General features: G+C 44.5%; 1 protein-coding gene and 1 long non-coding RNA gene across 7 annotated transcripts; one reads left to right on the top strand and one right to left on the bottom strand.

Annotated features, from left to right (window-relative positions):
* Window positions 1-25,295: 25,295 nt before the first annotated feature.
* LOC138303771 (uncharacterized) lies at window positions 25,296-71,315 on the bottom strand. The gene is made up of 4 exons (XR_011205444.1): window positions 71,258-71,315; window positions 30,525-30,878; window positions 27,200-27,277; window positions 25,296-26,280 (listed from the first exon to the last, which is right to left on the bottom strand). It is a non-coding gene; the product is annotated as an uncharacterized lncRNA (long non-coding RNA).
* Window positions 71,316-71,336: 21 nt separating this feature from the next.
* SLC17A9 (solute carrier family 17 member 9) lies at window positions 71,337-142,731 on the top strand. 6 transcript variants are annotated; one of them, XM_069243162.1, is made up of 14 exons: window positions 71,337-71,553; window positions 72,195-72,389; window positions 81,042-81,239; window positions 82,856-82,995; window positions 85,105-85,204; window positions 87,564-87,694; window positions 94,095-94,191; window positions 100,146-100,242; window positions 117,705-117,792; window positions 130,925-130,959; window positions 132,850-132,965; window positions 135,495-135,550; window positions 140,261-140,290; window positions 141,204-142,731. In XM_069243162.1, exons 2-14 carry the CDS (start codon window positions 72,250-72,252, stop codon window positions 141,359-141,361), a joined length of 1,386 nt encoding a protein of 461 aa, XP_069099263.1. In that variant the 5' UTR covers window positions 71,337-71,553; window positions 72,195-72,249; the 3' UTR covers window positions 141,362-142,731. The 6 variants fall into 6 exon arrangements, with proteins under 6 accessions (XP_069099263.1, XP_069099267.1, XP_069099264.1 ...); XM_069243166.1 differs by lacking the exon at window positions 71,337-71,553 and adding an exon at window positions 71,575-71,661; XM_069243163.1 differs by lacking the exon at window positions 71,337-71,553 and adding an exon at window positions 71,608-71,728.
* The last annotated feature ends 1,448 nt before the right edge of the window (window positions 142,732-144,179 follow it).

Here is a 144,179-nt window from a genome sequence, read left to right as displayed (position 1 = left end):
GGTTCCTTTTTTTTGGTTTAATGATTTATTTGATAGAAGCTGGTTCCATTGTCCCCAGTCTCCCACTAATAAACTCTAGCTTGTCTCCAGTCTCCCCGCCTTTTGACCTTCATGGCAAGGGTCACGGCCTAGATGCTGGGGAAAATAAGTCCCGGGGACAATTTTATTTATCCAGTAAAGAAACATCTTTTGAAGAATAGTCTAAACCAGTGGTTCCCAACCTTTTGAATTCTGTGGACCCCCATTTTATAATTACTGGAACCCAGGGACCCCATTGAATCAATATAAGAATCTGGGAACCCCCTCCATTGACTGCTGGGACCTAATCTGTTAATATTATTTAATTGTCTAAGTGGTCGAGGACCCCCTGAGGAAGCTTCGCAGACCCCCAGGGGTCCTGGGACTACAGGTTGGGAACCTCTGGTCTAAACCAATCGCTCTGGAGTCATTACTATCACCGGATCCAAGTTCAGTAACGTAAAACAAAAATTACACCTCAGCGTCCATGGCAAACCATCCTTGCTTTATTACACCAAACAATTCTAATCACCTTCACTCACCATTTAAAAGTCATACACATCCTCCTTCAAGGGGTATTATGACGCTACAGAAAGTAACAATGTTGTTACGGAAACCTGGTGGGTTTGAGCAAGGTCTGGCTAGCGAGATCCAGATTCCTTGCATCCATCCAAAAAGAGACCCCCAAAAAAGGGCACGTAACCTTCTTCGGCAAAATAAAGTTGTTATCCTTTGGCGCAAGGACAGTACGTACCAGGAGATAACAGAAAAGTTCTTTGACTCGTTACTTCGACAGTGGTACCAGAGCTGTCTCACGTGTCCCAGTTATCCTGCGTATGCTTTTCACAACCAGCATCTGCTTTCGTCAGCTTAGAGCCTCTGCATCTTGTTTTCCACCTAGGGATTGCCACTGGAGTCTTGCAGTTGAGTTGCACTTTAACTAGTGCCGTCACCCCACCTCAAAGATTTAAGGTTGAGTTTGTAGTGCTCGGATCTCAGCTTGTTCCTGGAGGGATATATGGAGATGCTGGTTCTGTATTTATTTTGGAAACGTAAGGAGTCACTTGATTAAGAGAACTGCAGTTCTTGGAGAAGAGTGGATTATTCAACAGTCACAACTGAAGTTGATCGGGTGATGGGCAAAGATGCTGAAAGACTCCATAGGTTGCTGGACCATGTTGACCAAGCTCCCCGTCTCAGCAGGAGCTGACATTTTTGGATATTTGTTTTACATGGCACCGAGCAAGATGCCTTGTGGCCACTTCAGGCCCCATTTGTCAGTCATTTCCATGTCCCCATGTCAGGGTTGGTAGACATATGCAAATAATTCATTAAACTAGTTGAGTATTACTATCAAAATTAAGACGAGAGTAGCACTGCATAACAATGACAACTTTAATTTGTGCTGTTTGCATCTGGCTGTTGATCGATGGCTCTAGATAATGTTGGTGGAATTCTCACAATGTTGATTGCAAAGGGCACATGGCTGTCCTGTCTGTGGTGAGTTTTAAATGACCTCTAGAAGCCATTCTCCTCTGAGCGGAAACTGCAGCTGTGAGAAGGGAGCGACTAGATGTTAAAACTCGTACTTCCAATGGCAGAACCAGTTCTGTACTGTAGGCGCTATTGAGGACTTGATAGACTGCTGGCCATGCTAGAAGCGTCATCTTGTCAGAAATCCTCTTAAGAACCATATATGCTGCATTTCCTGGCGGTATAACTCTCTGCTCCCATAGGATGCCTCTAAGTTGGATTGGGTCTTCAGGGTTTGATAGCCTTGGATAGTGCTGCTATGGCACAGGAGTCCATTGTTTTTGGTCGAGATTGTAACACCAGTTCTTGCCCTGCTTTCATTAGTGTCTGTTCACCAAAAGGCCAGGACCCGCCGAAGTGACTCCCCACAAACTTTGCCCCTCAATGGCATCAAAGTATTGGCCACTTGTCCCACCCTTAACCCGTATACAGAACTCCTGTTTGCTGCTGAGTCCAGAGTAAGAGCAAGTAGTGGAAACTGCAGAAAGGAAATGATTGTCCCTGACTCCTGAGGCCAAAGTTGGCATGGTCAGTGCCAGGAGTGTCAAAGGTCAAAAGCAGTTGTAGGAGCCCTGGCTACTCCTAATTGAGGTTCACACATGCTATCTGTTGCTGCACAAACAGGCCTCAAACCTGTTCTCCAAGTGATGAGTGTACCATGCCCAGGTGCCAAAATACCTGAGACCACCATGGTGAAGCACATGAGCAAAGCAGAAGCCTCGGGCCTTGGAACTCACACTTACGTAGACTTTCTTGGTTGTACTGTATTTAGTGTGTGCCAGTGTACCTAGAAAAATAATCACTTAGTTATTTTGTTTACTAGTGAGGTTGGGGCGCAACTCCCACACCGCATACTTCAGTTCTAGCTTTTCATCCTTCCACTGCAAAAAATGGTTTGATAATAAATTCCAGCAATGCAAATATGTAAGAATGTGGTAAAGGGATACCATTTTGATGGCAGAAAATGACTAAGGTCTTTCTAGGATGTCTAGTTCCCTCTAGATTAGATCCCCATCCAAATTAGTCTGCCCATTCCACTCGAATGAGACCATCCCCTCAGCCCCATCAGCCTATGCATATAATAATAGTTATACAACAGGGACATCACTATCGGGCAACAAATCCTATCAATGGGGGCTCAGGAGATTATCCGAGATCATGTACATGGAGTTTCACATGTTTTTTTTGTTAAGTTATCCAGTTATATCACCTTTATCAGCTGCTAGCCCATAGAAGTCAATTAGGGGAACAGTCGTGACCCCTTGCTTGCCCTTTGGCACCCGCATCAATACCCCGACTGTCTCTGGCTGTCCCAGGTCCATGAATGAAGTGGCAAGAAGTGAAAGTGAACAGGACGAGAACACCCATGTTTGCTTCTGTGGTCCCACTGTGCGCCCATCCAGAAACCCCTCACCAAGAACCAGAAGGCTAATGATGAGCTTAGGGTACGGCAAGATGTCAGCTTTGTGATGTAATGTGAGGGTCAGAATATGTAAGAACAGGACTTGGCCAACAAGGCAAGATCAATAGTTGGTCCCTTCTTCGATTATTGCAACATCCTACTGATTGTGGTGGTATCTGCAAAAATTACTGATCTACGACGACCAGATGATTGCACCTTTGATATATAAGTTCTGGTTTTCCATAACGGTACTCTTACTGTATGCACAAGAAATGGAAATAAAAACCTTTAGAAGAAATATTTGCAACTCATCTGGTAAAGGGAACTTCATCCTGGGCTTTTATACACTGGAGGGGATGTAGAAGTAGCACCTTGCTTGGGGTGTCCACACGGAAGAGACATAGGCCGCTAGCTTGATCAGATTACCGTATTGCTGGGAAGATGTTGGCACAACAAAAGAGGAAAGACAACAAGGAGTCAAAGGCATGTGTGCTGGGGAAGGCACAGATAAGACATCCCACAGGTCTTGTGAAATCTTTCAATAGATCTATGACGTGGGCTGCTCCAGTAGTCTATTGATTTAATCTAGTGTATTGTTCCAAGGAAGGTTTGTAACTAAGCGTGGATTGCATCCCAGAAACTACACAAGGCTGAAACTATTACAGGGTCCTCAATGCACCAGCCCAGGGTCTGATCCAAGGTTCAGGAATCCTAGAATGGAATTAACTCTGTTGCAGAGAACAACCATCTTGTGGGCCTTTGGTATCAACGCACACCCCATGCAGCTTGACAATAACATGCACTAACAGGGGAGTGGAAGAGGTGACCTTTGTGATTCACAGATTGTACCAGGGGGGTTGATAGATACTTCTTCCTGGGACCTGGGTACAAGCGTTTCTCCTGAATTATGAATCAGGAACCACCAATCTCAAGTTTCCCCACAGGCCAGAGAGGAATAGTAAACACTCTTCACTCTTGATGGGAGTGCACTGTGTGAATATACTGTAGGAGTACTTTTTAGGTAGGATCTCCTGTCCACCAGTTTAGCTGGGGTAGGCAACAAAAACACACCAGTGGAATCTCCAAGGGATCTTAAGAAGAGAGGTTGCAGGGCACAAAAAAACTAAAGTATGTTTATCGAGAAGTGAAGTCACACTGTATTATCTATGAAAAAGATACATCCCAACAGCGTTCATTTACCTACTTAGCACTTAACACTGAAATCTAATCATTTCTAGGCACCAGCAATCTAAACAGATAGAAACCTTAAGGCACAGAGGAATTGATAATTTGCCCAGAATCACACAGTTTGGCCCTGTCAGAAACCATGAATTAAACCAAGGTCTTCAGGATATAAAACCGTTTTCTGCACATATGTTTGACATACACGGGAAAAACTGGAGAAGGCAGTGCACAAAAAATCCTCTCCTATATTATCCATGTCAGCATTGGCCTATGTGTGTGTCCTGAGTGTAGACGTTCTACCAGAAATGAAGTTTTTCAGCAGCCAAAAGAGCAAACCGGCGAACATTCTGTCGTGAGCGGTTTCTGGAATTGTGATGAACGCATACACGTGTTATATAAGTTTATGGGAAGACACGAATATTTTCATTCTCTTCACCACATTCTGCTACATTAAAGTAGGGGTCTTCCAGTTGTGAGTGGAGCAGTAAGTGCAAGGATAGTCAATGCAAATGACATTTGTTGATTTCTGTCCAGAGGGAAGAGAACATTTAAAAAGAAAGTAAACTTTTTTTTTAAAGGCCAATTTCCCAAACGTATGTCTGCAGTTTTAATGCCACGTGGAATGTTTGCTTATGTATCATCAGCACGGAAACCGGGAGGATTTCCAAGTCACATTCAACTCAAGCACATATTTAGGGCTTTGTGGGCCATGCAAAGAGCTGCAAATCTCGCAAGGTGTGCCTAGGGATTTAGGGAGTCATGAAATCTGTAGGTCTCCCTAAGGACACATTTTAGCAGTGTGTTGTCACAGAATTGTTGTGCACAATGCCAATACTTACAGTATGCTTTGGATCTGCCTCAAAGTGTTGGTACTTTGTTAGTGCCAACATTTCAAGATCCCCAGCATGTATGGGGCACTGAATTCCTGTTTGTTTAAAACTGCCATGGTTTTCTTGGCGCTCGTGGTCTTTTGCAGCGTTGTGGCTGACAGCAGAGGTGGTGGACCAGCCTCCCTCGAATGGAAGGCTTCTCCATTATTAATGGTGGCGCTAACCAGAGTCGGCGTTTGTTCGGATAGCGCCCTGGGCGGAAAGAAATCTGGCACCCTCGTGCTGCTGGTGAACAAAATGAGGAAGCTGGGAGAACCTTTTGTGTTCACAAGGGCTGGTCTCTGAAGTCAGTTTAGTAGTTCATCAAGTCGTGTTCTTGGCTTTGCATTTTGATGCCCTTGGTTTGTTTTTGTGTCTTAAATGTTGGACTAACACAAACGCAAAATGAAACACAGATTGGCACTGAACATGCCACTTGCGCCAAATACAAGACATCCTGTCAGTGTCCTGTAAGATAGTCCCCACTTGGACATGACATCAGCACTATATTTTAAGGGTCGAGCGCACAAGTGCTCCATCGCTGTTGAAATCTCTCTTTGGGCTTTTAACCACGCCTATGTCACGCCTGTCACTTTCATTGGTTCGTGGGTGTTGCCTTTTAGAATCTGCTTGCTTTCATTAGTGAAAGGCATGCATACGTCATGCCTTTTACGATGTTTAGCCCTCCTCGAGCACACCAGTAAACTACTGAACACATACGAGGCTCCATGTTTTTAGCCTGGTTTCTGCACTACTTTATCTTTTTGTTTTCCAAGCAGTGTGATCGCGCTGGTAATAATATTAGCTTGCGTTTTATAGTGCTATATAATGTACAACTGCAGTTTTTAACCCCAGTACGTGACCAGGGCACTGGAATTCTCCAAGAACCATTTCCTGTGAAATGTGAGGCAAATGATGCATTTTTAATTCCTTTGCAATTCTGCCTACACTGGAAAGAAGAATTACACTCTGATCAGGAGCAGCCCCTAGTGGCCCTCACAGGAGCCTTGGGCTGACATCTAGCAGCAGTGCCTCGTTCAGGTTCCAGTTTCAAATATTCCTAGAGTCAGTGGGTTAGTTAATGAATGGTCGTTGATTCTAATGTTTATGGTGAAGATGAGGTTTCAACACTTCTTAATAGTTTCCCGGGTCATCATCATGACGACAAAAAACTAGAAGACAAAGCACATGGTTGTGGGAGGCAGTCGAACTGGCGATTGGGCATTTGCCAGTCAGTCATGCAAACGACGAGGAAAGCTGGTCATGTCAGTCTGCACTGCTAGGCCTTCACCAACAATTGCTGTCACTGTGGCTTGATCCTGGCTCATTCAGGCTCATAATTTCATTCATTTTTCTCTACCTCTCCATCTGGTCCTTTCCTCCCTGAATTTGCAGTTCTTCAGATGTGGACATTCCGCTCCTGTTCGAATTCCATGACGATGTGTCCAGTTGGCACAGGCCCCAAACCGTTGTGGATACCCCACGCTTTAGGTGTAATCACCATCAGCTGTAGAATTTATATCACCATGTATCAGAACTAATCGTGAAACCATCATATTAGTAATTAATTGTTATTATTATAATGTTTTTCTTGCATATACAAACTTTGCACTACTTATGTAAGTGACCAGGTGACCATATAGTGGTGCACCCTCCAGTGTCATACCTTCCCGCCGCCTGGCGGTCTTCCATTTAGCCTGCGACCACTTAGCACAAACGGATTCTTACATTAGTAGAGTGCTCCAGGTTATATTTTTTGACTCTGTGTATTTTTCTAGGAGCAGGTTTTGGTCCTAGAATAGATGACGTATTAAAACATTGATTATTTGGAAATGATACTTCAATGAACCGTAGGTATTCTGTTACATGCTAGAAAAGGAAACCATGTACCCATTAGACTCAGCTTTGCAGGACATGAGTGAAGAGCAGAAAAGGATTACTAGGCCAGGAACAACATCTGATACCAAACATTTATATGCGTTTGTCAAATATTGTCAGAAACTCATCATGTCACCACCATATTAGTGGAAACAGTTCCAAGAGCGCCCCTAAATCTTTAATAAGCCGCTTTTATTTGTGCGAACGGTGCCATCATTTCTTAATAGGCTCCCTTGCATTTATAAAGCGCCACAAACCCTACTCAAGAGCTGCTGAATTGGGTGTGTAAAATTAAACATTATGAGGAGGTCTGTCACACATTGCACCACTTCTCCACTAGGCTAATAAACCTTTCATGGAACAAGGACTACATGTCTCAGTAAAGCTGAAACGCTTTTCATGCGCAGTTTCAAGACTTCTTAGAAAGACTTATATTTTTTAGCAAAAAATCCCAAACTTCCCAGCAGGAATGTTGCCCATTATTGGCATATATCAGGAGGGATGCTGCAGTTTTGAAGGACAGGAGCAGTAGTCAACTATTCTGACTAATATGTCTCATGCTGGGATCTTTGCTTGACATCATTGTCAAGTCTTTCAATACCAGCCGATCCACTAAGATTTCAGACTTCTGAAGATGGTGACAGTTTTATCATTGAGTTTGGCAGCATGAACATCTGTTGGAGGGAATATTGCTTTAAGAATGCAGCATTTCTGCAATGTTTGCTTTGAGAGGAGTGTGCGGAGCTCCCTATTGATCAGTCAGTCACTGATTTTTTAGCCAGTACTTGGATTGTGGTGCTTTATAGTTCCAGGGATTCCATTATGAGCATCAGATGACAAATCACAGCTTCTTGAGCTAGCAGAAGTTGATCTCGAATGCATAAGGACACTTGGCAGTGGTGGGAGGATGCAGCCGAAAGATCTATCATTTTCATCAGTACACCAGCATCCATGTTACTTGCTCAGCTCTTACCACCCTAGTGCTTTAAAGATAGACACTAACAGAGCTGAACACAAGCAAACACATTTACTGTCATCCTGTCAGTTTCTATCTTAAAGAGCTAGGCTGTGCTACGATATTGACTAGTTTAATACAGTATGTAATGTATGTGATGTTCCGTTTCTTTTTCTTCAAAGAGCCCTGAGACGCGGAGTATGAACCTACCAAGGAAGGTTAAGGATGAGCCAGACTGTAAGGACGACTGGGGACTGACCCTTTCGCACTCATGTATTGCTTTGCACAATCTCTCAACTGAGCTTTCCATATTTACATGAGAAAAACATTGAGTGATATTTGTAAAGTTCAATATCTAGCATTGACACTGTTGTACTTAGGAATGTTGTGTGATTGTATTGTTTAGCTTGCTCCCTAGTCTGGCTTCTGCTGATGTCTACACCCTCTTGTCCATGGTGCCCCACAGTTCTGGGCTCTCTGCTCCAGGCTTGGCCCCCACAACTCAAGTCAAGTTTCACAGTTTCCACCTGCTGTTGTCAGTATGCATCATTTCTGGATTGTGCCATTGCCCTCGTGTACATTATCCCATGCCCCAGTATCAGATGCCAGGTATCAGCATCCCAAAGTTGTTAACCCAACCACCCTGTGACATCTTTTTATTTCACTGCGTCCCTATTGGCTGGGTCCACGTGTCAGTGTCCAGGGTCACATTATCAGTGTTCGTGTCTAAATAACTCCATGCCAGTGTCACCATGCCTGTTTTCATGTGCCAGGGTCGCACATTAGTGGGCCTATACCCCTATATGTCTAGTGTTGGTGACCCTGTGAAGATGTCCCTTGTGAAGGTCAATGTCCTCATAAGTGTGCCCCTCTGTAAGTCTTCCATATCAGTCCCCTGTGGTGAGCGTGCTAGTGTTTATGTATCGCATCTGTCAGTCCTTCTGAGTATCTCAGTGTGTGCATGTCAGGCCCCTTGCCAGTGGCCTGGCTTCCTGAGTGCTCTCCCCTCACCATTCTCAAGCTAGTGTTCAACTATTACTTTTAGCGACTGCATCCCTGTGTGACTGTTGTTGCCTGTATTTCAGTGTCTCTGTGTCGGTGCTGTTGTCCCTGTAAACTTAGCACTGTTGTCCCTGTAAACTTAGCACTTGTATAGCGCACTACTCACCCTGGTGGAACCCCTCCTGGCTTTTCCCTGTGAGGCGCCCATTCCTGGTCAGCCCCAGGGTGAAGCCAGGGTGTGTTGTGGAGATTAAGCAAGCTCTTGCCCAGAGTTACAGAGCCCATTAATTAGATTAGGCACTGAGGCGAGAATTATCTGGTCCAAGGGAATTGAGCCGAAGACCCACCGACTTGGGAATTGAACCCTGGTCCCGGGCCAGATCTTTGCATCAGGGTCTGCCACTCTAACCATTGTGCCACACTTCTCCACATCAATGTAGCAATCCCAGTGCCCAATCCTAGGGCCCTTGTCCTGGTGTCTGTAGAACTCAGCCCAGGTTTGAATGTGACCATGTAGTTTACTTGAGCAGTGCTTATACCAGCCCAAACCTCCTATATACCCCTATATATGAAAAGGAGACCTGGGGGCATGAGGGGATACAAATGCCACTGTTGGAAAATAAATTAACTGATGACAGTTCAAATTTTAATTGGCAATATACTTTCAGGACTAATAAAGAGACATACGTTGGAAATTTAAAAAAAATGATTAAAGACAAAGAAAGAGCTGGTAACTGATTTACAGGCAGTTAAATGGTGTGCGTTAAACTTTCTAGCACTGCGATACATCGATGGATCCCTCTCATGCATGCTGCGGGGGGTGTGGGGGGGGGGGGGGGGGAGGCTGGAAGGCTGCTGCTCTGGAAATGGCCGCCTCAGATTGCTGCTTCATTGTTCATTGTTAATGTTATTACCTGCTCACGCACACAATGACTAATGTTTCAAACGGGCTGAGCATTTTATTTAAAATAACAGCCCCTCAACCTCTGTCATGTCTACAGGCAATGACGTCTCGGGGGAGGAGGGGCAAGCTGGAGAGGCCAGTTCCTCAGTCTATGAGTCACCCATTTGTGGGAGAAGGCCTCATGTAAAGAGTAAGTAGTCACAGTACGAAACACCGGAGATTATGTATTGTTTTGAGTACAGTGCCTACTTTAAAAAATGGTTTTTCATTGTGCTGTACAGCAAACTACACACTTGACAGTCGAAGGAGGTGAACCGTGTACCTTTTACGAGTAATAAGTTGCACAGCGCGTGCCACAAACTGGAAAAGTTGCAAGCCAGCTCATATTTACCTCTGGTGGAATTTCCCAGTTGCTGCTGTTTTTACACAACAAAATGTCACAAGTGTCAATCGTGGAAGGATGAGAGCTGAGTCAGCCGTGGCAGATTTCAGAGGAGGGACCTCAACAGTACGCCCAGGTGTCTCTTGGTGGTGTTTAAATCCACCATGATAACTGTACAAAGTGGAATCTTTCACTTGGAGGTGACACCTGGATCTCAGTAAACAATACACTGAACGACCTCAGTATCAAGTAGATAAGGTATCCAGGCTTTCATGTCAGACATTTTGAGTTGATTATTAAAGGCTGCGATCAGTGCTTTAAAGGGACAGGCACTATCCCATACTGAGCACTTGCACTTCTTTAATTTGGAAGGATGGAGTGATTACACTTCTCAGCACTGCTGCAATATATTTACTTGGAGAGTACCGGCACTTCCCAGGAGCAAAGAGGTACTCCAAAGAGTGAGCACCTGCACTTCCATATTTCCCTTAAAAGTGCTGGCTGGGACCTTTTGCACTCTTTTCCCCCCGTGTCCGAAACAGACACTAAAGCCAGAGTGCTGTGATGTGAAACTGTCACCAGCGGAAGCACACACTCACGTGCTAGTGGAATTCGAATCAGTGGCCTTTAATGTCACCTGGATACTGCTGTATTTATCATCATACTGTGCTATGTCAGTTCTAATTGAAAATGTGGCCTGCAAAGTTCGGTGCAGCAGGCTCTGAGCCCACTGAGATATTTTAAGTATGACTCTGTCCCGCAGGTCACTCACAGAGGTCTGTGCACAGGTCAGCAGGTTTCTCCTCCAGAGATACGAATTTACAACAAGCCGGTGACACATTCATTAGAGAAAGTATCCAATAAACAGTGATCTCTTCGTTCTGCTCGAACATGTGGCGCTTGCAGTGCTTAATTTGTGCTTCTTGTTTCCGGTGCTGAGCACCGGCACTTATTTTTGAGGGCCGGGGCTTATTCTTCTGCCTTCAGCATTTGCTGCGAGCAAAAGACACATATGGGAAAGACGGAGGAAGGGAAAAACGAAAAAGCGTCACAAAGGGAGAAAGCAGAAAGCTGCAAGAGGGAGCTGAAGGGGCAGGCAGTGGCTGTAAATGGATTGAACAGGCCCGAGATGGCTCCAGGTTTACGCTGCCTCAGTATTCCGTGTTCCCACATTTAATTGCAGCAGCCGCGTGTTTAAGAGGAGGGCTTTGGGTACCTGCACCTTTTTATTTACAAATTAAGCACTGAGCCCATGGCTTACAGATCGATCACAATAGCAGAAGCTTGACCCGTGGGTCCTCGTTAATATGGTTTGAAAGTATTACCTGCTGGTCTTGAACAGGTGCGTACACTACGCTAGGCATGCAAATGAAACCTGCAACCTCCTGGATGCACAAGGATGTGGGTACCAGCCATCCTACCCACTGGACTACATAAGAACTTTTCAAACATGTCACTTACATTAGAAACAGAGATTAATGCAGATGTCACGGCAGAACCGACGGAGCTACCTCCCCCTCCCAGTGATCCGAAGCTGTAACCTGTAGATGTGACACACACATGCATTTCACTGGTGCAAAAACACACTAAGCAATGTTAACTGCAATTCACACGCCTGACCTTCGGGAAACAGAGATTTCAAGCTGACTAGAATAATGCACTGACACATGGGATGAGATTCCTCTCTTATATGTTAAGATGCTCCATGCAGTATGGAGCGGTATGTTCCTTAAGAGGCTTCTGGGCGGCACGGCAGGGGTACCTTCAGCGGTAATGGATCGTCAAATTGTCCGTACCCCCAACGGACCCTACTCAATGTACTAGGTGATCCTGCAGAATAGGTACTGATGAGAATTGGTGCACTTAGGTCTGGTAGCCGCTCAGAAGGATATTGCCAATCATTGAGGGCAGCAGAAGAACTGGGACTTTCTAGGTGGAAAGCAGTGCTTGATCGATGCACAGTCCCGGATCAGCCAGTATATGAGGTCTGTGGTTGTCCAAAAATACATGGGAGCATGGAGGGAGTACTAAAGAACCTCTGCTTAAAAGGATCCTGTGATGGGATATCACGGGGAACAGATTCCATAGGAAGCCCAAGCCGATGTTTGGGTCCCCCAGGAGGACTCAGGCGAGAATAACGTGCGCGTGCACGGAGGAGCGTGCGGACATCAGCAGGGAAGTTAGAAAGAGCGCGGAGCAGGGAGCGCGGCGTGAGCCCAGGAGACTCAGAAGGAGTGGAAAGGAGGAACGAGGACACGGAGGAGTAGGCGAGTTGGAAACCGAACGAGGACAAAGAGGAGGAGGCAAGGACAATGGAGCGCAAAGCAGAGGACGAACCGCGGGGACCAGCCGAGAGGTTTGGGAGTTGTGGAGGGGCCAACTGCGTCCCAGGTGGGAGGTGACTAGTTCCGTTACGTAGGGTGATCAGACGTCCCGGATTTCCCCGGATAGTCCCGGATTTTAGAGGACTGTACCGGTGTCCCGACGCTTCTCTTAATTTTAATCATTGTCCCGGTTTTTGGGACAAAGGTCAGATTTTCTGGGGAAGCATACATTCAAGGGATGCTCTCCTTTAACAGACGGACTACAAAGTATGTACTACTTAAAGTAATTTATCTGTTACTGTCAGGCAACACAGTCCCCTGTCTGCTCCAGCAGAGATACGCCTGGGGAGCAGAGAGGGGTAAGACGGGGTGGGTTGGGGATGTGATAGAGCGTTCCGTACTAATAATTTACCTGTACTTGGACGCTCTTTAGGCCGATGAATCTTTTGGCTAAGTGGGACTCTCCTTACTCTATATCGGTCAATTTAGTCTAATCGATAATCAATAACGAACATAAGCAATACCCTGATCAACATAACACTTAACAATTAATCCAGAATACATTTCGGCGAACCCTGACTTTTCAGTCAGGAATAACCACACCAGTTTATTCAAAGTTAGTGAATTTATTTCCCTATATTAACAAAGCTAGCACAATATAGATGTGTCTCAACACCAAATGATAAACATAAATAAACATTAATAGCTGTCCATGACGACAAAACAGATGCAATCTATGCAGCATTTGAATAACAAGGCATTCGATAATAGCAATGCAAATCACTAATAGTATAATCTGTAATGAGCTAATTGCATACATTAGTCAGCATAACAAGGTCTCACATTGCATCGTGCAACAAAAGGAATCCTCATCTAACCTCTAATTAGCATCGGCATGTGGGACTTCATGCAAAAACAATTTAGCAACATTAATTTAGAAAACTCCTAACTAGGGATCTTGTCAAAAAAAAAATCAGCAGTTGGTTACCTAAAAGAAACACAATGCAGTTTTACAATTTTCCTTTCATATTTACCAATTACGATCAGCATACAAGGAAGTCTTCGTCTCACAGGTACCGTTTCTCGATCAGCATGGGTACCGTTTCGATCAGCATGGGACGGGGCAAAGGGGCAGGGGTGGACGGGGCAATTGCCTCACGGCGGCAAAATAGAACTACTACTTCATGCAAGGGATCAAAGTTAAAGTCTCTAGGGCAAGAATCATTTAAAGTTTCTTTCTCTTGATTAGAGAAAGCATCAAAGTCTCTTTCAAAATGGCGTCGCAGCAAGGTGGGCCATAATAGCTACAGTGTCCTGCAAAATGGCGGGTATCGAGCTGGTAATGGCAATAATGGCTGCAAATAGCTACTTTCTTCTCGTGCACCTGGTTTTTATAGACAACAGTTCAAATCCAGTAGGGTCTTCCATTGGAGGGTTCATAGGTTAGCTTCAAATTGTCCAATCAGAAACGACAGTTCTCAAGCTTTTACTTAAGCATACATTATCCTTGGAGATGGGTACGCAAGTTGCAACATTTTATACCAATTAACTCACTTTCAGAGCTTCCATTGTCCGCACCTGCAGATCGACCTTGGAGCAAAGAGAAAAATGCCAAGCTGGCACGAAACTTTAAGATAAGCATGTGAACGATCCCAGTGGAAAAGTACAGCTTCAAGCAAAAATACACGTTTATTAGTACATTGGAAAAATACGAGCATCTAAACCGTGAGACCAGGCAACTAGGCCAAAGCCTCCACTAAAGTTATGCTAAGCTAAAACATTTCAAACAAGCAAATCATAGCACACGTTTACGATTATGTCGGATTAGTGCAATTCTAATACATCACGTTATATAAAGCACGCTTATAAATGTTGGCAAACTACTCTAAGGGCACATTTTGTCCCCGTACAATCTTTATTAGTTCGGTTAAAGTCACACATGATTATTTCAACACTACGTTTAAGCGCTAATAAATGTAAAACCTTCATTTCTGCTTCATCAATCCCTCCTCTGATGACTACTTGTCATCACACAAACTATTCCCACAAATTTTATTCCATTAAAATTCTGTCAGTTCTCTTTTCCTTTTAATTCCCCTAGTTTTCGCTTTGTATTCTTCTGCCATTCTTTTCATCATTTTCTCTTCCTTCCTTCTTTTAATTCTTGCCATAATCATTATTATTCCCCTTTTTATTCCCCAAATTCCAAATATGCAAATCAGTACAATTAATATTCCCTGTATTATTTTTAGTAATATTCCATTCCAAATGCCACCAAGCCAATTTCCCACTGAAGCAAGTCCTTTTCCAACCTTCTCCCACATTCCTGGTTCTTTCAATTCCTTCAAATCTGCACTCTCTTTTGTTAGATTAGCAAGCATAGTTTTAATTTTCACACTGTTATCGGGAATATACGTACAACAGTGTCGTGCACCAAGCATTTTGCAAACGCCGCCATCCTTTGCTAAAAGAATGTCTAAAGCAAGCCTATTTTGAAGAGTCATAGCTCTTTCCGCTGCAAGTTCAGCATCTATCAGGATTATAGCACCTGAAAACTTTGTCAACATGTTATCCACTATAGTAGACAACTTTCTTATTTTGATGGAATTCAACACAACTCCCAATGAAGGAATCATGGCTCCAAATATATCTCCTACCACAGCAGCTGCGGTCTCTCTTTTCTGGATACGATGGGATCCAGATGTCTTTTGAATCATCGATAGGTCATCCAGTTGATAAACCTTTGGGAACACTATACCCAAATAACATCTTCCCCACCATCCCTTCGGAAGACGATAATAGGCATTATACCCACAAATGTAATATACACCTGGAATGACCGGGTCAAGTCCGTTCATCATGAATGTCCATTTGGCCTTAAAGATAAACGTATGTTTACACTCACTCGCTCCTACAAAAATGTTGTCATAATAAGATTCACCTCGATATATACAAAATTTCCCTACATGCCAAGCATCTAAAGCTATTCTCCCTTGTGTCTTTATTGCAGCAAAATCATAATTATCTACTGAAGCCCTCTTATGTAGCTCTTTTTCTAATTTCGCATTCATTTGTGCCCTTCTATCATCTGTACGATCTAAAAAGCTTATTTCTACTGCAGAGAGCGAGCAGGTAAGATTTTCCCTATGAGCGTGAGCCGTTTCAAAAGGTAGCATTGGCTCGAAAAATTCCCTCATTATTTTAGCATCCCAATCTTTAGCAATCTGGTTTAGCTGCGCTATTATAGGAACATATGCAAAGGTAACATCATAATTTGAGTAAAAATACTGTATGTTAGTTTGACCATAAAATCTAGACATTACTATACTACATGTAATCCCGTATGTAAGAGGCATGTGGTGATAAGTCACCCCTTCCTTTACTGAAGTCGGTATCTGTGTACACACATAACAATCTTTCGCATCCATAGTCTCAACATATTCTGTTAGCAAGCGATAGAAAACATTATACGAAAGCTCCTTCTTATCATGCAAGCGTCTCTCATCTAATTCTAGTCTTTTCAATGCGGTTAGTTCAGTGACAGTAACAGGAGCAAAAGTAGAAGCATCTATTTTCTCATTCTCACCCTTTCCATGCATTGCAAGCACTATCGCCATTATTATTAGTACACATGCAATTATCAAGCCTATACACACATATTTACAATATTTCTTTCTACTGTTTTGCGTCATGATCTGTATAGAATCAGAGAGCTAGAAGCACCTATAAAGAAACTATTTAGCAATTCAGTTACGAAGCTGAACGAGCGCAATGTTCACACAGTTTTCTTCAAGAGGCCAGTCACTTATCGGTTAGCAGCATTTGTCTCAATTCGGCAATAACTCAGTCTTTATCGGTTTAGCAAGTGTCTCATCCGGTTTAGCAATGTCTCAGCTGGTTGTATCACTTTAGATTGTAGCAAGCAATGTCATTTATTACCCTTTCAATCAACACTGTCCATAAAACTTTTCTTTTCTATTGGTATCTCTTCTTCTTCGTTCTCGAGGCTTAGAGATACAAATTCGTCGGTCCAATCGTCATTGACTGCATATGCCCATTCTGGACCGGAATATCTCCTATTCGGTATCCTTTTCCTTTTCAATTTTGCTTCTCTTTTCGATTCTGCCTCACTGGTACTTTCCTCTTTGGCCAAGTCTTTTCCTTCACTTGAGGATGGTACCACAACAGTTACTTCTTTTCTTTTCTCTTTCACTTTTGGCCTTTCTCCGTCATTCAAACTTTCTTCAGTCCTTTGTTTTACTGGTGATATACTTAGTCTCCTCTTTGCACCATGTCCATTTGATGGACCTGCGACCTTTTCTGTGGAAGCTTGAACTGTTCCGTTCTGTTCTGCCTTGTCCCCTCCTTTTGGGGAATCAATCACGTTCTCTTTGTCTTTTTCTGTATCGTCTGCTTCTGGGAAAGCCCTCCTCTGATCAGGCTCTCCTGCCTTTTCACCTTTTTCGAGCCCTTCGTCACCGTTACTTTCGTCAGGCTCTTTATCACTTTCAGCTGCTTCAGGTTCTTTGTCACCTTCAGCTGCTTCAGGCTCTTTGCTACCCTCAGCTGCTTCAGGTTCTTTGTCACCTTCAGCTGCTTCGTCGCTGTCTGAACTTTCTCCTTGGTCTTCCCCAAGTGAGTTGGTCTCTTTGTCCTCCAAGAATATCTCTCTCTCTCCTGTTTCTGCCTGTTCGCTTTCAGTTCGGTTTTGTTCTGTCTCAGCACTCAGCACTGTTTTATCAGGCACTGGCAGTTTCAGCGCTTCAACTTCCTCATCTGTGGGACACAACACTTTCTTTGTGTGACTGGCGTGAATCCAGTTGGGAACCCCCGCACACTTCACAGCGGTAGTTGTCGTCAGGATCACTTGGAAAGGGCCTTTCCAACGGGGTTCCAGACACGACTTCCTCACGTGCTTCTTTACCACGACCCAGTCACCTGCTTTCAGTGCGTGTCCTGGACCTTGGATCGGTGGCAAGGTGGTTGCTTCCACCTGGTGAGAGAAAGAGCGAACCACGTCAGCCAGACCCTTGCAGTAGTCTAACACCATATCATCTATAATATTCAAAAGCGCGTTTGCGGGAACTGCAGGAAGTCTCATAGCCCTGCCCATGAGAATTTCATGCGGAGACAATCCAGTCTTTCTATCAGGGGTGTTTCTCATTGACATTAGCACCAAGGGCAATGCGTCAGGCCATTTCAAATTTGTCGATGCACATATTTTCGCCATTCTTGATTTCAGTGTACCATTCATCTGCTCCACCAGTCCTGATGCTTCAGGGCGATAGCTACAATGCAGTTTTTGCTCAATGTTCAGCGCTTCGCAAAGTAACTTTATCACCTCGTTATTGAAGTGACTTCCCCTATCTGATTCTAAAGAGATCGGGAATCCGAAACGTGGTATCAACTCTCTCAACAATAGCTTTGCAACTGTAAGGCTGTCATTCCTACGTGTGGGGTATGCCTCAATCCAGTGACTAAAAATGCACACAATCACCAACACATACTTCAGACCTCCATGCACAGGCATCTCAATGAAGTCCATCTGCATTCGACTAAACGGGCCACTTGCTCTACCAATGTGGCTCGCGTTCACAACTGTTCCCTTTCCTGGGTTCATCTGCTGGCAAGTGACACATCAATGGCAAACTGCTTCTGCAGCTTGACGAAATCTGGGGTTAAACCAATCAGTTTTGAACAATCTTATCATGGCATCTCTCCCTAGGTGAGCTTGCCCATGATAGAACCGCGCAAGCTGTGATAAGAGACTGTTTGGCAAAACAAATTTTCCCTCATTTGAAACCCATAACTCGTCTGGTCTCTTTATACATTGTGATTTAATCCAGGAATCTCTTTCATCCTCCCTGACGTTATTCTGTAGTGCTTTTAGTTCATCTATTGTATCTACGACCTTCAAGGCAAATGCTTCAGCTGGTTCGAGTTCTGGTTCATTTATCGAATTCCATTCATCCCTGAGTAATATACAGTTCAAGGCACAAAATCTTGCGACTTGATCCGCATATGCATTTCCCAGAGAAACATAGTCCTGTCCTTTTGTATGAGCACTACACTTTACCACTGCAACTTTGGCTGGCATTTGAATGGCGTGTAACAATTCCCTTATTCTCTCCCCGTTTTTCACTGGGGATCCTGAAGAAGTCAGGAAACCTCTCTGTGACCATAGTTGTCCAAAGTCATGCACAATTCCAAACCCGTACTGACTATCAGTGTAAATGGTGACCTTCATCAATGCAGACAGTTGACATGCTCTTGTAAGGGCTACAAGTTCTGCTACTTGTGCAGAATAGACTCCTTGAAGCCAGCCCGCTTCCAAGACACCTGTTACAGTACATACAGCATATCCTGCTTTCAAAATTCCCATCCCATCTCTTAGACATGAACCATCAACAAAAACAATTTGGTCATTTTCATCGAGCTTAGTATCCTTAATGTCAGGTCGAGGTTTTGTGCAAAATTCAGTCACCTGAAGGCAGTCATGCTCGATGTCCTCAGCGTTCTCAATTTCAGCATTTTCACCAGGAAGCAAGGTTGCTGGATTCAACGTAGTGCACCTTTTCAGCTGCACATTCGGTGAGCCCAGAATTACCGTTTCATACCTTGTGAGTCTTGCTCCAGTCATGTGTTGCGTTCGGGAGCGGGTCAAAAGTATCTCGACTGAGTGAGGGACCATGACTGTTACTGGGTGTCCCATCACTATTCCTTCACTCTGAGTGAGGCTGATACCAACTGCTGCTACGGCGCGCAAACACCCTGGAAGTGCTGCTGCGACCGGATCCAAAGTAGCTGAAAAATACGCTACTGGTCTGTTTACGCCACCATGGGCTTGTGTCAAGACAGACAGAGAACATGCATCACGTTCATGACAAAACAATGTGAAAGGCTTTGTGTAGTCAGGCATACCTAAAGCTGGAGCCCTGCACATGCATTCTTTCAATTCAATAAAAGCATCCATCTCATCTCCTTTCAGCTCAATTTGATCCAAGGTATCCTTCTGGGTCAGTTTCAGTAAAGGCTTTGCTAGGGTTGAGAAGTTGGGAATCCACTGGCGACAGTAGCCCACCATTCCCAAAAACTTCCTCACCTCCCTCCTTGTCTTGGGTGGACTCATTTGAAGTACACTTGTTATTCTTTCCTTCATTATTCTCCGTGACCCTTTCTCTATCTGGTGACCCAAGTATTTCACTTTCTTCTGACAGAACTGCAACTTGGAAGGAGACACCTTGTGTCCATTCCTTCCCAAATGGTTCAACAGAGCAATGGTGTCGGCTGTGCAGCCACTTTCTGTCTTTGATGCAATCAGTAAGTCATCGATGTACTGTACTAGGGTTGACTCGAATGGCAATTCTAATGCTTCCAAATCTTTCTTTAGAATCTGATTGAAGATTGACGGTGACTCAGAAAACCCTTGAGGAATTCGACACCAACTGTACACTCTGTCTAGGAATTTGAGACAAAAGAGGAATTGGCTGTCCTCATGAAGAGGCACAGAAAAGAATGCTTGTGACAAGTCGATGACTGAGAACCACTCGGCATCGCAAGGGACTTGAAACATTATCACAGCTGGATTTGGTACGACAGGGCAACACTTGACTATAATGTCATTTATTTTCCTCAAGTCCTGCACTAGTCGGACCTTTCCACTTGGCTTTATTAGTCCCATTATTGGTGAATTACATGGACTGCTTAACACTTCTTTCAGTACTCCCTGTTTTACAAATTCGTCAATAAGTTGGGCAACTTTCATGAGGGTGTCTTGTGCCATGTGGTATTGTGGGGTCTGGGGAAAGATTGCATTGGGCTTTACAGTCACTTTCACTGGTTCCACTCCTTTCATCAATCCCACCTCTTTCCCTGTCATATCCCACACTTCCTTTCCGACTGTTTCCCGTAATTCGGCTGGAATATCTTCTTCAGTTATCATCGGGAAAAGACAAATCAGAGGATACTCTTCATCAACAGTTTCCATCTCATCCCCCTCTACACTGTCCTCTTCTTCCCCATCACTGCTCGTCTGAATTTTTATTCCCTCGTTCGAACACATAATCGAACAACCCAATTTGCACAACAAGTCTCTCCCTAACAGTGCTATCGGGCTTGAGTCACATACCACAAACTGATGTACCCCTTGATAGTTACCGATGCTGACTGGTACCGGATCTGTTATTGGGTTCGTCAGGTGCCTGTTTGCTACTCCTACCACTTGAACTGTTCTCCCTGAGAGTGGCAAATTTGGTACTTCACTGCTCTTAACAGTTGAACGTGTGGCTCCTGTGTCAACCAAGAATGAAACACGATGACCCATTACTCTTCCCTCTACGTACGGACCCTTTTGATCAACTTCCAAGGATGCTGCAAGCACACAATCTCCTTCTTCTTCTGAACTTTCACTCTCCCATACATTGTTTATTCCACTCTCACTGTGTAGTGGGAACTGTTGTACTGTGCCATTTGTACTCATTACCTGACCCGAGACCTGTGGAGGAACCATCACTTGCTGCTGACTCATTGGTGCCAAAGGTATTTGCATTTGCTGATTAGGTACCATGGGTAACTGCTGTTGCATTGGCTGCATTTGCGTCACCTGCATACGAGGCATCTGCATCTGCTGCGGCTGCATAGGTTGTAATCCTTGCAACTGATTTACGGTCTGAAAATTTGGGTTTGGACCTCTCATTTTCGGTCCCCTCATTGTCTGAAATGCATTGACATCATTGTTTTGCTGACCGACACCTGTACCTGCACCTTCCTGCACCACCATCGGGCACTCGCGTTTCCAATGTCCGACAATTCCGCACACGTGACACGGCATCACCTTCTTCATTGCCTGCACACCCGTCACAACAGTGTTCAAATCCGGACCATTATTCGCAAAACCTCCTCTGCCTCTGCCTCTGGCCTGTGGCTGAAACGCCACGTTTCCCTGCAACTGCGGCTGCGGTTGCGGTACCTGCTGTTGGAACCCTTGCAACCCTTGCAAACCTTGCAGACCTGTCTGAGCTGCTTTAAGTTGCATCATCATCACCTTCTCTTTCAACTTTTTCTGTTTCACTTCAATTTCGTCGCTACAGTATTTCGCATAATTCAACACCTCATCAATAGGTTTCGACTGCCAACAAATCAAATGCGACTTTATCATCTGACTTATCTCTGGTCTCAGCCCTTCCACAAATCTAAACACAAAATGAAGCATGTCCTTCGCCTCTATTGTCTCCGTGCCGCTGTAGTTCTTAAACGCCTTCAACAATCTCTCATAGTAACTATGAATCGACTCTTTAGCCTCTTGGGCAGTTAGATCGATCTTCTGCCAATCCACATTTTTCGCGGCAACCTTCATCTTCAAATGCTCAATCACCTTATAGTACAAGCTCATTACCATAGGTGATGGTGCACCCGTCTCCCTGTCTCTCTCTGGTTCACTTGTCGGCCAACCTACAGCTCTTTTGCAATCCTCCCACAAATCTGCCGGAACCACAATCTCAAAGAGAGTGTTCAGGTCTTCCCAGAGACATTTTGCAAGCTTCACAAACCTGTCAGTCTGTTGATACCATTCAATCGGTTTCTCTCTCAGTTTGGGAAAATCATCCGTAAAAGACTGAATGTCACTTCTGTGCCACGGTACATGTATTAATTTTCCCCCTGCTGTCTCCCTCATTGGTAACATGGTTACTGCATCACTACTCTGTGGTCTTTTCTCGTTGAGCTCTGTAGCACTGTCCCTCCTCTTTTCCTTTCTCTTTACCCACCTGCTTTCCCACTTGTCTAAGCACCTCCACACTTGTGCACTCTGCAGCAATTCTCTAAGGTGCGCCTTCATGCCTGCTGACCTCATGTGTTCAAAGTCTGTGGTCCCAAAATCCAATCTGTAGCTCCTGCTCAAGTGTTTTGTTTTGTCTATATCAACCCCGTTTTTGTCAGCTACTTCTTGCAAGCTTCTATGTACCTTGTTCACTTCTTTCGTAATCCTTGGACATAGATACCTCAGCTCTTCTTCCGAGTAGGACTCTAACCTATTCACACCCATAGTCCCTTCCACCAATTCTTGTGCTTCCATGTTCAACCTCATCCTATTCATATAGTCTTCTCCCTTCCCACTGGCTGAGTTTTGAGTGGAATTCAGACTGTTGAACCACTGTGTCAGCTGTTGTGCATTCAACCCCATCAGTGTAGCATTCACATCGACTGCCATTGATGGTTGCGGCAACTTTTCAGTATTCGATGACAGCGGTATCATCAGTGGGGGACTCGACCTCACCAGTGTTGACTGAGAACATATGGGACTAAACTCCATCAAGGATCCGGATCCAGTTGGCTGAGCCGCTATCGGAGTTATCCCTGGAGTGTTTTCTATGCACCTCCTTTCTATCCCATTCTGCAGCATTGATCCCTGACCGCTCATACCTAAGTTAGGCTGACTGTACAGAGGTACTGGTGGACCTACAGTAATGGGTAGGGATATCGCATCTGGGTTCTGTCCATTTCCCATGTTCTGAGACATGTTCATTCCCACACTATGGGTCATCATTGCCGGCATGCCCATCTGACTCCCCGTCATCTGAGCATGTGCGTTTCCCCCCTGCATCTGCTTTTGAGGCATCAAAAACTGAGTTGATTCAGCTTGTGCCAGTGTTGGGTTGTGACCATTCTGTCCTCCCATTGCGGTTGGATCTAGAATCATCCCCGTACTGTTGTCACTGCTGTAGTACCTTGGAACCTGCGGCTGATAATTTTCTGCTGGTTTCAACATGGGCACATCTGGATATATTCTCCTAACCTGCGGTATCTGCGGGGTGAACAGTAGACTCGGGTCCTTAGATCCCGATGATGCTCCTGAACTCTGACTTTCACGGTTCTGTACCGATGCCGGAGGGGCAGAACTGGTACTTGGACCTTGTCCACTCTCTGCATAAGGTGGTGGACGGTCGTTCAGCAATTGCATGATTAACTCCTCATCCTCTAACTCCTCTTCCCTTCTCAACTTTTCCTCGTCCTCTCTATCCTTGGAACACCTCCTGTTTGTCTTACAGGTAGCTTTCTTACCTGTCTCCTCTTCTTCCTTAGTAATTGCGGGAAACAATTTTATTCCCTGCAATACATCTGACCTCCACACCTTCTGTGCATTATCCCACCTAGCGTCCGCTAGTGTCTTTTCTACCTTTCTTATCCTGGTCTCGAACTTATTTTGCGCTTGATGTCTAGCCATCAGTTCCCAAATTGCTAGAGCCTCAAACTGTGCTGGCCTTGGAGGTACCTTCATGTCGTACATCGCGAATCTCAAATTTTCTAGGATCCTTATATTGAATGTCCCATGGATCAGGAACGCTACGCTCCCATGTTTCTCTGTCAACTTGTGCCATTGCTTTAGCCAAAGGCACGGAGCTACCCCTTTTTCCTCCATTACAATGTAAGCTGGTGTACCTTCGGGTGGCGTCTCCTCTCCTACGCTCGCTTTAATGTAAGACTCCCCCTTCATCGCACTCCTTAATGCTTTAAAAAATTTCATTTTCTCGTCCTTTTATTTCACAAAATTTGTAATCAATAGGTGACTTTAATTCCCGGAATACTCTTCGCTTGCCTTTCCCCTTCCAATCGAGCCCCACGGACTGCGTCCAATCCGTGCGCGACCCTTCTCTGCAACCAACCTATCCCAGCGCGGCTCCTAGTGACGTCACACTCACACACACTGCGGCTGACAAAGCCTCGCGGCTAGTCCTCCTTCACTCAGCTCCTCTCGTAACAACTTCTTGTATGTATCGCGAGCTACCAAAAATATAAAACAGATCTGTCGGTTTACTACAGGAAGGGTAACACAATCGCTTCAGGACCTTAGGGATTTTTCACTAGCCTCGGCAGTTATTCCATCTTTCTCGGTCCCCACGTTCGCAAGCAAATCTGACCCGCAGACCTACTCTCAACTTGTCAATGATCTATTCTAGTGCACTTAGAATTTTGTCAAAGCCCGAAGTCGAAGTTTCTTTCACTCCCTTAACACACGTACCGACTCGTTGACCACGCCCGATCAACCTACTAAACCGCCCAGACCACAACATAAAACAACATACTCCAGAGTCTCTTGACCTCGCAGGGCCCGTCTCAACAACACCAACCACGTGGACCTTTTTATGCACGAAGCGCCACATACACATGAAGTTCGACGACTTCCCTACTCTCACCCACGGAGTCGCACCTCCGCTATTTCTATGAAGTTCGACGACTTCCCTACTTCTACACTCGGAGTCGCACCTCCGCTATCCTCTAAAAAAAGAAAAAAATTCCTCGCAACCTTTTCACACAATCTGCGGCAATAAGCTGTGCAAGCGCAAAACCCTAACTTCACTCATACCATCACTAGTACCGCCAACGCCGATTCCACACCTCCATTCTCTTCATTCGCAAGCTCCGAGATCCCGGGAAAGTCGCGGTGGACCTAGCCCATCATCATTCTGTCAATCAGTTTTATCCAAAAAAAAACTAATTCAACTTCTCGAGTGGGGTCTCAAAGGGCGTAACCGTTAATTCAACACCATGTACTTTAAGAGTGAGGGGTCCCAAAAGGCGAAACCGTCCTCTGCTACCATCTACTGATAGAGCGTTCCGTACTAATAATTTACCTGTACTTGGACGCTCTTTAGGCCGATGAATCTTTTGGCTAAGTGGGACTCTCCTTACTCTATATCGGTCAATTTAGTCTAATCGATAATCAATAACGAACATAAGCAATACCCTGATCAACATAACACTTAACAATTAATCCAGAATACATTTCGGCGAACCCTGACCTTTCAGTCAGGAATAACCACACCAGTTTATTCAAAGTTAGTGAATTTATTTCCCTATATTAACAAAGCTAGCACAATATAGATGTGTCTCAACACCAAATGATAAATATAAATGAACATTAATAGCTGTCCATGACGACGAAACAGATGCAATCTATGCAGCATTTGAATAACAAGGCATTCGATAATAGCAATGCAAATCACTAATAGTATAATCTGTAATGAGCTAATTGCATACATTAGTCAGCATAACAAGGTCTCAAATTGCATTGTGCAACAAAAGGAATCCTCATCTAACCTCTAATTAGCATCGGCATGTGGGACTTCATGCAAAAACAATTTAGCAACATTAATTTAGAAAACTCCTAACTAGGGATCTTGTCAAAAAAAAATCAGCAGTTGGTTACCTAAAAGAAACACAATGCAATTTTACAATTTTCCTTTCATATTTACCAATTACGATCAGCATACAAGGAAGTCTTCGTCTCACAGGTACCGTTTCTCGATCAGCATGGGTACCGTTTCGATCAGCATGGGATGGGGCAAAGGGGCAGGGGTGGACGGGGCAATTGCCTCACGGCGGCAAAATAGAACTACTACTTCATGCAAGGGATCAAAGTTAAAGTCTCTAGGGCAAGAATCATTTAAAGTTTCTCTCGATTAGAGAAAGCATCAAAGTCTCTTTCAAAATGGCGTCGCAGCAAGGTGGGCCATAATAGCTACAGTGTCCTGCAAAATGGCGGGTATCGAGCTGGTAATGGCAATAATGGCTGCAAATGGCTACTTTCTTCTCGTGCACCTGGTTTTTATAGACAACAGTTCAAATCCAGTAGGGTCTTCCATTGGAGGGTTCATAGGTTAGCTTCAAATTGTCCAATCAGAAACGACAGTTCTCAAGCTTTTACTTAAGCATACATTATCCTTGGAGATGGGTACGCAAGTTGCAACATTTTATACCAATTAACTCACTTTCAGAGCTTCCATTGTCCGCACCTGCAGATCGACCTTGGAGCAAAGAGAAAAATGCCAAGCTGGCACAAAACTTTAAGATAAGCATGTGAACGATCCCAGTGGAAAAGTACAGCTTCAAGCAAAAATACACGTTTATTAGTACATTGGAAAAATACGAGCATCTAAACCGTGAGACCAGGCAACTAGGCCAAAGCCTCCACTAAAGTTATGCTAAGCTAAAACATTTCAAACAAGCAAATCATAGCACACGTTTACGATTATGTCAGATTAGTGCAATTCTAATACATGACGTTATATAAAGCACGCTTATAAATGTTGGCAAACTACTCTAAGGGCACATTTTGTCCCCGTACAATCTTTATTAGTTCGGTTAAAGTCACACATGATTATTTCAACACTACGTTTAAGCGCTAATAAATGTAAAACCTTCATTTCTGCTTCATCAGATGCAAGGTGGGAGGTCAAGCCACAGCTAATTTTATGTGTAGTCTTGTAAATGTGTATGTATATGTTTGTATATATATAAATACACACATGTATAGGCACACATTCACAAAGCTACGCAAAAAGGGACATGCCAGATATAAAAGTGAGTGTAAAGTCGTTAGTCCTTCCTTTATGTCTGACCTGTCCCGGTTTTTGCTCCTCAAATTCTGGTCACCCTAGGTACGTGACCACTTGCGCAGTCGTTTCACGCCGGTATTAAGACGGGTGGGAATAGCAGCGGGGCTGGGGAGAAAGAGGTCAGGAAGGAAGGTGGCGGGAAGACCTGGGGCACACGAGTCACAGCGCTAGCACGGTTAATTACAAGAGAAAAACATATAATATAGCCACAAATAAGGGGGGAAATCCCCAATCCCCACACCAAGGTTCCCGCTGCAGCACGTAGTACACATAGAGGAAATGGTTGTGAAGGAGTCCCTTTTGTGAGTCACAATTTCTTTATCACATGCAAATACTAAAGCTTAAAACTCTTACCTGACCATGGCCTGTTGTTGTTTTATCCCTCCTCCCTCTCTCCGCCTGAGGGCCGGATCATTGTGAGACCCTGACGACCTATGGGGACAAAGAACAAAGAACCAGTAACAGCGGGAAGGAACACCAAGACCAGGAGAAGGACCATATATCTGACAACATCAACAAATTCTAGGATTCTCCATAGTGAACCAAATAAGCACAATTGGAATGAACACTCCCTGGTTCGGCTGACTTTATAAGGATAAATCGAAACCCGGTGACCCCTCTAGAAAAAAATCCCTTTATATACTGAAAGCTATCTTATTATTCTTGCTGAACTTTATTTCACACTGTTTGTACATGTTTGCTGGTTTGGATATGGCATGTTTTGATGTCCTGTGATCTTGTTCAAACGCCAATAAAAGTGTTTATAAAAAAAAAAAAGGAAACTGGTCCTGCTTATGTTCACAGTGTGCCCCACAACGTCTGTCTATATCCACCTACTCAGTCTAGTGATCGTTATGTAAAGCTCCATCCATACAGAGGGAATAGTCGCCTGCATACCGTGGCCAGATCTCAGATATGGTTCATTGCTACAAGAGTAGGCATCTCTGTGTAGATGCTAATGTTGGTCCCAATTAGGCTGTGGATTTAGGCATGTCCAGAAGAGGAGGGACTGCAGACAGTATCAGCAATAGACCATTAGCTGGACAGGTGAAACCAGAAGGCTACCTGGAGGAGGCCAGAGGAGGATGTTCTCCTAGGTACACCTCGTCCCCCACCTTTCTGACTGTAGTGGAGTGGCCTGGATCCAGGTGATTAAATATTCAGTCAGGATATTAAGGGGGCAAGCCTGCAAGGCTACTGCCCATGTCCAGCAGCAATATGAAAGGGGGTGCAAACACCCCTGCAGCAACTACATCATCTTGGTTGGGTACTTGCTCCCAAAACTGTCAGATTGATGAGAGATTTTGTTAGCAAGCCCCTTTCAAGGAATCCTGGTACCCATTTCACCCAAGAAAGGCGAAGGCAGAGAGTAGTGGATGCTCTCTATTTCACACACGTGCTGTTCTACTAACCGACGTTGCTGCTCCTACGCCTTCTAGGGGAGAGATGTTAAAAACCTAGAAAAGCAGGGGAGACCAGGGATTGGGAAGCTTGAACAGTGCAGCACAAGACCAAGGGCCTAACTCGGTAGACGGGTTACTCCGTCACAACAGTGATGGATTTCCCGTCCGCCAAACTCTTAATCCCATATGATAGAATGGGATTTAGATTTCAGCGGACAGGATCTCCGTCACCGTTGTAACGGAGTAGCTTGTTCTCAGAGTTCAAAATGAGGCCCTAAATCAAGAACAAGAGACTAGGCTTAAGTTCCGGTATCTGCACGTGAGAAGCCACAAGGACCTAAGAGTAAGTGACTTATGACGGAATGTCAATATTTAACTTTGAGTTTTTACCAGTGAATATGGGTGGGCCTAATCCCCTTATAGATTCCTCACCAGCATCCTTAATTCAGTAGGTATATAGTGATCTCAATAATGGATCATGGTATTCAGATCTGTTATCAGTGGTGACTGGTAGGGAGTTTTGTTGTTGGTTTATGAAAAACCACAAGAGCAATTGCAATTACTGTAAGCAACAGGTGCCACCACCTCACCCCCATTCTATGTGCCTGCAACCTGGTAGACACAACCCGCACAACTTGAGAGCACAATCCACATAGAACATGCAAAAGATCCATGTGAGTGTGGTCGTGGTCTGCCAGCACCTCAATCGAAGCAGGATGAGGCAACACTTCTGACAACAGGGACGGCCCAATCATCGGAGACTAGTCATGGTTAGTCTTAATTAAGAATGGGAGCTGTATGTTGCATCAGTATCTCTGTGTTCCGACAAACCATGAACCTAAAGAACCGCCTCAGGCACTGGGCTGGCCTGATGTACAAAGCTTGTCCCCCCAACACTGGTCTAGTTCAGCCTGATGGTGGGCAACGTTGGAAGCTTGTTACTTGAAACCTTAGGTCCCCAGGTGGGGTCCAGCTAGACCAACTGTTCTCTTTATTTGCAGCAGAAGAGAAAAAAAACCTAGCTCGCATTCATCACCAAGATAGATTCCTGGGCCGAAGACAATTAAAGGCTGGCATCTTTAACAGAGTGCCATGGTCACCCCTTCTTTCCCTAGTAGTAATTCAGGCTAATAATGATGCTAATGTTCCTAACAAGAATTTGTCTAGTAAGGGCATGTGTATGTTCCAGTGGTCTCAACCAAGACCTAGAAATTGAGGGAGCAAGTGTTTCTCCTTCCAGAGTGAATGCTGAGTGCAACGCAAGGCCAGGTGTATGTGTCATCTGAAGGGTGGGTGAGTACAACATGCATTCTTCTGCTGGCCAAATTAGGTGGCAGTGCTAGAACCTTGAAAGGGGAGGGAAAGGTGCCAATATCACCTGGCAACAGAAGGATCTCCGATACTGGGAAGAGTCTGGATGACTATATGCAAGATGCGAATAAGCGATTCCCTGGTTGAACAGAGGCGTGAGCCTGGAGCCTGCCTGGTTAAACAATGCTGTAGGGAGCGAGTCATGGCTTTTAGAAAGCAGGTGCTAGGGAGCATTTAGAGAGGCTGCATCTTTTTACTTATTTTCAGCACAAAACAACAAAACACAGTGCAGGCATACGGTATAGGAAGGAGACATATTGCAAAAACAGATATATATTCCCTACAGCTGGCAGCAGGAAACGAGATATCTAGTCTTACATTCATTATTGCCTCCCCATCCCACCTGCATCTAGGAGCCATTCTGTTTGTGATAGGCACGCCAACCACTCTGCATCTTCTCCTATTTGTTCAGCAGCCCCTGCATTGGTACACCACTTTCGCCGCCTGTTGACACCAATCCATATCCTTCTCCCGGTCGGGAATTTCCAGGGGGACAGGTAATCCCCAAGTCCATGCCACATTTCTTTTTGCCACTCCAGCCTCCACCTACAACTGCAGTTTTGAGTATTTGGGCCAGTTTCTATCCATCTGAATGTTTAGGAGACGCCATTTGGGATCTCGCGAAACCTCCCTTGTCCCTACCCTGGACATTATTCTTGTCACCCTCACCCAGTAAGTGTGGATAATCAGGCAGGACCATCAGGTGTGGATAAAAATGCCCTCCTGCCCACAGCCTCTCAGACAAGAAGTCAACACTCCCACTCATGTGAAGCAGTATTCTAGTGCAGCAATATGTGTATAGAATTCGTAAATGGACCAGTCTAAGCCCTGATCGTATTGCAAGGACTCGTGGACCCTGTCAGTAATTCTCCTAGGTCAGCCTTCCATTGATCCCTTTAACCTACCTAGTGTTTCTGGGGCGATGTTCAATATCTTCTTGTTTGCAAGTGAGATGGCCTTTTCCACCATTGGGTCTACAAGTAGTCTAGCGTCCAGCGGCGAGGACTCCGCCAGTTGTTCCTCTCCTGAGAGGTGCATCCTCAGAGCATGATCCGCCTGTAGATAGCAATATCACTCCATTTCTACCATGCCATGTTCACTCAGGAGTGCCTCAAAGGTCAGTGCTGCCGACCCTCTTCACAGGTCCCCAAGCCGGTCAATACCCGCATCTTCTTCAGCATTCCAAAATCCCCGTCCTTACCACCTCTGCAGGGCTAGAACATGACTCAAAGGGAGGCCAGGAACTGGACAGGTGGACACTAGAAGGATTACATGAAAAAACATCAGTGGGTAACACTAACTTCTATTCGAGCACCAGGCCCATAACCTCCCAGTGCTATTCATCATCTGCAAACAATGTAGTTGCTGCACCATTGTCCAAAAGTACCTTTTTTGACTGTGACTTTTTAACTTGCAATTTGTTGAGGGGTCGCAGCGCGACAACAGAGTTATTTTGTTATGAACTACAAGTTTTTGGGCACGTAATTTAGAAAAAGACTGCAAAACACGTGCCAGCTTCCACTTTTAAGAGATGTTTACAAACCTCCTCCGGGGCAGACCATAAACCACTATTCAAACAGTGCTTATCAGATATCAGTCAAGTGAAGCGGTGTATTTACAAACCCATAATAAAAGCCTCGTTTGTTGACTTCCCTCCGAAAGGAAGCATGAATTGATAATTATATGCAGAGCAGGGTTTCCATCTGGTTAAAAAAGAAACCTGGAGAAACAAGACTTCTATCACTTTCAATATGGAATGGTAAATATTCACATTTATTGGGCCAAAACATATCTTTATGGCTGAAAATGACTTGAATTATACTTACTTGCTGTACGCAAGGCTACCTAGCACGCATGCCAGTATTTTCTCCTGCGTGATTGTACACCCTAATTGCTAACTATGCAGGGATAACCCCACCCAAGGGGTTTGGAGGGGGCGGATCAAGGCGTTGTTTGGCTTGTAGGTTTGAGAACACCCACTCGCTCATCATGTGTTTTTGATCATTCACACATTCAACACTTCTCCGACCGTTTCCTACCCTGGAAATGGTGAGAGATTTTCTCCTGCAAAACCCTGGAGTAAAACGTTTTTTAGGCTGTGAAGGGGTGCAGACCATCTCCAAACTTTGTGGCCTAATATGGGCAAGAGGTTTTTCCAAAGGTGGAGAAAAAAAGGGACAAATTAGAATTAGGCACTGACTTCACCAAATGCTGACTTGTATTGTGCCTGCGATTCAACAGTGTGGGGATACAAATGCCCAGCAAGCATTAGCAAAGCCAAAAGCTCTCGCCCAGAAAAGACCATTTGGCTCTATAAATGTCTTTTATCTATATTGTACAACAACGCAGCTGCTGTGCAGCATACCTGAAAGTTAGTAAAAAAAAGTGTTAGGAAGTGGCCAGCACTGACCGCATCGTGGCTCTTTTTGAGGGTCAAGCCTGCGTCGCATGCGCTTGCGCATGCATTTCGCTAAGCGAGACGCTGTAGGAATTAAAAAGAGCTCGGAGCCCTGTCCACGTCACGTCAGTGTCTTTCACCGGCTCGTGGGCTTGCCTGTTAGAATCTGCTTGCTTTCATTAGTGGAAGGCATGCATAAGTCATGCCTTTTCCAGTGGCTAGCCCTCCTCGAGTGCATCGACGAAGTACAGAAAACATGCAAGGCTCGCTGTTTTCTGTCCGGCTCGTGGACTACTTTTTCTCTATTTTCCCTGCGTGAACTTGCTTGGCAGAAGTCGAGCGCTTTACATAATATCGACCCTGTTACACAGTTAATTGCTCTTTTTCCGGTTACGTATATAAATGCACTTTTGCCGATAGGTTTCATTACGAGTGAAAAGTCGGGTTAGGAGTTTACAACGCTATCAGCTCTAACACGAGCAAACGCGAGACCCGTTGCATTGCAAATGCTTGTTTTATCTGGTGGGATGGGAGGGAGCAAGGAAAAATGCAGAGTGGAGGCAAGAATGGAGCAAGAATAAATTAGCAATCTAAAAGAAAAAAGTACCTCTGAAAGTGTGACTAGTGGAAGGACACATGACGGTGAAGGAAGCAAGTACCTGGTCCATGCTCAATGGGAGGGACAACAACATAAAAGGGAAGGGAAGCTGCCAGGCCCAAAGAGATGTAACAACACTGAAGCCAACCAACGGTAAGCAATAATAGGGCTCTAAACTCCTCTGTTAAAAGTAAATAAAATGTCTGACAAGCAACAGCGCCTGCACAGGCTCAGGCGAGACCTAAAAATCATCACATGACATTTCCAGCAGTATGCCTGGAAAGCTGTGAAATGTGCATCTTTTGAGATTTAGGATTGGGAATCTTTGTGAACTGCAAAAAATACTAAATCTGCACACACCAGGAGAAGTATTACTAATTACTAGCCTCATTTACCACCTATTTTGTCTATCTTGTCCAGACCTGTTCTCTTGAAGCATGTCAACTTCAAAACTCCCAAAGCCTGGCCGACACCGAAGCGAAGATAGGGGAGAAAAATGGTGGCTTGCATTGCCCAGGATTAGTCTCAAATCTAGAAATTCTGTTGGAGAGATATCTGAGATCGGTACCCTAAAGGTGGGCCGCAAATATCAAAGACCACATGGCAGTGCACAACACTAGTGCCAACCTAAGGCAATGTACAGCACTAGCCTTAAGCACCACCTTTAGGAGGGCCAAATCCGAAAAACCGGACTTTTGCAGAATGGATGGTGTGCACTCCAGAGGTATAACGATAATTTGCCTGGAGCACCAAACATCACTGCAGCCATCATGGGACTCCATAGGCCCATATGTGAAGGGTCTTTCTAAATGGAGTCTATGAAGGATCGGCGACCGGCAGATCCAGATTGATTAAAGTGTTTAATGAGGGGCTGTTCTAGATGTGACACAGAGAACTATTCAGGTTTTTGCACATTTTAAAAAGAAAGATATCAGCCATTTGTTAATTTTTGAGACATTGCAAATGCAGGAACTTGGCACTTAAGTTGTGGCAACTTTTACTGTATTGCTGTTTAAGATAAATATCCAGGTTGCTTAATTACAGATGTACAAGAGCCCTAGTGTTGACTAGGTGTGTGTGTATATTCTCCATCTTTAATTTTATGTAAAAGGATAAATGCTAGGCTTTGCTAATTTTCCTATTTTCTATTTACCTGTTTTCACATAAGAACATCAGCCATGTTAGTGCACAACTCTCTTTCATACAAACAAGAGTGCACCTGGATTCACCTGGATGGATTGGGCTGTCAGCACTCCTAGTAAAAATGCTCTCCCCCAATCAGTGGCATTTGAGGCTTCCATCCTGTTGTTCCACTCTACCTCCTGCCTGAACTCTGTAGAGCAGACACCATGACAGTTTGTATGAGGAGCAATCCTACTGCCGATTCTTGGTGGTCTCCCCAGAGCAGATACCAACACATAGCTGACTAATGTCAATGTTTATGAACTGCTCCCACGTTTCGGCTCTCACTGAAACGTGGCTCAATGGCGCATCAGTGTTTAGTACCACAGACTCCCCCAATGCTAATGATCAGATTCTCACTAATGCAGAACCAAGAAAAGCAACATCAGAGTAAACATCATAGTCTGGGAGCCAGCCACCTTCAAATAAATACAAAACCTGGATTACAATCTGTTTGTATTTCTGTCTGCTTTAATGTATCACCGACTCTGCTCTAAGAAATGTCTCACCACCTTTCAAAACAGACATCTTCGTTGAGAACAAGATAAATTCTTCAACTCAAAGAGTGCTTTTATCATGGTGGATCCGAGTATAAAGGTAGATGACACTTCCAACATATATGCTGAAGGAATTGACAAAGTTTTAGACAAAGGTGGCTCTGCTCTTATAGTGACCAACTCAACTGCACAAACACAAACTTGATTATTTTTCACTTCTGCTAAATCAGGCAGTTTCCATGTAGACTGCCCAGTCATGGCCAAGCCATATCCTCGTTAACCTTGACCTGAAGATGACGTTTGTAGTAAATCGCAATGCAACTGTTGATATTCATCCAGATATTACAGATTTCTAAACATTCAACCCAAACACCATGAGTTGCTTCACCCTGTTGGATATTTAAGCTGTAGGTGCCCTCCAAAATGTGTCTCTGATGTACTGATGATCCTGTCCTAATGAAATTCTAACACAGATCCCAGAGACATTATAAGAAGAAATTGCATCTCCTGTAAGTCCACATGGCAAGCTATATCATGTCTCTGGATACAGACTGACCCACTAAGGGCAAAAAGCATATAAGTCTAATTTGCTGTCTTGGTTCACAAAAGCAGAAGATTCTACCAGTGAGCTCTCCAAGATTTATAACAAGCTACAGATCACAGATATACACAACCTGCGTCAGCTCCCTAATACAACTAAGAATCTAAACTCTTCAGTGATACAAATCACAGCACTACAATAAAATAGTTTTCAACAATCAGCGGTTGCTCTGTGAGACTCCGGTAACTACCTCAAAATATTGCCCTGATCATTATGGTGCTAATATCCAGTTTACACTACTCCAATGCTCCCACTGATAAGCATTGGCAAAGCAAATAGCCATTGCCTGTGGGATCTGTTGTCATTGTCAATGGGTTTTAGCCATTCCGCATAGCATCCCTGATGCTGTGTGGCACAGCTAACCAATAAAAAAGAAAAAAATGTTGGTGCAGACAGCTGCGTAATTTTGTGTAGGCATGTGCACCGATGTACTTACAAGCCTACAAACTGATACAACAGCTTTATTTATTTTTAGTTGGGGAGAACAGGCGCACAAAGTGAGACAGAGCAACAGGGAGACATGAGGAAGCAACACAGGGGATGGAAACAACATGAGGGGGCAGAGAAACACATGGCAGGACAGAGACACGGAAAAAGGCATGACAGAGAAGCACATGGTGAGACAATGGGTAGAGGAACAGAGAAGCACAGTGAGAAACAGCAACATGTATACGGAGTGGCAGAGAAGCACACAAAGAAGGCAGCAGGAAAAAACATGCAAATTAAGAAGAAAAAAGTAGCACTATAAAAAACGAGTAGTGTAAGGACACAGTAATGCAGCCATGCTCCAAAGGAGGGACACATTCACAAGCCATCAAATAAGAAGAAAGCATATGTAAAAGACAATGAGGACAACTGGTTGGTAAACAATGGGCGGGATCTAAAACCACTTTAAGCTACAAAGTGTCTCACGAAAGACAGCGCATGACTGACTTAGGCTAAAAGTAAACAGGACACTATATGAGCTCCATAGAATACAGAACTATGCTACACAGCTCATAAGTGGGCCACGCCCTTTTCACCAAATCATGGCTTCATTGGTTGATCATCAAAGAAAAATCATACTTTAAGACTCTTTGCTTAGTTCACAAATGTCCTCATGGCCACACCTTGGTCTAGCTTTCAAAGTTCTTCTCATGTCTTGTGAATGGTGCAAGCTTGCAATAAGATATGGCAACATCTCTACCAACATTCTGTCAATGCCTACAATTTGGCTCTCTCATCCCCCTCTCTACAGTAAGAGTAACAAGAACTGCTTCAGTGGTTAATTTTGGAAGCCTGAGGCACAATCCTTTGGAGCTCTCTTTCAGTGCACATACGACTGTAGACAACTTTCGGAGACTGCCCACTTTTTTCATATATAAGTACCCTTTTTCTGACAATAAATGTGTCTTGTAAAATTGGCTATGGACAGTAATTGATTATTTTCCTGAAAACAAAGATACCGTATTTTTTCATCCTGAGGATGCAAGTAACATCAAAATTATTATGCCTAGTCATATTCTTAGGGTGGCATATGGAAAAAAAAGGTGATGGATGGAATGCTTGAATTAATCTCAGCCGTTGGCATTCGCTCAGGACTGCATCCCAGTCCATCTTTTTTTGCATCACCCTGACACCCCAGTTAAAATCAGTCTTGCCCCTGCTCCCCATGGGAACAGTCCAGCCTGAACTGCCAGGCCAGGTCCTCTCTGGACTGAAAACAATCATCCCGGGGTCAGTTTTTTTTTATTTTTGTTTTCAGATTTGTTTTTTTATGCCTTTATGATGTGGCTATTTTGATCACAGTAGATGCCTGAAGCAGAAACATAACTATCGACCCTTCGAACAAACTTTTTTTGCCACATACCTGAAAACACCAGCTAAAGTTAAGCAGTGCATATACAAAAATTGTGCCTTCTCTAGGCCCATGTGTTACTCTATGTAGGAAGCTGGCCTGGTGTGTGGTGGGTACCTATGGTACTTACACCTTATACCAGGTTCAGGTATCCCCTCTTAGTGAAGTGTAGGCAGTGTCTAGAAGCCAGGCTCTCTAGAGGTAGCTGTGGATGAGCAGCCAAGGCTTATCTAGGAGACATGCAAAGCTAATGCAATACCACTGTAGTCACACAGCACTTACACACATGAAAGAAAACACTCAGTTGTACAAAAATAAATGTACTTTATTTTTGGAACAAATCACCACAAAATACTAGAAGGGTAAACAACCCTTAGGAGATAAGTAGTACACTGAATAGAAACACTAGTAATCAGAAACAGGCATAGAAAAGGTTGGGAAACAGTACAAACAGTAATAACCAATAGTGTCTCTGGGGGAGCACAAACCATATACTAAAAAAATGGAATGCGAATGAGGTACCCCCACCTATGTAAGTAAGATGTGTAGGGGGAGCTGGGAGTACTAGAAATCCACATAGGTAAGTAACACAATAATCCCCAGCGACCAGGCATGCAGGAGTAAAACACTGGATTTTCCACCAAACCACCCAAAAGGAGGAAAAGAAGAAAAAGAAGACACCCAGACAAGACTGCAGGAAAACCAGCAGTGGATTCATGAAGAAAGAAGACCTGTGGAGAGAGGGGACCAAGTCCAAGACTCACAGTGGAGTCCAGGAGGAGTAGGAGCTAATACCCACCCAGCTGTGGATGCAGGAGTTGGTCGATGGTGATGAAGAACAGGCCAGCACTGCAGCCCTGGAGACAGAGAAGAGTTCCTGATGGATGCAGATGATGTCCCACGCCGGAAGGAAGATTGCAGATGGGTGTTGGTGCAGAACTTCCACCAACAAGCCTTGGCAAAGGCAAACTCGCAGTTAGTGAAAAAAGATGCTGCCAGGGACCTGCAAGGCCCTGGAAGACTCAACCCAGGAGGGGGAGTCACAGGGGACCCTCAGTGTCACAGAGAGTCTACAGAAGCAGAGGCAGCACCCACAAGAGTCCCACAGGACGAGGACACAGGAGTCGCAGAAGAAGCCCACACAGCACTACAAAAGAGGATCCCACGCCGAAGGAGAACCACGCAGGAGGCTGTGCTTTGCAGGATGGAGTGCTGGGGGCTGGAGCTGTACGTCGCCTGAATATCCCTTCGAGGAGATACAAACAAGCCTTGGCAGCTGCAAGAGACACAGTGCATTGGGGTACTGTCCTGCGTGGAAAGGCAAGGGCTGACCTTCACCAAAGTAGGACACCTCTGTAGGAAAGTACCATCTTGCCTGGCATGTTACCCCCATTTTTCACTGTATATATGTTGTTTTAGTTGTATGTGTCACTGGGACCCTGGTAACCCAGGGCCCCAGTGCTCATAAGTGTGCCTGAATGTGTTACCTGTGTAGTGACTAACTGTCTCACTGAGGCTCTGCTAATCAGAACCTCAGTGGTTATGCTCTCTCATTTCTTTCCAAATTGTCACTAACAGGCTAGTGACCATTTTTACCAATTCACATTGGCTTACTGGAACACCCTTATAATTCCCTAGTATATGGTACTGAGGTACCCAGGGTATTGGGGTTCCAGGAGATCCCTATGGGCTGCAGCATTTCTTTTGCCACCCATAGGGAGCTCTGACAATTCTTACACAGGCCTGCCACTGCAGCCTGAGTGAAATAACGTCCACGTTATTTCACAGCCATTTTACACTGCACTTAAGTAACTTATAAGTCACCTATATGTCTAACCTTTACCTGGTAAAGGTTGGGTGCAAAGTTACTTAGTGTGAGGGCACCCTGGCACTAGCCAAGGTGCCCCCACATTGTTCCGAGCCAATTCCCTGATCTTTGTGAGTGCGGGGACACCATTACACGCGTGCACTACATATAGGTCACTACCTATATGTAGCTTCACCATGGTAACTCCGAATATGGCCATGTAACATGTCTATGATCATGGAATTGCCCCCTCTATGCCATCCTGGCATAGTTGGCACAATCCCATGATCCCAGTGGTCTGTAGCACAGACCCTGGCACTGCCAGACTGCCCTTCCTGGGGTTTCCCTGCAGCTGCTACTGCTACCAACCCCTCAGACAGGCAGCTGCCCTCCTGGGGTCCAGCCAGGCCTGGCCCAGGATGGCAGAACAAAGAACTTCCTCTGAGAGAGGGTGTGACGCCCTCTCCCTTTGGAAAATGGTGTGAAGGCAGGGGAGGAGTAGCCTCCCCCAGCCTCTGGAAATGCTTTGTTGGGCACAGAGGTGCCCAATTCTGCATAAGCCAGTCTACACCGGTTCAGGGACCCCTTAGCCCTTGCTCTGGCGCGAAACTGGACAAAGGAAAGGGGAGTGACCACTCCCCTGACCTGCACCTCCCCTGGGAGGTGTCCAGAGCTCCTCCAGTGTGCTCCAGACCTCTGCCATCTTGGAAACAGAGGTGCTGCTGGCACACTGGACTGCTCTGAGTGGCCAGTGCCACCAGGTGACGTCAGAGACTCCTGCTGATAGGCTCCTTCAGGTGTTAGTAGCCTATCCTCTCTCCTAGGTAGCCAAACCCTCTTTTCTGGCTATTTAGGGTCTCTGTCTCTGGGGAAACTTTAGATAACGAATGCAAGAGCTCATCCGAGTTCCTCTGCATCTCTCTCTTCACCTTCTGATAAGGGAACGACCGCTGACCGCGCTGGAAGCCTGCAAACCTGCAACATAGTAGCAAAGACGACTACTGCAACTCTGTAACGCTGATCCTGCCGCCTTCTCGACTGTTTTCCTGCTTGTGCATGCTGTGGGGGTAGCCTGCCTCCTCTCTGCACCAGAAGCTCCGAAGAAATCTCCTGTGGGTCGACGGAATCTTCCCCCTGCAACCGCAGGCACCAAAAAGCTGCATTACCGGTCCCTTAGGTCTCCTCTCAGCACGACGAGCGAGGTCCCTCAAATCCAGCGACTCTGTCCAAGTGACCCCCACAGTCCAGTGACTCTTCAGCCCAAGTTTGGTGGAGGTAAGTCCTTGCCTCACCTCGCTGGGCTGCATTGCTGGGAACCGCGACTTTGCAGCTACTCCGGCCCCTGTGCACTTCCGGCGGAAATCCTTTGTGCACAGCCAAGCCTGGGTCCACGGCACTCTAACCTGCATTGCACGACTTTCTAAGTTGGTCTCCGGCGACGTGGGACTCCTTTGTGCAACTTCGGCGAGCACCGTTTCACGCATCCTCGTAGTGCCTGTTTCTGGCACTTCTCCGGGTGCTACCTGCTTCAGTGAGGGCTCTTTGTCTTGCTCGACGTCCCCTCTCTCTTCAGGTCCAATTTGCGACCTCCTGGTCCCTCCTGGGCCCCGGCAGCGTCCAACGCCAAACGCACGATTTGCGACTAGCAAGGCTTGTTGGCGTCCTTCCGGCGGGAAAACACTTCTGCACGACTCTCCAAGGCGAGAGGGATCCGTCCACCAAAGGGGAAGTCTCTAGCCCTTTTCGTTCCTGCAGAAACCTCAGCTTCTTCTGTCCAGTCGAAGCTTCTTTGCACCCGCAGCTGGCATTTCCTGGGCATCTGCCTATCTCCGACTTGCTTGTGACTTTTGGACTTGGTCCCCTTGTTCCACAGGTACCCTAGATTGGAAATCCACAGTTGTTGCATTGCTGGTTTGTGTCTTTCCTGCATTATTCCTCTAACACGACTACTTTGTCCTTAGGGGAACTTTAGTGCACTTTGCACTCACTTTTCAGGGTCTTGGGGAGGGTTATTTTGCTAACTCTCACTATTTTCTAATAGTCCCAGCGACCCTTTACAAGGTCACATAGGTTTGGGGTCCATTCGTGGTTCGCATTCCACTTTTGGAGTATATGGTTTGTGTTGCCCCTATCCCTATGTTTCCCCATTGCATCCTATTGTAACTATACATTGTTTGCACTGTTTTCTAAGACTATACTGCATATTTTTGCTATTGTGTATATATATCTTGTGTATATTTCCTATCCTCTCACTGAGGGTACACTCTAAGATACTTTGGCATATTGTCATAAAAATAAAGTACCTTTATTTTTAGTATAACTGTGTATTGTGTTTTCTTATGATATTGTGCATATGACACTAAGTGGTACTGTAGTAGCTTCACACGTCTCCTAGTTCAGCCTAAGCTGCTCTGCTAAGCTACCATTATCTATCAGCCTAAGCTGCTAGACACCCTATACACTAATAAGGGATAACTGGGCCTGGTGCAAGGTGCAAGTACCCCTTGGTACTCACTACAAGCCAGTCCAGCCTCCTACATTGGTTGTGCAGTGGTGGGATAAGTGCTTGAGACTACTTACCACTCTTGTCATTGTACTTTTCATAAGAGAAAAATATACAAAACAAGGTCAGTGTATATACACATAGCCAAAAAGTTTTGCATTTCCTCTTTTCACTCTTTTCTAAGTGCTGAAAAGTACTTCTAAAACTTTCAAAAACTTCTTAAAAGTTTAAAAAGTTTTTTTTCTGTCTTTCCAAAAAGTTCTGAAAACTTTTTTCTCTTTTTCTATCACTTTAACTCTCTCTAAAAAATGTCTGGCACAGGCCAAAGTGTTGATCTGTCCAAACTTGCATATGACAACCTTAGCTGGAAAAGAGCAAGGAGTCTCTGTATAGAGAGAGGTTTGAGTGTAGGGAAGAATCCTGCCTTGGAACTGTTACTTAACATGCTTAGAGAACAGGATAAGGCCATAGGTGCCCCATCTGTTGAAAAAGTACCTAATAGTTCCCAATCTGATTCAGGGACTCCCCCAGGAAAAGATTCAGGAAAGAAACTTCCTAGCCTGCCCATTACTAGACAATCTAGCATAGATGGTAATGATGATGAGCCACACCAAATAAATAGTGTTGTCTCACATCATAGCAAAAGCATTTATTCTCACCATACTGGTAGTAATGTTTCTGTAAACCAAGCTGTTAAGTTGGCTTCTGTAAGGGACAGGTCTCCTTCTGTTCATTCCCATCATAGCTCTGTTTCTAGAAATGTCCCTCCCACCAACCCTGATGACAGAATGTTAGAGAGGGAACTCAATAAGTTGAGGGTGGAACAAACCAGACTGAAGCTTAAAAAGCAACAGCTGGATTTGGATAGACAGTCTTTTGAATTAGAGAAGGAAAGACAGAAGTTGGGTTTAGATACCCATGGTGGCAGCAGCAGTATTCCCCATAGTCATCCTGCAAAAGAGCATGATTCCAGGAATCTGCACAAGATAGTTCCCCCTTATAAGGAGGGGGATGACATTAACAAGTGGTTTGCTGCACTTGAGAGGGCCTGTGTTGTACAGGATGTCCCTCAAAGGCAGTGGGCTGCTATCCTATGGCTATCATTTAGTGGAAAAGGTAGGGATAGGCTCCTTACTGTGAAAGAAAATGATGCTAATAATTTCCAAGTTCTTAAGAATGCACTCCTGGATGGTTATGGCTTAACCACTGAACAGTACAGGATAAAGTTCAGAGAGACCAAAAAGGAGTCTTCACAAGACTGGGTTGATTTCATTGACCAGGCAGTGAAGGCCTTGGAGGGGTGGTTACATGGCAGTAAAGTTACTGATTATGACAGCCTGTATAACTTGATCCTGAGAGAGCATATTCTTAATAATTGTGTGTCTGATTTGTTGCACCAGTACTTGGTGGACTCTGATCTGACCTCTCCCCAAGAATTGGGAAAGAAGGCAGACAAATGGGTCAGAACAAGAGTGAACAGAAAAGTTCATACAGGGGGTGACAAAGATGGCAACAAAAAGAAGGATGGTAAGTCTTCTGACAAGGGTGGGGACAAATCTAAAAATGAGTCTTCATCAGGCCCACAAAAACACTCTGGTGGGGGTGGTGGGTCCAAATCCTCCTTTAATCAGAACAAGGAAAAGAAACCATGGTGCTATTTATGTAAAATAAAAGGCCATTGGACAACAGATCCCAGTTGTCCAAAGAAAGGCACCACAGCTCCTACCACTACAACCCCTACTGCTACACCTAGTGTCCCTACTAATAGCAGTGGTGGTGGGAGCAAACCTACTAATAGCCAATCCAAGGGAGTAGCTGGGCTCACTTTTGGTAATTTAGTTGGGGTTGGTCTGATTAGGGAGACCACAGAGGCTACTTTAGTCTCTGAAGGGGCTATTGATTTAGCCACTTTGGTTGCTTGCCCCCATAACTTGGAGAAGTACAAGCAACTAACCCTAATAAATGGTGTTGAGGTCCAGGCCTACAGGGACACAGGTGCCAGTGTCACAATGGTGATTGAGAAACTGGTGCACCCTGAACAACACATACTTGGACACCAGTACCAAGTAACCGATGCTCACAACATAACACAAAGCCACCCCATGGCTGTTGTAAATCTCAACTGGGGGGGGGTAGCTGGTCCAAAGAAAGTTGTGGTAGCTTCAGATTTACCTGTAGACTGTCTATTAGGGAATGATTTGGAGACATCAGCTTGGTCAGATGTGGAGTTGGAGGCCCATGCAGCAATGCTGGGCATTCCAGGGCATATTTTTGCTTTGACAAGGGCTCAGGCCAAAAAGCAAAAAGGACAGGGAAGCTTGGATCCTGGAACAATGGACCAAGTACTCCCTAAAGCTAGGGCTAGTAGAAGCAAACCACTTCCTACTATCCCTCCCTCTACAGTGGATTCTACTTCTGAGGAAGAAGAATTCCCTCCCTGTGCAGAACCTACACCAGAGGAGCTGGAAGCAGACACTGCTGAGCTTTTGGGTGAAGGGGGGCCTGCCAGAGAGGAGCTGAGTGTGGCACAGCAAACCTGTCCCACATTAGAGGGTCTCAGACAGCAAGCTGTCAAACAGGCTAATGGGGATGTCAGTGACTCTCACAGAGTTTACTGGGAGGACAACCTCTTGTACACTGAGCATAGGGATCCTAAACCTGGAGCTGCCAGGAGATTAGTGATTCCTCAGGAGTACAGAAAGTTCCTCCTAACACTGGCACATGACATTCCCCTAGCTGGGCACCTGGGTCAAATGAAAACTTGGGACAGATTGGTTCCATTGTTTCATTGGCCTAGGATGTCTGAGGACACAAAGGAATTTTGTAAGTCCTGTGAAACCTGTCAAGCCAGTGGCAAGACAGGTGGCACTCCAAAGGCACCCCTTATCCCACTGCCTGTGGTTGGGGTTCCCTTTGAAAGGGTAGGGGTTGACATAGTTGGCCCCCTTGACCCTCCTACTGCTTCAGGCAATAGGTTTATCTTAGTGGTAGTGGACCATGCCACAAGATATCCTGAAGCTATTCCTTTAAGGACCACTACAGCACCTGCAGTGGCAAAGGCCCTCCTGGGAATATTTTCCAGGGTGGGCTTCCCAAAGGAAGTAGTATCAGACAGAGGAAGCAATTTCATGTCTGCATACTTAAAGGCCATGTGGAAGGAGTGTGGTGTAACGTACAAGTTCACAACACCCTATCATCCACAAACAAATGGACTGGTGGAGAGATTTAATAAAACTCTCAAAGGCATGATTATGGGACTCCCTGAAAAACTCCGCAGGAGATGGGATATCCTTCTACCATGCCTCCTTTTTGCCTACAGGGAGGTACCCCAGAAAGGAGTGGGCTTCAGCCCCTTTGAACTTCTTTTTGGACACCCTGTTAGGGGTCCACTCACACTTGTAAAGGAGGGTTGGGAACAACCTTTAAAAGCTCCTAAGCAGGATATTGTGGATTATGTACTTGGCCTCAGATCAAGGATGGCTGAGTACATGAAAAAGGCCAGTAAAAACCTTCAGGCCAGCCAAGAGCTCCAGAAGCAATGGCATGATCAGAAGGCTGTTTTGGTTCAGTACCAACCAGGGCAGAAAGTGTGGGTCTTGGAGCCTGTGGCCCCAAGAGCACTCCAAGATAAATGGAGTGGACCCCACACAATTGTTGAAAAGAAGGGTGAAGTCACCTACTTGGTTGACTTAGGCACTGCCAGGAGTCCCCTTAGGGTGCTCCATGTCAACCACCTGAAACCCTACTATGACAGGGCTGATCTCACCCTGCTCATGGCAACAGATGAGGGACAGGAAGAAGACAGTGATCCTCTACCTGATCTCTTTTCTTCCACAGAACAAGATGCTCTTGTGGAAGGTGTAGTTTTGGCAGATTGTCTTACTGCTGAGCAGAAAGACAATTGCATAAATCTCCTAGGACAATTTTCAGAACTCTTCTCTACTGTGCCAGGCAACACTTCTTGGTGTGAGCACACTATAGATACTGGAGACAGTTTACCTGTCAAAAGTAAGATCTATAGGCAGCCTGACCATGTCAGGGACTGCATAAAGCAAGAAGTTCAGAAAATGTTGGAACTAGGAGTGGTTGAGCACTCTGACAGTCCATGGGCTTCTCCTGTGGTACTGGTACCAAAACCCAATTCTAAAGATGGAAAGAAAGAAATGCGGTTTTGTGTAGACTATAGAGGTCTCAACTTGGTAACCAAAACTGATGCTCACCCTATACCCAGGGCAGATGAGCTCATAGATACACTGGCATCTGCCAAGTATCTAAGCACTTTTGATTTGACTGCAGGGTATTGGCAGATCAAATTGTCAGAAGATGCTAAACCTAAAACTGCATTTTCTACCATTGGAGGACATTACCAGTTTACTGTAATGCCTTTTGGTTTGAAAAATGCACCTGCCACTTTTCAGAGGTTGGTGAACACAGTCCTGCAAGGGCTGGAAGCTTTCAGTGCAGCATATTTGGACGATATAGCTGTCTTTAGCTCCAGCTGGGATGATCACCTGGTCCACCTATGGAAAGTTTTGGAGGCCCTGCAAAAGGCAGGCCTCACTATCAAGGCTTCAAAGTGCCAGATAGGGCAGGGTAAGGTGGTTTATCTGGGACACCTTGTTGGTGGGGAACAGATTGCACCACTTCAGGGGAAAATCCAAACTATTATTGATTGGGTTCCCCCTACCACTCAGACTCAGGTGAGAGCCTTCCTAGGCCTCACTGGGTATTATAGGAGGTTCATTAAGAACTATGGCTCCATTGCAGCCCCTCTTAATGACCTCACATCCAAGAAAATGCCTAAAAAGGTATTATGGACAGCAAGCTGTCAGAAAGCTTTTGAGGAGCTGAAGCAGGCCATGTGCTCTGCACCTGTCCTGAAAAGCCCTTGTTACTCTAAAAAATTCTATGTCCAGACTGATGCATCTGAATTAGGAGTAGGGGCAGTCCTATCACAACTTAATTCTGAGGGCCAGGATCAATCTGTTGCTTTTATTAGTAGGAGGTTGACCCCTAGAGAAAAGCGTTGGTCTGCCATAGAGAGGGAGGCCTTTGCTGTGGTCTGGGCTCTGAAGAAGTTGAGGCCATACCTGTTTGGCACTCACTTCATTGTTCAGACAGACCACAAACCTCTACTTTGGCTAAAACAAATGAAAGGTGAAAATCCTAAATTGTTGAGGTGGTCCATATCCCTACAGGGAATGGACTATACAGTGGAACATAGACCTGGGAGTAGCCACTCCAATGCAGATGGACTCTCCAGATATTTCCACTTAGACAATGAAGACTCATCAGGTCATGGCTAGTCTTATTGTCCTTCGTTTGGGGGGGGGGTTGTGTAGGAAAGTACCATCTTGCCTGGCATGTTACCCCCATTTTTCACTGTATATATGTTGTTTTAGTTGTATGTGTCACTGGGACCCTGGTAACCCAGGGCCCCAGTGCTCATAAGTGTGCCTGAATGTGTTACCTGTGTAGTGACTAACTGTCTCACTGAGGCTCTGCTAATCAGAACCTCAGTGGTTATGCTCTCTCATTTCTTTCCAAATTGTCACTAACAGGCTAGTGACCATTTTTACCAATTCACATTGGCTTACTGGAACACCCTTATAATTCCCTAGTATATGGTACTGAGGTACCCAGGGTATTGGGGTTCCAGGAGATCCCTATGGGCTGCAGCATTTCTTTTGCCACCCATAGGGAGCTCTGACAATTCTTACACAGGCCTGCCACTGCAGCCTGAGTGAAATAACGTCCACGTTATTTCACAGCCATTTTACACTGCACTTAAGTAACTTATAAGTCACCTATATGTCTAACCTTTACCTGGTAAAGGTTGGGTGCAAAGTTACTTAGTGTGAGGGCACCCTGGCACTAGCCAAGGTGCCCCCACATTGTTCAGAGCCAATTCCCTGAACTTTGTGAGTGCGGGGACACCATTACACGCGTGCACTACATATAGGTCACTACCTATATGTAGCTTCACCATGGTAACTCCGAATATGGCCATGTAACATGTCTATGATCATGGAATTGCCCCCTCTATGCCATCCTGGCATAGTTGGCACAATCCCATGATCCCAGTGGTCTGTAGCACAGACCCTGGCACTGCCAGACTGCCCTTCCTGGGGTTTCCCTGCAGCTGCTGCTGCTACCAACCCCTCAGACAGGCAGCTGCCCTCCTGGGGTCCAGCCAGGCCTGGCCCAGGATGGCAGAACAAAGAACTTCCTCTGAGAGAGGGTGTGACACCCTCTCCCTTTGGAAAATGGTGTGAAGGCAGGGGAGGAGTAGCCTCCCCCAGCCTCTGGAAATGCTTTGTTGGGCACAGAGGTGCCCAATTCTGCATAAGCCAGTCTACACCGGTTCAGGGACCCCTTAGCCCCTGCTCTGGCGCGAAACTGGACAAAGGAAAGGGGAGTGACCACTCCCCTGACCTGCACCTCCCCTGGGAGGTGTCCAGAGCTCCTCCAGTGTGCTCCAGACCTCTGCCATCTTGGAAACAGAGGTGCTGCTGGCACACTGGACTGCTCTGAGTGGCCAGTGCCACCAGGTGACGTCAGAGACTCCTGCTGATAGGCTCCTTCAGGTGTTAGTAGCCTATCCTCTCTCTTAGGTAGCCAAACCCTCTTTTCTGGCTATTTAGGGTCTCTGTCTCTGGGGAAACTTTAGATAACGAATGCAAGAGCTCATCCGAGTTCCTCTGCATCTCTCTCTTCACCTTCTGATAAGGGAACGACCGCTGACCGCGCTGGAAGCCTGCAAACCTGCAACATAGTAGCAAAGACGACTACTGCAACTCTGTAACGCTGATCCTGCCGCCTTCTCGACTGTTTTCCTGCTTGTGCATGCTGTGGGGGTAGCCTGCCTCCTCTCTGCACCAGAAGCTCCGAAGAAATCTCCCGTGGGTCGACGGAATCTTCCCCCTGCAACCGCAGGCACCAAAAAGCTGCATTACCGGTCCCTTGGGTCTCCTCTCAGCACGACGAGCGAGGTCCCTCGAATCCAGCGACTCTGTCCAAGTGACCCCCACAGTCCAGTGACTCTTCAGCCCAAGTTTGGTGGAGGTAAGTCCTTGCCTCACCTCGCTGGGCTGCATTGCTGGGAACCGCGACTTTGCAGCTACTCCGGCCCCTGTGCACTTCCGGCGGAAATCCTTTGTGCACAGCCAAGCCTGGGTCCACGGCACTCTAACCTGCATTGCACGACTTTCTAAGTTGGTCTCCGGCGACGTGGGACTCCTTTGTGCAACTTCGGCGAGCACCGTTTCACGCATCCTCGTAGTGCCTGTTTCTGGCACTTCTCCGGGTGCTACCTGCTTCAGTGAGGGCTCTTTGTCTTGCTCGACGTCCCCTCTCTCTTCAGGTCCAATTTGCGACCTCCTGGTCCCTCCTGGGCCCCGGCAGCGTCCAAAAACGCCAAACGCACGATTTGCGACTAGCAAGGCTTGTTGGCGTCCTTCCGGCGGGAAAACACTTCTGCACGACTCTCCAAGGCGAGAGGGATCCGTCCACCAAAGGGGAAGTCTCTAGCCCTTTTCGTTCCTGCAGAAACCTCAGCTTCTTCTGTCCAGTCGAAGCTTCTTTGCACCCGCAGCTGGCATTTCCTGGGCATCTGCCTATCTCCGACTTGCTTGTGACTTTTGGACTTGGTCCCCTTGTTCCACAGGTACCCTAGATTGGAAATCCACAGTTGTTGCATTGCTGGTTTGTGTCTTTCCTGCATTATTCCTCTAACACGACTACTTTGTCCTTAGGGGAACTTTAGTGCACTTTGCACTCACTTTTCAGGGTCTTGGGGAGGGTTATTTTGCTAACTCTCACTATTTTCTAATAGTCCCAGCGACCCTCTACAAGGTCACATAGGTTTGGGGTCCATTCGTGGTTCGCATTCCACTTTTGGAGTATATGGTTTGTGTTGCCCCTATCCCTATGTTTCCCCATTGCATCCTATTGTAACTATACATTGTTTGCACTGTTTTCTAAGACTATACTGCATATTTTTGCTATTGTGTATATATATCTTGTGTATATTTCCTATCCTCTCACTGAGGGTACACTCTAAGATACTTTGGCATATTGTCATAAAAATAAAGTACCTTTATTTTTAGTATAACTGTGTATTGTGTTTTCTTATGATATTGTGCATATGACACTAAGTGGTACTGTAGTAGCTTCACACGTCTCCTAGTTCAGCCTAAGCTGCTCTGCTAAGCTACCATTATCTATCAGCCTAAGCTGCTAGACACCCTATACACTAATAAGGGATAACTGGGCCTGGTGCAAGGTGCAAGTACCCCTTGGTACTCACTACAAGCCAGTCCAGCCTCCTACAACCTCGCAGAGAGGACCAAGAGAACTACTCAGGACCACCACCTGTGATGCAGGATCCACGCAGCTCAAGATGAGAGGAGATCCACACAGCCGGTCGTCGCTTGTAAGTGCCTGTGGTTGCAGGGAAGTGACTCCTTCACTCCAAGGGAGATTCGTTCTTCTTCTTGTGCAGGCTGAAGAGTTGAAGTCTTCTGAGGCTGCACGGCCGGGGAAATGTTGCAAAGCTGGCAGGAGTCATGGAAACAAACTTGTAGAAGAGTCTTCTTCGTAGTAGCAGCATTTGTCGGTCCCTGAAGGGTACAGTCGCAGTTCTTGTAGCCAGGAGTGGAAGCAGAAGTTGCAAAGGAGTCCTGCTGGAATATTGCAAGCCGAATCTGAGGAACCACCCAAGAAAGAGACCCTAAATAGCCGTGAAAGGTGGATTGATCACCTAACGAGGTAAGCACCTGTCAGGCGGGGGTTCTGATGCCACCTGCCTGGCCACTCAGATGTTCCCAGAGTTCCCTGCCAACCTTGGAAACAAGACGGCAGAACCCAGGGACCCTCTGGAGGAGCTCTGGGCACCACTACTGGGGTGGTGATTAACAGGGGAGTGGTCACTTCCCTTGCATTGTCCAGTTTTGTGCCAGAGCAGGGACTGGGGATCCCTGAACCGGTGTGTACTGGTTTATGCACGAAGTGCACCAAATGTGCCCTTCACAGCAAACCAGTGGCTTGGGGAGGCTACCCATCCCAAGCCAGTCACACCTATTTCCAAAGGGAGAGGGTGTTACCTCCCTCTCCCAAAGGATATCCTTTGTTCTGCCTTCCTGGGCTTGATCAGATCAAGCAGCAGGAGGGCAGAAACCTGTCTGAGGGGTGGCATCAGCTGGGCTACCCGGAAAACCCTGTAAGACTAGTGGTAGCAATGCTGGGGGCACTCTAAGGAGCCCCCAGAGTGCATGGAATCACACTTCCAATACTTGCAACAGTATTGGGGTATGATTCCGACATGTTTGATACCAAACATGCCCAGGTTCGGAGTTACCACTATGTAGCTGGACATAAGTAGTGACCTCTGTCCAGTACACGTGTAAAATGGTGACCCTGCCCTCACACACAGGCACCTGCACCCTGCCCTCTGGGCTGAGAGGGCCTACCATAGGGGTGACTTATAGTGACCTGGTGTAGTGACCTGTAGTGAAAACGGGTGCATGCACCCGTTTCAAGCAGGCTGCAATGGCAGACCTGCAGAACCATTTGCATGGGCTCCCTATGGGTGGCAGAATAACTGCTGGAGCCCAAAGGGATGCCCTGAAACCCCAATGCCCTGGGTACCTATGTGCCATATACTAGGGACTTACATGGGGGGACCAGTATGCCTACTGTGGGAAGAAAAAGTTGCCAAAAACCAAATTTAGAGGAGAGAACACAGTCACTGGGGTCCTGGTTAGCAGGATCCCAGTGAACACAGTCAAACACACTGACAAACAGGCAAAATATGCGGGTAACCAAGCTAGAAAGAGGCTACTTTCCTACACTCTATATTGGATGTTTTTTTTTTTAGCTTAGGAGCTAAGACATAAACTTCATGTTTTCAGTATATGGGAGTCACAATGTGCTGTACTTTTCTTGCCGTTTGGTTCTATCATTCCTGTGCTGGGATGAGCACTATGCTTACTAACAATCAATGATTAATTTCTAAATCAAGTGAGCCGGTGTCTAAAACTCCGTTTTAAAACACATGGCTGCTGCATATAGGTGTGGAAGTACTGAATACGAAGGCTGGTTAAATCCAAAAGCCATACTTGCCTACTTTAATCCATTTACAGTGACGTGTGCCTCTTCAGCTCACTTCTGCAGCACTGTGCTTCATCATTTTTAGATTTTTTTTCCAATTTGTTGTTTTTTATGCCTTTACGATGTGTCTGTTTTGATTACAGCAAGTGCCTGAGGCAGGAACATAATTGTCAACCCTTCAGACAAACTTTTTTTTGCCACATACCTACAAACACCAGCTTAAATTAAGCAGTGTGTACACAAAAAGTGTGCATTCTTTAGAACCAGGTGTTAATTTACATAACACATTAATTTATTTTTTTTAAGCTTAGGAGCAAAGCCATAAGCTTCGTGTTTTCAGTATGTTGGAGCCACAATGTGCCACAGTGTGCCATTTTCGTTGTAATGCTGTACTTTTTTTTCCGTTTGGTTCTATCATTGTCCGAGCTGGGATGAGCACTATGCTTACTTACAACCAATGGCCGATGCATATAGATGTGCGAGTACCAGCTAATCCTAAAGCCATCTCGGCATTGTTTAATCCATTTACAACAACTTCCTGCCTCTTCAGCTCACTCTTGCAGCTCTCTCTGTTTAACAGCCGGGCTGGAGAAACTGCACAGATCCCAGAGCTGTGTCTGAGTGGCAATCCGATGCGCTCAGCCCAATCCTGCCGCTGCTTTCATGCTACGTTTAGCATGAAAGCAGCGGCAGGATTTCTGGGGAGCTGTGCCGACGTACCAGTGACTGCTGGGACACCACAAGAGGAGCGAGGCGGCAGGAGACGGGCAGCGCAATGAGGACAGTACGTTTTTTAAAATTTTTAATTGTTTCCCCTGTTGTTGTCCTCTGCCCCCCCCGTGACATTTACGATAGCCGATGCTGATTCTGGGACTTGTAGTTTTGTTTTTACCATTTTATCTATAAGTGTAAACCCCCCCTAAGAGAAATGTTACCGGATGACTCCCCTGATCAATTATGGTAGATGGAGCCACCTCATTGCTAGCCCAGTCACTGAGATCATGCACTTAAACGGACAATAAAATATTTGCAGGTTATTCTGGCCGTGCCTCTGACCTCCACATTGCACCCAGGCTCACGTCTGATGCATTCCTTTGCACTTTGATCACTAGGTGTCAGAAGTGCAATCGGAAGAGAAGTCATGCCAAACAGGTGAGAGATCCCGACAAACCATTCCACAAACCCTCCCTTGCTCTGCTTACCTTTGGTGTGGTCAGATTGTTTAAGTACTTTACTGCCTGGTAACACCCAGAAATATTTCAATCGTGTTTCTGGGGTTTCCCCATCTTGTTGCCGGCTCCAGGTAGGGTGTGTTACAACTGGAGGAAACTGCATTCCTGTGTCAGAGGCAAGCTGAAATAAAGTTGTACATAACTTAACTTCCGGCTTCAGTTTCAATTAAACTTGTCGTGCCGGGGTCTTTGAACTTTAAACCTTTTCATGTTTGGCTGCTGCTATGTCAACAGTGAGGCATACTACCGGTTACCACCACGGTTTACAGTACTCTGCACCCGGACCATGGTTTCAGTACACAACAGCACAGAAGAATTTACAGTACCCTACTCCCAGGAGATAGTAGTATACTGATAGCACTGCAAAAGTTACAGTACACCAACAGCACAGCAGAATTTACAGTACACTAGCAGCACAGCAGAATTTACAGTATACTTATACTAGCCATGGGACATATTGTACAGTACCCTAACAGCACAACAGATTTTACAGTACACTAAACCCAAGACATAGTCTACAGTACATTAACAGCACAGCAGAATTTACAGTACACTAAACTCAAGACATATTGTACAGTACATTAACAGCACAGTAGAATTTACAGTACTCTTTCATCACAGCAGAAGTTACAGTACAGTAAACCCGGGACATATTGTACAGTACATTAACAGCACAGCAGCATTTACAGTACATCAATCTTAGGACACATTAGTACACTCGCAGCACAGCAGAATTTACAGTACACTAGCAGCACAGCAGAATTTACAGTAGACTTACCCCAGGACATATTGTAGTGTAAACTATTAACACCAGAATTTACATTATGCTTATACTAACCATGGGACATATTATACATTACACTAACAGCACAGCAGAATTTACAGTACATTAATCTTAGGACATATTACTACACTAGCAGCACAGCAGAATTTACAGTAGACCTACCCCAGGACATATTATACAGTACACAAACAGCACAGCAGAATATACAGTACAAGAACCGTATGACATATTAGTACACTAGCAGCACAGCAGAATATACAGTACAAGAACCGTATGACATATTAGTACACTAGCAGCACAGCAGAATTTACAGTAGACCTACCCCAGGACATATTATACAGTACACAAACAGCACAGCAGAATTTACATTATACTTATACTAACCATGGGACATATTATACAGTACACTAACAGCACGGCAACATTTACAGTACACTAGCAGCACAGCAGAATTTACATTATACTTATACTAACCATGGGACATATTATACAGTACACAAACAGCACAGCAGAATTTACAGTATCCTAACCCAAAGGTATGTTGCACAGTATACTCACAGATGTTACAGTTTACTAACCACAGGGCATATTGTACAGTACACTAACAGAACACCAGAATTTACAGTATAATAACCCAAGGACATATTGTATAGCACACTAACAGCAGATTTTACAGTATAATAACCTCAACACATCAGAATTTACAGTGTGCTAACCCCAGGACATACCAGTACACTAGCGGCATAGCAGAATGTACAGTACACTAACCTCAAAACATGGTTTACAGTATAATAAGGCCGCTGAATTTACAGTAAACTAACCCCAGGGCATATTGTACAATACACTAATGGAACAGCAGAACTGACAGTATAGGAACCCCAGGGACTATTGTCCAGCACACCAACAGCACAGCAGACTGTGCAGTATAGTAATCCAGGACATAGTGGGCAGTACACTAATAGCACATGCAGGATTTACAGTGTAGTAACCCCAGGACATATTGTACAGTACTCTAACAGCGCAGGAGTACTTACAGTATACTGACCCCAGGGCATATTGTCCAGTATACTAACAGCACAGGAGTACTTACAGTATACTAACCCCAGGACATATTGTACAGTACTCTAACAGCACAGGAGTACTTACAGTATACTAACCCCAGGGCATATTGTCCAGCACACTAACAGCATAGCAGAAGTTACAGCACATTAACCTGAGGAAACATTGTGCAGTATACTAACAGAATAGCAGAACTTTCAGTATACTAACCCCAGGACCTAACGAACAGTACACAAACAGCACAGCAGAATTTACATTATACTAACCCCAGGACATACAGTATAGTATCCTAATAGCACAGCACAATCTACAGTACACTAATCATTGGACATTTTGAACAGTACACAAACAGCACAGCAGAATTTACAGTACACAGCAGAATTTGCAGGATACTAACCACAGGACCTTATACAATATATTACCATCACAGCAGAATTTACAGTGTTCTAATACCAGGACATGGTATGCAATACACTAAAAGCACAGAAGGATTTACAGTACATTAATTCTGGCACATATTAAACAGTACACAAACAGCACAGCAGACTTTACGGTATGCTAACCATGGGACATATTGCACTGTGTCCTAACAGCACAGCAGGATTTACAGTATACTAACCCGAGACATATTGTACAGTACACAAAGAGCACAGCAGACTTTATAGTATACTAACCCCAAGACACATTGTACGGTAGAGTAACAAACCAGCAGAATTTCCAGTGTACTAACTCCAGGACGTATGGTACAATACACCAGTAGCACAGCAGAATGTACTGTATACTAATGCCACAGCATAGTTTACAATAGGCAGGGATTATGAGATACAAACACCACAACACTAAAGGATAGTGTACAAAAGGCTAACACCCCCGGGGGGTTAACTGTATCGTATACTAACACCACAGTAAGTTTATAGTTTAGTAACACTAGAACAGAGTTTACACTATACTAACACAACAGCAGAGTTTGCAATACACTAACAGCACAGTAGCATTCACAGTACACTAAAGCCACAGGAGAGTTTACAATATATCAACAACAGAACAGAGGTTACAGCATACTAACACCACTGCATATACAGTACAGTGACAGCAGAGTATACAGTATTCTAGCACCAGGGCAGAGTTTACAGCATTCCAACACAACAGGAGAGTTCACAGTACACTAACATCAGAGCAGAGTTCACAGTATACTAACCACCACTAAAGAGTTCAGAATCAAAGAACACCGCAGGTGATCATGGCTTATGATATACTGTCAATACAGAAGAGTTGTTTATTACTTATTATGGAGTTTTTACGTGCTATGCTACTTGTAGTCATTCAGTTATTACAGAGTTTACAATGTACCAACACCACAGGAGAGTTTAGAACAGACTAACACCAATCATGGCCTAAAATATACCAGCACCACAGCAGAGGTAACATGGTACTGAGATGACTGGAGGTTTTAACACCACACAAGAGTAGACATTGGACTAATACCACAGCAGGCTTTACAGTATGCCAACACCACAGAGGGGGGACCTAGGATGCACTAATCCGACAGCAAGGGTTACTATATATGAAAAAAACACATGGCAATGTGTAAAGCATAAACAGTTCAGCAGAGTGTAGAATATAACATCAACACAGGACAGTTTTGATAAAAACTAAAGTAGTGGGATTTAAAATGTGCTATCTCCAAGGAGAGATTAGAATAGATTACCTCCACATAAACCATTAGAATATTGGTTTAAAAAAGAGGCTCTAACCATGTGGGTTTTAAAATAGGCTAACGTCACAGCAAGGTTTACAATTTACCAACACAGCAGCAGGTTTCACAATATACTATTACAACAGAATGATCTACGTAATATTCCCACCAAAGCATTGTTTTCAGAATACTAACACAACACCGTTTTACAATAGACTAATGCAACTGGACAAGTTACAATACTTTAACATCACAAGAGTGTTTACGACAAAGCAACACCACCACAGAATATACTATAGTTTAGCACAACAGGAGGCTTTACAATATATCTAACAGCCCACAAAAGCGCCTGGAATAAAATAATATTATAGTAGGAATTACAACATACTAATGCCACAGCAGGGTTTCCAGTGGAAGAACACCACAGTTGGGTTTACACTATTCCAATATCACAGCAGGACTCACAGTATAATTTGATCATAGAATGGTTTACAATAGAGCAGTTTCCACTGGAGGGTTCACAACATACAAAGAAGACAGCAGGGTTTATAACACAGTAACACCACAGGAGAGCTTTCAAAAGAGCCACCATAGCCAGCTCTTGGGTGATGTCACCGGTGCCACTGCACCGTGAGCTGACTTCTTGTGGGGGTGCCTTGGTGCAAGTATATTATGGGTTTAAAAGCGACTGCTGCCTATTCCTTGCCTCTAGCAATTTTCAGGCAACAATTAAAATGTCAAGATAAGTCTGGTGATTAATGTTCTTCCTGAAGAGAGACAGAGCTTTGTCTAGTGGACGTTTTGACTCATCCTAAGGGAGCACAGAGGGTTAATAAGGATGCTGCAAAGAACATATACCATGCAGATCACAAAGTGCACATAATGTAAATAGGTCATTTATTGCTTTTGTCGGAGAGATCCTTTTGTTACTTGCAGTTTATAAGTTAAAATCGTAATATAGAACAGTGAGCTATTAACCGTCATTAAAGAGCTGCATGAAAACTGCAAGGTATAGATTAGAGTGTTATGATTTTTTCTCCGGTCTCTCATTATATTAATGATGCATACAGAGTTCATTTGGGTAGAAATCAATGCTAATTATTAAAGATAAACCTCAACCATGGTGTTACATTTTAAATTCTGAATTTGGGCTTCTCCAGACCAAGCACTCTTAAACCACACTGCCTACCAGTATGGGTGACATATGACTGGCACACCTTGTAGTCCTCTGTCTTATGTAACATTTCCTATACACTGATTTACACAGGTGTGACTGATTGTCTCCTTGTAATGTGTGTGTGATGTGAAGTGCTCCGACGTCCTACACTGGTAGGAGTGTCACTATGACACTAATTGAATTTATCTGAGAGAGAGTGGTTATAGAGACTTGAGGGGTACTGGTAAAGGGTGGTAGTGAGGGGATCCGTGGCAGAGGTGGTCTTTGGGGGTGCCACCAAACATTGTCATACCGGGCGCCACCAGAACTAAAGCCGGCCCTGACAGCAACACAACAACCGTGTTCATAACAAACTAACGCCACAGCACAGTTTATAATAGACTAACAATGCAGCAAGGGTTACAATGGACTAACACCACAACAGGGTTTATATTGGATTTATGCCCTTACAGCTTTTACAGTCTTCAAACACTGCGGCAGACTTTACAAATTAGTAATGCCCAAAGTACAGTTTTCAATAAGGCAACTCACAGGTGAGTTTACACCACATTAATGCCTGTTCCTTGCTTACGCTAACAACACACTAGAGTTCACAACATAACAACACCCAACAGGGATTATTAGGGATTAAACACTGCATTAAGATTCACGATATACTAATCCACCACCAGTGTTTGCCATTCCATTAAGTCCAGAATGATGTCGGAAATTGTTGACCTGAAAAAGACTGGATGAATGATGCTTCCTGGGGTATGCAAGGTCTATGACTAGGTGCACAGTAGTCATACTCGCCAAACAGGCAGCTTATTACCTTCCCAAGGTTTCCATACATATCCTGGGGTGTGTCTAAAAGTATGGTTGTCACCTAACAACATATCTTCACGGTGCCAGATTCCGTGTCTACTACAATTCATTGCTATCAGTGGAAGCAATCTTACAGGATGCATTAGGTTGTCTAACTAAACTAAGTCCTGACAACATGGCACGAGGGTAGAACCACACTTAACTGTCCCACATACAGCCCAACTCCTACAAGGCTGGTAGGTATCACGCAGTTAATTTTCCCTACACGTTCAATGAAATGTATTTTGCTTTTCACATACAACACTTCTCCACCTCAAAATAGTGAAAACAAGAGCATGTGGTTTCAGAGTGGAAGTGACAGGTTCCACCTCATTATTGGACTGGGGTGTGGTGTAAAAATCAAATTGATTCTGGGGCGTGTAGTCCTTGCTTACTTGAATTGCACCAATTAAACTAACACATTTGAAAAAAATAATTTGTAAATGAAAAGGCCAGGACTCAAGCACTGGAGCTTGGTTACATGGAGTCATGTGTTGATGTTATCTGGAGCACTGGCCGTGCTTGGGGGCTACAGTGAGGAGGTGTAGGTAAGCTTCTTTAGTCAATGCTGAGCTGTCTGCTCTCAGTAAGGGGGTTCAATTTGGATAGCAGAGCCCTGGTGTTTTTTTAGGTCCTCCTATACGTAGCTAATTCAATTCAGGTTTTTACTTTCCATTCCGAGACTTGTAATCCTGATTTTAAAATACAACAAACTGAACTAGATGCCCCTGGATGGATCTATGCCACTAAACGGGTATGGGAGATCCATAACTTAGGCACCAAGAAGAAAACACACATTTGCACTGCCAATAGATCTGGTGTTTACTACCAGCCTCTCGGCGCTTTCAGTGCTTTTTGTGTTATGTCATGTTTTTTTACAAAACTATATTTTGAAGAGCTGTGTGGCCCCTGCTCATATAAAAACATCCGTGGGTAAAAGCAAAAGTATTTTGCGGTCTCACAATACACACATTCCCATTGTAGTCCTTGGCAACGAAAGGGCCTACTTAGAGTGTGTCCGTGTGAAAGGTCAAAATCCCCTCACTCACAGTGAAGCTACCTATACTGAATTTGAAAGTGGGCTGACCCATTGCCCCATGCTATGGGGTTGGAAGAAAAAAGTGAAAGACACAAAAACAGGCCAATGGATGACGAGGGCTGGTTGACAGCCTCTATTATAGTAAGTATATTTTGTACATCCCATTTAGAAAATGCAAAAGACAAACAACTTCCGAATGTCTTTAATAGTTGATAAACAGTCCCATTATCTCAAGTGCAGTGCACTGCGCCGCGCCTCCTCAGCGGACAGTGGGCCCCGCCTGTTTATTTTCATAATTCCGTTCTGCGTCACTCGCATGTCTTAATATTTAATGCCACTTCCCCATTACAGCACCAGCTCCTACGTGAGAGGTTCCGGGCCCTTGACTGTCGCAGCAGAGCATCGACACAAATGAGGTCCTGTGCGGGTGGGGCCGGGAGGCACTGGTTGGCCTGTGATTGTCATGTTTATGTTTCCGTGGCCCCAGAGGTGCTTTGAACATAATGTTCTGAGTCGAATCTGTCGGGCTGTCCCACGCAGCCACTTTGCAACCTACTGATGGGATTCGGAACCAACAGGAGCTATCTATCAATAGTGCAGCAGGTGCAGCGGCACTGGGGCTTGTGGTGTAGGGCAGGGAACAAGAACGGAGCGCGTGGGGTTTTGGGGCCAATGCGGCTGACTTTGGAACGCGGGAACGACGTTCAAGTCCAGCCATTGGCTCAACAACCTACGAATTTGGGCGAATTGCTTAATCTAGTGCCTAAATAAATAATTGGACCTTGTGTAATGTGGCTGGTGCTCATGTAAAGCGCTGTAATGCCTTGCGGTCAAGTTTGCGCTGCATAAAACGGAATACATAAAAAAAAAAAACACAATTGACATGATAACAGGAATGACTGCATTGCCGTCCACTGGAAACCAGCACGCCTCTTGAACGTCCATTTTCCTCTGCGCATGTCACCTCAACCAAAACAGCGGGGACAGCTCCAACAATAACATTCACCCAAATGTGTAACCCGGTTGTTGTGCAAGCACAACACTACAGGGCCCAGGGTGTATGGGGCCCAAGTTGGCTCAGTTAGAGGTTTTTATTAACCATGTAACACGGGATTTGGGGGAGTGGGTCCGATTTTTTCTATTGCATGAGGACCTGTGGCATCATTGACATGCCACTGGGAAACAGATGTTCGCTGGTCTGCAAAGAAACATAATTATTCCTTTGCGTGCTGGTCTCTCACAAGAGTGTCAGTTAGCTCACCTGCTCCCATTTTTAGCCCGAAGCTTACCCAGTCAGCACAGCTGTCTGGTTGCGAAAAGACTGGGCATTCCGAAAGCTTCCATGAGGATGCATTCCACCCATTGCTTACTACTGACTTTGTGGTTTGGAACTCACATTATCTGTCTTTCTATGTGCTGGTTTTATGTGTTTTAGGTTGTCTAGCATGTCTTCCTCCCTCCGAGTTAGGAAAACTTGCTCACCGTAACTCCTTGTATTTTTCCACTAGTCCTCGCTTCCTGTAAACAGGTATTTACATTTTGTTCTTATATTGTCACATTTGCTGTGCATTCAAAGACAGAGGTCAGACGTCAGACTCTGTCTTCCTAGGGAGCTTGGTGTTTACTTTTCTTCTTCTACTTCAGAATGAGAGGATTTTGTGACAATCTTGCGGTACAGGAAAAGAAAAAAAAAATTTCAAGCACACAACAAAATTTGAACATCTGTAAATGAACTGTGCAAATATTTCAGAATATATCAGAATTATTAAAGCGTAAACGAGCAACGCCTTTTTATTTGTAATTTGTAAATGTTGCAAACAAATATTTTAATATGATAAAAACAAATCAGTACACTAGGTGATGTCAATTCCACACATTAATGTTTTCTGTTGTATAGTTTTATCAGTAAAACTGTAGATGCAAACGTAATGGCCATTTCAATTGAAAATATGTTGTCTGTAATGGCAGTGGCCACACCATACATACTCCACACTATGCCACTCCACTGAAGCCACTCCACTGTACTCCACTCTTCAACATGGCAGTCTACACTACAACAGGCCACTCCACTCCATTCTACACTACTTTATTCCACTTGATGACCTACAATGAATCTTGGTAAAAGTCCCCAAGACCTTGAATGAATACCTTTAGAAATCCTTGGTGAACATGTGAAATTATTTCTGTGGAAGACCTGCAATAATTCCTGGTGAAGTCTTAATAAAAGCCTTTAGGAATCCTTTGTGAAGACTCCTGGTGCAGCCCGGCAATAATTCTTAGTGAGTAACTATTACTAAAATATTTTTAAATCCTTAAAGACTCTTTGTGAAGACCTATTAAGACCGTTGGCAAAGACTTAGAATGATACATAGTAAACACCATGAAGTCCTTTGGTGTGGTTTCCTGATGAGTATCTATAAAGACCTACAAATGCCATTTGTAAAGACATGAGAACATTTATAATGGACCCTTGCATAAATCATAGGTGAAGACTAGTGAACATTCTTGATTAAGATCTACAATAATTTTAGAGAACACTTGTGAAGACTTTTGATGAAGATCTGCAAGGATTCTTGATGGATCCTTGTGACGACCTGCGGCGAATAACTGTTAACACCAGTGCCACTCGAATTATGTGATTGTGTGGCAATTTTTGCATAATTCTAGATTTGCCGTGTAATCCATCATCTGCTGAGTAACCTGCAGATTGTAACAAAAAAGAATTGATCCTAGCTCAAACGGTTCAAAATGTACTAAAAATGCAGCATCACGTGCTGCCAAACAGTGGACTAATCACCTCTGTGTTGTTTATTGCTATATTAGGGGGATAAACGGGTACTAATGAGGTGTAACCAATGCCTACAGAGCGTTACTAAGATGAAAAATGTTGAAATTTAAAGTAATACTATTACAAAATTGCTGCATTATCTTGCATAATTTGCCTTTTCTTGCCACATGATTTACTCAACCCTGTTGCATATTTTGGCTCTCTCTTGACGCATATTTCCAGTGGCTCTGGTTAATATCCTTGCATAAGTCTTACACCAATTGTCAATAAGTGACAAAATGCCCAAAAATGTTAATAGATACCAGATTATGCATAGTCTCCTGGAGCCTGAACCATGATTATTGAATAACCATTACGGGAATATACCAACGCACGTACCACAGGCCCTTCAAGGTGCTCAAAGGCAAGCTGTGCTGTTCCGTTTGGGAGACAAACAGGCATGGAGAGTTGGGCCTGTTGCCTTGAGCCTGCTCAGCTCACCCATCATGTCTGCTCATACGTACAAACAGGTGAGTGCAGGTCACCCGGCTTAGTTTTGGTATGTAAGAGACTTCCGTAGCACACGCCTTTGGAATGTGACCAAGCAGCGTGTCTGATGAGTCACTATGGGAAGTGTTTGTATCTTGCTTAGAGTCATCACCTCCTATGGAAATTAAGTATTCTCCAGAGGAGGTGGGCAGATGACTTGTGCCTAAGAAATGAGAAACACTTTCAGGCAGTCACTCAGTATGATTATATCTCATGCAGTTCTTTATCAAGGGTACAAAACAAGGCAGCTCTGAACCAGTAACAATTCAAACTTAGGAGCTCCTCTTCAACACAACACTCAAGGAGCCCTACCTTGGTGACATTGGGGGTCCTCCGTCGCAGCTACAAGCTAGAGAACACTCCAGTGAAGCGCTAACAACCTGGAGTACCTTTCAAAGAAGACCTAGGAATTCAGGGAGCCATTTATTGACAACTGGCAACAGGGGGATCTCGTTACTGACAAAAAAGCAACCAGGGGAACCCTTCAACTCTTTAAAAAACAGTCTTTTGCCTCTGAAGTGCGTCCCAAATATCTCTCATAGACGTCGTCACATCCCAGAAGTCCTTCACTGAAACCTAACATTCCAGGAACTTTCACCCAACCCAGGTAAGCATACCCTTGTTTTGTGATCAGAGATCCTAAATTAGAAGTTTTGGGGCTAAAAACATCAGCACATAAAACATTGCGCTCTCACTCGGGGTGGGCGCAGATCCGCTGCTGCAACTCTTTTATGTTACATATTTATGCATCTCTGAAGTCTAAGTTTGAGAAATAATTTATATTAGTAGAATATGTACCTTTCATATAGACTGTCATCCATAAAATGTGCAAAACAAAATTAACTCTAAGTATATAATTAAAAGACAAATGTTCTCCTGAGTCATATCCAAGTCAATTTGTTGTATTTTGTAAATCACCTTGTTTATCTGGCTTCATGTAAATTAATTATCTTTTCTTTCTATAGGACATTCACACTAACATATATATCGACACTGGGGATATGGCCTGTGTTAAAGGCACTCTGAAGTGTCAAGTACTCCACAACACTTTTAAGCAGGGCTTTTGTGCTCCAGTGGGACAGAAATAGTCCCTCTTAGTATAGTTGGTGTGTTTTAATGAAGATAATATTTATCAGTAGGGCTTTTACACCTAAAAATGGAGTGTGAACAATTTTAGACAACAGTAACACATATGTGCGGTCTGTGATATTACACAATGTTTTATAGCACGGCATATGCCAGTTACTTGCCTTCTTAGCACTGATGGTGGTGCCAGTTGCAGCTGTCATGTGTAGGTGGTGGGTTTCTCATTTAGAGACATTGAATGGGACGACGGTGCCAGGGTCAGGTTGGCGATTCGCAAGCGGAGTAGTTTATGGTGGCAAAGGGCGGCAGAGATGCTGTTTGGTAGAAGCGGTTGGTAAACAGGGTCAAAGTGAAGGAAAAATTGGAGGAAGGAGGTTGGTGGAATAAGGGAAAAGCAGTTGAAGGTGGAAAGACTTGGTGAGGTTGTGTGCAATGAGACTGGACGGAATGAGTGAACTGAGTAGAGGTGCAGTCAGTTGCAGTGTACCATGCAAGGAGAAACCAGCAGCTCAGTGTTGGAAAACTGAACTTGAGCAGAATCAAAGAGGTCGAGGTGGTGGCGAGAGGGCGGTAGGTGGTCTGAGGTGGTGCATATGTGGTGGGAGCGTGTGGGTGGTGGAGTAAGTGACAGTGGCGTACCGAAACTCGAGGGGGTCCCCCCTGGCAAAGAACCTAGAGGGGGCTCCCTCTCCCCCTGCACAGTGTATTGTGCTGAGGTGGCACATGGAGACGGGGCTACCCACCCGCGGAGGATGCGGGGGCCTTTGTTATGCCAGTGGTCAGTGATAAGAGAGGTAATGAGGCGAGGGGCACGGGTAAAGGTGGACAGAGAGAGGGGGATGCTGGATAAAATAAGAAGTGGAACGGGGAACAAGAATAAAGTCTTCAAAGGCTCTAGAGAATTATTCTCCTAGTTAGCCTGGGTAATCGTCGTGAAAGACGGGTGCCTTCTTAAAAAAATATACAATAAGGCGACAATACAATGAGGACGATCAGAAATTTAAAGAAACCCTCCCACTAACTGTATACAACTGGATAAAAAGATCCCACATGCATCCACCAACGAGATGCGTGGTTTGGAAACGATTGTGTAAAACTGCAGCAAAAATCTAACTTCAAGCATAAGCACCCTGAAAAAATGTAATTATTCTCAAAATATTAGTGCATATTCAAGGAAGGGGCCAGGCTGGCCTTTAGTGTATTCAGGCAGTGTCTGATGGGCTGGTCTGACAGGTCAGTGTGTGGGGCGTGTTTTTCTTTGGCCATTTCTGGGCCTGTGTTATGGTCTGATGGGCCAGTTTTTATAACTCGCTTATTTCTCTGATATAACCACACAAATCGCCTGCAGGAAGCATAGATGCCTGCAGCCTCCCATACCTTTGAAAACACCTCTAATGCGTGTATTTCCAAGATCAAAACTGCCCCGGTTTGCGGAATGTGGACCATTTCATTTTTTTAGCTACTTGATTCGCTAATGAGGGTCATTTCATTGTGGCGCCCAGGCCTATTTTCTGGCCCAGCCTGAGATTGATCAGGTTATATAAAACAGTCTCCAAGAAAGAAAAAAATCTTGTTCGGGTAGATTCTACTATGGACAGCAACACTCATTTTTAATTGTGGGGGAAGTTTAAAACCGGTATGACAGCAGATAAACCTAATGCAAACTTGCAAATATTGAAAAATCAGTAGCCACCAGCAGTCAGAATCACACCTGCCCTGCAGCTCACTGACACAAAAGGAATTTCAAAAGGAAGCATTTGAAAGTAAAATCCAAATAAATTCTGTAGCTCAAATTAGTAAACGAGATCCTGGAATACTTGGTAGCCAAACACAACAAGTATTTGCAATGCAATGGTTCTTGCGTTTGCTCGAGTTAGAGCTATTAGCGTTGTAAATTCCTAATTGGACTTTTCTTCCCACATACATTGAAAATGAAAAGTAAAACAGTTGACATAGGTGAGCGGATTCAAAATGCCACGGCTGCCATGAGCGTGAGAGCGAACGAGAAATACAAAAGGAAAAAGAAGTTTGCTCGCAGTCAAACGTATCGACAAACATGCAGTTGTCAATGCAACCAGGTCGATGGCCAAGGCAGTAACAAAACTGCCCCAAGGAGGGACAAACATAAAGCATTTATCAATGATAGCAAAGGAGTTTTGAAAGGCAAGCCCATGAACGCGTGATAGAAATGGGCGGGCAGTGGGCCTGGTTAAAAGCCCACAGATAGATTACAACACGTCAGAGCGCCTGCGCGCTCGACCTAAAAACAATACTTAATTTTCTCTTCCTCTGTCTTTCCCATATGAGTCTTTTGCTCGCAGTAAATGCTGAAGCGGAAAAATAAGTGGCGACCCTCACAAGTAAGTGCAGGTGCCCCGCACCGGAAACCACTGGCTCAAATTAAGCACTGTCTAAAAAGTACTAGTGAAACATCTCAGTCTCATACTTCACTCTGGGCACTTCCCAGACATATTGACTGACAGATGGGGAAAGTATGGCCTTATAAATATAGGGATGCTCTCATTGCGAACAACAACAGGAGAATGGCGGTAAACAGTGGCACAAATGCAGTTGTTGCGGCCCTATAAACAAACACATCCTGGGGCTGCTATGTAATAATAACACTGCACCTAGAAGTTAGATAACATAATTAACTAAAAACTAGACTGATCATCAAGAAAGTGGTAAATAAAACCAAGGGAAGAACAATTACTAGGTTTGTTGACTTCAGAAAAACATTTGTCTCAGTGGGAAGGCAGGATTAAACATTAAACTGCTGTAGGCCGGAATTACAGCATAATAAAACCTATTTCTGCCTCGACGTGTTGTAAATTGGAGGTAAACAGCAGGCACACTGGGCCAAGAGCCAGCCAAGAGCAGTCAGGCCAAGGTACAGTTCTGATTTGCTCAAACCCCGTATGAATGGCTTAAGCAGAGCTAGAAAAGTCACCTGCTTAGTGGCTCAGAACGACAAAACCTGTTATTTGACTGACTCAGTACAGCAGCACCTGGGATCTCCAGGGCCCTCTGAAGCTACTGTAAGAGAGCTGCAAGTCATGGGCCGTGGCAGTAAAACTACAATTATAGTTTTGCAAAAACAATATAGGCCAGCTAAGAGCTACATTTCTACTGGATTGTGCAGCGGTGGAGCACGCAGAAGACTACACTTACCTGGGGCTCAGAATAAGTGCATCTGGAAGCTTTCAATCGGCAATAACTATGCTTGAAGAAAAAGTAAAAATTGTTTCCTAAATGCATGCTTTGCTTGTAATCTATGACAGCATCCAATCTTACTGTATGAGAGGAAAGTCTGGGTCCTAACTTTAAAAAACAATCATCAGCAAAGCCAAAAGTCTTGCCTTTGCAAGAGCTATACGCATTGCCAATGTGTTTTAACCATGCTCTACACCAGCGTGGCTGCTGTTGAGCATGGCTAAAAGTTAGTGACATGTATTGGAGTGGCATAGAGTGGAGTCATGTAGAGTGGTGTAGAGCAGAGAGGAGTAGAGTAGAGTACATTGGGGTAGAGGGTTGCAGAGTATAGTGGCGTAGAGTGCAATGGCATAGAATTCAGCAGTGTACATTGCAGTGTGGCAGAATGCAGTGTTGTAGATTATGGTATTGCATAGTAGAGTGCAAGGGTGTAGCGTAGAGTTGTGCACAATAGAGTGGGCAGAGTAGCTTGGTGCAGAGAAGAATGCAATTGAGTGCAGTGGCACAGAGTACAGTGGTGCAGAGTACAATGGCATAGAGTGATGCAGAGTCGAATATACTGTAGTGCCCTAGTGTAGATTACAGTGGTGTACAGCAGTGCAGAGTAGAATATAGTGCCACAGACTGTAGTGGCCTGGAGTGCAGTGGATTGCCGCAGAGTAGAGTGCAGTGGAGTGATGTAGAGTGGACTGGAGTAGAGTGCACTAGCATAAAGAGTTGCAGAGTATAGTGGCATAGAGTGCAGCGGCATAGAATTCAACAGCGTACAATGCAGTGGCAGAGATTAGAGTGGTGAATAGTGCAGAGTGGAGTGGTGCAGACTAGAGTGGCATAGAGTGCAGTAGTGTAGAGTGCAGTGATGCAGAATAGAGTTGCCTAGAGTCCAGGGATGCAGAGTAGAGTGGCGGAGATTGCAATGTTGCAGATTAGAGCCTTGTACAGTGCAGTGGTGTAGAGTACATTGGTGTAGATTGCAATGGTGTAGAGTACAGTGGTGCAGAAACGTAGAGTGTAGTGATATAGAGTGCAGCTGTGAAGAGTAGCATGTATAGAGTGCAGTGGCATATAGTGGTGCAGAGTGCAGTAGAGTTGAATAGACTGCAGTAACAGAGTAGTTTGTTTCAGAGTAGAGTGGAGTGGTGTAGAGTGGAGTGGCGCAGGGTAGAGTGCAGAGGAGTGGAGTGTAATGGTGTAGAATAAAGTGGTGTAGAGTGCAATGGCATAGAGTGCACGGGTGCAGAGTAGATTAGAGTGGCGTACAGTGGATTGAACTATGGAGCAGTGGTGTAAAGTTGTGCGTTACAGAGGAGAGTGCATTGGAATTGAGTGCTGTGGAGTAGAGTGCAGTATGGCAGAGTGGCGATGTAGATTGGAGCGGGCTGGAGTGGTGGAGAGTAGAGCAGCGTAGAGTGCAGTGCAGAGTACAATGACATAGAATGTAATGGTGTAGAGTAAAGTGGTGAGAGTCCAGTGGTATAGAGGGAAGTGGTGCAGAGTAGATTAGAGTGGTGGGCAGTGCAATAGGGTGCAGTGGTGCAGAGCTGAGTGTTTCAGAGTAGAGTGCATTGGAATAGAGTGCAGTAGAGTAGAGTGCAGTGCTGCAGAGTGGCATAGAGTGGAGTGGTTCAGAGTGGAATTATGCAGGGTAGACTGGAGCGGCCTAGACTGGAGTGGTGTAGAGTAGAGCGATGTAAAGTGCAGCGACATGTGCAGTGGGGTAGAGAGGTGCAGATAATAGTGGCATAGAGTGGTGCAAAGTAGAGTGCAAAACAGAGTTGAGGTGCGTACAGTGGAGTATGCATGGTGTGGTGGGACATTGTCCTTACAGACAACACTTTGTCATTCCAAGAGACATACAATTTAACTAATAAATCTATTCAATGCACTAAGGATAATGTGTGGAAATGGCATCACCTGGTGCATTGATTTGTTTTGAACATATTAAAGTATTTCTTTCCAACAGACTTCAGAATTTACAAAAAATTTGCTTTCCTAATTCTGATATATTCTGAACTACTTGCACAGTTAATTCAAAAGTTGTTGTGTGTTAAAAAACACTCCTTTCCTACCCCAGTATCCAGCAAGATTGTCACATGAATCATCTCACTTTAAAGTCAGCGAAAGAAAAGTAAACACCAAGTGCTCTCCGCAGACGGAGCCTGATATTTGACTTCTGTCTTTGAATGCACAGCAAGTATGGCAAGATAAGAAAAGATTTACAGGCCTGTTTACAGAAAGAAGCACTTGTTGAAGAATACAAGGGAGTGGTGTGAAACGCCATTACTCCTTGGGAGGGGCAAACTCACTTCAGACAGCCTAAAACAAATAAAGCCAGAAAATGTGAGTTACAAACCAGAAAGCCTATGGTAAGCAACGGGTGTAATGTATTCCCAGGGAAGCTTTCTGATTGTCCCCAAGATGTCTTTAGCAAACCAGACAGCGTAGCTATTTGGTATGCGTCGATCTAAGAAGGGTTGTGCACAATGGGAGAAGACTCCCAGCGAGCCCTGCTCCTCCACCTCTCCAAAGAAGTGTTGTGAGTGCTCAGGAACTGCCCAAATTATTGGTGAAGAGATAAACTGGAAAGATTCTCTGGCCTTCTTAATACCCCAAGGCACATCTCTAAATTCTGGGGGCTTCTGAATACCAAAAAGTGCATCTCTAAATCCTGGTGGCTTCTGAATACCCAATGGCGCATCTCTAAATTTTGGAGCCAAATCAAAGAAAGTGAAAAAACGCCATCCAAACTGCAAGGAGATGGAAACCTAATAGCAAACTCTTCAAAATGATCACTGGGATACTGGTTTGAACCCTACCATCCTCCTTGGGGGCTTCCTCTCAGAGAGTTAACATAGGCAGCAACCGACAGGAGGTGGAATTGCCCTATCTCGTAAAGAAAGCATTAAAGTAGCTTTCTGGTAGATGATGTTACAGTACATCTCAAAACCGACACTGACATCATCAAGCCAAAGAACATTCTAGGATACCTACTGTTGGTGATGCAGGCCTGCTAAGTTTCCCTGGTCCGTGTGTGATGTGCTACTTTGGTCCAGGATTTCTGCTTGAATTCTGGGACTTGTAGTCTTGTTTATTACATTATAAAACAGGACTGCAACTAATAGAATTCAAAGGAAAAAACCTGGACTGGAGGGTCATATCGTACCCGAACCTGGGAAACCTGGCAGCTATGGTGATGGTTAGAGATCCAGGAATGGGCAAAGAGGTGTTTTTTTCTGTATTCTAAGTGGCCCCTTGAAAGAAGCACAGTACAGTGGTGAGTTACTTGGGGCCAGATGTAGCAAAGGGTTTTACCCATTCTGTGTCTATGGTAAAATGTGTTCGTACATATGGCCCCTGGTACCACACAGCAAGCCAAAGTGTTAAAAATCACTTTCACAAAACGCTGAACTCAGAAAACAATAAAAACCTACAGCAGAAAGGTTCACTCCAAAACAGACTGGAAGGCCACATGCTGGGGACAGAGGCCGGTCGAGACAGATAAAAGCACAAGCCTAGAAAGAGACAGCATCTGCCATCAGGGCTCCCTGGCAGTGGCAGGGGACACTTTCTTTCTATACTGCCTTGCGTACAAAGAAAGGCGTGATATTTACTTCCTCAATCTGTGGGAAAAGTGAAGTATTTATTCATGTAACAGAGAAGAAAATAGATGTCAGACAGCCACCAGAAACAGCAGAATGTGCAGCAAAATGTCTCTATGCATGCCCCCACAAGAGACTGCACGTCAAACAACAAGAACTTGCACACAGCCTAGGAAATGACACGATTCCTGCAGCTGAGACTGTGACACGACACGTGTTTGTATTCTGTGTGTTTTATTTTGCTGAAAGGTGAGACAACAGCAGCTCTTGTCAGCCTGGCTGCAGTGGTTTCACTAGTTGCACATATTTTTTTTTTGTTGGGGGGGCTTGGCCTGTGGCTATACTTTTAAGGAATTATTACTGGCACTTTTCAGGAGGGCTGCTGCACTTTTACTTGTTTTAAGTGCCAGCAGTCTGTAGAGGGGCTGCAAAGCTTTCTAGCAATTCTCTGCAGACCTGCTACACTTCTAACTGAAGAATATTGGGTACAGACAGGAACCGCACTCCCCAAAGGCTGCGGAGAATACACTGTATCTGCACAGTGAGAGAGACCAGTCAGCCCTGGGCATCGGTGGTGCACAACCTCCGTCAGCTTCCCAGGTGGCGCCATGCCATCAGGGACATCATGCTCCAATTTAGAGCTTTTTTTCCACAAATCGTTATTTCCAAGAGAATATACCCATGACTACAACTCCCAGATTGCAATATATCGTAAGAGGAAATTCCAGGTTTGGAAAAGTGTCTCTGAAGATTCGCAGTCACCTGGTACCCTTAACCCTTAGGAGACGGGGGAGCAGGGCAGATACACGCTTTGGGTGGGATTAAAGTTAGTGTGGGGGTAAATACCTGTACATGGCATGACATTGGGGCTTGGGGGCACGACATCTCTGCCCTGGGGAGTCAGTGCAGTGCTTAGGGGGCGAACAGCGCTCTGGAGTTGTTGCCAGGAAGCATTGGGATATGGGACTAATCGACTTTGGGGCTAAAATCAGCGTTCGGTAAAGGGAGGGGTGGGCAGAGTCATGGCTTCTGCAGGGGAGGGGGCAGACTAAATACTGAACCTGTGGCGTGTGGGAGTAGCCATGGGCGGAGCCCACATCGTGTGGGTTATAACTTCGATGAAACGTCAGCAACGGGAGCTGGGCGTCCCTGGGGGCTGAGGCATCACAGGGCACGGGCGGCCGTGTCTGCAGGCGGGGGCCCGGATGCCTGGCGCGGGGAGGGATGCTGCGAGGCTCGGCCTCTCCTCACTTCCTGGCTCGGAGGCTGCAGGAAGTGTGCGGGTCTGAAAGTGACACGTGGAAACTGTTCACTTCAACAGCAACAAGCCCGGAGCAGCAGCGGAGGGGGCGGGCAGGTAGCTGGGGCGGGTTCCCGTCCCTGGGGGCTGTGCAAACTAACCCCACCCCCAGACCCCTCAAAGGACCAACCTCGGGAGCGACATCTGTGGAAGGGGGAGGCGCAGGTAGAAGCCCCGACAATTTATTCTCCACGTGAGCAGCGCCAGGGGGGAGAGTGGAAACGTTATAAAGGTGATAGCCCCCCAACCCCCTCCAGCTGGAACCGCAGCGCTGCGTGGGATGTATGAGGTAGACTGACCCCTCTGAGGAGCCACAGGCGCCCCCCCCCCTCCCAAGGAGTCCGGCATCACGCTGGGTCAGATAGACTCCCCGGAGGAATCACATGGGTTCCCCCGCGGAATCACAAGATGCCCTTTGACTAATACCCTCCACTCCCCCCCCCCCCCCCCCATCGGAGGCTCCACGTGAGAAACTGCAGCCGTTTCCCTCAATCTCAGAGGGACCACTTAAGCTTTTCTCATGAGTGATGCTGCCGAGGGACTACACTCCCCTGCAAGAAATGCTCTGCTCTTTCCTGCAGAAACTGACTTGTACGTCTTTATTTCCACCCCCCTCACTTTATCCTCTAAGAGCAGTGTCTCCCCCACACCACGATATTGACACCCCTGAATAATCACTCGTGCTCTTTCCACTTCAGGTCACGCCACCGAGGAAGCGCCGGCGGCCACCCCACACCCCCTCGGGTCCTGTGAATGGCCACCCCTCAATGTTTACAGAATGGCTTCACTGCTGACCTGCTGCCCCCTCTACTCCCGCACCAACAACCGGAAGCCGGTCCGACAACCTACCTGGGGGAGAAGAGAAGCGACAACGCGGGTCCTTACTGGACCAGGTAAGGATTGATGACGTCACTTCTGTGTAGGGGGGGCAGGAGGCTTGATGTCACTTGTGTGGGGAAGAGGACAGCTGGCCTGGTAAGGGCGTCTGACGTAAAGTCTGTTCTGTGCGGAGGAGGAAGTATTGGACCACGTCCGGCTGGGGGACGTTCTGGGCCAGGTAAGGATGGCTGACGTCACTTGTGTGGGGAGGAGAATTTACTGGTCAAATAAGGAAGACTGACTTCATTTGTGTGGGGATGAGGAGTTCTTGGCCAAAGTAAGGATGGCTGATCTCACTTTATGAGGGAGGGCGTACTGGGGCACATAGGTCGAAGTGGGCGGATCGCAGGGGCATGGCGTGCCCACACTTTTTTTTGATTTATGAAAAACCATTCTGCTACTTTTTGTAAAAAGACAACCTTCCTGATGGTTAATTCTGATAGCTGACATGCTTCCGCTGAAGTGTCATTCAGTGAGTCTCCTTTGCTGTGAACTGAAGCTGGGCAGACAGGTAAACATGCCTTCCTGCCAGGGTGCCTGCTTGTCTGAAAGAAATGCAAATGTGCCCTACCAGTTACTCTTCACATATAAAGGGTAATCTGCAAATGTAAAAGATGCAAGGGAGCCGTACTGGCTTTGCTTGATCGAATCACTTGAAGCTATGTGATGACGAAGATTTATTCTTTTTGAGTGGTTGTGCAAAGAGTTAACAACTGAGCCATGAAGATTGTACTTGTAATCATAATTGTATTAATATAGCTCTTAGTACTACTCCTGGAGGTGTTGAAGAGACAGTAATGTAAAAAAAAAATTGCATTACTTACACTCTGGGTATTACTAAAATCCATATTTTGGAAGCACCATTTTATCTTAAACCTTTTTGTAGCAGTCTTATCTTATACTGAGTGTAATGCAAGCTTAAAATAATTATTTACATATTTACAGTGCTTTCTGTCACAGGTTATGACCTTTGTAGCACTAAAAATACACAGATCACAACTCGCGCACACTCACAAATCATAGCGTCAAAGAGTTTCCATGCTTTTTTTTAATGCACATTGTCGACTGTTGGGGCAGGTAAGGGTGGCTGACGTCACTGGTATGGGGGGGGAGAAGTAATGGACGAGGTAGATTGACAATGGCGCTGCTTCGGAGGTGGGGTTGGGGGGTATTGTACCGCCTTAAAAAAAATATTTTGTGATAAATAGTTGGGTGCAGGTGCTTTCAGACTGGTACAGTTGAGGTGTCTGTCTGATTTCACCAGGAATATTTTTGGTCATTTTACAAATTTTTTTTTTTTTTTTTTTTTTTCTCACTTATTTTCTCTGCCAATTTGCATTCCTCTACCTTTCCACTGCTCCTTAAGCCCCTCTTGTGCACCCTGATTGTCGTATAATGTATTTTAACTTTATGTGCCAGCGTGATTGTCGGAAAATCTGAAGCTCACACTCGCTACCCCAATCTTACTGACCATGCTACACCCCTGAGGGATGGCTGACGTCCCTCCAGGGAAGAGATGGGAACGGACCAGCTAAAACGGTTACCCAATCCTCCCTAGACCCGTGAACCCAGCATGTTTGCACTGAGCGCGAGCCGTCCTTGGGCGCGTGAATGTTGGTCTACTGTGCTTACTAGGCGCCGAATCACCCTCAGGCTTTTGGGCGAAGCGTAGAGTTCCCTTCTCACCCAAGGAAGGTGTCTTACTGGAAATACAGGTGTTCCCAAGCAGCGCGCGCCGTCCTAGCTGCGGGCTCGACGTCTTATTTTATAAACAAATTAATTTATTTACAAACTCATTTGCCTCTAGAAGTTTAACACATCTTGAAACTCTGAATAACATCTGTGGCTTTGCATATCAACAAGAGGGCGTGCGAGGCAGGCCTGAACGTTGAATAAATATGCTTTTACCGCTTTACCAAGCCTTTACTAACGCGTTAATAATTGTTAAACACCGTCTGGTAGTGAGTCCCAAATCCGAGGCCTTAGGTCAGATTACAGATTCCCTTTCACGCTTGTTACCAGGAACTCAAGTCTTTCACTGTCAGAGAACGTACGTGGGAAATTCCTTTGACTGCATTTTACACACCAACTGCTCCATTTAGTGTTTTAAACCACAAAAGGTGAGGAATGCGGTGCTTGAGAAAGTGTAAACCGCCAGCGGGACTCGGCTGCATTTCAAAGGCCTTTGTTTTGTGGAGAGAAATAATATGGAAGTTGTTGCGAAGTAAAACGCCTCACCAAACACTGTAAACCGTAAACACCTCTGTCACGGCCCCGCACGGGAGTCTCTCTGAACTCAGTCAATCTTCACTTAATCCGTCTTCATCTGACGTCATTCCGAACCCACATTCCAACTTGGATTCTTGACTCGCGCTCGAGTCAAGAATCTAGTGGCGCAACCCATCCCCCAACATTTAGCAATTCCAAAATATTAGTTACATAACATAAATATGACAATAACACTTCCTAATACATTTCAATGCAGAATAATTAAATGCATCTACCCTAATTAAATCAATAAAACCTACCCTTTCAAGAAATGAAACAACAAAACGCCCCCCTTTATCAAAAGCATACATAACAAAATTTAATACATCAAGTAATTCTGGAAAAAACATTGCTTTGATGCTCCCGTAGTGCACTCTCAAATGTGCAGGTTTCTTTTTAACACTTCCACTTTTGCTCAGTGTTTCCCACTTGCACTCTCCTGCTTCTGTTATTTCCTGATCACCTTCAGTGTCCTTTTGCACCCTCCCATCACCATCATTTACTCCTTCCCTTTCAATCCTCCCTCTCGTTACCATCCCGCTATCCCTCTTCCTCCAGCCATTCTTTTTTCCAGTTCCTTGCACTTCCACAACTTTGTTGCACATGGCCATCCGTATCGCATGCCGCACCCTTCCAGGACTCAAGCTGGCTGGATTCATAAATACTACTTCTACCTTCCAAGGGCTTAAATACGGACTCTCCTTCCTTCATTTCCCTCGTCCCTTCACTTATACCATATCCTCCACTTGTATCCTCACCTCCTTCGCACCTGACTTACTATCACAATCCGTTTTATACTTGTCTTGTACATCCTTGAAACCCTGTCTTACAATTTCTGATGACCAATGAACTTGTTTGTATTTTTCCATCCAACCCTGGGTATCCTTGGTAAAAGGCAGTCTACCCCGCATGATCCTCGTGGCACAATACTACAGCTTTACTCCTTAGAATTTGAGGTGGTGTATTCTTGTCCCTTCTCAGTAAATTTTCTTTCCACACAGTTAGTTCTTCTCGTATTTCCCAAACGTTGCAGCTGTCCTCCTCCAAAAACTTCCTAAACTTCACCCTCCAATCACATAACCCTTCACTCTTTGTAACATGATGATATTGCTCATTGCTTCCTCCAATTCCTTTGTGGTTCAGGCACTTTTTTCTTCACACATCCAAGCCACTTTTAATTCCTTGTCCCCATCATCACTCACTTCACGCAATGGAAGCCTACTGAGACAGCCTGCCGTCTTACTCTTTACCAGGGGCCGCTCTAGGGCAGTGCAATCAATGCCAACACACAAGGTAATGACTTCATATGGGTGCGTCTGTTTGCATGTATAGTACGCTTTTCAAAGCACCTGCTGTTCCTTGCCTCGAGCAATTTTCAGGCAACAATACAAATGTCAAGATGGTTCTATTGATTAATGTACCGGCTGGATAAGATAGGAGTCTTGTCCCGTGGCAATTATAACTAACCCTAATGTAGCGCAGAGGGTTAATATGTCTGCTGCAAATGTGTACTATGCAGATCGCAAAGTGCATATAATGTCAATAGGTCAGTGAGTTACTGCTTTTGTCAGAGAGATCCTTTTTGTTACTTGCAGTTTATAATTTTAAATTCTAATATAGAACAGTAAGCTATTAACTGTCCTCAAAGAGCAGCATGAAAACTGCAAGGTATACATTTCAGTGTTATTTTTCCCCAGTCTTTCATTATCCTAATGTTGCAAAAAGGGTTCATTTGAGTAGAAATTAATTATTCTTATTAAAGAGAATCCCTCAACCATGGTGTTGCATTTTAAATTGAGTTTGAGTGCTTGGTCTGGAGAAGCACAATCTATACAGCCTACCAGTATGGATGGCACTGTGTAGTCCTCTGCTCTATCTAACATTTCCTATACACTGATTTACACATGTATGATTCATTGTCTCTGAAGGTGCGTGTAATGTAAAGTGCTCCGACACCCTATACTGGTATGAGTGGTGCTAAAAAACAAATTAAATGCATATGAGAGAGAGTGGTTATTGCCTTGAGTGGATCTGTTAAAGGGTGGTAGTGAGGGAATCCGTGGTGGAGGTGGTCATTGGAGGTGGTCATTGGGGGGGCGCCAACAAACATTGTCACACAGGGTGCCACCAGTGCTAAAGCCGGCCCTGCTCTTTACTTCAGGTACATATTGTACTATGTAGTTGTAATCCATCAATCTTATTGACAATTTGGCAATCCTAGGTGTGGCAGTTAATAACCCTTCAGTAGTCAGCAGTTGAATCCGGGGTCTATTATCACATCTCACCAACACTTCAAGACCCCATATAAAATTTCTGAAATGTTCCAAACCCCACACTACTGCCAAAGCCTCTCTTCCACCATGTAACCACGTTCCTCAGCAGGACTAACGTCTAGTTTATTTTGGGCAGGGGAACCTTTCAATTACAGTATTCTCATTGAGGTGTCTCGGGTCCACACAAACTGATTTTCCCACTGGGTATCTTTGCCACAACAATAGGAGGAATCCATTCAGATGCTTCTGCATTCTCAATTATGCCTGCAGTTAATAGCCTTTCCATTTGTGCATTCACCCCTCCCTTACACTAGAGGTAACTTCCACATTTTGTGTATTTTTGGTTTGGCATTTGATTTTTAGAACCATCTTGTGGGAAGATCCCTTCCATGATCACCTTCAAAATATGGCATGTCCTGTTTAAATACGAAATTTCCCTTATAAATATCCCGTTCTGTGTAAATAACACTTTTCCCTTATACTCGTGGCATTTCCTGAACAAATTCAATGATTTCTGTAGAAATATGATTGGTCCTGATACAGTATATTGTGCACCTCTGAAATATTATGTTACTTGAATATATATTGGTATTTGGGAATACCTGGGTAAATATTACACTTCCAGTATGTACATGATGCTGCCTGTATATGGAGACACTAAGCAAAAATCTAACTGCTTGTATAATTATCACCCCTGCATTAATATTGGATGTATTGCATATATATATATATATGACACTCATCAGCAATAAAATATGAGTATAATCATCATTATTACTACTGATAATACCATCCCCTTTCCAATAGAAATCAAATTAAAATCATTATTAATCACACCATTTTTTAACCGTCATTTCTCCTAAAGATAAAGAAACCGTAGTTGCTACGGTTGCCTTAATTAAACGAAATAAGTATTCAAAGGCATCCTTCACTTTCCGCGTTCCAACAGTATTTAAGAAGGGTTTCAAATGCTTTTTTGCTCTCCATTATGAAGGCTGGACATAACTTAAAGGTATACTAAAGATCTTTGGGAACTTTAAGTGAGAAGCTACAAAAAGACTTTCATAAAGTTCTGAGAGCCTAGATAGAAACCCAAACTGGAATAACAAAAGTACATACCCATTGAAGAAATTGGCACGCTCCATGGTAACCTGCACCTTGTTCTTTCTTCGGTCTACTAAAGTGTCCTAGTGACTCTCGCCATAACATTCTCTTTATCTGCATTAAATGAGTGTCCAAGTGATTTCTCACCTAAATACAGTTTTGGAACAAATATTGTTTCATCTTGTACAATAGTGATTAAACATAGTCAATTTTTTAAATAAAGCATAGAGCCCGAGTTTCTCATTACTCACAAATTTAGATTCACTTAAGCATAATTTATCACTGCTACAGGTTTAATATTTTGCTTAGTTAACATGGCCAGGAATTTTATGGCCAAAAGTTCGATTTCTGATCTCAGGGACCACAACCCCACTTCCAGTCATAACTCCTCTTGTACAGTAGGAGTATATTAAATGCCTTCAAGTGGATTTACCCTTGAACCCTATAAATCTTGTATAAAAACAAGTTTATACAACAGTAAGGATCAGCTAAACTAAATAGGCTTTTAACAAAGGTTTAACTAAAATATACATAGCTTCTATACATATATCATAGTTCAAATAACACACTCCAAAGTGCACTCCTTGCCCTTTTAAACACGACTTCTTCATGCTCGCTAAACACTAAATTCTCACTTAAAATGATATCTAAATAGTTACAGGACATGGCCCTTTGAAATTAAATGTGACATTATGCAACATCCAGGGAAATTCCTTGTGTTATGATCCATGTATAGCACCTGTGTTTTCTTAATATTCATAATGAATTTATTTTTCGTGCACTGTAGTCTCATATCACCTAGCTGTAGAGCTATCTGTGTGCAGTCTATAGTTTCTGGAGATCACTAGGAGGGGGGGGGGCGGGGGGAGCAAAAGTGCTAACTTGTATCCATGCATTAATATGGTTATTCATTTTAGATATGGCATCCCATGCCTCTGAGGAATCCCAATCCTCCCATAATCTTTGTCCCATACCTTTAGTTGAGTGAACTGAATTTAATTTCTGATTAGTATATTCTGCATGTCTTAAGTGTTTTCAGTGTGTAGCCCGTTGTGAAGATGCACTGAATTATGTGATGCTTCCAAAGTCTTCAGTTACGTATACCCTTGTGCATCCCTTACCACTTGGTTACGGTATTCCACAGTATACAACCAAAAACAGTGTCCACCAGCAAGGTCTCAAGCTCAGCCTGTATCGTTTTTAATGTTCATTGTTTCACTGGAGACCCACCTCTAAATGTAATATTAATTTTGTGCATTTTGATGTCAGCCCCACCATGCTAATATTTCTGATCCCTTGACTTCTCCTTGTCTTTGTTATGTGATGGGTATGACAACCTTGTCTGACCTTGGGGAATATAGAAAGTTAGTGCTGTCAGCAGGCGGAAGCCCGCCCATAGACCATTTTTTAGGCGATGTTAGAGTTTCAGATTTTTAGGCTTGAAGAGTTGGGAGCCATAGCCTAATTTAATTTAATTAACTGGCATACGGAATAGTACAATTTACAGCCTGCAAATCAAGCCATTAAGGGTTGTTGCCTTCACGCACTTTGCAATGTTATCTTGCTCGAGAATTGCTTTTCGGGACTTCCTGTATGGGCATTAGATGTTCATCGAAACAGATGTTACCGGTGGGATTATTCAGCCATGAAGGTGGTTTAATGATTTGAGAAGAAGTTTATTGGTTTTGTGGCTTTGAATAAGGAGCGGTGATAGCAACGGTTGCCCTTGCCTTTAATATAGACCGGTTAGTTGGAGGTACCTCCAGTTTCGCAAAGCCTTCTTTTGTTGTGGGTTGGCTAGCTATGAGACCACTGAGCCGGTAACCTGTGGAGGACTGGCTGGTAGAGAGAAGGAGGTGGTACAGTAGAGCTAGGTTGCTGATAGGGGACAAACGCCTGTGTGGCAAAATTTGGTAGGTCCAAGAAGTTCAAACAGAACTGGTAGGTCGTCCAAGAAAGGATTAGATGACCACTAGGTCTAGTAGCCTTATCCCAGTAAGTGAAAATATATATATTCTGGGAGGCAGGCATACCAAGATGTTATGTTTAGGAGTAGTAAAGTGTAAGAAGAGGGTGTTGGTTTTGAGGCTATAGAGAGAGGTTAGGCGATGGGTGTAAGGATGTCCACGTGCTCCTTGCCTGTAAGGGTATTTTTCCAAAGCAGCAAGCCAGGTGTAGCAACATTTGTGAATAGTCACTTTAAGCAGTCCTTACTAATCTTTGCCTCCTGTGATCGGATGTGCAGTTTTGCTCTTTTTTTCCCTTATGGATAACCTGCTGCCACCAGGGCTACCAGGAGTATTCTGTTTTGTGTAGATATGGTTTTGTTTTGTCCAGCAGTGTTGTCCTTGGCAGGTCTGCAGTGTCCATATTCTTGGTCCTTTTTCCGGGGATCAGGGTATTTTCTTCACGTGCCTTTAGACACGTTTCTGCAGTGCGATTTTACAACACCCCACAAATCCTTTGTAATTAGACACATGAGTGGGCACTATTGCCTACCTGTCTCTGTCCATTTCTGACTGCTACCTTCCCTATCACACTCCAGTGCTTAGATATCTCTCCCTCAGGCAGTTCTTGGGTGTCTCCTCCCTGTCCTACCACCAGCATGTGATCCTTCCCCTTCTTATATTATGGTGCAGCAAGGCAGATAGAACCTCGCGGTAGATGTACCAATACTGTGGAAGACCAACCTGGTCTTAGGCATTGCATCCCAAACCTATGGGAAGCTGTAGAATTTCACAACCGGAGTAGGACCGAGGAGGGGTTCCCAGCCTGGTATATTGTTCCAGTATTTTAGTAGGCAGTACTAGAAAAAATATCAATTTTAAGCACTTCAAGTGTTCACAGCTCAAGGAATGGAGACATAGGAAGAGTGGGGCAATTAGTCCCAGATAAAGCAGTGCACCAGCCTAAATGTAAACATGTTTCAAACAAATGCCTTGTTCATACCCTTCTTCGGGGTCTCAGTGCGGACCTGAAAGGCCTCTAAAAACTTGTAACTTTCTCTCTCCTCTACCTCAGGCCGGAGTCCCGCGTATGGACGGTGATGTTACTTCTAGGCACATGTCTTCTGTACTGTGCCAGGGTCACCATGCCCATCTGCTCCGTGTCAATGAGCACTCACTTCAACTGGGACAAGAAGCAATCCGGCATGGTCCTCGGCAGCTTTTTCTGGGGGTACTGCCTGACCCAGATAATTGGCGGTCACCTGAGCGACAAGTAAGTGTATGGATGAATCGATAAATAAAGAAACTTATATAGCACAGCACTGCCAACAAAATTGCTACTCGGAATTCAAGGGCTGAGAATGCTTGGAGCAGGGAAGAGCCTGGTCAATATATATATCTAGAGACCATAAGGAAGTCTAAATAACAGTACTACCATACATTTGTTTTTTGATAGATGAGGTGTACCCCAATACTATGGCTTTAAAAATCCTGGTTTGATGTCTGACTGGATAACAGTTAAATAAAAAAAATTGTCGATAGAGCTTATCTTTTGTAAGGCTGGCAGTCCATGAAATTTTAGACTTTTTTTTTTCCAACCTTTCGGAGAAATTGACTGTCAGCCATTCTCAGAATTTCCATATAGGCCAGTTCGACTTTGTGTATATGTCACCATAATTATAAGGGGTAACTGGTAGGCACCTAAGACAAGAGGACCTGTAGGTCAGAGCTTAGTGGGGTTATGCCAGGTCCAAAAAAGTCCTCTTTTGGTAGCAGGATTAAGAGAATCCGTGCATTTGCTAATTGTTCATTCTAGGTATTAGATTTTATTGTGAAGTGGCCTTGGGCAGCAACTCTGCGACCACCGCTCGCATTAAAGCAGGCTTTAATGTGACAAAGTTGGGTCTGGTGGCTGGGTGTACCAATGCATGCCCTTCAGACACCCGTGTTTGATCTCCCGGCCGCTGGTTCAAATCCCTGTGGGTCCACTCGGACTTTAACCTTTTAGCCGTCGGAAAAAAGAGTACCATTTATTTGGTTAATAAACACCTGTTATTGCAGCATGTGAAATGGGAAAGCAGGTCAAAAGAACACAACACGTTCTCCTGGTATTGTTTACGTTTAGTATTGCAGAGCTAGACTGAGCTTAAATGAGACCTTGAAAATCTTTTCACCCCAGTCCCTTATTGCACTGACCAGGTGCTGCACACGAGACAGTGCGAGCCTTTCTAGGAAGGTTTGGGTTATCCCACTAACGAAATCTGAAACAAATTTTGGTCTTAGCAATTCATTTGACAGCACAATTTACAAACATATTTATTGGCTAAAAAGTCCTGATTAAAAATAAACAGTCAAAAAGCTGCACTGACAGTTTTCCGACCTCCCTTTAGTGCTTGATGATCTCACTTCTACACCCACAGCTTTATTAGTTGGGAAATTAGAGATGCACGTGCCACGAATCTCACTGACTAAGCTACAACCCTGTCAGCTATGTGGAACTGTTGAAGTTACAGCATGCTGGCCTTCTGGTGAGTCAATGCAACTGTGGTTCTGCCAGTGAGTTCATGCACACCCAGGCCTGCTGGTGAATTGATGCATGTGTCGTGTATCAGTGTCCAACACATACAAGTGCCTGCTGGTGGGTTCAAGCGGGTGGGCCAACTGATGAGTTAACCGGTTACTGGGCTTGGTTGTGAGTTGATGCCTGCCCAGCTCTGCTGCTGAGTTAATGCACATGCGGACTTGCTTGTGGGTTGACACATCTGGGCATGCAGTGAAGTGGCAAATGCCCTGGACTAGTGGTGAGTTCAATGATGATGTGACTTTACGTGACCATGTCTCTTTGCAAAGATGATAGTCACTCTGGTTGACTTTGTGTCCCTCTTGCAGGATTGGAGGTGAGAAGGTGCTCCTCCTGTCTGCCTTGTCATGGGGACTCATCACCGTGGCCACCCCGGTAGTGGCGCACTTGTCGTCTATGCCCCTTACCCTCGTGATTGTGTTCCGATTCCTCATGGGACTGCTGCAAGGTGAGCAAATGGAAATTCTATCTGGAACTGAGACTATTGTTATCTTCATGCCAGACTTTTAGGAGCTCAGCTGGTAAAAAAACACAAAAAAAGAGCCATGTTGTGCTGAAAGAATGATTTCTGACCTAATGGAATGCCTAGGAGGCGCATGGTAAAGAACAATAGATCAATACAACGCAACACTGATCTCTGGTGACCAGTAAATGTACCACGTTTGCAGAAAGCAGGCACTCTGCCAATAGGCCAAGGAATGGCAATTTGCTCTGTCTTTGAGAAAGTGGAAGAAGTCGCGGTAAGGGTGCCAGAGTGCGATGATCTTTGGGAGGGGGGCTTCCTTCCCTGACTGTCAGACTCTTCAGCAGTAGCACTCTGTTGCTGTGTGATGTCTAGATTGTTCATCAATGTGTGAATAGTTTACTGGCATAAGAGGTTACCGAAACCAGTGACGAGAACACGTAAATCTAGTTTCCGCCTTCTACCATTGGGTGCCTGATTCTGAATGGATTTTGTTTAAAACACTGCATAATATGCATGTTGTATCCCCCAAAAAAAGTGGCCATCGGATGGCTAAAACCCAACATTCTCCTCCTATGTTGGCCTCTTGAAGGACCTTTTATATGTAGCTTGAAAAATAATTAATTTAAATACATTTTAGGGTCAAAAAGCCAAGTTTGGCAGCTGCACATTTCATAAATATAAAGTAATAAACTGATCAGGTGTATGAATCGTTCAGGCAGCTGATTATTTCTAATCAGGCGTGATAGGTGAACTCTGATGTTTAATGGGCTGATCTTAGAGTCCTAGCGCCTAGAAGCTGCTTTTCTTAAAACTTTGCCCTTACATTTTTAGTTGCTAGTCTCAGTGAGGCGCCAATGAAGTAGGGGAAATGGGGGCAGGGGCATAGCTCGCCCGAAGGTTGTAGGACCGGTCCCTCCGTTGCAAAGCATGAACTGCACTTGTGAGCTTTACGGGTAAACTAGAAGTGCTCTCCTGCCTGCTTTCGGATTCAGTTTTCCAGACATAATGAATACTTATCACGCAACTTGGTTGGATTTATTTGTTGGCATTTCCATTTGCATTTATTCATAGTAACTATTTTGCTTTTCTTTTATGTGTCCATCCATACTTGGGGCCTTATTTAGAGTTTGGCGGACGGGTTACTCCATGACAAACGTGATGGATATACTGTCCGCCATTTTACGATCCCCATAGGCTATAATGGGATCGTAATACGGTGGACTGGAAATCCATCATGGTTGTGACAGAGTAACCTCCCTCCGCAAAACTCTAAATCAGGCCCTAAGCTTGTGTGCTGTCAAAACAAAACACAAGGTTATGGCTAATATATTTCCATTTTTAATGGTTTTGTTTCCATAAATATTGGCATGAATAAAGATGGTTTTTCATCAGTACTAATGTGTATAAATCTTTTTATTTAAAGGAAACAAATGCACGTAGATTTTAGTGAAAGAGGGAGGTAAAATTCACCAGTGTGGACTCAGTAGTAAGATAATGAGGCTCTTCACGAAAAAGGTGGTCAATACACAAAGCTATGTTTCAGTAGGAACAGGAGTATTTGTTTTTTTTAATCTGCACTAATGTGTAAAAATCAGTATATTTAAAGACTCACCAGTGGGGGTTCAGTAGTAACACAAGGAGGCTCTTCACAGAAAGGGTGGTCAATAAACAAAGCTGTGTTTCAGCACGATCACAAATATATATATTTTTTTAAGTCTGAGGGCAAACCAATGGCAGACCTAATGGTAGATCAGAGACAAAGCTGGAGTCTTAGTAGAATAGATGGAATAGGAGAAAGCAGGGATTGGCAGACTGGGTGACCCTACTGTCATTATCTTGAGGGGCAAATGGTGGGCCCGGCTTGGTACAAATTGGCGATACTACAGGGCTTTGTGGTACTCGCACGAACGCCAACGAAGGTCAAAGTGGATCATTGGCTTTGTGATTTGGCGTTTCTTGTACCCTACTCCTTTGATTGTGCTATAATCCGAGTGCAGCCTTCAGGTCGTGTTTATACATGCGCAGATCAATGGCGTGAATAGCCTGATCCAGCGGGCAGTGCTGGTAACCGTTTTCCTCTTTGAATTCCAGGAGTCCATTTTCCATCTTTGACGAGCCTTCTGTCCCAGCGAGTCCGGGAGAATGAGCGGGCCTTCACCTGCTGCACCGTGGGCTCTGGGTCACAGTTTGGGTGAGTTCACAATACACTAAGGGAGCCTGCTGTGGCTTTTCAGTGCCTTCCCGGTGTACCTAGATCAGGTCGAGCACAGGCAGCAGCTGTGCAATCTTCCCTCACATACTTGGAAGAAGTGTAGCCCTGAGAGCAGTGCAAGCTTTCCTCCCACACTGAACAATGTAGTATATGCCACAGCTGCCAGAATTCCTTCACACACTCCCAAACATTGGCCTGGGAGCAGTTTGAGCTTCCTACACACACCGTGCACAGGTTACAGCCGTGCTAGCCTCACACACCACAAGCACAGGCTGTTGCAGTGCAAGCTTCTCTCACACATAACGGGTACATCACGTTACATATGTGCAAGCTTCCCTTGGTTGTAGAAGGTGCATCATGGACAACAGTTTAGCAAACATCTAACGCACATAGTACATAAAACACAGGTGACGGATGTTGAGCTTCCAGTGTGTGAGGAGAAGGACCCCTTGTACGATATGCGCAATTGAATAATGGTTAGTGCATGGTGTACTTGAAAAGGAATAGGTAGAGTATCTAGTTCCTGGAATCATATAATATTCATAGTTGTTTACATATTTTATGTTTATTTTGTTTACTTAGAGCATACCAAGAGCCCATTATTTGTCAGAATATTGTAAAAGAGGGTAACTGGTTAACACAACATGGACAGCATCAAAGAAGTAGATATGAGGGTAAAAATTATAACCAAGATCATTAGACCACTGCTGACATCCCTTTTAAGGAAACCTTGGAGGCTTTTTTAGGCAAAGAAGAGTAAGATTATACATGTAAAGGCTACTGGTTCATCTCACTGGCTTGCCTTTGATATTAAAGTTTAGGAATCCTTCAAGAAGTTGAAATTAAAAGGTGGTTACTTGATGAGACTGGGTTGTTGAGGGTTAGGGCCAGTGTGGCCAATGGTCTGGGTAGAGGGTGGTTGTTGGTTGAAGGTGAGGGGGGGGGTGTGTCAGTGGAAGATGGAAAAACCTCCAACAGGTAGGTATGTGGGTGCTAGTGGCAATGTCTATGCCTGTAGTGTGAAGCAGAGGGTAAGGAGGCCATGAATTGAAGGGTCTAACCTTTTAATGGGAAAAGTGGGTGGTCGGCAGAGAATGTTACACTTCGGGTTGGCTTCACCACCATAAGTGGGATTAGTAAAGGTGGACATTTGAGACATGGTTCAACTGAAATGTAGGATGACTGGTAATTTACATTATGTGTAGATTGAGAGTTAATTTCTCAGGCGTTGCACATTGTGGTTGTGGGTCATACTGGTAAGGGTCACTGATGGAATGCTACTTCTCAAAACCATCAATCCGGAGTTATGTACGGTGGAGAAAGTTCTATTCAGAAGTACAATCTCTACGTGATGGGGAAGCTTGATGTGACTGGTGTAAGCAGTGCCTATACAAAGGTGTTTGGTAACACTGGGTTTATATAGTGTCCAAAATTAGGCCACTTCAATGGAGTATCTCTTGAAGAGGAGGGCTTTCAAATACTATTGGAATATGATGCGGTTTCTGACTCTTCAAAGTCAAGTGGCAAGAGTTTTGAGTTCTCTGGTGTATCCCAAAAATTGTTGGCTGGGGCCTTTTAGGTTTGGCATCAGGCAAGACATTTTGGCTTCAGTAATTATATGCATATTATAGTTACTTATGGGGCTTTCAGGCAGACCTTTTCGTCCATTTGTCTGTTTTTTGTGTGATTCACATTTATCTTCCACCTACTATAGCATGGATAGTGGGTTAGCCACTTCCAGCCATTAGCTACATTTTCTCTGACAAGGAGGATATCCTCATCTAATGTTGTTCCTTCACGTGGCAGTTATCTACTATGGCAGTGAGTGTTTTTGAGGAAAAAGTATTTTTGCTTTTAGCCAATGCTTTTTAGATTGATGCATGAATGGCTGCTTCCCAATAATAAAGTTATACAAAAATCCATTACTAAACAAAACAAGCAGTGACAAAGTCAAATGGCTGGCGGCCAATGGCAGATGTATTGGCTTTACAATGCTTGTTTCTTCTTGAAGCTTTGCATTTCTTGTCCTAGTTCATTTTTTTTCTGCATAATGTTCTGGTGCCTCCTTTGATTGTTTCTGAGGTGTTTTGTTATTTTTGGGTTTCAAGGTAGAGGGCTTTGTATCTCAAGCCAGTCATTATTAAAATTGGAAACCAGTGTGGCGAGGTTGTGTGCAGTAATATAGTTGCAGTGCCACTGTCATTCTTTGATGTTATGCAACGGAAGGTATCTTCTGGTATCTTTACCCTGTGATGTGCTCTTAGAAAGAGGGTGATTCTGGGCTGGAGATGAGGGAAGGACACATTCTAACTGTTTGCCCCACACTTCTTTGTTCTAGCACACTAGTGATCGGTGCAGCGGGCTCTCTCCTGCTCGACTGGTACGGCTGGGAGAGTGTCTTCTTCTTCTCCGGATTCCTGACCTTACTTTGGGTTTATTACATGTACAAGCAGCACTTCTCTGAAAAAGGTAAGCTCACCCCTTTGTTCTCCAAACCACTGGCACTGACACTCATGCATTACCTAGGGCCTGATGTAGATCCCGAAGAAAGTGTTACTACGTTGCAACTTGGACAGATATCCTGTCCGCCGAAAACTAAATCCCATAGAAAAACAATGGTATTTAGATTGTGGGGGATAAGATATCCATCACCGTTGCGCCAGAGTAGCCCCTCCATCGAGATCTAAATCAGGCCCTTTGTTACTTAACTACCAGGAAACTGCTAGAATGTGAAAAGTGAATGCTCTTCACTTTCCTTCAAGGATATAATGGCTGGTCTGACTCTTTGAGATATTCCCACAGGGTTCTGCCTTGAAAGGGTTGCCACCAACCTAGTCAGACTGGCTGAGGTTTATGCCAGGCGGGTGCCTCATGAGTGGCTCCATCTCAATCTTTCTGTGCTCCTTTTTGAGAGTACCCACCTGTCCAGAAACCTTTCTTTGTTTTTGACTGGCTAATCTCCGGGCACATCCATTGGAGACCAAATGAACAAACCTGAGGGCTGCGTTGAATTCTCAGTAACTCTCTCTGTTTTGAAAGTTTGAAGGCAGCTCTGACTAATGGAGTTCTTTAGCAGGCCATTCTGTCTTCTGGTTCATTTTGGAGGCGGTTTCATTCCATAGGGTGCAGTTTCTATAGGGGTTACATGCTCTAGTCCAGTGGTTTTAACCTGAGGTCTGTGCATCTTTGGCGGTTTGCGGCGGCGGTTTGCGGTACCTTCTCAGGAAGTCTGAAGTTGTTTAAAACATTAGTTCATATTAGCAAATTAATAAATGCATGCATAAAAAAAGAACGTAAAGGTAAACAGGGTAAAACGCTCTGTAAATGTGAAGTAATTTGAAATGGAGAGCTAAAAATGAAGTTGGCATCAGAAAACAATAGTCTGGACAACTGATGACTTCACCGAAAGCACTTATGCACCAACAAAAACAGCATACATTAGGAGCAAAAAAAAAAACAAAGTAATATTCTAGAGCCTGTTGTATTGTTTGTTTTTTGCCTTTTAGACATTTTTAAATACTGTAACCTTTCCATTAACATTTCGATTTTGTAAATCTTTTGTCTGTGTATTAAGCAAAATGTTTTATAATGTACTTATTAATTTAATGTGTGCTTGTTTATTAAGTTATGTGTATTATCTTGAGGTCCAAATTGTTGAAATTCCTCAGGTGGGGTCACCGGTATCCAGTAGTCAGAGGTTGAGAACCGCTGCTGTAGTCCGTATTGCATAGGAGTACCCAGCAGATTTCTGTCAACTTTAAATAGCTGCTGTTGCATTTGGACCTTGAAAAACATTTTGTATAATATAGACAGCAATCTCCTTTTGAGGACCATCTTTTTGTCTTAGTTAGCTCAAGAGACAGAACACAGATTTTGCAACAATATTTTTACTTGAAAGTATAGTGCTAGTGTGACAAAATGTGATTGTTTTTCTGCCCAGTGAGAAGCAAAGTTGTAGAAAACAAACTTTCCCCACGTTACACCACTTGCTCATAATCCAAGACTCGCACCTCTTGGTCTGTCTGATCCTGGCGCATATTGATGCTGGAAGCAGCACTGATGGTCTAAATCAGTGTTCCCCAAACCCCGGGCCGCGGACCAGTGCCGGTCCGCGGATCAATCGGCACCGGGCCGCCCGAGGTCTTCAAATCTTGAAGGCATGTTTAAATACAATTAAATTAAAATTATTAAATCAAAACAAGCGGGCCACGGAAAAATTATCAAACATTTACCGGTCCGCGGCGATAAAAAGGTTGGGATTCACAGGTCTAAACGAATGGAACAGCCCCCGGCCTGTGCTCTGTTATATTGGTAGATGTAGTTCATGATAGGTTTGCAAATTTTAAGGGGAGTAGGTTAGAGCAATTCTTGGGACTCAGGTTTGAATTATTAATTACTCCATAGCCCTGACAGCCGAATTTTGAAATGTCAGACATTTCGGTCATTGACCGGATCCCCCTAAAGGCGGTTCCTGCCAGTGCGTTGTAACCTTGCCCTAAAGCTCTGCCAAATATGACAGACGTACAGCAAATATGTGTTTTTATTAAACAACAATGGAGTTTGTTTTTTGAAAATAAAAACTACATCTTCATTGCCACAGGAGGTATCTCCCAGGGTGAGCTGGGCATTTTGCAGTTTTCACTGCCCTTTTCCTGGCATTGCGGGGTAGTGACAACTGACCTCTGTCTGCCCATCTAATTTAGGTGAGCAGACATATAAGTCAACCTCCAACAGCCCTTACTCCATCAGGCCTTTGGAGGGGTGTAACCACAGCGGGGACAGAGTAGCCTCTGCCGTCATTGCACCAAAGGTGGACCCTTATGTTGGCAGAAAGGATACGCGATCATGACAGAGTACCCTTTACGCCAACATATAAATTAGGCCCATAACTTCTATCTGGGGTGTGCAGTGGCTTGTCTTCCTAGGTGTCCGTGTTTCAATGATGCCTTGTAAGTGCAGTGATGAGGCTCATGATGGTAGGTTATTTTTGTCCCAAGGAGCAGGGCTTGGAGTAGACCAGAACCAGTGTAGAGACTTTGTAGGGAACTTGTGTTCGGCTTCTGCTTGTTGTTTTTGCTCCTTGGACTTCACTGATATCGGTGTGCTAAGAACCCGTCTCTACCTCCTGACCAGAGCTTGATTCCTGCTAAGAGACCTCATTCATGAATGACCATATTCACGATTGCTCCGGGTTACTCTCAAGTGCTTGACTGTACTTTGGGTCAGTGCTTTCCAGTCCTGCTCTCCTGTGCTTCTGACTGAGTGATTAGATTTATAAAGAGCACATCACCCTGGTGATCGCTTGGCGGTGGTCTTCCATGAACCAGCAAGCCTTTCGATTTTCGAAAACTTTCTTTAACATTCCCTGAAGGACATTTCTGCGCGCCCCTGCTCCCCCGGCTGCACATTGCAGTTTGTAGATAATTAACTGGCCCTCGTCCACAGAACTCGCAGATTGTTTAGTTTAGGTTTGGTTGAAGAGCTTTCTAATGTTTATATGCAAAATGGCTGGGGGCGCGAGCATTCTAGAACCGGACTGGGCATCAGTGGGTCTGGAATGCTGCTCCTTGAGGGAACAGCAGGATTTTTCATGCCTGGAGGTTCCACTGGGCAAGCAGAGCGGGTTCCAGAGTTTGGAAGCTGAAACGCAGAGGACTGACACCCATCGGGGGTGTTGTGGTAGAGGGGAAGCCTCTGCGTATGCCTGCCCTCCAGGGCAGAGTTGTGAGAACTGCCCCCTGTTGTTTACCCTGTTAAGGGGAGAGGCTGCTGCACTCTGGATGATGGCCTTTTCAGAAAAGCACATCGAAAAGGAAAAAAATATCTGTTTCCTCAGCCCACCAAGTTGGAAGAGAGAAGCTAACATTCGAAGACTTGAATGGAAGGAAGAATGGGGTGGAAAACATAAATATGTTCTCTTGTACAAACCCCAGAAGCCAGGGAGCTAATTTAATCTACTAAAACGTGGAGGGCGTGAGCCTAGAGCCAAAAGCCACCGCAGGATTGGTGAATTGAGCTTTATTGATTTATCTGGTTTCTAAGTGTGGACAGCTAGGGATGCAAGAGCAAGATGGGACTAGCTTCTATTCGTTCAACAGGTGCAGTGGCGCCGGGGACCACTGAACCCTGATTATTGCTGTATTGCACAGTTCAAACAGCAGCTAGCACTAGGGCCCATGACACACTGGTTACACCTCTAAAAAGCCCAAGATGGCTGCCCCGGGTCATTGGTTGTTCCCTAGCGAAAGCAGCATCTTTGAGTCATCGTCATGTGACAACAGTTGGCAGGTGTTGCAACCAGAAGTGAGAAAGAATATAGAAAATGTGGGAATTACTTGGAAACTCCAACGTAGAGGGTACATGACTGAGAGCAGTTCAGAGAGTGCTGGCCTTTATACTTCTGGCTGTTAGTTAGGAAGCAGATGACTGTTTCACAATCCCATTTTCTGTGGACTTTGCGAAACACTCTCTATACATATGTATCCGAGTTGATGAAACCGATCGAGGGCCCAGACAATCTATTATCAGCTGAGTTGTTTGTAATTAAGTTCCATAGAAAAGAGAAATATTAAAAACTATTTATCAGGGTATGGCGCACGTGTGATTTATATTAATTTTAATTAGAAATACAATGTGGTTAAAACAAAACCATAGTTTGTCTCCTATGGCCCTTGACCTAAGTTTAGATCTTACCCTAAACTCAACCAACTTTACCCTTTCTCACCCTATATACTTCCACTGACCTCATCCCTATTCATAACTTAATCCCATCCCTCACCTTAATCCCTGTCATGACCCTTAATACCAACCGTATGTTATTAAAACTTAAAATAAAAATGTAAATTATGTATTATTTTAAATGTGTTTTTAGTTAAAAAGGGAGTTGAGTAAAGTAAATTAGTATTAAAGTACAGGTATGGCTCTACTTTACCGTTTTATCATTACATTTTTCCTGCATTCTGTGTTTCTTAGAGGAAATCCAAAAGTGTTCTGAGTGGAGCTATTGTGACTCTTTGAAAACTACTATTTTGTTGGCTCATAGTAGACTTCAGGAGTTTCACAAAAAAGCATTGAGTTGGAGGTTGTGTAAAATGCACTGCTTTAAAGGTGAAGCTATAGCTTCTCTCTTAAGTGGTTACTATAGCATATTTACAAAGGGAGTAAGGGGACCAAAACAGAGGTTACGGTTGTGTTGACCTTGATAAGAAGGTGGGACTTAGGAGTCCAAGAGAGACCTTTCAGAGCTGGGTACCTGCTACTTTGCTAGGAAGAGAATGCTGATCACCTGGAATTTAAATGAGAGGAAGGACACTTGAGTGGCATGAGCTTGGAGGTTGTCAATTTCTCCAAGAACTTGGAATACCCGCCCCCTCAATCTTTGTGGGAATTCCTCATTGATTATATTCAGATACAACTGAAAACCTGGCTTTACTCACATTAGCATCTGATCTCCCCATTAACATTGTGTTATGCTTTTACAGCATCATGAATTTTTGGCATAAGAGCTCTTACAAACCCTTAACATATCTTAACACATGCCACGGTGTGGAGACATGGGAGGGAGGATAATGCACCTTCAAGGTTAATGCTAAATGGGAGGCATTATGACCAGATAAACAAATTATCTTTAAATAGAGGAAGTAACCTTTTAAGAGTAAGTGGTCTTTCAGTGAGTACATATTTATTTAATGCAATTAGTTGACAATATGAAGCTCAGTATTAGACGTGGTGGCCGGAGGCTATTTTGCATGAGATAATATAATGTTAGATCCTGTGCTGTTTGTATAAGGATAGATAACACAGCCCTATAGACTTATTATGTATAATAACAATGCTACGTATACTGGTGTGCAGATGAGTCAATAAAATGTTTTTTGGAACCTTAATATTCCTGGCTTTTCCTTGGAGAGCGTTTGAAAAACATGGTGTCTCAAAGACTCCGCACCCAGTTAAGATAATTGTGGTTATGAATATTTCAATTAAGAGTCATGATTGTACTCTATGGGGAATGAATATGAGGTGTGCACCAGTCACCTCAGTTACTTACATTGTATAGTGCTCATCTCCACAAGTGATGACTCAGCCTTTTGGGTACACGGTCCCAGGTACAGTGTGTGGGATTCTCCACTAGGAAAAGGCCAGTGTCTTTTAAGGGGACGACAACCCCAAAAACGTTTTTAAAAATCAGAAGTCTACTATTTGTAGATTTCCGCTTTGATGTGAAGAACATTTCTTTCAAATCCTATGGAGTAATATATGAAATCCTTCCCTGTCATATCAGATATCCCTGCCTGTGATGCCTCGGACACATATAAAATCATACAAACTATTCACTGGACAAACAGTCAAAATGAGTTTGTGCAGCACAAGTCTGCTTTATCACCTCAACCTGTGTTTTCCACTTTTCTCCAGGATGGAGAAACTTTCCCCTACACCTCCCTTGAAATATGGAGGTGTTTGGATAATTTCCATGTCCGATATTTACTCTGCCCTAGTTATGTATTTTTGGCTATATGCTTAAGTGTGCAAATTTGATTTTGAAACAGATGGGAAAGTGTGGATGTAGGGGTGTTCTCTGCATTCTAAATGTCAAGCATCATGTCCTCTACCCTGGAACCGCCCATGTTCCCAACCCTTATGCCGTACTGGCGGATTTTCCATCATGTAAAAAAAAAATTGTATTGGTGACCATTAAAATGGTAATAAAAGTAATATATGTTTTTAAAATCTAAGGCTGCCCTGCCTATTACCTTAAGTGACACGGTAGCTAGCACCTTGACATATCCGTTTAAAGGGACAGCACTTGCTGTCTCCGTGCAGCAGTTGCCATCCCTCGTTCATCCTGTATCCACCACTGTTCTTTCCCCAGAGCACATCATATCCCTGGAAGACATCACAAAGACTTTCTCTCTGAGTACCCAGACCAACATCCCCTGGAAACGCTTGTTCAGGAAGGGGCCTGTCTGGTAAGTCAAGTTATTACTGCGATTATCACCAGCAATAACAATATTGATAGTAAGTAGAAGCCTGGTCAACTTCTGGTCATACTGCAATCTGACAAATGCCCCAACGTTCTCTGTATTTGCTGCTCTAGAATGACCTAGTGGTCTGGCAAACTAAGGACTGGGGGCGCCGCGACACCAACACCTCTCCTGACTTCTGTTTTAAGTCGCAGCCTGGCGGCTCTGCCATTTGTCACTTCCAAGGTCTGTTTCCTCTCTGCCCCCTTGTTTGCTGCTCTATTTTTGTAATTGCCTCGAATGTGATTTTTCGTATTGGTGGTCCAAGGTCTTCTGTTTAAAAAAATATTTTTGGTGCCCTGCAATCCCTCAACTCCTCATCTGTTCCTCATCCACCATGCACTCTATAGAGCCCAATTGCCAATTTCTGCGTCTTCCGTTTACCCCCCCCTCCCCCCCACAACTTACTACGCATCGGTTTCCCCTTTCTGTTCCTGCACACCACAGCTACCACGGCATGACCCAATTGGCGAGTTGTCTTTTTTTTTCTCCAAACGCCCATTTCCTAATTTCGCCTCAACTTTCCAAACCTCCCTCCGCTCCGCTGCATACACTGTCACTTCAACTTCCTGCAAACCACAGCCACCCTATTGTGTTAGCAGCGAGGAGTACTATTTGTTTGTGACCCCCAGGCCTTTGTTCTTGTCTTTACCCTGCCATCCAGTAGTGGTGGTACAGCTGCCATATTGTGCTGGCAGTTGTAAGTTTTTTTTTTTTTTTTTTTTTTTTTTTTACTTTTATTTCTTTTATTTTTTTGGAGAGGTGTCTTTGTCACCTACCTGACCTCCCCACAATAAAGCACCGTCCACAGCCTCTTTATTTGTCCTTTGGCCATATTCGGCCGAACTCTGTATCTGCTAAAATTCTTCTTTTTTTGGGGGGATGGGATCCAGGCTGGTGACTTGATAGTTTTACCTCATCTGTGTCTCTTCATTCTTCCTTACTGTAATTCCTCAGTCTTTCTTTTTCCTCCTACTGTAATCCCTCTCTATCACTTCCCCCTCTTACCTTTACGTTGTCTCTTTCAATGTATTCCATCCCTGCCTTTGTAACCGGGAGCTCTCACCTTTGAAGTAGGGCATCCATATGTCTTTGCATTACCTGCTTCAAGCAGAAGTGTTTTTTTAAATCCTGCCTCTGGCCCTTAAACTGTCTGCCACAGGTTTATTTGTGGAGTGAGAAAGAATCGATCTAAGCTTTTGGAAAGCTTGAGCAGAGATCTCCAATTTTTGTTTACTTAGGAGTAATATTTAGTCGATTCTGGACCAAATCCCAGTCAAAAAAACTGTACTTCATGATGTGAAATATTCACTAAATGAGTGAAATGGCACGCTTATATATTGGTCTTGCACCAAATGAGTGGGATTAAGATTGCAACTCCTACCCAATGAGTGAGATTGCTCTAAAACATAACAGACAGTGGCGTGGGGTTGGGGGGGCTGTGTAATTTGTCATACCATCCCCATAATAAATATAGTTTTTGATAAATAGTTGGGTACAAGTGCTTTCAGTCGGGTATGGTGGTGTCTGTCCGATTTCACCAGGAATTTTTACATACTCACACACAGGGGGTCATTTTTGAGTTTGACGGGTGGAAAAGCCCACCCACCAAACTCCCGCAGTCAGGTTGCCACCAGTGTGGCGGCCTTCCTGCGGGCCCTGTTACAAGTTCCCTGCTGGTCCACCGGGGAACAGCCCACAACATTGACGCCAGCTGATAATTGAGCCGGCGGCAATGTTGCAGTGCGTAGGGTGCAACAGACCCCGTTGCGCTTATCACTGTCTTCATAGCAGACCGTGAAAAGCGCAACATGGCTGTCCATGGGGGCCCCTGCACCCAGTCTCTGCCAGCTTTTACATAGCGGTACAGGCACCATGTAAAAGCTGGCAGAAAGGGGGCTCGTAACCCCACAGGGCACGCTGCATGCTCCAGTGGAGGGAAACTGGCGGTGCTGGCAGTCCGACTGTGGGTGAACCGTCATGGTCATAATGTGGCAGTCTGACTGCCGCCAAAGCGGTCAGACCACCGCTTTGGCAGTGGTTAGACCGCCACTGCAGCCCTGGTGGTCAGAAGGACCGCCTGGGTCATAATTACGGAATTAGGGCCACAGTGTGTTTTTTTTTATTTAATTTTTTTATTTTTTATTTTATTTTTTTCTTCTTTTTTTTTTTCTTCTTCCCTTCTTACCTCCATCTGTTTTGAAATTCCTCAAAAATGTGCCAGTACCAATCTGCGTTCTTCTCCCCTTCCACAGCCCCTTAAGCCCTTCTCATGAACCTTGCTCACTGTACGGTGTATTTTAAAATTCTATGCCAGCGTGATTGTAGCAAAATCTGAAAACCTCCATTAACCCCCCCCCCCCCCCCCACCCCCCACACTCAATCTTACTGACCAAGCTACGCCCTTGCTAAGAGAAGCAGTAAGTGAAATTATGTTTGGAAAGGTTAAACTCACAACCAGGGAGTGACATGCTAAAGAGCTGAAACTTACACTCCATGAGTGAGAATGTGCTCCAAAGCATGCATGAGAGAGGTTGTGCACCAAGATGTGAAATTGGGCCAAAAGTGAGTCTATGTTCCAGTGTGTGGGAGTCATACCACATGTAAGAGGTGGCTCTCAAGAAAAGAGAATCACACACTGTATCAGACATTGCTTCAAAACGTGAGATTCTGACCCAGTCGGCAAACCTTTGTGTTCCAAGATGCGAGACTCCCATCCACTGAGTGAGAGTGGAGCAAGGAACCAGACTTGTACCAGAGGAAAAAGGCTGTGATGCATGAAGTGGGACTTGCAATCCATAAATGCAACTGTGCTTCAAGCTATGAGACTCACGCGAGAAGTTGGAATGCTTTTCCATTTTGCTGGATTTGTCCTGGTGCTCCAAACCCACTCCCCCTTCCTGATTTTTAGCTCCGCTCAGTGCTTGCTTTGTAAAAAAAAACAAAAAAATAATAAAAACAAGAGGAAGGGCCCTGGTCAGGAGGCCCCTGCAGCTTGCACCACTTATTGCCCCTTCCAGCTCTGCCAATGGCGGTACCAACAAAATGACTAATCATCACACTGCTACAAGTGTGACAATTCAGCCTTTTCCGTGCCCCCAAAGCTATAAGAATGGCTTGGGCGGAAGTCCATAGTCACTTGTATTTTGTATTGTATTAATAAACAACTGTTCTGCTCATCTTTAAATGAGACTGACAGTGCCACCGACTGCTACAGTCCCTGGTGTTGACAGTTAAGTGTCTCTGCCGAGTACCAGAAAGCACAGGCTCAAATTAAGCACTGGTTCTGCTGTGGTGTGTACTCTGTCTTGCACACCTGCTATCCACTCTGTTCCCGAGCTCCTGCCCCCAAGCAACCTCTGTCTATGGTAGACTTCTGTTTTCATATTCAGGACTTTGGAGCAATGGAAATTAACTCGATAACGGCTTAAGATAATAGATTATAATTGTGACTTGCTTTGTGTACAGAGTGTACCAAAACTGCCAGCCTTTAAAATATTTTCACAGGTAGAGAGGAGGTGTAGGGCCTCGGAGGGGCGTGGTCGGAAAAAGGTTCTGGCTGTGAACCCTTGTGACTACCCTTGCAGCAGTGGGGGAGCTCTGCAGGAAGGGCACAGACCCAGGCATGGCCTAAGCAGAAATTCCTAACCTCCCCCAAAAACACTAACAAAACATTGCAACACTCTCATCCATGTACTATGTAGGGTGCAAAACCCTCAAGGGTGTCAGTCCATAAGGCCTCCGCACACAATCTGGAAACTCACTCTGTGCAGCACTTTCAATGTCATCTTGCCTTCACCAGGAAACAGCGTGAAGAGAGCAAATATTGTGTAAAAAGCTGATCCTGTGGGTACTTGTAGGTCTGCTGTAAAAACGTGACTCCCTATTAAGCAGGCGGGCTTTAGGAGAGGCAGACCAGGGGGTTACCTAAGGTAGAGTGACACTCCTGGGTGCACATGGCTGTTGACCCATCAGTTTTTGCTTAGAACTTCCATCTTTAACAAACAATGGTCCTTCATTTCGATTTCCCAGAATGCCATGGGTCCTCTTTATACTTCAGGTCTCCTCCCACTCATTTTTCCTCCCCCTCTTTTTTGCCTGACCTCCTCCCCTCTTCTGCCTGCCCTCCTTCTTGCATCTATTAGACTTCTGTAGGCACTGCTGGCACAAGTTGTGTACAGGTGGCACCTTTGACCTGGGTCTCCTGCTCTGTGTAGGCAAGACTTTTTGTTGTATTTCTGATGATTTCTCTTTGTGCTTAAATGTGGATCTTTTTTATGCCTTTAGTCTGTTAGCTGAGGACTAGGCTCTTACATTGAATGAATTAAAATGAAGATCTGGAGAAGAAGTCATCAGTCACTTAACTAAATATCCTGATGTGAGCATCTGCTCATCACATCCAAGCCCGCTCCACGTTCTTATTTGGCTTATCAGCCTGTAAATACTTCCATGAAAACAAAAACCCGCTCTGGCACTTCATTGTTAGGTGGTCAGTGTTCCTAATGTGGGGGATTTGTTCAGCCATACGTTTGATTTAGTCTGCTCTTCTATACCAGGACTGTTTGCTAATTCGGATTTGAGATTTAAATTGAATGCTTATGATTTCTTTTCTTTCTTAAATTTTTCTGCTTCTGAAGCACTGAGGAGGGGCTAGCGTGAGTCTGAATAGAAATGTGCATCTGCTGTAATGATTGGGTAAATTTCTCAATAACAAGCATTTATCTTTTGTGTCTCGCACCTTTCCCTCTATCTGTGCTCTGTTTCTAACTTAAGTGTGTGAACTGTCAGGTAGGCTCAGAATGTCCCCCAAGTAGACACTTATTTTCCATCCTACATTATTTAGGCCCATTCTCATCCATCTTGTGCTACTTTTGCCCTTTGCTCGGTCACCACACCCTTCTGTGCGCTGGTCCTCAGGTGGTGGCTTTATGGCAATGCACCTCTATCCTCCTCCCAAGATAAACACTGACATTGTTCCGGTCCTGCAAGTAAGCAGAGTAACAGTTTTACATGTCAACAGACTCTTTGAACAGTACTTTCCCATTGCAACACTGCCTCTGTCAGTGATGCCTTGCCAGCCTCCAGCATGGTCACCAAGAGAACCCCAACCTCATCTCTTGGATTTTAAATGGGTAAATGGACCTTCTTGGATCTCCTAGAGGCATCAGGACAGGGACTCAGAAGGGACATCTCTTGGTGTCCATAATTCTGCCTGCTCATACCCTCATTGTAGTATGTCACAAGTAAAAAGAGGTCTGTTCCTAAGGTTCCATTGGAGGACGTGACCTGCAGTTCACCCAGCTCCCTGTCTGTGCTTTAGTTTCTCCTACAGCTTTCACCGGACCGCACACCTAAAACTAACAAGTATCCATTTTGTTGCAGCTCTGGGGATGGAGCGAGTGTTTGCTCTTCTATCACATTCTCAGCACTGCTTGGCTTGTTATAGGCTGCTGTGCACACCCTCACAATGTGTGTTGTCTACTCCACCCACCTCTGACGAGCTCCGGCCATGTGTGCACTCTCTCCACATGTCCACTCCTCTATGTATTGTCCGCTGTAGTTTTGACCCTCCATATTTTCCTCTTCATCTGGCATGTCACTGTATGCACATGTATTGCCTATTCATGCCCTTTCCCCAGGCTATCTCACTTCACATTTGCACACAACCTTTCTTCCAAGGATGTGCACACTTTTAGCCTGTCCTTCTAAATCCTCTAGGTGTCACAGCCTTGGTGCATGTTGTTATCCAGCTCACATCCCTATGCAATGCAAGCTGGTGTGCTGTGGTTAACAGTTGTTCCTGGATTCTCCGTGGTACTAGCTCATAAATTATGTTGTTTGGCTAGATGCACAGTTATTACTCACTAGACTGCTCTTGAGTAACCTGTCTTCTTTTGCAGGGCGGTCATCATAGGCCAACTGTGCATCGCCAGCACCTTCTTCACGCTGCTATCCTGGCTGCCCACCTTCTTCAAGGAAACCTTTCCTGACTCCAAGGTAGGTGGTATGGTGTGTGGCGCTATTTCAGAGCACAGAGCGGACTTCTAAAGGGAGATTCAGAGCAATGACTTAGCCTTTCAAAAACATGTTTCAGTGCATGCTGTGGGGAAGGTGGGAGAATGCTGCATCCTCAGTCAGGGGAAAGTAGCGAAGTTTAGCACATAGAGTGGTGGCACTGATACAATATGATTATACCATTTAGAAAATTAAAAGTAAAATAACAGAACTACGAGAACTGAAATAATTTATTATTGAAAAATGTGGGGAAATGCTAAAAATGGATGCTAGACCATGAAAAACAGTTTGTGGGGCAAAAACACCTAGAGTCAAGAAAAGGGGAATCACAACCCATGGAATCACTAACTGTGAAATGCTGGTTAGGTGGGCAGGGGAAGATTGTCCAAAAGGCATGTTTGTATAGATTGGAGGGTGACATAGATGGGGAAGACCCCTTGACTGTCAATTGAGGTAGGCCTTTTAGAGGTCTTGATGGGGGGCCTCTGAAGCTGCCAGAGCAGGGTACGAGAGGGACGCTGGTAAAGACTGGTGTGGGAAAGCTCAAGGTTAGAGACTGAGAGAAGAATGACCCTTTTGGTATTACTCATCCTAGAATTCCTCAAACTCCTTTTAAACCAAAGTGGCTACAGGTGAGAAAGTTGATAAAGCAACACATCAACCAAAAATTACTTCATGAATAACATCTGGAAGGAAAAATATTTCGAAAATCCTCTAAAGTTGGCACAACTGAAGCAGCACCTAGAGGAACTAACAGAGCATGAACGTGTGGAAAATTCTCATATTGTGTTGGGCAAAGCACTTGTCTAGCAACAGATTTTCAAGGTAGTGATTTTTATTTTTTTTATTTTTGTTTGTGGGGATTTGTAAATACATTTGATAAGCAATACACACTTACCAAATTTATACCTGCTATCTAAGCTAACGAATAACAGTAGTGCTCAGCATGTATCCAGGAAGGCCAAGGCCAGGTCAGATTTTCAGGATATCTAGTGACTATGTAAAAGGAGATTTATTAAGATCACTTTTATATCAATTTATCTTGTGTATATTCTGAAATCTGGAAGGGCTGTCGCTCTTCTTTGACATATATTAGAATCCTCTCCCTTTTAGGCTGCTTGACATTTAGAGAGCTTCCGGAGATCTGGGAGAGGAGGTGGAATGGATACGGCAATGTAAGAAAGGTCGACTTCAAAACTATAACTTGACCATAGACTAGTGCTAAGAAGGGGTAGGATGGAGAAATGTGCGTAAAACAACTTCCCCTTTACAGTGCTTCTCTCAGTATATAAGTAATTACTGCAGAATTGGTGGAAGGATGACAGGATTTCTAACATAGAGGATCAAGCTAACATAATGAAGGTTGACATTTTTATTGGACCACAATCCATATTATTAGAAAAATAATACAAGATTTTGATATCTAGACATAAGTAGAAGGTAACTAATGTATTCAGTGGCATGTGTGGCTGTAGATACACATGCTTTGCATAAGTCCGCCATCTAATGTTGTGCTTGGAGTCTTACAAGTTGTTTTTCTTCGAAGAATCTTTTCAAGTCACGAGATCGAGTGACTTCTCCTTTCGGTGATAGTGGGCATGGGCATCAGGTTAGATTGTTTTCTCTCCGCCGTCTGGTTCGGAAGTGTTTCCTCTTCCTCCGGTGGATTTCAGTTCAGTCTCTTTCAAACTTTACTTTCTATCGACGGCGGTATAGTTTTCGATTGTGTATTCCACACTTTAATGAATCGATCTGATTTTTATTGTTGGGGTCGGTTCTTCGCCTTTAGGGGCGTCAACGCCCTTCTTGAGATTACAGGGCTTAAATTTACTAGACCTGCAGGTAGAGTACCTTAAAGAATCTACTTGACCTTACTGTAATGTACTTGACCCGTAAACGGGTCTCAAATTGTGTGATCCTAGGCAAATAGTTTACAGAGTCGCCTTTTCTTAAGTCTCACATATGATTGCACCTTCAAATATGTGAGCACAGCATTTTTGCAGTACAAAAAAACCTCTTGTTTGATTAAATAGACTAAAGTTTCCTGCATGCATCACACGAATCTAGCCCACATACCTATGAGGTCTAGCCCACATAACTTAGGACTTATTTTAGTTTACCAACAACATTGCCATCAGGGCAGGAGTGTTTCTCAGTTTGTTTAAACACTCAATTTTAATAAATATATTACTAAACCATGATCTGGTAACGTATTGTCATCTACACACAGTAACTTTCCAAGAAATGTCCAACAACCTCTCCACTAACTTGCAGCTTTCCTGATAAAACTATATAGTGTATTAACAATCTGTGGAAATTGGGTTTCAGAAAATAATTTTTGATTTGTTTTCATTCTATTAAAATATTTTTTTCATCACACAGAAATATAAAAAAAGGGCTTTCACAACCACTGAAATATATTCTGAAATCTTTGCACATCATTTAAATGTTGTATGTTAGGAAAAACCTGACACCCTATATCCTTTTATTTTACATTCTAGGCAGCAGGTCAGACAGTTCACCTTACAAAGTCCTGGAACTCCGCAGTCAGAAGGAAAATTAATTGTAATAAAACCTGACTTTTGACCTCTGTAAACACAGAGCAAATGTGACATAAGAACAAGACTTAAAGGCATCTTTTACTGCCCCTCCACTTTTCAACTGAACAGAACACCTGTTCAGTGTCAACTCGCCAGAAGGGATGAGTAAATATTTAAAATAATTCAACCTGATCAAATAAGACTCGCAAATGCGAGTGGTCGAGTGGATTTTTCAAGCCCTGGCCTACTTTGACAAAAGTTGTTGAAAAATGCTGGGCTAATGGAACCTACTCCATTTAGAATTTGTCCTCTGTCTTGCCAAGTTTCCGTACACGGATCAACAATTGGTGTGTAATTTGTGCTTGTCTCCAGAACATAAGGAGGAGACCTACGATGCCTGTAGGTCTTTTCGATCCAAAAAGACCCTCCGGGACCAAAGAGCACATTGGTTAGAAATGGTGTCGAAGACAATGGACAACACTCCGACATATCTGGAGAAGAACCTGCACAAGGAGAAATCGGACACTATGCAGCCCTTTTGATCCGAGACTCCGAGTCAGACCAAGAGTCTGACATGGAGAGCCAATCGATTTCAGCAGTGCAGTAAGTGAGTACTCCAGCCCCATCTCACCACGCGAAGACCCTTAAAAAGACTTCCAAGTTGTTCATCGTCCTCCACTGCCTTCGGGCCATGGTAGGATCCAGAAAATACATTTGGATGCCCCACCCTCCGGTTTGGCACTGAAATTCATAAGGACCAAGAAGCCTTCGGCACTGACCTGAGACTTAATACCAATCAAATCTATATCTGGATCGAGTCAAGCTATCGAATTGACCACTTTGGTGTAAAAAAAAAAAGCAGCCATCAACTTTGGAGCCGACACTTTCGGCTTGAAAAAAGACTTCAGTACTTAAAATTTCAGAACTGAAAATTATGCTTGGCAAAGACTCTACAGTTTCCTCTCAAGTGACTTCTTCCTTGGAGCCTCTTTTGGAAGTCATGGACGCTCGACTGCGCAAAACTCATATACATAAGGGAACAGGAAAAATAATTGCTTCTCCTCTCGTTCCAATTAAAAGGAAACTTACTTTCCAAGAAACATTGGACACTGTATCTCCCCCTAAGAAAGTCTCCAGGGAAAAAGACAAGACTCCAGACCAACCTCTGCCTTCTCCACCTCACTCTCCTGTACTTCCCGCTACTCCACCACCACCACCACAATCACATACATCTTTTATACAACCACAATTCTCTCCACAAGGGTCATCATCTTCACTTCATAAAGATGACTTGGGTGATGTTCCACAAGATGGATATTAATGGGATCTATATGATCCAGATCCCATTCTCCCTAACGACCTTGAACTTTATCCAGCAAGGCCTTCTCCCCCTGAGGATACAACTGCATATAATCAAGTAATTGCAAGGTCAGCAGCACATCATAATGTGCAGATGCATACTGCCCCATACTCTAACACTCCTAAAGAGACTCAGTTTCTACCCATGCTACCAGGAATGCTCAGACATGCCACAGACCAATTCAAAGAACTTGTTAGGGCAAGAATCAATACACCAAGATTAGATAAGGTAAAAAAAATAAAGCTGCACCCTCAGATCCAATGTTAATAAAAACACAGTTACCACCAGACTCTATAGTGGTAATTGCGGCACGAAAGGTTGCTAATAGCCAGTCTACAGGGGATGCTCCTCCTCCAGATAAGGAGAGTAAAAAACTGGACACGGCGGGCAAAAGAGTTGCTGCTCTAGCTGCAAATCACTGGAGAATTCCAAATTCTCAAGCACTCCTGGTGAGGTATGACAGGGCCCACTAGGACGAAATGAAAGAGTTACTTCATTATCTTCCACAAGAACACCAAAAAAGAGGGCAGGAGATAAATGCAGAATGACAGGCCATCTCAAATTACTCATACAGATGTGCCATTGATGCAGCTGACACAGCAGCACGTGGTGTGAACACTAGTGTTCTCTTATGGAGACCTGCCTGTTTTAGGTGTTCAGGATTCAAACCAGAGATACAATAGGCAGTCCTCAACATGCCTTTTGATAAATAACATTTATTTGGCCCAGATGTAGATACCACTATTGATAAATTAAAGGAAGACACTGAAACAGTTAAAGCCACGGGGGCCTTATTAACTACACCAACCGGTGTTAATTTTCGAAGACCACAATTTAGGTTGGTTTCAAAACCTCATCCACCGAGCCCTCCACCTCACAAAATAAACAAGGAACACATGTTTTACAACAGGGGTTCCTTCAGAGGATCTTATAGAGGCTCAAATGATAGAGGTAGTGGTAAACCGTCCACCCCAAAAGGCTCTCCCTCTAATACAAAACAGTGACTTTTTACAGATTCCCATACCACTTACATCTCCAGTGGGAGGAAGATTGGCAGATTGTGATCACCAATGGTCCAATATCACCACAGACCAATGGGTTCTATCAGTTATCCAACATGGTTAGTGTCTAGAACTAATTTCCACTCCACCAAATATGCCCCTCGTTTTCACAAGCTCTCACGAGACCATCTCATTCTGTTACAAGAAGAGGTACAGTCCCTTCTTCTCAAAGGGGCTATTGAACCAGTTCCCCTATCTCAACAAGAGTTAGGAGTATATTCACTATACTTCCTTATACCAAAGACAGATGGTTTAAGACCAATTCTCGATCTCAGGCCTCTAAACCTATACATACTTTTAGAGTATTTCCATTTGGTCACTCTGCAAGATGTTATTTCCCTATTGCAGCAAGGAGATTTCATGACAGCATTACATTTCAAAGATGCTTATTTCCACATTCCCATACATCCAGCACACTGCAAATATCTACGATTTGTCACTGCGGGAAACTTAGTCAGTACATCTTCAACACACTTTGGGATTTACAATAAACTACCTCAATTCCCACCTTCACCCCTCACAAATACAGCCTTATCTGGTTGCAATACTCACTCAGGATTGCCATATCCAAACCCAGCGAGAATTTTGGCTTTTCAAAATCTCTAGGCTCCGTTAAAGGAGAATCATATTTACACAGTGAAACTAGTGTTGCAGCTGTTGGGGATGATGGCTTCATGCATTGCCATTGTTCCTCATGCAAGTACTACAGCAGTGTCTGTCTCATCAGTGGTCTCAGTCACAGGGTCATCTTCAGGATCTAGTGTTGTTGGACCGCCAGACTCGCTGCTCTCTGCAATGGTGGAATCCCACCAACCTTTCAACAGGGCGGTCCTTTCAATACCCTGTGCCTCAGATCACTCTCACAAAAGATGCATCACCAATGGGTTGGGGAGCTCACCTCAACAACCTTACAATACAAGGGAAATAGAATCTCATTCAACAGACTTATCATCAACTATTTGGAGTTGCTAGCAGTCTTGGTAGTGCTCAAAGCATTCCTGACACACATCTCTCACAAAGTGGTTTTAGTCTGTACAGACAACATGACAACTATGTAGTATCTGCAGAAAGGGGGGGTGGGGGGGGGCACTCATCTCAATTGTCCATTCTAGCTCAGACAGTTTGGAAGTGGGTGATTCACAATCAGATTCAATGACTGGCAGAATGTCTCCCAGGAATGGACAATCAGTTTGCGGACCTAATAAGCAGGACGCAGCAGCAAGTCCACTAATGGGAAATTCACCCACAAGTACTTCACCAATACTTTCACCTCTGGGGAACACCAGAAATAGTTCTCTTCCCCACCGTAGAAAACTCAAAATGCCACAACTTTGCCCCCAGATATCCACACCCTCAGTCCAAGGGCAATACTCTATGGATGAATTGATCAGGGATATTTGCTTATACTTTCCCGCCTCTCCCACTCATTCCATTTCCGGTTTGCAAATTGAGACAAACATCACTTATTATGATCCTTGTATCTCCCACATGGGCACATCATCCTTGGTACACAACACTATTGGATCTGTCTGTGGTTCCCCATCACAAACTTCCCAACAGACTAGACCTTTTGACTCAAAAGAGGCCAAATCAGACATCCTGACTCTAAAACACTCAATCTTGCAACATGGCTCCTGATGTCAAAGAGTTTTGGATATTTACAACTTCCCTCTGAATGTATGGACATTCTTAAAGAGGCGTTTAGACCTACAACTAGACACTGTTATACTGCAAAATGGAAACATTTTGTATATTACTGTCAACCTACGCACATTGATTCACTCGAAGCATCACTACAAGACATAGTTTATTTGCTACATTTACCAAATGCTAATTTGGCATACTCCTCTATTGAACTTCATTTAGCAGCTATAGCTGCTTACCTCCAAAACGGACAATATATTTATTTGTTCAGAATTCCTGTTATTAATGCATTTATGGAAGGACATAAGAGTTATTCCATCCAGGGTTCCTCCAGGTCCAGTATGGACCCTTAAATTTGTCCTTACTAGACTTATGGGGCCACCATTTGAACCCAGGCATTCCTGTTCATTGCAATTTCTTTAATTGAAAGTTCATTTTTTGGAAGCATTAACTTCATTAAGACGTGTAAGTGAAATACAAGCATTCACTTTAGAGGAACCTTTTTTCCAAGTACGTAAAGGTAGAGTAGTTCTTAGGACCAACCCTAAATTTCTACTCAAAGTAGTTTCACCATTTCACATTAATCAATCAGCTGAGTTACCAGTTTTCTTCCCACAGCCAGACTCAGTCACTGAAAGAGCTTTGCACACACTAGATGTTAAACGAGCTCTTATGAATTACATCGATGGGACAAAAAGTTTGAGAAAATCAAAACCACTTTTTGTAGCTTTTTCAATGCCTTACAGAGGTAATCCCATTTCAAAGAATTGGTTAGCTAGATGGATAGTCAAGAATATTCAAACTTGTTATCTTAAAGCTAAAAGACAATTACCAACAACTCCTAAAGCACACTCTACCAGGAAAAAACTTGCTTCTATGGCTTTTTTGGGAAACATTCTAATAGCAGATATTTGCAAAGCTGCTACCTGGTCTACACCACACACATTTACAAAACACTATTGTGTAGACGTTTGAGCTCGACAACAGGCAAAGGTTGGTCAAGCAGTCCTCAGGACACTTTTTCAAGCTACTCCAACTCCTACAGGCTAGCCACCGCTTATTTGGAGGAGACTACTTTAGTCTATGCAAAGCATGTATACCTGCAGCAACCCATGCCTTCGAACGGAAAATGTTACTTACCGAGTAGACATCTGTTTGTGGCATGTAGTGTTGTAGATTCACATGCGCCGTCCCTCCTCCCCGGAGGTCTGTAGTCATTGTAGTACAGCATATTGTAAATATGTGTTCGATGGCATGTGTAGCTGCAGATACACATGTTGTGCATAGTCCGCCGTCTGGTGTTGGGTCGGAGTGTTACAAGTTGTTTTTCTTCGAAGAAGTCTTTTCGAGTCACGAGACCGAGGGACTCCTCCTCCTTTGTTCCATTGCGCATGGGCGTCGACTCCATGTTAGATTGTTTTTTTTTTTCCGCCATCGGGTTCGGACGTGTTCCTTTTCGCTCCGGGTTTCGGGACGGAAAGATAGTCAAAACTTCGGAAAACTACGTCGGTATTGTTTCGTTCGGTATCGGGTTAGAATAGAATCGACACCGAATTGTGAAGAGCTCCGGTAGCCCTTCGGGGTAATTTCGATCCCCCGTCGGGGTCTGGTCGGCCCGACCGCGTGTAAGATCGACACTGATGGAACGGACCCCGTTCCGATTCTGTCCTAAATGCCACAATAAATATCCATATACAGACCAACATTTGGTCTGTAACTTGTGCCTGTCGCCCGAGCACAGGGAAGAGACGTGTGAGGCCTGTCGTGCGTTTCGATCCCGAAAAACGCTCCGTGACCGGCGAGCCAGAAGATTGCAGATGGCGGCCACGCCGACAGGACAACAAGGGTTCGAGGAACAAGGAGAAGAAGAGGAAGCCTTCTCCATTCGTGAATCGGACTCGGAAGAATTTGACGTCGAAGAAACCGTGAGTAAGACGTCGAAGCAAGCACCACACAAGAAAACAGACAAGGCCCAGGGGACGCCACTGCCAACAGGCCATGGCTCAACCCATAAAGTAGGTGACCATCCATCAGCACCGAAAAAGGCCGAACCGGTGCCAAGATCGTCCGACTCTGGTCGAGACACAGGCACGCAGCAATCTCGGGACCGAGACAGTGCTGCCGAAAAAGATCGACGCCGAGACAGCGGAACCGAAGCTGCTCGACGCAGAGACAGCGGCACCGAGGATGATCGACGCCGAGAAGGCTCGACTCCGAAAAAGAGGAAATACTCCTCGGAGCCGAAAAAAAGCCAAGACACAGTTTCGGTGCCAAAACGACCGGCAACCGAACAGACTGCCAGCTCATATTCAGAGGAACAATCACTGTCCTCTCAAATGCGCAAACACAGATTTGAGGAAGAGTTGCAGACCACTGACGTGGACCACGCACAAGCGGATCTTCATACAAAGTGGGACAGGGAAAATCAGCACCCTTCCCCCAATCCGGAGAAAAAGGAGACTCTAGTTCCAACAGAAACAAACACCACAAACAAAAGTGGTTAAAAAGGTAACCCCGCCACCCTCTCCTCCACCTGTGACTCATATATCACCGGCACAGACTCCGTCACATTCACCGGCTCATACCACCATGAGCCAAGATGACCAAGACGCTTGGGACCTGTACGACGCCCCAGTATCAGACAATAGTCCTGAGTCGTACCCTACCAAGCCCTCACCACCTGAGGACAGCACAGCGTATGCACAGGTGGTAGCTAGGGCAGCAGAGTTCCATAACGTGTCGTTACACGCAGAACCTGTCGAGGATGACTTCCTTTTCAACACCCTCTCTTCCACCCATAGCACCTACCAAAGCCTGCCTATGCTTTCAGGAATGCTAAGGCACGCAAAGCAGATCTTCAAAGATCCTGTCAAGAGTAGAGCGATAACTGCAAGGGTGGAGAAGAAATATAAAGCACCGCCCACGGACCCTACTTTTATCACCTCACAGCTGCCACCAGATTCAGTCGTGGTAGGGGCAGCTCGCAAGAGAGCCAACTCGCACACATCAGGCGAGGCACCACCTCCGGATAAGGAGAGCCGCAAGTTCGACGCAGCTGGGAAAAGGGTCGCAGTACAAGCTGCAAACCAGTGGCGCATCGCCAACTCTAAGGCGCTCCTAGCGCGATATGATAGAGCCCATTGGGACGAGATGCAGCATCTCATCGAGCATCTACCCAAGGAATTTCAAAAACGGGCAAAACAAGTGGTTGAGGAGGGACCAAACCTCTCCAATAACCAAATACGCTCCTCTATGGACGCAGCGGACACAGCTGCAAGAACAATAAATACCGCAGTAACCATTAGAAGGCACGCATGGTTGCGCACATCTGGCTTTAAACCGGAAATACAGCAAGCGGTGCTCAATATGCCGTTCAATGAACAACAATTGTTTGGTCCCGAAGTCGACACGGCAATTGAGAAATTGAAAAAGGACACGGACACAGCCAAAGCCATGGGCGCACTCTATTCCCCGCAGGGCAGAGGCACTTTCGGCACCTTCCGCAAAACAACCTTCAGAGGGGGGTTTCGGGGTCAAGCCAGTACCTCACAATCAAGACCGTCTACATACCAGGGACAGTACCAAAGGGGAGGCTTTCGGGGCCAGTACAGAGGAGGACAATTCCCTAGAAACCGGGGAAAATTTCAAAGTCCAAAAACCCCTCCAACCAAACAGTGACTCACAAGTCACTCAACCCCTTCACACAACACCAGTGGGGGGAAGACTAAGTCAGTTTTACAAATCTTGGGAGGAGATAACAACAGACACTTGGGTCTTAGCAATTATCCGACATGGTTATTGCATAGAATTTCTCCAACTCCCTCCAGATGTCCCACCAAAAACACAGAATATGTCCAAACAACATATAGACCTTCTAGAACTAGAAGTTCAAGCATTACTGCAAAAGGACGCAATAGAATTGGTACCATGTACACAAAAAAACACGGGAGTTTACTCACTGTACTTTCTAATACCAAAAAAGGACAAAACACTGAGACCAATCCTAGATCTCAGAACACTAAACACCTACATCAAATCAGATCACTTTCACATGGTCACGCTACAAGACGTGTTACCACTGCTAAAGCAACAAGACTACATGACAACCTTAGATCTAAAGGACGCGTATTTCCACATACCGATACATCCCTCGCACAGGAAATACCTAAGGTTCGTATTCAAAGGAATACATTACCAATTCAAAGTGTTGCCGTTCGGTATAACAACCGCACCAAGAGTATTTACAAAATGCCTGGCAGTAGTAGCTGCACACATCAGAAGGCAGCAAATACACGTATTCCTGTACCTAGACGATTGGCTAATCAAGACCAACTCCCTAACAAAGTGTTCACACCACACGGATTATGTCATACAAACCCTCTACAAACTCGGTTTCTCCATCAACTATACAAAATCTCACATTCTGCCGTGCAAAACACAGCAAAATGCCAAAACTTTGCATCCAGGTACCCACACAAGCAGTCTCAAGGCAATGCTCTATGGATGAACTGGTCAGGGATATTTGCGTACGCTTTTCCCCCTCTCCCTCTCCTTCCATATCTAGTAAACAAATTGAGTCAAAACAAACTCAGACTCATACTAGTAGCACCAACATGGGCAAGACAACCTTGGTACACAACACTACTAGACCTGTCAGTAGTACCCCATGCCAAGTTACCCAACAGGCCAGATCTGTTAACTCAACACAAACAACAGATCAGGCATCCAAACCCAGCATCGCTGAATCTAGCAATCTGGCTCCTGAAATCCTAGAATTCGGACATTTAAACCTCACACAAGAATGTATGGAAGTCATAAAACAAGCGAGAAGACCATCCACTAGACACTGCTACGCAAGCAAATGGAAAAGATTTGTTTGCTACTGCCATAATAAGCAAGTTCAACCATTACATGCACCTCCAAAGGATGCAGTGGGATACTTACTACATTTACAGAAATCAAATCTAGCCTTCTCTTCCATAAAAATACACCTCGCAGCAATATCTGCATACCTCCAGATTACCCATTCAACTTCACTATTTAGGATACCTGTCATTAAGGCGTTTATGGAAGGCCTAAAAAGAATTATACCACCAAGAACACCACCAGTTCCTTCATGGAACCTCAACATTGTCCTAACACGACTCATGGGACCACCTTTTGAGCCCATGCACTCTTGTGAAATGCAACACTTAACGTGGAAAGTTGCATTTTTAATTGCCATCACATCTCTAAGAAGAGTGAGTGAGATTCAAGCATTTACCATTCAAGAAGCATTTATTCAAATACACAAAAATAGAGTTGTTCTACGGACCAATCCTAAATTTTTACCAAAAGTAATTTCACTGTTCCACCTAAATCAAACGGTAGAATTACCAGTGTTCTTCCCACAACCAGATTCTGTAGCCGAAAGAGCACTACATACATTAGACATCAAAAGAGCACTAATGTACTACATTGACAGAACAAAACTAATTCGAAAGACAAAACAATTATTTGTCGCCTTTCAAAAACCTCATACAGGAAATCAAATTTCAAAACAAGGCATTGCTAGATGGATAGTTAGGTGCATTCAAACCTGCTATCTTAAAGCTAAAAGAGAACTGCCTATTACACCAAAGGCACACTCAACCAGAAAGAAAGGTGCTACCATGGCCTTTCTAGGAAATATTCCAATGAACGAAATATGTAAGGCAGCAACATGGTCTACGCCTCATACATTTACCAAGCACTACTGTGTAGATGTGCTAACTGCACAACAAGCAACAGTAGGTCAAGCTGTATTAAGAACATTATTTCAAACTACTTCAACTCCTACAGGCTGAACCACCGCTTTTGGGGAGATAACTGTTTACTAGTCTATGCACAGCATGTGTATCTGCAGCTACACATGCCATCAAACGGAAAATGTCACTTACCCAGTGTATATCTGTTCGTGGCATTAGTCGCTGCAGATTCACATGCGCCTCCCCGGGAGCCTGTAGCCGTTTAGAAGTAGATCTTAAACAATTGTACATTTGTAAATATATTACTTAAAACTTTATTATGTACATACGCATTCACTCCATTGCATGGGCACTAGTACTAGCATACACGACTCCTACCTCACCCTCTGCGGGCAAAACAATCTAAGATGGAGTCGACGCCCATGCGCAATGGACTCGAAATGGGAGGAGTCCCTCGGTCTTGTGACTCGAAAAGACTTCTTCGAAGAAAAACAACTTGTAACACTCCGAGCCCAACACCAGATGGCGGACTGTGCACAGCATGTGAATCTGCAGCGACTAATGCCACGAACAGATGTACACTGGGTAAGTGACATTTTCCATCTTAAGCTTAAGATCATATTAGTGGGACCCATTGAATAGGCCCCATCTTTAGGAGATAAGAAGTTGCACTCCTAAGTTTGCTGATTATTTCTCTGATTGAACACGACCTCCAAGAGTGCTGATGAACGGCAAAAAGTTTTTTGTGGTCCGAGAAATATCAACATACATTTGAGGAGATAACTGCGTAGCCAGTGTGTCTGTAGAATGGAATCATTTTGTCCCATTGTCTGTGTGTATGGATTGAAGGCTCTCCTAATGCAGTCCAAACATAGATGAGAAACCGAGAGAGAGCAGCTAATTAACAGGACAAGCAACTTGAAGATCCAGGGAAAATTGTTGGGACTACAAGACGCTTCCATGAACAAGTCTATAATTCTAGTTGGGCACATGAAGAACACTTTCTGTCATCTGAAAGAGTTGAACATGAAGGGAGGATTGATCACATTTGCTTTGTGAATGCTAAAAAGTTCTTGTAGGAAAGTGGAGTATTATGTGGTGAAGCTGGTTAGGCTTCACTATGTAATACTCTCACTATACCTCAAAGATGGTCCTTTGGATTCACAATAATAAATCCTTAGCTCAGGCCTGGTAGTGTGGCAAAGAGCAGTCTGGCTTTACTAGAAGAACATGTTTTAAGCATTTCAGAGTACCAACATGGATGATAAGTAATTGACACGACTCGAAAGAAATCCAATGCCCGTTTATAAAACATACATCAAATTGTTATATAAATTTAGACACGAAAAACAAAGTAAATCTGGTTCGTATAACCGTAGTTATGGATTTTAGTGTGAAAATAAAATCTGTATATTTACATGCTGTCAAACTTTACCATTGTGGTCAATGTGGAAAAACACTAGTGACACTCGGCCACTTGCAGGATGAGTTCAGGGAAACCCACTAGTGTTTAAGGTTGTGCGAGTCCCAGGACCAAGCTGCGACAGTCCGACCAATTTTACCTGGCTCGGTGCAGAGTTGTTTTGGCTGTCCTTAGTGCTGAATGCGGGAGCCACGGGTGCTGAAAAATTGTACTTGTGACACTCAGTCACTTGCAAGTCGAGTTTGTGGAAGCCCCATGGGGGTTAAACTTGTATGGGCTCCTGGACCAGGATTCACAAAGCAGAACACCTCTCCACCTAGCTTGTTTGTCGCAGGTGCAGAGGTGTGCTTGGCTATCCTTGGGGCTGAACAGGAGCTGTGGATGCTGGTTTTACCACTGAGGTGGTGTAGGTGAGGAAGCAGATGCAAAAACTCAACAACAGAGCCACAAGTGAAGTCAGATGATGGTGTTGAGGTGTGCCCTTGAGTTGAAGCATTGAGTAAAGGTGGTTGTAAGGAAATGCCTCCTTGGCATGGTTACCCCCTGATTTTTTGCCTTTGCTGATGCCAAGTTATGATTTGAAAGTGTGCTGAGGCCTGCTAACAAGGCCCAGCATCCGTGTTCTTTCCCTAAAACTGTACCTTTTGTCTCCACAATTGGCACACCCTGGCATCCAGGTAAGTCCCTTGTAACTGGTACCCCTGGTACCAAGGGCCCTGATGCCAGGGAAGGTCTCTAAGGGCTGCAGCATGTCTTATGCCACCCTGGGGACCCCTCACTCAGCACAGACACACTGCTTGCCAGCTTGTGTGTGCTAGTGGGGAGAAAATGACTAAGTCGACATGGCACTCCCCTCAGGGGGCCATGCCAACCTCACACTGCCTATGGCATAGATAAGTCACTCCTCTAGCAGGCCTTACAGCCCTAAGGCAGGTTGCACTATACCATAGGTGCATGAGCACTATGCCCCTACAGTGTCTAAGCCAAACCTTAGACATTGTAAGTGCAGGGTAGCCATAAGAGTATATGGTCTGGAAGTCTGTCACACACGGACTCCACAGCACCATAATGGCTACACTGAAAACTGGGAAGTTTGGTATCAAACTTCTCAGCACAATAAATGCACACTGATGCCAGTGTACATTTTATTGTGAAATACACCCCAGAGGGCATCTTAGAGATGCCCCCTGAAAACATACCCGACTTCCAGTGTGGGCTGACTAGTTTTGCCAGCCTGCCACACACCAGATATGTTGCTGGCCACATAGGGAGAGTGCCTTTGTCACTCTGTGGCTAGTAACAAAGCCTGTACTGGGTGGAGGTGCTTCTCACCTCCCCCTGCAGGAACTGTAACACCTGGTGGTGAGCCTCAAAGGCTCACCCCCTTTGTTACAGCGCCACAGGGCATTCCAGCTAGTGGAGATGCCCGCCCCCTCCGGCCACGGCCCCATTTTTGGCGGCAAGGCCGGAGGAGATAATGAAAAAAACAAGGAGGAGTCACAGCTGAGGTGACTGACTTTTAGAAATCCTCCATCTTGCAGATGGAGGATTCCCCCAATAGGATTAGGGATGTGCCCCTCCTCCCCTCAGGGAGGAGGCACAAAGAGGGTGTAGCCACCCTCAGGGCTAGTAGCCCCCCAGACCTAAACACACCCCTAAATTGAGTATTTAGGGGCCCCCAGAACCTAGGAAGATAGATTCCTGCAACCTGAAGACGAAGAAGGACTGCTGACCTGAAAGCCCTGCAGAGAAGACGGAGACACCAACTGCTTTGGCCCCAGCCCTACCGGCATGCCTCCCCACTTCAGGAAAAACTGCAACAGCGACGCGTCCCCCAGGGTCCAGCGACCTCTGAAGCCTCAGAGGACTACCCTGCATCTAAAAGGACCAAGAACTCCCGAGGACAACGGCTCTGTTCCAAAGAAGATACAACTTTGTAACAAAGAAACCACTTTTAAAGGCCTGCACGTTTCCCGCCGGAAGCGTGAGACTTTCCACTCTGCACCCGACGCCCCCGGCTCGACCTGCGGAGAACCAACACTACAGGGAGGACTCCCCGGCAACTGCAACCCTTTGAGTAGCCAGAGTTGACCCCCCTGAGCCCCTCCAGCGACGCCTGCAGAGGGAATCCAGAGGCTCCACCTGACCGCGACTGCCTGCTTCCAAGACCCCGACGCCTGGTAAAGACACTGCACCCGCAGCCCCCAGGACCTGAAGGATCCAACCTCCAGTGCAGGAGTGACCCCCAGGTGGCCCTCTCCCTTGCCCAGGTGGTGGCTACCCCGAGGAGCCCCCTCTTGCCTGCCTGCTTTGCTGAAGAGACCCCTGGGTCTCCCATTGAAATCTATTGCAAACCCGACGCCTGTTTGCACTCTGCACCCGGCCGCCCCGTGCCGCTGAGGCTGTACTTTTGGTGCTGACTTGTGTCTCCTCCCCCCCCCCCCCCCGGTGCCCTACAAAACCCCCCCTTGTCTGCCCTCAGAAGTCGCGGGTACTTACCTGCTGGCAGACTGGAACCAGGGCACCCCCTTCTCCATTGAAGCCTATGCGTTTTGGGCACCACTTTGACCTCTGCACCTGACCGGCCCTGAGCTGCTGGTGTGGTAACTTTGGGGTTGCCCTGAACCCCCAACGGTGGGCTACGTTGGACCCAACTTTGAACCCTGTAGGTGGTTTACTTACCTGCAAAACTAACAAATACTTACCTCCCCCAGGAACTGTCGAAATTTGCAGTGTGTCTAGTTTTAAAATAGCTTATTGCCATTTTTGACAAAACTGTACATGTTATTTTGCTGATTCAAAGTTCCTATGATACCTAAGTGAAATACCTTTCATTTGAAGTGTTGATTGTAAATCTTGAACCTGTGGTTCTTAAAATAAACTAAGAAAATATATTTTTCTATATAAAAATCCTATTGATCTGGAGTTAAGTCTGAGTGTGTGTTCCTCATTTATTGCCTGTGTGTGTACAACAAATGCTTAACACTACCCTCTGATAAGCCTACTGCAATAGCATGCCTCCTGTCAGTAGTTTACTTGAGTCACACTGGGTAGCACAAACAGTGCTTCGGGCCCTGGTGACCCCTTCTAACACCCAGGCCCTGGGTACCACTGGTACCATATACTATGGATGGTACCAGTGAGGACCAGTGGACAGAAGGTGGGAAAACCCAAAAGGTATGAGTTTTTTTTTTTTTTTGCACGTGTGAATCTGACTGCGAATAGGTGAGATCCCACATGTGCTACCTTGCTTTAGATATTTCATTTCCAGCAGACAGTTATGCCTTTCTGTTGATGTTGTAAATATGATGTTGTGTTGCATTTTAAGTTTTGTCCCTATCCTTGCACCTAACCCTTCACCATGACATAGTTTAGTATAAACTGATTTTACTCTTGTACAGTCCACTTATTCCTTCCTGTACAAATAATAAACATGCAGACACCTGAAAATTATGTGTTGTATTCTTTGTAATACTCTTTAGGACTTTATGGATCTGGGTGATTCTAGAGTGGCGGTGGTCAGGGAGTGTTGTGCTGGTCTACTAGGGCTGGGCCATATGAATTGTGCTCTCAATAAATTTGAGGATGTTTCATGAATGTGTGGGCTGTCCTTTCAAAGGAGGCCATCCTCTCATTCATAAGTAGAGACGAGTCTGGTCAGCGAAGTCAGTGTTGTGATCTCTTTTCCAGGGCTGGGTGTTCAACGTCATCCCCTGGTTACTCGCCATTCCTGCCGGTGTATTCAGTGGCTTCCTCTCAGATCATCTCATTAGCCTTGGTAAGAGCTTCCTTTCCCTGTATTTCTTGTTGTTTCTTTATGAATTTATCTCTTTCAATCTCTCTGTGCCTCTTTTTCTCATTGTATTTTTCTGTCTTTGACAGGCGCAAGCAAGTATACAGAAGGACCAATTCACTCTCTTTCTTTTTATATCTGTGTATTAATTTTTCTGCCTATATCACTGTCTGTTTCAATTTATACCCTAGCCTGTTAGCTGTGCACCTCTTTATTCATCCACATTCTTCTTTGCCTTTGGAATGCTTGGTCATTATGGAACAAAGTCCCTACTCACCACAAGCTACATCTCCGCTCTTCACTGCCTGAATTCAGTACCTCCATCAATCTCGTCTCCAACTCAGTATTCCATACTAGAGCCAACCTCTTCTCTCCCTAACCTCAAATGTCACCATGCTTCTTGAAAGTGTCAAAAGGTAGAGTGTGTAAAACGTAGGTTTCTGATGAGTAATTCTAACCACAAATGTCTCACCTTTTTAATCCTCCCAGGCACCAGTCTTGGTCCCCAAAAAGTTTTTGCAGTAGTTCCTGCGCATCAGTATGTGGCTGTTCATAATCTGGGGTGACTCTGTTCCACCTCTAAAATTGAAAACATAGAGCTCCATGTATGCTGCACCTCTAAGCGTTGATGTCAGTACCTCTTTTTCCATTTGCACAGCTATGGGGCTCTGCCCCACCTTTATCAATGTCCTGCAAATTTTTGCTGACATTCTTTTCAACAGTGCGGGAATGTCTCCCTTTAAAACAACAACATTCACTCCTTGCCACACATTTAGGAAGATGTCAGTCAGAGACCCACACATCGCTTTTTGGGGCCTTTGCTCCAAACCTAACTTAAAGACCTGTGATAAGTGCTCATGGATTCATCCAAAGGCTATTGAGGAGCATGAAGCCAAGCTCTTTGTTGCCAAGCTGCCAAACACAAAAAGTAGGGTCAGTCCCATTTAAAGTCATAAGCCTGTTTGTGTTCTCGATTCTGGTCTCTGACAACTGATAAGTAAAAACGTAAGTCGAAAGACAAGTTTTGAAACCAGCTCAAGGAAGCCAAACAGGCTTCAACCCATCCAGCTTTTCCCACTCCAAGGAAAGGTCACACAATCAGCACTCCAAAGCTCCACTCTGGCAGAGTCATACGATTTAGCCCCAGTTCTAAGAGTGGAGCTGATGCGTGCTGAATTTCCTTGCTGATGTTGACTATGCAGCAGATTGATGCCTTTAAAGAGGGTACGCTGCATTTATTTCAGATAGCTTTGGACTATTCTGGTGGGCCAACAGTATCCATAGATCCAATAAGGCTTCCAGCTGGGTTTCCTCCTGCGAGCCTTTCCCTGGCACCAACTGACCATGCTTGGCCTCAGCCCAGTTTTTAGCTGGTGTCAGGCCATGCCTCAACAGCATTGACACAGGCCCAGTCTTTAGCCTCGCTTGGTGCTGGTCTCCGCTCCAGAGGAATTAGGTCGAGATCTAGCTAAAGTCAGGTCCAGGTCTGACAACATAATTCAAGCACAGTCCAGAACTATGTCAGCACCTGGGGACCCATCATTTCTGGTCCCGGAGAGACCTGTTGTTCAGACTTTGGTTAGAATACACAATCCTAATGTTTCCCAGCTGCTTCTCCAGAAATATTTTTCTGTCTACCAGCTTGGCCTTTAATTTAGTGAGTGCTGTGTGCCTCTGGGGGCATTATACACATGCACTTTTCGATCATGGTGAGCAAGATCTTGCCTGAGAACTTTTGGTTTTAATTGTCAGAAAAACAGTACTTGCTTGCACAGCCAAATACATCCTTGGGCTGGGCGTGACACTACTGACTGTGTCGGTTGCGCCTTAGACACCAGTATCATTGTCAGATGACATGCTTAGATGTGTGTTACTGAACTCTCCTGAGACGTCCAGACTAATCAGAGCTGAGGTGGATTTGGTACTGAAGTGCTTTAAGGATAGCTAGGTTGCAGCTCACTCTTTGGGATTTCGAGCTTTCGCTCGACAGCTCCACCAAAAGGACTGGAAATTTGGAGGCTAATCAGGGAGCCTCGCCTAACGACAGGCATGTTCAGCAGACTGTCCTGCCTTTTTGTGGCTCTAGACGGAGAGTTGTTGGCAGAGACCAAGGCCACCAGCTGGTGAAGGAGGCCTATTACTCACAAGTCGCATTAGTTTTCCAGTGGCAATATGGGACTAGTAGAGTCAGAATCAGATTTTTCCTTCCCGGACAGCCTGCAGTTACTTCAAGCATTTGGGAATCTTCAAATTGTTCACTTTGGGTATGCCCTTCGTATCTTGTCAGCCTCCTCTCATGTTCCTCACGTTTAGGGCCAGTCATTGGCAGAACATTGTAGCCATTGTTGAAGTCCAGACACTACTTTCCAAAGGTGCAATCAGATTGGTGCCCCAGGCAGAAAAGGGCACAGTATGCTACGTCTAGTACTTCCTGGTCCCCCTGCAAGGGAAGGCTATGAGACCGAAATTGTATCTCAAGCTCACGAACATCTTATTCAGGAAGGACAAGTTCAAAGTGCTGAAGTTGGCTCAGACCTGTCAACTTTGGATCAAGGAGACCTGATGATTTTCTTGGACTTGCTTGACATGCTCTTTCATGTAGAAAACCTACAGTCCCACATTTGTTTGCTCCAATTTGTCATTGTGTCCGAGCACTTTCAGTTTGTTCTGTCCTTCAGCCTTACCTCATCCCCCTCTCCCTTAGTGCTCTTGAAAGTGATGTTGGTGTCTACACAAGTCAGGGATACATATATTCTAGTTCCTTTGTGATTAGTTGCTGAGAGGGGACTCTCCTCAGTCTATCTCCGACATGGTGGCTTTGATGCATTTGTGCTTCTGCAGAGTCTGGGGAAAATCAGGCTATGATCCAGATGTTTCGGGCTTGTGCCCTGCCTCTGGCCCAGGAGGCTTCTTGGACTCCTGGCATTGTGTATATTGCTGGTGCCTAATACACAATGACACATGCGGGCCCTGCAGTGCTTTGCCCTTATGTTGTCCAATACCAGGGGTACCTCTCAGACAACATCTGCATTTCAGAAGAGGCAGTCTGGGGCCTTCAGTGATAGATGGCGGGTGCCAACATGACATGCATGTAGGTAGCTGGCTCTTTATATAGTGGACCAAGTAAACCCCAGAGGAATTAGGGAGGCACAAATTACACCCCAAATGCACTCTTTTGTGGTAGTATGGGCGAGTAGTTAGGCATTTCAGAGGGTAGAGTTAAGCATGTAAGACACACACATAGGCAGTAAGTGAGAAACACACTCAATAAAGAAATCCAACACTAATTTATTTTAAAAGTAACACGTTTTTATAAAAATCTAGATACCAAGATCATCAGGATCAGGTGAGTACTTTTTGAGATATGAATTTTTATAGTTTTCAAAAGCCGAAAGTGCATTTTTCTGTAGCTGCAGTTACCCTGTGGGAGAGAACATGTATGGTAAACAGGTACTCCACATCAACTTACAGGGTTGTTCTCCGGGACTTTAGGTGAGTATGGGGCAAGGTCCAAGGCCCCACCAACAGATCACTTCGCGAGGCTCTGTGGCGTCTGGGTGCAGAGGCATGTCAAGGCGTTGGCTGTCTCGTTCAAGTCAATGACGATCGGTCCGGTCACAAAGATGCTGCAGGTAGGGACTGGAAGTCTAGTCTGGGTAAACGACTAAGTGGCTTTGGTTCTTGAGATGCTTGGAGACGCAGGGACACCGGTGGTCCTCTTCTCTTTGGTCCAGGGAAGCCAGGTGCAGAGGGGTCTTGGACCGTCTGGTTTCTGTAACCAGGGGCCCACAGAAACAGGCTACAGGCGTGGACTGGGGGGGGGGTCTTATGAACCTCAGGGACAGCTGTGGTCCTCTTATCCTTCGTCCAGGGCATCTGGGTACAGAGGTGCAGTGGACTGTCGGGATGCCATCAACGTAGATGGTCGTGGGTGAGTGGGGGGCCTGCAGAAAGAGGCTGCATGTGTCGTTGGAAGTTCACTGTGGGGTGAACTCAAGGTGGGCTTCATCTCTGGTGAGCATGTGAACCACGCAGACAGTTTGCCTACTTCAGCTTGGGCTAGGCGGCTCAGATGCAGTGGTGCTGTCGGCATCTGGTTTTGGTGGTCCTGGCTCCTCATATTTCTCCTTTGGTTGCCTACAGATGCAGGGAAGCAGCTCCACTGCTCCAAGAGAGTTCTTCTTGGTGATTTGCGGAGCACTGCCAGCTCTCCCGGTTTCTTGGAGGCTGGAGCAGCAGGACCGCTCATTTGCACCACAAGGGTAGGGTGCAGCAGGCACGCTGGTAGGGTTGGTGCCAAGTACGTTGTGCTCCTCGGTTCTCATGTCAGCAGGCTTCTTGTCCACTCCTTCTTTTGTGTCCAGTGAATGTCTGAGGTCTTGGTATCAGGGTTCCCCTAAATACTTAATGTAAGGGTGTTAAGGGGACTGAGGGGTAGTAGCTACTTACTCCTGGGGTCATTATGCCCTCTAGATGACCACTTCCTTTGGGGAGTGGACATCACCCTGTCCCAGAATTCCCAATTCCACCGCACACACAAGATGGTGGAATTCTAAAGGATGTGTTCACGTCAGGCTGGTCCACCTAGAGGTGTGCCCAGCCTAGCAGTGCAACACATCTTCTGGCTAGCTAATTTTCCTGCCTGTCCAAGTGGCAAAGGAGCCTTGGGGAAGGGGAGCTGGCATCTCCCTTCTGAGGGAAGCCAGATCTGAATGCTAAAGACAGTGGGTTCCTTTGACGCCTCCTGCCTTTGCAGGTGCAACACCACTACCAGAGCAGGCTTTGTTCTTGATATCCCCAGAGCTAAGGCTTTCACCCTTGGGATCAGAAACCTGTATGTTGGTGGCAGACTGGTGGAAACCAGTCAGTCAGCACAACAGCTTTAGTAGGTTTTCAGGGGGCAGCTTTAACGTGCCTTCCGGGTGCATGTATTAATAAATCCATCACTGGAATTAGTGAGGGTTTAATAATACAGGATGTTGGATACCAAACATCCCTAGGTTCAGTGAAGCCATCATGTAGCACTGTCCAGCAAATGTATTCAAAAAGGCTTCCCTGTTCACTTACTAAGTCTTGAGTCGACGACGACATAGTAGGGGCATATTTGCTCATGCATATATCACTTCACCTGTATTATTATGCACCCTGCCTTAGGGCTGTAATGTCTGCTGCAGGGGTGACTTACAATTATTACTGGCAGTGTTAGGAGACATAGCACAAAAGTGTGTGCCATGTCATGTTTGCTATTTTTGGAGCACCTTTTCACGCAGCCTGCAGTGGCAGTCTGTATGAGTTTGGTGCTGGTTCCACTAGAGTGGGACAGGATGTGCTGCAGCGCTTAGGGGACCCTCTTAGGTACCTATGCCCTAGGTACCAGAAGTACCACTTATGAGGGACTTACAAACTGTGCTAAAAGCCTGGTCACTTGGGGATCAAGTGACCAGTGGTCTTGTTTTTGGGGAAGGAGCACTGGTACTAGAGACCTGGTTAGCAGGAACTCAGTGCACTTCAGACAAAGTTGCATCAAAAACCAGGCAACAAGTTGGGACTACTGCAACCAAAACCCAGCTTCCTACAATGCAGCAGACCGTTCTGCCTGCCCCATTCATCCAGGTCTCATTGTAGTGATGGACACTGTCTCTGGGCTGGTGAGGTCACCTGAACATGGTGGAGATCAGAGGCCTGTGGTCTTTAGTGGAGCAGCCTCACATTAGCTACGTTTTTGGATCTCTGAATCGTCTGCCTAGTCCTCAAGGCCTTTCTTTCTGTTATCACAGGCATTTCATTCCAATTGTTAATGGACAAAATGACCACCATTTGGTACTGCAACAAGCAAGAGTTTGGGGTCTCACTCCCTTTCTATATAGGCTCTGAGGCTGCAGTTGGGCCTGCCTGCTCTTGGGATCTCCCCAACAATCAAATCAAAATCAGCTTCATTTGATTTTGTACTAAAACCATAAAAAACATACAAACACAATATATCAAGTTAAAAAATGAATAACTGAAATACATAAGTTTAAAATAGTACAAACAATTCAAAGATACGTCAATTCGTCCTAAAGCAACAGTGTCATTACAGGAATTTCCAACAATTAATCATGGACAGTAAGTATGTAGACATAATATAACAAATTGAAGGCGTTGGTAGATTGTAAAAACAAGTATGCTGGCGACATTGTGCAAATTTAAATTCACGCAGACAGGGTAATAGTATGCTCTTCCTCGGGTCTTCATAAAAAAGAAAATAAGCATGGTACTTTGATCTGACAAATTGTCACAAGGGCATTTGACTAGAGTCTTAGGCCAATTTACAGTTGGAAAACTTATCAACTGACGGAATATATCCAACCTAAAGTGTGTTGAAATATCTTAACTCTGTGCAGAATGCTAGAACCAGGTATATGGCTGTATGTCATAAGTAACCAGCATCACTTGATTTTTAAGAACACTGGGTTTTATAAGTTCTGTGGTCGGTCTGGGGTTTCCAAGCAAGGATAAGCAAGCATGTTTCAAACCAATTCTGCTAGTTTGCACCAATGTATCGGGCAAATTAAAACATTGTGGGAGTCCCAAATCAGAACAGAACATTTTAATATAATTCAGCCAGGGCATTTGTAGGAAAAAATATGATTTCTAACCATCAATAATAACCTCGCAATTAAGAGTAGTATCAGGGTATACTTCTCAACTAAAAGGTTGAGGTTAAGTCTCTGTTCAATTGTCCCAAGGCCACTAGGGAACCCTTATTGTAACTCATAAAATCTCATTGCTTGCAGTCCACTCCTCTAATCTACACAAAATAATTCAGCCTACGACTTTCACCCTTGAGTCTAGCAGTGAGATTTGGCAATAACAAGCTGGTAGAGAACGATCACTCCTAAAAATTGAAATAATAAGTGACTCTGACCATGCAAAAACCTGATGTGCAGGACGCTTCCAGCACTTGGGTTAATTTAGGACCCCAAAGAAGAGCATTTGCCTTAAAGGTCAACAGGAATACCATTGGGACCTGGTGCTTTCTCACTTTTACTAGCCGTAAGGGACCTATTAATCTCCTCAAGAAAAAATAAGAGGCTAGTGGTGCTACAGAGGAGGGTTCTTCTGTAGTAGCTTCTAAATCACAAGGTACTATCCGGCTGGCATCTTATTAGGATTTGAATAAATATTTATAAAATGAGCCATCCACTCGGTTTCAGTGATGGCAACCTCCAGTTTTGGGGCGGTCTCTTCTCTCAGGTAGGGACTATGTACCACTCGCCAGAACGCTGCTCTATGTTTATTAAGGCAAGCTTGAAGAAGGGACTGTCATGCTTCATCCTTTAAGTATTTATTTCCTCATCTTCATACTAAATCTGTATTTGTGTCTCCTTGCCTGCACTTCCTGTGTACACCTTAGGGTTTTATGAAGTGCATCCTTGAGTTGTTTATGGGCCTTGGTGCAAACAGAATTGAACCACCCTTATCTAACCCGGATAGGACCTTGCCCGGTAGCAGATAAACCTTCCTTAATCCCCTGTGTTATGGTAAGGAACGCCTTAATAATGTCATTGGGGCTAGCTGTGTCGTTCTGTGTTTTGAAACCAACCTTTCCAAGAAGTCGTTAGTTGATCTGCGACCACTGCAGTGCAAGACCATTATGTGTGACAAACTCTATTTTCTCAACTGGACATAGTGTAACCGGCTTAGCTTGACTAATCGATTGGTTATGATTGAAAGCTACACTTTGAGGATCGTGATCGTTCAAGGAGATGTGTGTAGTAAAATTGGTTATCAATGAAAAGTGTCTGTAGGAGGATATTCTGTAGTCAATGAGAATACTATCCCCTCTACCATTAAGTAGTAACGGGGACACAGGGTTCACTACAAAAACGTTTGTTTATAAACATTTCATTTAGTTCATAACCATAATGAATAAAGTGGGATAAATCACAATCATGGATGTCCTTCAAACCACAGATCTTATTCAAGATCAATGTGCACAAATAGATGTTAAAATCACCATCCCAAAGTATAGTAATGTCCTTGTTACCACCCTTGCAAATGGACTCAAGATCGTGGTCAGTCTGACCAAGAACAATCAATAGTTCGCTTGGCTGGGCATTATTATAAAATAATTACCAGCACAACATTGAAGAGGGGCGAAATTTCAGTGATAATTAATTGAAAATACAGTGAGGCTGTCCCACTAGATACATTGTGGAAAGGCAGATAATTATTATGAATATATATACAGCTAAAACACCCTTACCTCTGCCAGGTTTCATAGACACTGCTTGTACGTGGGAGGTTCTAAAACCATTAATATATATAGGCCCAACGAAACAGGTCTCCTGAAGACTTAGAACTGGAAATGTAGTTACAAGATCCACCCATTCTGTAATGCCGACCTTTCCACGTAATCCTGACAGATTTCAAAATGAGATACCTCAGGGCGCTTGTTGGGAGTAAACCTCAGAAGATGAGAATAAGGCAGAACAATCATCTGTGTTATTTGGAGGTGAAAGAATAGAGGAGCTAAACATTTCATAGAACTCATCTTATTTTAGTAAAAAAGATAGCGAAGTCCCTCCATTCATAATGACACCTTCATTGCTAGAGATAACTGCCAAGGATGGATCTACACCGAGTCAATCGATCCTGTCTAGTGATGCTATACTTTCAAACAGTTGTAAGTTGGAATGGCAGAATGACATACGGGATTGTATCTGGGTGGTGGTGATGGTCCAGTGGGTGATTGTTGGCCGCTGGCAATAAGTGATGGCTGATAGAAATGGCACACAGTGAGAGATCTGGTTCTGTGCAATATAGTATCCACTAAGCTGGGTGATTTAAAAGACAAAACTATGCAATCACCCGGTAACATTTTAGTACCCTTGCCCAGCCATTGTACCCTTCCTGCCATTTTAGAATCCTCAAAACATGTCCCTTAAAGACCTGTTTTGTAATCCAGCCAGATTAGCATTTTATTTCTCAATGATTCCCTGGATTCCTTTTCAGCCCCAGGAAGAGTGGGTACATCTGCCAAACTAAAGACATAAGGTGTCGCTTCAGGAAGCAATTCTAACCCATTACAGCTCCTGCCCACCTTGCCTGACGATAGCTCACTGTAATCCCGCTTGTTAAAATAGGGGTGGTAACGTGTGGTGAGACGTGGAATGAGTTATCGTCACAAGCAGGGGCATTTAATGCTAAATGACCACCTGTGTTAAAATTTACAGGCAAAGTATTAATACCACCGAACATTGTCTGAGATGAATGCCTGCAGTTTGAGAAGGAACAGGTAAAACCGTTGTAGGAACCACTCCGGTGTTAGGTAAACAGGGAATAGATGCAGATTGTATTTGACTTCAGCAAGTCTAAACAGCTGGAAGTAATACCCTCGACATGCCTTAATCTGTTAACAGTAGAATCCAATGGGACCTTTACCATAAATTCCAAAGCTTGAAACGTAAACGACATCCTTTTAAGGCCTTTCAAGGATATCCTAGTGGTTATTGCTCTGGGCTTACTCCTGGTTGGTCTAAGAGGTACCTTAGACTTACAAGTTGCTGCAACCCCAGTCGGAGGGTTACTCTCATTCACTGTAAGACCTGGGTGTCTTCAATCATTTTGATGGTTGTTGCGCTCTAGAGTCCGATAGTCCAAGCTGGAATAAGTTGCACGCAACCACTTGCCCCATCTACTCCAACAGACCCAGGGGATTTGCCGGGGTCATCTTGTGTGGGGTCCTGTATAAAACTGTCAGTCAAACCTTGTTTACATATGGACAGTCTCTTTTCATTACTTGAAATTTCCATATCAATAGCTCCCCTAACAATAGTCCTTAATTGTGGTGCAGGACTTGCCAGGGGACTTGAACGACTTACCCGTAGATTTAGTTTTAACCATGGCTGAAGGATGTTTTCTCTTTTCCATGTTAGGCTAAGCAACAGAAATGATTCTGGTAGCAGGCTTAGGCAGGGAGGCAAAAACATGCAACGAGGGAGCACAGAAAATCTGTGCAACAAAGTGGAAAGTAACTCTTTCAAAATCCCCACAAGTTTTTCTAGCACAGCAGCTTAAATGAAGCAAAGCGATGTTACATGGAAAACGTAAAGACCGGTAGAGCGTCTACTCCCAGGTTTTCTTATGTCTGAAGTAGTCGGAAACATCAGCAGTAGGGCACATTGGTGGGACATAAGGGGGGTGGCCCAGCCCAGCCGCCTACAGTTGACGCAGGTGCAAGACTGGCTCACCGTTGGCCCAGACTTCACCCAGGCGCGGCTTTTTCGCATTCCGGGCCACAGATGATAGTAATGCGCTTTATAGCGCGACGGTGGCCCTGGAGTGAAGGCAGCTTCCCCAGGGCGTCCCCATAATGATCAATGACCTATGACCTGGTAGTCTCCCTGAATATAGGGGCATTAAAAAACATAGCAAGTGTCATCCTTCGAATCAAGAGTGGTTTCTGCTCTCAAAAGTAGCTTTGGGCATCTTCACTCAGTTGGGCATACCTTTAGTAGATCTATTCGCTACTGTTGAGGATGCTTAATGTTGGGCCTTTTGCACCATGGGGTTTTCTCCACGGGCTCTCTGGAAGATGTGTTCTTCTTTAAGTGGGACTCAGATCTTCTGAGGCGTTCCTGCCTCTGCCCTGGGTCCTGCAGAAGTCGGGAGATCCAGCTCGTCTTGATAACCCCAGATTGGGTTGTCCAGCTGAACCTGACCCTGAACATCTGCCCTCTGATTCAGCTGTGGATGCGGGAAGACTTGCTGTTCAGACAGGAAGGCAGAGTTTTTTTTTGCACTTGAACCCATGCAATGAACACATCCGTGAGCAGTGATTGAGCAGAACACATTGAGTGACTTTGTTCTTCCTCCTGAAATCGTGGATGTGGTTTTTGGCTGCCCAGCGTCCATCCACCAAGTCCATTTTCTCTGGCTGAACTAAGTTCACTGTTTTTTTGCGAGGACAGAGCAGTTAAACTTCTTCGAGCCAAGCTGTATGTTGTTTTGTTTGTTTTGCCTCTGGGCACTATTAACGATTATTTATCAAACCTTTCTGTCTTTCATCATTTGCCTGATAAGCCCTTTTTATTAACGTCAACTATTTCTTAAAAAGGCTTTCATATGTTTCCCCTGCTCCTTTTATATTATGCTGCAGTTTGACCTTAATTTGGTTTTTATCTCTTTGATGTGGGCGCTGTTTGAGGCAACGCACAGTTGCACCCTGAGGTTTTTGACCATTAAGCTTGTGGGGGTACCGAACCTTGATGGGGGGGGCCCCCCTGCAAAGTGCACGGAGGGCTCCCACCTCCGGACTCACTCAGGAGTTCTCTTTCCATGTTATTGTGCTGCAGGAGCCCCATGGTGTTCGCCTTCGCCCCCCCTCACCGTGGGGGCTGCAATGGCCTTTGTTACACCACTGCCTCAGGCTAGTTTTTCTCATTGCCTTCACTTCTGCATGTTACATCAGTGAATTGCAGATATGATCTGTTGAGAAGCATTATCCACCTTTTTATGCTGACAAATCTGTTCTTCTAGCTCTAGCATCCTGTCTTCCAAAGACGGTGTTGCCTTTTCATGTGGACAAGACTATCAGGCTCCCCTTGTTCTCGCCAACACATCCCTCGGAGGAGGAGGAGGAGAGGCTACACTAGTTGGGTCCTAAGTGAGCCCTTCATTTCTACAGTCATAAAAAACATAAGGAGAACCAGGTGGACAATCAACTCTTGGTAGGACTTGCCAGGCAAAGAAAAGAAAGGAAGTCTAGAAATGGACCTTCCTACTGTAGACTGTCCTTTTTAGGGTCGAGCCTGCGTTGCATGCGCTCGCGCATGCGTATTGCAGCGAGACGCTTTAGTTATTAGAAAAGGGCTCGGAGCCCTGTCGACATCACGTCCGTGTTTTTTTATTGGTTCGTGGGCTTGCCTATTAAAATCCGCTTGCTTCATGCACACGTCATGCCTTTTCCGGTGCTAGCCCTCCTCGAGCGCATCGACCAAGTACAGAAACATGCGAGGCTCGCTGTTTTCTGTCCGGCTCGTGGACTACTTTTTCTCTATTTTACTAGCGCGATTTCGCTTGTCAGAAGTCGAGCGCTTTACACAGTTAATTGCACTTTTTCAGTTACGTACATAAATACACTTTTGCCGATAGGTGAAAAGTCGGGTTAGGAGTTGACAACGCTTTCAGCTCTAACATGAGCAAACGCGAGACCCGTTGCTTTGCAAATGCTTGTTTTGTTAAGCTGTGATATGGTCTGGCCTTCAAGCTCGTTCTATTAGGCAGAAGGCTGAAAATATGGCCTTGCCTAGAGGCTTTGCCGTGATGGACTTCACATCAGTATGCACCTTGACCAAATGCTACTGCATTGACTCCTGTGTCTGCAAGGAAGATAATTTTTTTCTGTTTGGTCCTGCAGGGCTTCCTGGTCTTATTTCCACCTGTCAGATACACCTCCTTGGTGGTGGCTTACAGTTCTTTATTGAAAAGGTGAGGAATCTGTGGTTACAAGTATCCATTAGGAGAACACATTACTTACCTTTAGTAACGCTCTTATGGATACTCTGTCTAATGCATATTACTTGTGGACTTCCTGGAGGCTTTGTGGTCCCACGTTAGATTTCACACATTATCTACTTATCTTGATGTGTTGGTAGCGCCACGCAGAAGAGTGTGGAAATTATCGATTGAGAACCTGATGCCAGAGAGCAGGCTTGGCGCCTATAAAGCTTTGTGTTGTTACTCTCTTACCTCGAACAAAGTCCAGAGGCGCCAACTGTCAACATGGCGGAAAGTTTTCTGCATCCAGCCTGGTGCAGGAAGGATGCAAAATATGAGAAATCTGTGGTGAGATAGTTTCCACCAGAGAGCATTTCTGAAAGAAAAGTAAATTGTTCTGCAGATGTCCTTACTTTTCTTCAGCCATGCTCACAATTTTCATCTTGACTGTACTCACTTAAACAAGAATTTTCTTATATCCCATGTGGACGTGCATGTATACACTCATTTGCTTGCTCTTTTCCTGTCATGCTTTTTGTCTCATTCCTCTCTGTCTCTTCCAATCAGTTGTTTTGCCTTTTACCCGCTCTCTTCTTTCCTTTCCTCATCAGAATTTTATTTTTGTGTTTTCCAGGATTTCAGACCATCACTGTGCGGAAGTCTATGCAGGTGAGCAGTGCTTGTGTTCTGCTTCCCTGAGTGGGGTGGGCAGCTCATGGGTCAGTGGGATGAGAGGGTTGCACCCCCAGAAGATAAGCAGAGTACCTGGCCAGGACCACAATGGGAAAAGTCTGGTCTGTATTGAAGGCAAGGAATGGTCTTTTATGGTAAATTTACTGATGTGTAACTCGCACATTTTTAGTCTGTGAATGCTACTTAGGGTGACCAAAAATCTTCCAGGAATCATTATCCAGATGGCCATAACGACTCACATATATTTTTAAACAAACATTGGCAAAACCAACAGGAGTCCCCTTTATCCCGATTTGGATCTGCCAATGCCTTTTGTTCATGCTGCACAGCATCAGCAAAAATGCTGATGCTGTACGGCATGAACAAAAGGGGAAAAAAAGATGCGCGGATGTGGCTGCATCATTTTGCAGGTTTGCCCATATATGATGACGTGCATGATGGGGGGCCCTTTAAAAAAAAAAAAAAAAAAAAAAAGTACTTATCCAAGATCCATCAGTAAATAAAATATATATGAAAATAGAGTAGCACGAAAGCCCTTTCATAAATAAATGCTGGCAGCAGTTTGTTGCATTACCCTCCAAAAAAACAAAAAATAAAACTAACAATGGGCTTTATGGCGGTGGGCAGTGGAGGAGCTGCTACAAATAGCAGGTGGTAGTAGAGAAGGAAAAGAAGCACGAGGGAAGGAGCAATCGTGAAGGTGGGAAGAGAAGCATGCAAGGGAGAGAACTACACATGAACGTATGGAGAAACACAGGCAGAGGGATGGGAGAGAAGCACACAGGTTAGAGAGAGCAGCAGTTTGCGGCGGGAGAGAAACATATGGATAAGAGAGAGCAACACTGAACATGGGGGTGATAGAAGCACACAAGGAAGAAAGCTGGAAAACACACACACTCTCATTGAGTGCTCAAGCGAAAAGATAAAAGTAGGTAGTTCCCTGAAAGTGGAAGGACACAAGTAAGGAAACTACCCTCCAGGGGAGGGACCAAAATAAGAGGGACAAGGTAAGCCATCAAATGAGAAGCAGGCAATGAGTGACAAAATGCATTCAGCAGGCTTGAAACTCACTGCTATTCTTGGTAAGCTGACATTAAGGTCTTTTGCACCCAGATTGTCTGTGCTGTCTGATAGTTTGGACCTTAAAAGTAGGCAGAGGTAATATGGCACAATTGCTTGGTAGACAGCATGGCTGAAAACCGTATCCTAGGCCAGTACCTGATTAGCATGCGGCAAGCTGTGAGCAGAGAGCACTACAGCTATACATAAGATGCACAGGATGTGGTATTTCCACTGGGCTTGCCTCCCGATGTCCCATACCCACAGTACCAATGAACAATCCAAGCAATTCACTGGAAAAAAAACTTTATGAAAAGGACATTTTTCTTCTCTTGTAAGATCCTATTTGGGTAACTGTTTGTCTAGATATTTAACATACAGAGACATGGCCAGAGTCCTCTCAGGTTCCTGACACTGTCAAGCAGGACTAGAGTCTTTGCTACATATATACGTATATACATGAATATGGGAATATAAATTTCAGGCCTTTTGTTAACATGCATCGCTCAACCTGTGGGGGAAATTCAACCTGGGCTCTGCCTGCTCCTTCAGCTTGTAGAGAGTACTTGGGTGGATTTATAAAGAGGGGGGGGGCTCAGAGTCTTTAGATGTTAGGAACCCTCGAGTCACATCCTCCTCCACTCGTCTGTGGTGGACAGCGACTCTGCCCATTCTCTAAGGATGAGGATGTTCCGATCCTTTGCCTCTCCCAACCTACCTATCCCTATTTGTTGAGGATTTCTCCTACTGCCTCGCCCTTCTTTTTGTTGTATGATATGATGCTCACACCTCTATTCTTTTCTGCAGTTCATTGGCATGGGGGTATCCAGCTTCTTTGTCCTGTGCCTGGGCCACACATCGAGTTACCGGCACGCCATTGCACTTGCGTCAGCTGCCATTGGGCTCCAGACGTTCAACCACAGGTGAGGCCTGTCTTGTATCTGCATTACTTGTCATGTTCAGGTGATAATCTCATGGCTGCTGCTCATTATCTGTTCTGCAGATACAATTCCAAAAATTTTGCTATTCAAAATATTAAATATATAGGCATAGAAAAATAAAAGTAGAGAAAGCACAGCTCACTTACACCTTGTAATTCCTGGGAGTAGTGGTTTTAGGGACTGAAGGGACAGTGCTTCCAGAGCAGGCCTAGCACCTTCTTTTGCCAGGGCCGCTAGAAGCAAGCGACCCACAGTCTATTGTCTTACTTAGTCTTGCCTTGCCAAGGTTCATATCTGTTTATCCCACAGGGCATGCACTAAACAGAGCTTGATGCAATTCAGATAGCCATCAGGCCAGCATGATATTGGGTCTGACTTTAGATCACTTTAGCTGTTGATGTTGATGTACCTCTTACCGCCAATTCATCAGAAAGTATAACAACAAGTGCAGCGAGAGAGAGTTTGAACAATGTATCAACCCATTCAGCTGTTAGCTTTCATATATTTTTCGTGGGTTGGTGTTGGTTTAATGTGTGTCCGTTAAGGCGGTGACATTTTGGATTTGGTGACATTGACCTGTTTGTATTCCTTTTAGGTTCCAGAGTGAGCATCAATTCGTTATTTTGTTAGACTTTAAATGTGACATGACATGCAGCTTGTATCTGAGTTTGTGTTCTGTGAAGCACATATTTTGCTGAGACAAATATTTTAGTTGTTGGATGATGGCCCTTTCAGTCTGAGATGCCTTAGCCTTTTGTAAAGACATGGTGCTAATCATGAATTCCCTCTGCACGTTTATTTGGTTTACTAGTAGATATGTATGTATGTGGTATTTGTATAGTGTGAATTGAGCCAAAAGGGTTTTGGTGCGTTGTAATGGGTCAGAGGCAAGCATGCAGTCCACGAATTATAGGAAAAAGTAGGTGGTTATTGGATAGCTATTGCATTGTGATGTAGTGTTCTTCAAAGAGATGAGTCTTCAACTCTTTCCTAAAACACTTTTTAATCTCCAGTCTGATGGTGTTTTGTCTGTGAATGTGCCCAGAGTCACCAGAGATGGTGTGGTTGACCCCACGATAAGCAGGGGTGCTGGTCATGATGGCAAGTGTAGCGATTGGTGTTCCATAAGAATGGAGGTGACGTAATCATATTTCATCTGGGCCTGAACGAGACATGCTGTGGGTTGTAGTATGCCCTTATAGATGCCAGTGTGGAGCCTGGTGTTACCACCACCCATATGTGAATAAAAGGGCTTGAACTTCAGTTCTGAAGTCGTTTTTGGAAGAAATTTCACTCTTTAGAAGAGAGAGCTGGTACCAGGTTGTATTTGTTTATTTGGCGATTTGTTGCTTAAGAGCGATGTTGGTATCCAAGCTTAATCCAAGTGACTTGGAATTCGTTGATGGTTTGGGGCTCGAAGCAATCAAGGTTCATGTCATTGAACCAGGTTTGTACTAATTTTTGTTTGTTCTTGGCAAATAACAAAAATGATATCTCCGTTAGATTGTGCTTCCACTAAACACTGGACGTTCAGATCCAGATGAGGTGCAGCCAGTGTTTGAGGCACTGGGGTTGTGGAGCACCGATAACCTTCAGGCAGAGCTCTGCATCACTGGCATATTGATGGATCCTGATGTGGTTATCTGTATTTACCATGTAGAGTTTGAGGATGACAGTGGACATTATAGAACCTGGGGGACTTCTCAGGTGATGGGCATCTTTTGGGACATCAAGGTACTCATGTGAACAAATCATTACCTCGCAGTAATGATAATGGTTGTTGGATTTGCTGCTTTTGTGTTGACAATGTAAAAGACTTGCGTGCAACGAAAATACCTTGCCCTTTGTCATAAATATCTACTATGTGATATTTTGTAGTGTATACCTTTAAATGTGCCACTTGCATCATAGACTTCATCCTATAACTTTTCATAACACTCTTCTTTGAGAGTGAGGCTTCAGTCTGATCATGTATTCTGTTCAGTAAGGGGACATCACTTCCACCTTTGATATTTTTGGTTAATATGGCATTTTCCTTCTAGGTCAGCTTCAGGAAACACTGAATTGTCGAACTTTTACCAGACACCTCTCCTACAGAAAAGCGAGGTCTATTGTCTTTGGCAGTGCTTGTGATATTTCCGAGAAAGTTTCCATTTTAGACACAAGTGCTGCCACTCCTTATCCTATGGACTTGAAAGCATCCTTTAGCATTTTGAGCTCAGAGCATTGCCAGCCATGGTCTTACTGTATAGCCCATCAGATAACTAGAGGAAACAGGTTTTCGAGGGGAAGCCTTTTAGGTGCATGCCCAGTGAGTAAATAAAATGTTTAAAAGCATTTTTGTGTAGTTTTTCACATGTTATTTTCTTCTTCTATTAATTCCTTACATATTTTCTGCAATATGAAGTGGACTTCTCCAATGCTGCTATTTCGAAAATAAATATTTTTTTTTTGTTCTCAGCCAGCCTTCCTATTAGTAACTGTTTATATTGTCCCCTTTTCTCTATGCAGTGGAGTGTCTGTTAATGTCCAGGATCTAGCTCCTTCCTGTGCAGGGTTCCTCTTTGGTAAGTATGTGTGTTTTCTAGGATTTAATATGTACTATGGGGTGTATCCCGGCAGACCGTTTCAGACACTGCAGCCCTGAGTGACGATGATGGTTGAGACTTATTGAGATGCTAGATTTAATGGTGCAGGGTTTAAGATTTGTTTTTGTGCCCAGCGGAGTCACCAACCAGGAGTGAATGGGCTTGTAATTTCTTCAAACTCTATTGACATCTTCTGTTAACTTGCGCCTGATGAGGCTACAACCTCTGATTGATTTTGGTTTCCTTTTTCTACTTGATATATTCTCTGGTATTTCAGCTAGCTCCTGCTGTGTCCTGTAGCTGTATTTCTGTAAATGGCCTACCATGATTTCTGCATTTGCACTTTAAATCTTACTGAAAGAGGAATAGTGATCAAATATGAGGAGGCCCTTTGATGTAGAGCAGTCGCGGCTGGCGACTGGGGGGGGTGGCGTGATGGGACAAAACAAAGGCACTAAAAAAATGTTTTTAAAACCTCACCTTGCCACCGTCGCACCGCTGCTCTTTTGCTGTGCACTGCAGGCAGGCACAGGCTCCAAGCCTGCCCTGCGGCCAGTCCTGACGCTACTCTCATGCTGCGTCAGGATTGGCCTGTGTGTCCTGGCTTTGCGCTCGCAGGCAGACTGGGAGCCCGTGCCTGCTCTCTCCAACCCGGCAACTCAGTCCTGGGTTGGAGAGAGCTCAGTGCGCATGTGTGTTTGGCTGTCCTCAGATGACCGGCCAAACACACATGCTCAGAGGGGAGTGCACACCACTCCCCTCCATGGCTGTTATCTCTACCCGCTCCCCTCCCCCCACCCCCAATTGCCTCGCCACTTTAAAAATAAAATGATAATAAACATAACTTATCATTTTATTTTTAATGTTTTGCTGCTGCTGCTGCTGACGGGAGGGGGACGCTCTGCCATAGCGGAGGAGCCGCTGCTGATGTAGAGTCCCGTGCCTGATGGTCTTGAATGGAAACAGGCAAGAGATTGCATTGTACTGTAGATTTTTATAATGCTTTTTACCACTCAAACAGCATTAAAGCACTTTGCAAATAGGTTATACTCTACTCTCTGAAACCCAAAGTTAGTTTCCAAAGCTAGTTGTAAGTATTGCCCTTAGTCCTTCACTAACCATCATTATTAGAGTTGATAAACCGATTGGCTGCATGTAGTTTCTAGTGAAGTTAGTTGTTATTTGTTATTCATGCTATGCTTTAATTATGTATGGATTTGCATTACCAATGATGCCTCTGTGTTTAAAGGGCATAGATGATATAATGTACAGAATGTTTGTATATTTAATTTATATTGTCATATTTTCCAATCAGTCGTGTTATTCGGAAATTAAATTCTACATATTTTGAGTCCTGTTCTAAAGGCTGGGTCAGTGAGCTTTGGGGAATTTAGTTTAGAAGACCAAGCAGTTTAGGCCAGAAGGAGACTTGGACTGACGTTAATTTCATAATAGGGTTGTGAAATAAGTCTGTTATGCAAGTCATGCACATTGTGGTGTTGGAGCACGTGTTGCAACGGATTACTGGCACAAGAGGACCTTTTTATTCACATTTCTATGTATATTTACAGAGTTGTATACTTTAGATTATGTGAGGACTGAAAGTTGTCAGAATTTCATTGGTGCTGTTCAGGACTTCGTAGGTGCACTTGGTAGAACCAGGTCTTAATCATCGTTTCCAGGTGTTGCACCTTTGTGGGTGTTTGGTGGTTAGGAGTTTTAGCAGATCATTCAAGTTTTAACAAATGTAAAATTGGGGTGCATGGAGATAATTATTTGGGACGGGAGTTTGGTCGTAGACCATTGGAGTGGTTGCTTTGTGCCGTCTATACGAACATCTGCACCGATTAACAAGGATGAGTTATGATTGTCTAATGGGTTTAGCAGAAATTTAGTAGGTCTTGTGATAACGATAATATTAAAGAAACTGATGGAAAAATGTGCGGTTTAAATGGGATGGGACGCAAGAGAAGTTCTTTGAAACGGTGACACTAGCAATTTGGTACGCTATTTCGCTCAAAGTATTTGACTTGAAGTTTCAAATTAATGTAGCAACACAAAATAGGAATGTGGATTTTGAAACTAAAAAACGTAATTGTTTTTGCATATGGAAAACTCACACCCATAATTTAAAGGTATTCTGAAATTGAAAGTTAGGCAGAATTTATTTGGTGGGCAAACTCACTATCCAGGAGTACTAGTAAGCCATTAGCAAACCCATTGGCTAGGATGCACAAGTTTAAAGCTTCAGCTTCTCATGGCTGGACTGTTGATGTTCAAAATTTACATTGTCTGAAAGAAGTGGAAACAATTGTGATGACGTTTTTGTAACCGATTGTTACTGAAAGGGCAGACCACAATATCCAGAGGTGAATGGAAACCGTTCTACAAAGAACCTGCACATTTGTGCTAAGGTTTGACTATCAAAGTCTAGTCCAGCTACAGCAAATCTGGGAAGTGAGATTAGGAGTATCCTGGAGGAATTATTTGTTGTGTAGGAAAAGAAAAATGTTTGACGGTGCAATGTCATAATTCTAAGACGGGAAGTTTATCTTGAGCTATGTAGAACAAAATGGAGATTGAATACATGTTTTGGCACCCAAGGGCTTGTTTTGGCACCCAAGGGCTTGACAGAGAAGGTGGTCTGTGATCTGTTTGACTGAGATATGATCTGTGAGGCATCAGATAAAGCCCAGAATACTTTGAGACTATCCTTGGCCACGATGGCCATTGCGTTAGAGGCGAGTCCGTTGATGTGGTTGTGCCCATTCCATTGGGAAGAGGCCACGTTCAGCATTTTTGGTCATGGTAGAATTTCTTTTACTAAGTAGTTGGGTGTATGCAGATTGAACTTGTGAGCACACAATATGTACACTATTTCCTGTCAGCAGGATTCAGGGCGAAGGTGTTCCTAAGATTTTGGAGGTTACAGCTCATGACTGGCATATGAAAGTCTGCGCGTGGACCAGATGTAGATCTTTATATCTTCAAGTGGGTTACGGTAACGTTGAAAGATTCAATAATGATTTAATGCGTAAGACAAAACTGGTATTGAAGGGCGTGTTAATTGAATGGTGGTGATGTAAAAAATATTCAGAGACTAGAAGTTGTACAGTCAAGATTTTGTTGTATGGGTTGTCGTTAAATCTGAAGCTACCCCCCCCCCCCCCCCCCACAATCATACTGACCATGCTACACCCCTGATGGCCAGTGACTGCCATATTTTTCATACCTTTGAGGTACGTACACATTATATTCAGTTAACTGGGTGCAAATTTCTCCATTTCAATGGGTCCTGCATCCCAAGAGGTTGTGCGATCAGACCTGAATTGCGCGCGATGTCGCTCAGCTGGTATACCTGTTACGTTACCGGAGCAAGAGCTGCCATTTCTGCACTGTGACTAGTGTCGTGTACCTCACCCCCTAGCTGGCCACTCCCATCTAGTTTTCTTGTGCCTTGTTACGAGGCACAAGAAGACTATCACTTGGATAATCGTGCACTATATAAACTATACAATATATTTTTGCTATGAATTGAATAGACAACTGGACTTATAACTGTGTAATTGTTGACTCAATCTCCAATGTCTTATTATTGTGTGAGGCAATTGATAGAAATAATACGTGTATAAGATGGTTTTTTAGTATTTTACTAGCTGAACGAGTGCTCATGAGTATTGTTATATTTTCTCAGCAAACAACATGATTTTTTGCTGAATATAGGGTCTTTTGGAGGTATTCACCCTAATAGAGCACCACTCAGATTAGTGTACAGTGAATCTAGGCAGTAAGCGCCATAATACTCTGAGAAAACTTCCCTTATATATTCTAACACTCCCATCTAGTTACCACAACGAACTTAAAAATATTTACAAATAACACGAGAGATGCTAGAACATCTTATAGGGCGGCAGAAGCCGCAGAAGTGGGTTTGTTCATGGCTCAAGATTTTATCTTTTAATGTGAAGTTTAAAATGTAGCTCTTTTAAAGATGGTGACATCGTTTATTTATGCTACAACTGCAGCATAAAATACAAATTCAGGGCCCCAGAAAATCCTTCTTTTCATAGGAGTCATTTTTATGTAAAGAAGAGTTCCCTGTTCTGACATCTGTGCATGCCCTGCAGGTCAGAAGTTGGACATTCGGAAAGAATAAACCAGCCTGTCATCCTCCGGATGTCGATAAACAGTAGAATTTGAGGTGTGACCACGAGTCGGTCAGTGCTTTTTGAGCCGTGCGTAAACCCCTATTTACGCACTCATCGGAATTAAGAGTTGGAAGGTGTTTACTGTATTCGATAATTATCGGATGCATTAAGTACCGCAACCTTTGTTAATTTCAGCTGGAAAACCCTGCCGAAATGTAACCTGGGAAAAGTATACTGTGTTTTGGTGCTTGAAACACCAAAGTCTACATATTATTCCTCAGAACTCGTAATAGGTGATATTTATTGCACCTGATAAATGATGTACCGAGTGGGATTGTTATTTATTAGGCCCTAGTAACACGTTACTTAGGTGCTGTATAAGAACAAGCTATTCTGGGTACTAACTCTTGCAGTACATAGTGCCTACTTGCAGTTGGCTTATTCTGCCTCCATGTAGTGACTGCCTTTTTATACACTGTGACTAAATAGAGTAACATTATTATATATACCTACCAACAGTATTTTTTGTAATCCTTTGTAGGTGTCGCCAACACTGGAGGTGCTCTGCTCGGTAAGCAATGTCTTCACTAATACATTTTTTTTTTTTTTTTTTTACTGTGGGCTTACTTTGCCCCTCCACTGAGTCTCCCTCTCACGACTCCGGTAATGATGCCACCAAATCATCCTTCCACAAAGTGGGCGAAAGGATAATTTATGATTTACAGAAAAAATTGCATTTCTTTTCCTAAGGACGGGACAGGAGAGGGGGAGATCAGACCCGTTCTCTCATTAGGGATTCCACAGTCTCAGAATGGGGGAAAAGGAACGGTTCGGCTTGTGCCTGAAACTAGAAGAATTCACCCATTCCAGGGGCGGCTCCTCCGTTAAGCAGAGGATCGTCGCCCCCCAGCCACCAGAGGCAAAACTTGGAAAATAAAATGATAATAAAACAGGTTTACTTATAATTTTAGTTTTTGTCACTGGCTGAGTCTTGGGGGTGGGGTCATTATCATGATGACAGGCAAGGGGGAGTAGTGGTGGCGCTGCTGTCACTGTGCGTGTGGCCAGCAGTTTCAGGCCAGCCAAACCGACATGCGCACTGAGCTGTCTCCAACCCGAGCTATGTTGCTGGATTGGAGACAGCAAGCACAGGCTCCCAGTCTGTCTAGGAGTGCAAATCGATGGTGCTCAGGCCAATCCTGATGCTGCTCTCATGCTGCCAGCAGCTTGAGAGCAGTTTTAAGATTGGCCGCAGGGCAGTCTGGGAGCATTTGCGTCAGTGGAGCCAGAGGAGCAGAAGAGCGGCGATGCGTCAGGAGGCAATTAAGATCTTTTTTTTGTTTTATATTGTTACTGACACCCACCCCGCCCCACCACTTTTCCCTGACATTGGCCACTACTGATTAGGACTACCCCTTGTCAGTGTTCTCTTCTCATTGAGTGGTCCTACAGGATTAATCCTTATTATCTCTGTCTGATTCCAGGTGTTGTCTTGGTCTACCTGTCTGGATATCTCATCGAAGTAACAGGCTCCTGGACACCAGTCTTCAACCTGGTTGCTGTAGTCAACAGCATTGGCCTGGGCGTCTATCTGACTTTTGCTGAGGCACGTAGAGTTGATGTTGATCTGATCCACTTGTAGTTGCTGGGTTGACAAGTCCTTCTTTCAGCGACACGGTGATGGGTTGGAACAGGTGTTGTCATGCAGTACACGCTATGTTTTGAACAATTGTGGCCAGAGGAAGGAGTCTGTACATGGTGAAATGTTACTTTCAAAGTCCTTGGAACTGTGTTCATGGGAGGCAAGAAGATCCCATCATGATGAGGAGGCGAGAAGAATCGTTGCAGACATGTGAGGCTGTTATGGCTGACACTGAAGCGACGGTGACTACAGAAGGGATGGGAATAGAGTAGCAGAAATGAGCTAAGGAGAGCTCATTGGGTCCTGAATGTTTTTAACTAAAAGATTTTCTCCCCATTTTTTTCCCTTCATCATCCTCCCCATTTTACTCCCAAACAAATGTTGCACAAACCCAAAAGTAGCGCAACCTTATCTGCTGTGATCGTATGGATCAGCCTTTTACAAAATCTCCAGGAATGCTTCAGAAACAGGCAGGTCAGTGATCCCCCAACTTGTGTATTTGTGGCACCCAGACTCTATACACCATGTCCACGTGAGGATTATGTCAAGTATTCCGAGCCCTGTTAGGAGACTAGCATACAGCACTCCGTCTGCCACCTTGCAAGGGCCAGCTATTCTGTATCATATCTTTTGTACTGTGAAGGAGGGAGAGTAGGCAGAATAAACGTATCTGAGCATACTTTCCATCAGAACATGAATTAGTTTGGTGGTAGTTCTGTTCTCCTGGGATGTACAGTTGTAATCGTCCACATGTCCCAATGTCAATGAGATTAACGAACGAGTCACCCTCCTGGTGTTGCGTATGAGGCGGATAGTTGTTATAAAATAGATAGTAGCTGGTGCTAAATTCACCCAGAGGGCTAAATTGTAGAGGGCTAAATTGAAGTTTGTAGTGAAGAACATTTCAACGCTGTGAAGGAGGAAGAAAATAGATTCGGTGGTTATGATGGTACCTTTTGTTGGATCAACAAAAGTAATTATATATATGAACTGGAATGTGTGGTTAGAGATGAATGTGTACTAGACACACACACACACACACACACACACACACTCGGCTGTTATGTCATCACTTTAAAGCTGAATAGCTTCAGCAGGTTTTCCCACACAAGTCATGCAGAGATAGGAAAAAACAGTCCTCCAGCAATATGCTGTCTCATGGATAATAAAGAGTAGTTTTCGAGATTCCATAAAAACACAAGCTACATATGTTTTTAAACCAAAAACTTTAAAATGACTTGGCACTTTTCTGAAAGTTTTAAGTATACAAAGTTTTAAAAGATTTTTTATGTGAACCATGTTTGCAATTGTAAATGTCATAAAATATTTATCTAATGTTTGCAGTAAATAAAACGATGGACACTTATATTTGCTGCAGAAGTGACTGGTAGTTTTTTCTTCTTCTTTAGGCTAGGATTGTTTTTACTTTTAAAGAAACAACAAAGAGTGATGTGTGGAATGTTTGGGAAAACTTCAGCCACTAACCATTGTTCGAGCTGCATCCCAGTGCACTGAGTGGCCCACTAGGCAAAAACAGATGGAATTAGATGGCCAAGGCGACTGCCACTGGCTGGTGGTTTTGCATGCCTTCCACCCACCACTTCTTGTTGTTTGAATGGTATGTCCTAAGTGCGACAGGTATGCCTAAACCTGGGCTGCATTCTCACTGGGCCATGGGATACAAGCTGCATCTGACTGATGAGGACTTGGTAGGCTGGAACCGGTTTGGAGTCGCTTATATACCCGTTCAGAGGCAACCTCCACTGATGGTTCGGGCTGGATGTGTCTTGACCCGATTTCAAACGAGCAAACAATATTGACATCCCATCTTTCCACTGCGGGTCCACTCAATGCCTGGTCTAGGACATGAAGGGGACACGGATGCAGGGGGAACAGGCAGTGGAGAGCTAGACACGCTGCAGTTGGTGGTTGGTTGACCCAGGCATAAACACCAAGGCCTACGATGGTGGCACAACCTTTTGGAAAGTAGTTTAGATACAGCAATGTTCCAGCTGGGAGGGAAGGAGCACTAGAAGAAAAGAAAGTGCAATAGCCATACTCTTTGGGTTTATCACAGTAATTGAGTATTTGACTTACCCAGCAAGGCACGGGTGAACTGTGACTAAACCTTAACTAAGAGCCCAGGTTGGATCCGAGGACACTTCAGCACCAGTAAGGAGAAGTCTACAGGAAGAGAAAAAGAACTCAGCAGCACAAGGTAGGTACCGAACTGGAAGAGGGTTCTGCATCTTCTGCTTTTGTCAAGTTCTTTTATGGACTACTGAATCTGGTGACCTGAGAGTCTGATCCTCTGGAGCTGGACCAAGACTGATTTGTATATGCTTGCGTCACGCTTGGAGCGGCACATTGGGCAAAAATGACCAATTGAATTGAATGTGGATTCGAGCGATTGCTGGCGTTTGACACTTTTGCAAGCGATTCACCCATCACATTTTCTTGTTTTAATATATTTTTAAGGGTCGGGCAGGAATGTGTTAAATTTGACATGTGGTATTTGACGATTTTTCTCATTTTCTAACTTTTTGAATTGTGCATGTTTACTGTTAATTTTGTTTGTGTCTCGAAAGCACAGGGTTTTGTTTGTAATTTTAAGAGTTTTGTTACCTGAAGACTTGCGCAAGGCGACTGACTTTTATTTTTGTGTGATGTCATTTAATTACTGCCTTTGATGCGAAATTATGGGAAATTGCAGTTATTTAGGCTAAAGGTTTAGCTCCGGGTGCAGGCTTTATTTATTCAATTTTATGTAACAAACATCTTCCTTACAGTGAAGCCAATGTTTGCAACATGAGCTAGA

The sequence above is a fragment of the Pleurodeles waltl genome, chromosome 7 (assembly GCF_031143425.1).
Source record: "Pleurodeles waltl isolate 20211129_DDA chromosome 7, aPleWal1.hap1.20221129, whole genome shotgun sequence".
NCBI lineage: Eukaryota > Metazoa > Chordata > Amphibia > Caudata > Salamandridae > Pleurodeles > Pleurodeles waltl.
Note: the sequence above shows the minus strand (reverse complement) of the source record. Positions and strands in the feature narration are given on the sequence as shown.

What these genes read in the sequence shown, in the direction of transcription:
- SLC17A9 (XM_069243162.1), top strand. Translation starts at nt 72,250, where the DNA reads ATGGCCACCCCTCAATGTTTACAGAATGGCTTCACTGCTGACCTGCTG. An exon ending in AAACCTTTCCTGACTCCAAG is followed by an intron (nt 100,243 to 117,704) that starts GTAGGTGGTATG and finishes TCTCTTTTCCAG; the next exon opens with GGCTGGGTGTTCAACGTCAT. An exon ending in CTGTGCGGAAGTCTATGCAG is followed by an intron (nt 130,960 to 132,849) that starts GTGAGCAGTGCT and finishes TCTTTTCTGCAG; the next exon opens with TTCATTGGCATGGGGGTATC.